The 144,179-nt window shown below is 44.6% G+C and overlaps 1 protein-coding gene and 1 pseudogene across 2 annotated transcripts; one reads left to right on the top strand and one right to left on the bottom strand.

Moving 5' to 3' along the window:
* Positions 1–41,946: 41,946 nt before the first annotated feature.
* Positions 41,947–42,492, bottom strand: LOC308555630 (malignant T-cell-amplified sequence 1 pseudogene; annotated as a pseudogene). Its single transcript has one exon. The product of its transcript is annotated as a malignant T-cell-amplified sequence 1 pseudogene (transcript).
* A 39,643-nt stretch (positions 42,493–82,135) lies between these two features.
* TRPC3 (transient receptor potential cation channel subfamily C member 3) lies at positions 82,136–143,309 on the top strand (the record flags this gene model as incomplete). Its single annotated transcript, XM_081136100.1, has 12 exons — positions 82,136–82,356; positions 98,018–98,789; positions 104,717–104,905; positions 113,789–113,953; positions 116,645–116,861; positions 118,290–118,523; positions 120,779–121,043; positions 123,954–124,149; positions 125,889–126,098; positions 129,079–129,162; positions 138,145–138,220; positions 141,293–143,309. 12 exons carry the CDS (start codon positions 82,136–82,138, stop codon positions 141,433–141,435), a joined length of 2,772 nt encoding a protein of 923 aa, XP_080992226.1. The 3' UTR covers positions 141,436–143,309.
* Between the last annotated feature and the right edge of the window lie 870 nt (positions 143,310–144,179).

Here is a 144,179-nt window from a genome sequence, read left to right as displayed (position 1 = left end):
GGTTTACCCCGCGGCACCGGGTGTGGGCCCGCGGCCACGTCCCTGGATTCAGCCCCGATCCGCCCGCGTCTCCGCCCCTCCTCCCGGTCTCAGTGCTTCTTCAGCTCCCTGGCTGTGGGGCTTCTGTGCAGCCAGATCTCAGGAGGCTCTGAGTGACGGTGGCTCTGTATTTTAGTTGTAATTTTGATGTGGTTGCGGGAGGCGGCGGGCGCAGCTGTTACCTGGCCGCCATCTTGTTTCTCCTAAGCCATTCTTCATCCATCTTCATCCACTCACGCATCCAGGGGCACTCAGGTTGCTTCCATATATTGGCTATTGTAAATAGTGCTGCAGTGGACATGGGGGTGCATATGTCTCTTCAAGTTACAATTTCCATTTTCTTCAGATAGATACCCATTAACACAGGTTAGTGATTTGAGATTAATGACAGAATTATGGACTAAAAAATACCCAAATGACAGCCCCTTCTGAGGAAGTGGTGGGGGTGCGGGAGTTTAGTTTGATTTTTACCACTATGAGCTAGAAATTTCAGTGTCGATCCTGGGACACTCGGCGACCTCCAAAGAGGAATGGGGTATGAAGCTGTAGGTTAGACATTTATTCAGGTGGAGTTGCTGTGGGGCAGAGGCCACAGACTGGCAGCCTGCCCAGTAGTCCTAACCCAGAGGCTGATGGTTTCATTTAGTAAAAATGATGTTTTAAAATTCTGAATTTGAATGCTTTCTGTAGATCAGGCTAGTAAGTCCCAGGCCACATAACTTCCTCTTGTCTGATGCCTGGTCCTGTTAAAACATTGGCCCCTGTAAGCGAGAGAGGAAGTTTAATGAAGGGTCCTGGCGAGGCAGTGAGCTCTGCCCCCGGCTGCCTGCCCTGGGGTCCCTGCCCAGCCCCTGGGGGCAGCGAGACCTCCAGCAAGTTACCTAACAACCTCTGATGGAAGATACTAGGAAGGCTCCCTGGCTCCAGGTAAGGGCCCACTCAGGTGTTAGCTCTTCTCACTGTTAGGGGTGGCTCCTCCCATTAAGAAGACAAAGAATCCAGGGCTAAAGCAGCAGATATTTCTTACATAGAGGTTGACAGGCAGCCAGGGATGCCCCCCAGAAATGGCAAGGAGGAGGGCGAGACCAGTGCGGAATGAAGCGGGGCGGCAAACACGCGGGGCGTCTGAGGACATGTGGGGGCAGGACGTCGCGAAGCTCCTGCTGAACGGCCTGTGCCAGGGAGGAAGAGCTTTCCTCTACCCTCGCGGCTCGGTATTTGGGGGCCTGCGAATGGAACGGACAAAAGACAGATCAGTGAGAGAAAATACAAAATTTAATCACTGAAGTTTGAGAGTCCACAAAAAAATGTGACTCAAGGAGGTGGTTAGAATTGGGGGCTCACATATCATCTCAACAGAGGAAACGGAGGGGGGAAGAGAGACTAAGCGACTTTTAGGAGAGATCAGTGGGCCCTTAAGAGAGCAGATGGGAGCTAGTGACAGCTCGTGTGCGGGGTGTGGTTGTGGCTTCTCTCCAGTGATAGAGTCAGTCCGCCCAGCTCGTGAAACTCTCAGGGAAGGGATTTAAGACAACCGAGTTCCTTTTGGGAGGCTCTGTTTGGGGGGCAGAAAAGGGAGTTCAGAAAAAGCCTCTTCTCAAATGCTTTCTGCACAAAATAATTTTTAAAAATATATCTTTATTGATTTCAGAGAGAGGAAAGGAGAGGGAGAGGGAGAGAGATAGAAAGATCAATGGTGAGAGAGCCATTGATCGGCTGCCTCCTGCACGCCCCCGACTGGGGATTGAGCCCGCAACCTGGGCATGTGCCCCGATCGCCTGGATCCTAGTTCGATGCTCAACTGCTGAGCCACACCCGGCCGGGCTCTGCACAAAATAATTTTTACACCAGTTGCATATCCCGGACCCCTTCACCTGCACTTTATTGAGATAAAAATTTTCGAAAGGACTCTGGATAATAGAAGGGAGATGAGACTGAGGGCTCTAACATTTTCAGTAGTTCACATGGGGAATTAACTACATTAGGTCCCTACACTGCGCTCCAGAGCTCTGGCAACATTAAAATGGCTCAGGGAACGTAAGTTGCCATGATTCTGCCTTTATTTTGACATTTTCTATGGATGAGAAAGCCAGTTAGGCAGAGGACACCTAGTCACGAAGACAGAGATAGAACATGAGATAAAATGTCCAAGAGAAAGGGGCGGGGGCCCCAGAGAGCTACAGAAGTCTCAGCCACCTGCTGGAAAACTCCTCATTAGCAAAGCCAAACTCAGGAAGCACCGTGTCCCCAGGAGAAGGGAAGCGGGGATAGAGGAGCTGGCCCGGCTTTCTCGAGAGATGGAAAAAGGTTCCAGTGATCTTTTTGAGACATTTATCCTTTATAGCCCGTATTCATCACCACTAACTTTTCATTTCAAGATTTCTAGCCCCCACGCTGAAAAATAATGCAGAGGTCTCATCTGAATTGTCATTAGCCTCGTAGGCTCTGCCTTCTCAGCCAGTTCCCCGACCTCTTGGTCTTGGGGGCTGTTTCTATAAGACAATCGAGCTAGATGCCCTGCCGCCTCCACTGTGCCTTGTCCATCCTGTTTTGGCCCCCGGGGTCCTTTGCCCAGCCCTGCTCCCCTGCTCCCCCAGGAGACTTCTCAGGCTCGCAGCTCGCTCTCTCCTCTCTTCTCCCCCTAGTGTTTTCCTGTTCTACCTCCTACCCAGCATGGCTGCCTACTCCTCTCTTTCCGTGTCAGCTTCGTCTTCTCAGGATGGCTGCTGTCCAAAACATCCTTCAGGGCCTGCTCCTTTATTTATACATTTGACTGCAGGCAACCTAAACAGAGGATTAACTCTACGAGATCTGAGGCCGCTACCAACAAAGGCAGCTTGGGGAGTAGGAGAAATTTAAATGAAATCTTTGATTAGGATGGGAGGCATCCAGTAAATATACTTAACATGCCAGACCCATGCCCTGAAAGGAGCTGGCAGTGGCAGGAGGCCGAGGGCGTTATTTCTGCCACAGTCAGCATGGCTGGACGTGGCAGAGGTCTGCTAGGCTGTCTCCTTCCCCAACTCTGTTGGCCTTGGGCAGGACGCGGCCTCCCCACGGGCTGCAGGCTTCCGAGCCGAGACGAGAAGTGGACTCTTGAGAAAAGTAACCGAACACGTTCACAACGCCCGTGATCCGAGCATGGGCCTTTTCCCTTGGGTGCAACTTTCCAAGCAGTTCACATTTTTCTCATGGTTTTAGGAAACAAACAGACTCAGTTGTGTTTATTTCCTGGGTAATATTCCAGCGTCATGGGAAATGGAAAGTAGGAAACGTGTGATTTAGCTCAACTTGGCTGTAACCTTCAGGATGGGAAGAAGAGAATTTCTCCCTAAGAGTGTATTCTACCTTGGTAAGAACAGTGCCCTTAACCTCACTAAGAAGTATTATTTTTACACTGTACATTGATGGGCATACTCTGTGAATAATTTTACCTTCTATTTAAGAAATGTTTTAGATGAAAATGTAAAATTCCTTAGGCCTTTGGGAGAAAAATGAATACTCTAATACTTAATGTCTGAACACCAGCTCTCTGATTTCTTCTCTCATTATTATTTCTGATCATCCATCAAGGTCAACCTCTGACGAGATGTTTGTTTCACATGGTGGGGAAAATAAAATTAAAGAGATTAATTAACCCATGTGCTATGGCACCCGTCAATGCATTTTAGACGGGCAATCTCAGTTCATTCAAACAGAAGCCCACCATGAAAAACCTAGAGCACGCGAGTCAATTCCCAGACGTGGGTAACTACAAATGGAAGACTGAGTGGGAAATGAGTCAGCGAGGGAAAGCAGAGCGCAGGGGTGAGGCATGGGGACCAACCGAGGCAGCGTTTCATGACGACTCGGACTGAGCCGGTTGGTATTTCTCAAGCCTGATTATTCTTTAGAAATGTTAGTGTATTTTAGATGTAAGACTCTGAAGGAATTTATATTCTTTCTATCTCATTTCCACTGGTACAAGAATTCTGCTTGTCAAAGCAATGTGTAAGTTTTTCCGAAAGGACGGCTTTATCTTCTCTATATGATAGGAGCATGGGGGAGGAAGGCAAGCCGGGTGCGTCCTGGGCCGGAGGCAGCCGTTGTGTTTTCCCACTTCCCAGCTGGATTGTACGGAGAGTGAGGTGAAAGAAGACAAGCAGCAAGAAGGCAGCATGTTCACTCACTCACTCACTCACTCATTCACCCACTCATTCACGCACTCACTCATTCACTCACTCATTCACTCACTACTCATTCACTCACCCATTCACCCACTCACTCATTCACTAACTCACTCACTCACTCATTCACTCACTCATTCACTCACTCATTCACTCACTCATTCACTCACTCATTCACTCACTCACTCATTCCCTCACTCACTCACTCACTCACTCATTCACTCACTCACTCACTCCCTCACTCATTCCCTCACTCACTCATTCACTCACTCACTCATTCACTCACTCACTCATTCCCTCACTCACTCACTCATTCACTCACTCACTCATTCACTCACTCACTCATTCACTCACTGACTCACTTATTCATTCACTCATTAAATCATTCATTCACTCACTCCACTCATTCATTCATTCATTCACTCTTCAATAAGTATAGTGGCTGGAACACAGAGAATCTTGGAAAGGCAGAATCACTTGGGGGCAACTAGAGACAAGTGCTCAGTCTGGCATAGATGTCCCACCCTTTCCTGTGATTACCAGTCACACATCTCATCCTGCTGAGCTGCACTCTGGTTGTAGTTGAACCCCATGTCTGAGGTATTACAAATTTTCTATATTTTCTACTATAGAAAATATGGGCCTTTCAAACACAGTGAAATGGAGCAGAATATACCACACCCTCACTCTTCAGAACCAAGTGACACACAGATGCAAGTTTGGGGGCTTCTTAAGATTTGAAGTGATGAATGCAGTGAGCTTGGCACATGTGTACGGACCCATATCTCCTTATTAATGGAACCAGGGCCTTTCGGAGATGGAGTCGGTTTTCTCTTGAGATGATCTGATCTAGTCTCCTCATTTTCAAATTAAGAAGTAAGGGTTCAGACTCCAACCCCCAACTCAACTCCATTCTCCCCCAGTATTCTCTCTAGAAGAAGATTCATGTTAAGAGATGGAGAGAACCCGGCCAGCCTAACTCAGGAAACCTACTCTCTCCCTCCCCCTCAACAGTGTGCAAGGTGGGTGAGTTTCCAAAGCCAGTCATCTTTAGATAAGGGGAAACCAACTGTCTTAGCTCCCTATGACTGCTATAATAAACCACTACACACTTACTGGCTAAAAACAACACAAATATTATCTTGCAGTTCCAGAGGTCGGAAGTCTGGCTCGCGTCTCTCTGGGCTGCCATGAAGTGTGGGCAGGGCTGGGTTCCTCTGGAAGCTTCAGGGGAGAACCCATCTCCTCACCTTTCCAGCTTCTAGAGGTTGCCTGCTTTCCTTGGTTTGTGGTCCCTTCCTCCACTTTCAAAGTTACATCCTCAGGCCGGGTCCTCAGCAGCTGGCTCATCAGTGTTCACTCCCCTGCTTCCCCTTTTAAGAACCCACCTGGATAATCTGCGAAAATTTCCCTATTTTAAAGTCTGCTCATTAGCAACCTTCAATCCGCTTTCCGTGTAGCCTACGGTGTTCACAGGGTCTGGGGATCAGAATGCGACGTCTTTACAGGGGCCTAACTCTCCCTCCCAGACCCACTATAGTGAAGTTTGTGCTCAGAATAATTTCTATGCCTACAAAATTGGAGTTTTCGTTTTCGAAAGTTTTCATTTCCTCTGGGTCTGCTAATTTCATATGACATGCTTCCTGGGAATTTTTACAGCTGCATAAAAAAGACAGTACCAAAGGGAAGACCCATTCTTGACAATTCAAATGTAGTGTAACGATTAGACCTCCCTGCGAGGAAATGTGATGTTGTGATACAGTTTTGTAAATGTGATATAGTTTTGTAAATGACAGAATTTTGACACAAATGTTTCCAGGGTGGGCTAAATAAATCCCTGCAAGAGGATGAAACCCTTAATTCAATCAGCTTCTGTAAAGTTCAGGGAGTGTGTGTGTGTGTGTGTGTATGATGTACCATTTGTACTAAATTTAAAAGTGATGTTGAAAATTTAGAATTCAGGCTCCCTGCATTTTTACCTCTCTCAGCATCCACTGTCTGGGGCAAACGATGGGGGCAGGGGGGCGGTCTTCACCAAGGCAACGTGACTCAGGCCCGGAGCACCGCTGTCTAAAGCAGCAGCCTCTTCAGACGGGGCCATTAGTACTAACGCCTTGGCGGGGAGCTTCAGGGCAACGCATTAAACTCCAAGAGCTTTAAGAACTTGCCGAGTGGGATGGAAGAGGTAATACACAGCAGAGGAGCGACGTGAGAGAAACTCAATAACTGGGGAAAAACATCAGGGTTAATTCAGGACAAAGCTGGAGACTCAGAGGCTTTGGGAAAACTTATTGCTGGAAAGCTTTTGTTCTGTGCATTCTAGATTTTGTTATGTTTTATGAAGTTGAAATTAATATATGTATATATACACATATATATAAATTTTATCCTAATCCTAGGATATGTTTATTGATTTTAGGGAGAGAATGGAAGGGAGAGAGACAGAGAGAAAGAGAGAAACATCTGTGTGAGAGAGAAACATCCATTTGATGCCCCTCGTATGCGCCCCGACTGGGGATGGAACCCGCAACCTGGGTATGTAGCCTGACCAGGAATCAAACCCGCAACCTCCTTATGGTGTACAGGATGACGCTCCAACCAACTGAGCCACCCAGCCAGGGCGTATATATATATATATATATATATATATATATATATATTAACTTAAATTAACTGCTCTTTTTGCTCAGGTCTGGAACAGGCAAGGGACAGGGACGTTCGTTACAGGGAGAAGTTCTGTCTGAAGGTATCAGCCTGCCTTGCTCTTAGCCAGCCCAGCCCCTCAATTGTAAAGCCCCTTGGCCTCTACCTGCAGGTTTGCCTCGGCCTGCCCTGGATGGGAAGGGAAGGGGGGAGGGAAGGGAGAAGGGAAGGGAGGAGGGAGTTCCGTAGCCCCTGTCAGTCCTGCTACAGTGAGCAGTGCAGTGCCCAGGCGGCCCTGCTTGGTCACAGCAGCCCTGCCAGGCTCTTAGTCTCCTTCTGATTCCTCTGCTAACAAGGCCCTGCCTTAGTATCCTGTACCCGAGACTTCTTCTTGGTTAAGCGGCCCAATACCACTCCTTTCAGATTTTTCCTTTCTCTTTTGTTCTAAACCAGCCCTTGCCTACCCCAGCCCTGCTCTGCAAGGCACTGGGGTCCTAATCCTGAAACTGCCTTATGACAACAGCAATCTGACCTCTCCCCATAGCTGCCTTCCACCAATATTCCTGTGGGGCCTCCCCCATCACCACTGTGACACTTAAAAACATACAGAAAAGTGCAGAAACCACTCCATTCCAGCAGGTCTCAAAGGTTAGTGGATGCCCGCAGGGCTTAGTAAAACACAGAATATCGGGTTCCATATCCAGTTTCCAATCCAGTGAGTTTGGGGTGTAGCCTGAGAATGTGCATTTCTAGCAAGTTTCCAAGGCATGTTGGTGCCGCTGGCCCGGGTCCCTTACTTTGAGAACCACTGGCTTACTATGCACATGTGCGTCCACCCCCAGAACTAACAAAGATTCACATCTTGCTGTGTTTGCATGAGATTTTTTTTTCTTTTATGAGAAATAAAAAATAAATGTTCTAGATACAGTGGAAGGCCCCCTCTCTGTCTCTTCTCTGTCTCTTCTTTTTCCTGAAGGCAACCAGTGTCCTCCAAGACCCTACTCGGACACCGGGCACTGGCCCCTGGCTGGAGTGCCTGCCGTTTGAAGTTGGGCCTGTCCCTCCTGCAGCTTGACTTCTTAATCCCCAGCTCGCAATACCTCTCCTCCGATCCCATCCTGCCACTCTGTGCCTGCTGGGTCCCAGGATGCGGCAGGATAGTGTACATTAACTCCCAGGAGGAGAGAGTGAACTAGGTTGCCACCGTGAGGAAGATTGGAGAGAACAAGATCGTAACAGGGTGCCTGCAGGGATCACCCTAAGTAGACCAAGTGGATAGAGCCTCAGCCTAGTCACTCAGGAACCTGAAGTCCCCACACTGGCAGGCGGGTTCCCCCCATGTCCTGGTGTCCCTGCTTGCCAGGCAGGACCAAAAGGTAAATGTGACACATCGCACCGAGGAAACCAAATATCAAACTTACAACGAAGGGCTCGCAACTGGGGTGAGGCTGCACCATAAACATCAGGCTCCGAATGGGTGAAACACAGGAGTTTTCTAATTTGGTCCTTCCAAGACTACAAATGTTTGTCCAAGAGTTTAAAACCATATGAAATTAGCCCAGCCAGGCGTGGCTCAGCGGCTGAGCACCCACCTGGGATCCAGGAGGTTTTGGGCTCGATCCCCAGTTGGGGGTGTGCAGGAGGCAGCTGATCAATAACGACTCTCTCATCGACGTGTCTCTCTCTCTCTGAAATCAATAAAGATATATTTTAAAAAACCATATAAAATTAAAATGATCTAATGGGCCAAGGTAGTCCTAACAATCTAGGAATTTCCCCTTCATTCTTTAATCGCTCTCACACTATTTGTAGGATCAACACCACAAGTAATAGCTAATTTGACTGCCTCGCACTGGCCCACAGGAGCAGAGGGAGTGCCCCCTGCAGGTCTCGTCTCATCGCCCACCCCACCCCGTTCCCTCTTAACACCTTTGCTGAGCTTCCTGTGAGCACTGCCCTCCCCACTCTGGTCTCCTCTCCCTCACAGGCCATCTGGCTGGTCCCTTTGAGTGGGCATGGCCACCGCCAGTGTCTGTGGTGAGAATGTCTATCCAGCATGTTTTCTTTTCCAAGAAAACATATCTTAAGCTGGTTCTCGTCAAACCCCAGCCCAGCTTCGCTCTGTCAGTGCCCAGTGACGGCTCTGTGGGCTTCCTTCCCAGGGGGCTTCCCACCCTCCCAGCGTCTGCAGTGTATACTGGACCGACACCCAACTGCCGCAGGAATTTAAGCAAGGGGAAAGTTCATTTTGCTCCGACAAGAAATTATTTTAGTTAGCATAAAGTCTAATACAAGCACTGCATTTATCTAATCATTCATGCTATTTGCAAGTAACTATTCTTGTGAGATTAGCATAATGTTTATAGTCTAGTATTTATGTCATAGCCATCTAATAGTTCTATCATGAATCACCCCATCAGATAACAAAGAGAAGCATCTAGGCTGCAGATTAAACAATATAAAAATTAAACAACAAACTCAAAATTAATCTAAACACACACACACACACATACACACACACATGGTATCTCTTAAGGATAAAAAAAAATCCTCATAAGAATAACATCCATAGAGAAGGTAGATTGGTTATTTGAAATTGAGCATTTTAGGTTCTTTCCTTATTTTGTTACTGTTGCAATCATTTTTCCATGATAAAACATTGCATTTTATCAATTACTTAATTTAAGAGGTTGAACGGCTAGGAAATAAAGGAAAGAATGGAACCTCTTGCTTAAGTAGGAATTAGAGCTTCTTACAAATGATGAGATTATTTTAGACTCATTTCAAGGGAAAAATGCTGAAAAGTCAGTTTTTACAATAACTGTCATATATATTTCCCTCATTTTAAAACCTAGGGTCCCAGCCACATAGAGACTTAGGAGCTGAAAACTTGGTGAGAAGAGAATGCCAACGACACGTTTATGATGGCACCGTCTCCCTCTGTAGGGAATCAAGTTATTAATGTCTGCGGCTTTTCCAACGACGTGATTTTGAGAGGTGACCATCCATCCTGAGTGAACTATCATGAGTACAACATGAAAGTAAATGACCACTGTCAACAGACACCAATAAAACAGCCAAGGCTGGGGACATGCAAAATGCTCACATGCTTCGACTAGACATCTTTTGGCGTGGGGATCTTAAATCACGGGCCGCGGGATTGAATTAACATGCTTTACTGCCATGCAGAGTTGGGCATATATTGCTACAATCAATAAACCGGGTCGCTCTGCCTCTGAGACAGGTTGGAAATTCTGTCTTCACGTCTTGTTACTATTTGCTAACGGTACACAGCTTTGTTGCTGTCACCAGCAAGATCATCTCTCTTTCTCTTCTGCTTCCCAGAGTGAAAAAAGAGCACTTTCTCAAATTTTAATCAAACATTTCTTAAAGTTTGAGTAATATAGGCATGCTTTAGAACGTGGTTTATAAAATAGGAAATCCCCAGTTCAGTTCCTCGTCTCCCCTTGGTGCCCCTGGAAGCTTCGTGTGGCACCTCCCCTTCCTCTACTTGCCTCCTACGTCCTTTGTTCCTAATTTCAGCTGGTTTGTGAGCACATATGATCACCACTTGATTGGCATATTGTAAATGTGGTATTTGATGACTAGAACTCATAGATCACCTGAAATACCGTCTATTTGTGCTTCTGATTTTTTTCTTCTTCATTTCCGCTGGCTTTCTGCACTATAAACAAACACTCAAGCAAGGTCAGTATCTGGAGTTAACCCGCACCACGAAACCTGTCCTTGGCCGCCCGACAAGAACAGTGAACATACAGAGCAGACGGGCACGATATCCTTCACCTTTTCCCTTCCTCTTAATTAGGACTTTATATTATTCCAAACCCGTATGAAACCATTCTGTCCTGTCTTCTGAAAGTATCAAGAGAACACCTATCCATTTGTTCAGGCGACTATGCTGTAACATGTCAGACACTGGAAGGGACCTGTACCAGAGGTGAGGGATGAATGCACAGGTAATGAAGCCACAGGCAGGGTACAGGTGCTACATATTAAATTGTGTGTGTGTGTGTGCGTGCGTGTGTGCGTGTGTACGATGCAGGGTGGGCAACGTTAAAGTTTGTCAGTACCCTGAGTCTTTGCAGAGGCTCCGGGCACCACTTATATTGGAAGACTGACGGGCAGTCACAGTGGCCGGACCTTTAGGCACGCGGCCAACAGGAGTGGGCATCGAATCTGCCCTGATGCTTTGGGGCCAGACCACAGAGGTCCGCGCAGGTGAGGCTTGAGTTAGTAGCAATAAGAAACCGTGGGAGTTTGGCATAGGCCAGTGACACGAAGTGGCGCTTAGGAAGGCTAATCTGGTGGCAGATTGCTCTCAGGACCTCATTCTGAGATTTAATAACAGGCAAGAAATTCTGTTGGAATGAACTACCCTTCTTACCCTCACATCGGTTCTTATCGGAGGTGATGAACAGTTGGTTAATATTTTCTGAATAATAAGCCCTTCCCAGGCTGGAAGAGGAGTCTCATTTAAAATCACAGAATTTGAACTGAGGCATAAAGGTGCCTTTGACACAGTTCAGTCAACGCCTCTGAGAGGAAGCAGACATTTGCCCAAGTAGGTGGTGTCCCCAGAAATTCTGGTGCCTAATCGTTTGTTCCCTTTCTTTCTTAGTGACTCAGTGGTTTGGCCCATCTCCTCTCAGAGCCTCTTGCAGGTTCACGGTCTCTCCTGTCTCCTGAATTAATGGCCTTGGGTTTTAGCTGGAGGCTCCTTAAATTCTCCAAGCCGAGAGTCACTCCATCTCTGAGACTCCTCTGCCTTTCTTTCTCCTGGGTTTAACCACACCTACTCCAGACTTTTCTCAATTAGCCCCATTAAATCTGATTAGTCTTTTACTTTCTGTCCTCAGTTCTTAGTAATGAAAACATTTTTGCTTTTCTGGATTTTTTGAGGGAATGATCTAACAAGGAAAAATTTGAAAATACAGGCTTATTTCTTTAACTGCCAATGGTTAGTCACCTCAGGATTTTTTCCTAAATTGTTTTTTAAAGGTAAGTTTTCTGTAGAAATATATCACCTATTTGTTCTGTTAACATAAATTAACTTTTTCTTGATGCCAAGGCACCATCATTACAAGGCATCACTCTTTCTGCCCAAACTGCTCCTCCCACAGTCTTCCCCGTCTCATTTATCAGCGGTGCCACACTCACAGTTGCCCAGAAGAAAATCTGGAGCCGTCCTCCCTCCCCCGTCCCCCTCACTCCCCACGCCCATTCTTCTAGGAGTCCTGCTGGCCCTACTTCCCACGTCCCCAGAGGCTCCCAGTTGTTTCAGGCCCCACTCTTTCCATTCCACCAACGCCGGGTCGCCTCTTACTGGATGGTGGCAGTCACTTCCTAACCGGCCTCCCTGCTTTCACCTGAGACCCCTCCCGCCCAGGCCTGTCGTCAGCATGGCAGGAAAGGTGATCCTGCCAAAGGGGTTGGTTCCTGGTGGCCAAAGTCCTCGGGGTACCCTACCTGTGATCACAGACGCCAGGCCGGCCGCGCACACCTTTCCCAGCGGTATTTCCATTGCTCGGCTGCTGCTTTGTGGTCCAGGATGGAAGGCTGTGTCCCGGGGTCGGGGTGGGCAGAGCAGCGATGGCTCGCCAAGGCGGGCCTGTGCGTTCATCAGCGCCCCATGGCTTGCTTTGCGGGCTGTGTCACTTTGATGGCTTGCTTTGCGGGCTGTGTCACTTTGATGGCTTGCTTTGCGGGCTGTGTCATTGCGTTCACTCCCGGCGCTGCGGCTGGACTGTGTTCGGGGAGCGCAGCCTCCCGTCCACACCGCCCTCCCCGGGCAGGCTGGCCCCCGCCTCTGCTCACAGCACCTTGCACTGTGGAAACGTAAAGATGAGCAGAACCAGTGACTCGGTGGCCTATAGGATGCGTGTGACGATCAGTTTTATCCGTTTGAAAAGCCGTCTACCCTTCAGTTTTCCATTGACAAGAAATCCCCCAGGCCCAAGCCTGAGTGTTCCTGTTGCCACCACTTCCCTCCTGCCGTCCAGGGACAGGAGCTCACCGCCGGTGGCCGTGCTGTACAAACGTGGGGGGCTCACCCCTGTGCACGTGGCTGACGGTTTCCCGCAACTTAAACACCACAAGGCAATCCCCAGCCCCAAACTGAGGGTATGTCTGTGTGTGTGTGTGTGTGTGTGTGTGTGTGTGTGTGAGAGAGAGAGAGAGAGAGAGAGAGAGAGAGAGAAAGAGAGAAAGAGAGGGAGGGAGGGAGGGAGGGAGGGAGGGAGGGAGGGAGGGAGGGAAGGAGGGAGGGAGGGAGGGAGGGAAAGAGAACAGTAAGGTGGAATGGAAAAAGCATGGTACTGCTGTTAGGAATTCTAGTTTTTAATCCTGACTTTGATGTTAATTTGCTGTATCATCTATAGAATATTCCAATCTCTTTGCCCTTGGTTTCTCAACTATAAAAATCAATGAATTGAACCAAATTAATGATAGGAAATATGTAAGTACTCACATTCATGCCCATAGTAGGTATAATTTATCAGTCAAGTATTCTTACAGCTAAACAAAGATGTGCCATCCGAATCATTCTTAACCTCACACTCCAAAGTTACTACCAAGCAGCTGAAGATGGAATAGGAGATAAACACGATTTGCCTTTAATGATCTTTAAGGCCTCTGGGACTATTACTTCCTATTGTCATAAGAAAGACAGGTTTCCGTGTTAGCTACCAAGACTTATTTATTAACATAGGTATGTTACTTTGAAATATATTGCCTACTACATAATAATATTCATAACAAATATCACTTGTTGAGCATCTATTATGTACCAAGTCATAGATTTTAATGTGTGTACAAATCTATCTGTTATACACACTTGGCCATCGGAACAACCCGTTAAGATGAGCATTTTAATCTTAACTAGGAAATTAAAGCTCAGAGAAGCTCGGCAACTTGCTCATACTTACATTTCTAAATTGAAATTATTTTAAAATTTATCATTTCTTACTTATAAGATCAACAACGTGTCAACATACTCCATTGACCAGGCACTGGGGAGAAAGAAACCTTCATCTACTGCTGGTGGAAACACAAAATGTTATGACTCCTATGAAGGAAAAGTTGGCAACATCTAACAAAACTATGGAGTATTTGCTTTAAGGCTTAGAGATTCCACTCCTGGGCATTTGCCCTTAAGACACCCTCACAAATTCAAAACAACACACGCACAGGCTTATATTCATTGTGGTATTATTTGTGATAGTAAAATATTGTAAGAACCTAAATGCCCATCCACAAAAGACTGGTTAAATAAACAATGGAGTGATAGTAGCTAAGAAAAGAAGGGGAAAAAGTATCTCTACTTATTGATATAGAATCATTTCCAGGATGTAACCTTAAGCGAAAACAGTAAGAGGCAAAAAAAAAAAAAAAAAAAAAGTATGCTACCTTTTGTGCAAGAAAGGTGAACTACAGATATATGTAGTACCTATTTATCATCTGCCTCTTATCATCTATCTATCTATTTATCTATCTATCTATCTATCTATCTATCATCTATCTATCTATCATCATCTATCATCTATCTATCATCTATCTATCTATCTATCTATCTATCATCTATCTATCTATCTATCTATCTATCTATCTATCTATCTATCTATCATCTATCTATCTATCATCTATCTATCTATCTATCTATCTATCTATCTATCTAATCTATCATCTATCTATCATCATCTATCTATCATCATCTATCTATCTATCATCTATCTATCTATCTATCTATCTATCTATCTATCTATCTATCTATCTATCATCTATCTGTCCATCCACCCACTCATCCATCCATCCATCCATCCATCCATCCATCCATCCATCCATCCATCCATCATCATCTATCCATCACCCATGCATCAATGATAGGAACAAGGTAGAAGGAATCCAAAGAGAGAATTTGCTGAGCATACTTTTTTATATAACTTTGATTTGTTAAACATGTCAGTGTTACGTATTTTCAAAAAACTAAATTAAAAAGTGTGAAAAATCAAACACTAAAATTAAATACAAATAGAAATAAATTATTTTAGCAGTACATGACATTAATAACATATAGAAAAACACGAATTTAAGTAAATTTTAGCACACTCTCTAGATTGTATACCATTGCAGGATATATAAGGACACTGCAAATAATTGTACAATTTTACCTCTTAGGGTTGTTATTGATGGTAGCATTGGTGGTACAACTCTGAAACGATTTTGTGTGTATGTTGGATGGAACTAATGAGTAAATATTTTACTGTTGGAAACCTCAGCTGATTTTCGCCAAGAGAAAAGGAGACACAAAGAAGGAGATAAAGGAAAGGAACCCTATAGTGTTGGATCTTGATTGTACACATTAGGACAAGCTCATGATTTTATGATATATTAAATAAGGGCCTAGGAAAAATAACATTTGTGCTCTAATTGTATCCAGAATTCTGATCTTGACTTCCAAAACTTATTTCCCATTAATAGGAACTGGGTCTCCTTGGAAAACTGGAAGATTCCTGGCCTGAGGCAAGTAAGGAACAAGCACAAGGTGAGCCTGGAACATCTCGGGCCAGAAAGTAAAGAAGAGCGCAGAGGAAACAGGGCCACGTCCGAAGCACGCAGGAGCCAGCATGAAGTGAAGCTGCTGACCAAATTTAGGGCAATTTCAGCATCAAAAAGGAAAATGGTGGTAAAGGATTGTTACACCTGCATTAAAGAGATCACGACTCATGGGGATAGAAGAGACAGGGAGAAAGGAGTGGTTCTCTTTACAGGAAAATGACAGCTAGTGAGTGCAGAGGGATGACTACAAAGTCACCACTGGGCTGTAGGAGATGAGAGTAGAAAATCACCATTTGTAACATAATAGCTGGTTCAGCCTTGAATTTTTAATAAATAGTTAAGCCATGGGGTCCAGACTTACTGAGGCACCGAATGTTGACATGATCTCAAATGATTACCTCCCAAATTACTCACTAATTAATTACCAGAAGAGGTGGGACAATCTGACCCCATGGCATCTGTGCCTCTGGATGCTTTGTGGTAGCAGCTACGAGACATCTTCACTGTCCATGCTGGAAATTTTTCATAAAAAATCAGAAGATTCCAGAATGTGGTATGATCTCCTGAAACAGTTAACCTGGCCTCTTCAAAGAAGTCAGTGTTGTGGAAAAACAAACAAAAGAAGTTGTAGGTGGAAGGAGTAATGATGCACAAAGAGGCAGACTTAATGCAGGAACCTTGATGGGTCCTGGGTGGGTGGGGTGCTCTGGGGAGCTATAATGGACATTTCTTAGAAAAATTGGAGTGTGCACTATATGTTGAATGATGTCATTGAATTAATGCTGATTTTCTTAGGTGTGATGATGGTGTTGTGGTTGGTTACTAGAAGGTCCTTGTTCTTGGGAGATACATACTAAAGTACCTTAGAGATGAAATGTGGTCTCACAATGTCTGCGGTCTGCAATAAAATGATTTGGCAGAAGAGAAGTGTGTGTGCGTGCGTGCGTGTGTGTGTGTGTGTGTGTGTGTGCAGGCAGGGAAGTTATTGACAATTAGCGAATGTAGATGAGGAGTGTGAGTTTTTGGTTCCATTCTTTCAACTTTTCTGTGGGTTTGAAACATTTCAAAATAAAAAATATATATTTAAAAAAAATCATACTGCTAGGAAGTAGTAGGACCTGGATTGAATTCAGGTGTTATTGTGGTGAAAACCCATGCTCCTTCTGTGAAATCTCACTGTGTCAACTCACAGAACTAGTTCATGTACAAGTAAGACACCTTTTCCAAATGAGTAATCATCGAAATTTCTACATATGAGCCCTGGGAAGCTTGAGTCTATAAAATGTGACGGTTACACATAAACACTCAGTGCTACATGAGGACACATTTCCTCATTTTATCTTCAATGGGTACTTCAAAAAGGAGCACGTACTGTTCCTTGGAGCCCTGTTACTGATGTGTATACTGAAAGCAATTCTATCGGCTGCAATTCTGTTTTTCCAATTAAGGCTTCTAGGAAACACCCATTCGTCTACTTGTTCCAGCTACACACTTAATGGACTTGCCTATTTATTGGTTAATGGACAGAAATATAATAAAATCTAATTATACCCATATCCATATTTAAGAATTTATATGTAACAGTGCTGAAAAACAGATAGCTTAGATTCCTGTGTAAATGGAATTTATAGATAAAATTTGCATAAGATAGGAAAATTTGGCCCTGAAAAGTCTTCATTTCTGTGGCTCACCATGGCTTACGAAAGACATGATCCAAAAATTGTATCATCATATTCTCAGATGCCTACAAGGCACTTGATAAAGTTCAGTTTCAAATCAACACATGGGAAAAAATCATGGTGAATTAGAAATAGACTAGTCATAGGTCTACCAGATAAAATACAGGATGTCCAGGTAAATTGGAACTTCTGATAAGAAATACTATTTTAGTTAAAGTATGTCCCAAATACCACATGGGACATACTTATACTAAAAGAAAAAATTCATTGCTTCTCTGAAATACAAACTTAATTGGGTGTCCATTCTATGTTGTATATTTTTATTTGCTAAATCTGGAAACCCGAATCATCCTCCCAACCACCGATGTCTGGGTTAGGAGCTGGGGCTGAGGGAGGAGGTGAGGGTGGTTGTGGGTTAGTTAGTATGACGAATGAATCATGAAATCCTAAAAACATTATCTGGGAAGGTTACCTTTCTACTACTAGTTTCCTTTATCTAAATAGACAAAAGGCCTAAGAAACCTTAAAAACACCCAAAAGAAGTAACAGCTATGTCATCATCAAAACTATAACTCCACAAAACAGAGAGATTAATAACTCAGGATTCCAACTGTTCGTTTCCAAAACAGATACATAATATGTGTGCACTGTTAACAAATACAGGTATTCCTTGTATACAAACCTATGCAGTTATCTCCAGCCCTCGGTAACTGTATAGCTCACCGTTTTATTGGAGGACATTTATGATCAGTGTCCCGGGTTTTAGTGGGAAGGCAGCTGGTGTTTTACTGTTCCTTTTGCCTCACTGTGTAGCCTCCAACATACTAAGGAAGTTCTCTTCTATTTCTAATTCACCATGACTTTTTTTCATGTGTTAATTAGAAACTACACTTTATCAAGTGCCTTGTCGGCATCTGAGAGTATGATGATACAATTTTTTCTCCTTTATCTCATGGGATGGATAGAATTACTAGATTCCTAATGTTGAATCAACACTGTTAGCCCAAGCTCATATTCCAGCTTTACTGTTAGCTCCCTGCCGCTGGCTTGCTGTGCAAAAAGCTTTGGGCAAGTCACCTAACTCCTCTGTGTGTTTGCTTTGTTTATAAAATGACAATATGAGGATGGTTGTGAAGAATAAATGGGTCAATATGTGTAAATATATGTTAATATATAATATATGTAAATAAATGAGTTAATATATGTAAACTGCTTGGAGTGGCCTGGCACACAGGAAGCACCGTGTGTTTTAGCTGTCATGAGAATGAGCTCTCATTGTATGTGAGTGTGTGTCGCCTGCCATCTCTGTTAGCTTCATAAAACGCATTCAAAAGCTTGCTATTAATATCAAGGCTCCGTGGCCCTGGCAGTGTAGCTCATCCTGATATGCCAGGGTTGTGGGTTCCATCCCTGGTTAGGGCACATACAAGAATGAACCAATGAATGCATGGATGAGTAGGACGACAAATCGATGTCTCTCCCTCTCCATTCCTCTCTCTAAAATTAATTTAAAAAAAAATCAAGGCTTTGAAACATTTAGAAATAACATAGGAATTACCTCCAATACCACCCACCCTGGGGCCTTTATAAGCATTATGCCTTTGACTAATTTCAGTTTCTTCCATGGTTATTGGTCTTTCAGTGTTTTCTACCTCTTCTTTAATTAATTTCAGTAGTTTGTGTTTTTCTGAGAAATCTGCATTTTCACACCTGTTAACATGAGGCTTTTGCCTTGTGTACAGAGGCTGTACACTGTAGTGTGGAGACCACAGGCGCTGGAGCCCAGCTGCCGGACTTGGACCCCTTCTCACTCACCCGGTAGGCAGCTGATCTTGGGCTCATAGTAACCTCTCCCTGCCTCATCTGTAATCCTGGGCTAATAAAATACTTCACCTCAGAGGGTTGATGTGAGATTTAAATGAGTTAATACATAGAAAGTACTTAGAACAGTCCCTCACATATGGTAAGTGATATGTGCATTGGTTATTATTTGCCAGTAATTTAAAAAATTTCCTTTATATCTGTGATCATATCCCTTTTTAATTCCTGATATGGTATGTTTCTCCCCATATGTTTTGGTGGGAAATTAGCAAATGCTTGTCTTGACCAGCTCTTGAATTTAATCTGTTGGCTCTTTTTTTTTGTTAATTAATTTCTGAATTTATCTTTAGTTAAAGCTTTGCTTTTTCTCTTTGGTTTATTTTTTCTTTGTTTTTAGCTTTTTGCGTGCAGTACTTAATTCACTTCATTGTTTCCTGTTTATGTTAGTAATAATACTATTTAAATACTAAAATATTTTCTTTTGGGTTCTGCTTTACCCCAATCCCATAGAATTTGACATACTATAATCTCATGATAATAAGTTTTAGATAACTTCATCAACTTTTGTCCTGTTAACATTCCTATGTAATATAACTATAAACAGGCTCTAGTATCGCCTATTTTAAGGAACGTCCTTGGTCTGTACTCTCAGCGACCTCACCATTTTTCTACTCTCAGTTGTAGCAATATTTCTCAAAATATTTGTCCATATTTATCGTTTCCAAGTCCTCGCCTCCCAATCTCTCTATTTTCATCAGGTGCTTTAGCCATCACTCTACCAAAACTACCCTTATCAAAGTCCCCAGTGACTTGCATCTGGCCAAGCCCAGGGCTCATGTCCTTCTAGGCGTCACCTTAGGCGATGAAGCCGAAGCCGATGGCGCCCGTCCACTCTGAAACCTGCCTTCTCTGCCTTCCAAGACACCACTTTTCCCCACCCTCCTCCTGGGCACTTCTTTGCTGACCCCTGTTTATCTTCCTGCCCCCCTAACAGTTGAAGTGGCCCAAGCCCAGCCCTTGCTCTCTATTTTTCTTCTTTATTTATTTGCAAACCCACTCAATCAGCTCTTTGTTCTTGAGTGATACCTGAGGCACACCCCATGGCTGTTCATGATCATCACTGAAGCGTTAATGAAGAAAGAGCCTCATACTGTGGCACTTAAAATTCCAAAGTGATCTAAATAAAAGCATCACTCTTTCTTAATTTACTGTTCCTCTCTCTCTCCCTACCTCCCCCTTTTTCTCTCTTTCTCTCTCTCTCTCCTACTGCTGCAGCTTCACGTTTGTTTTCGTACCAGCAGAGCTCTTTAAAAATATAAATCATATCACATTGCTCCCCATACCTCAAAATTCATCGAGAGCTTCCTGCCACATTTAGAATAAAACCTGAGCTCCTGCAAGGGACTGTGACGTGCCTGCTGTCCCTCTCCAGCCCTCTGCCCGTTCACTAGCTCTAGGCACCTCGTCCACTCTCCCCACGCGGGGTGCACAGCTGCTCCTCTTGGGGTGGCCTCCCCACACCTGTGCGTGGTGCTCCCACCTGATAGTGGGTCCCTCTCAGATGCCGACCCCTCAGAGAGGCCTTTCTTGACCACCAGCCCTGCCCGCTTGCAGTGCTTTACTTTTCCTCCCTGAATTTTCTTTGTTTCCCTTTCACATGCAGCCTCTGTTTGCTTGTTCTCTGAGCCCCTCTCACTGTTCCCCGCTGTGTCCCCGGCGCCCAGAGGAGCGCCTGGCACACACGACCCAACCACGCGGGCAGCAGTTCATGATTTTACCGTTGATTTTCCCCTCCAGTCCAAGAGTTCTTTAGAAGAGTGCAGGATGTTTAAATTCCCTGTCTTATGTGCTCCTTCATATTTTATTGTAAATTTCTCATTTTATTACATTGTGATGAGGCGATATGGCCTGTTTGGTTTGAAAATGTATTGAACTTTTCTCTGTGACTATTTATTATAAATGTTTCAGGGACATTTGCATAGAAAGTACACACTCTGTAGAGTTTAAATACATCAACTAAATCAGGCAGGTGTCGCTCTGTTTCCTTCGACGTTAGCTGAGTAAAAGCTGAAAGCTACTGAAATTTCCATTTCCATTTTAGACCTTTGTACCGTTTAGTGCACTTTCCTTTGAACTCTCCCTTTTCTAACTTATTACTGCCACCCTGTTTTCTTTTTTTTAATATTTATTAATATTCTTGATATTCGATCAATTGACAGTTTGGGGGGGCTCTAAGTTATAAGTATATCTTTTGCAAATGGTACATGCAGGATGTCTTTTTCACTCAATGTGATGATCTCTGTTAATCAAGAAATTAGCCACTTCACGGTTTTTCTATAATGTGCAGTTGGATTCTTGTCATCCTACTGATGCCTCTTCAAGTACTCTCTCCCTCCTTTTCTGAATTTACCATAATGATTCAATTTTTCTTGGGCATTTTCCTCCTTCTATTAGTTTAGAAGTGCTGCATCCAATTTTTATCCTAATAGTGATTATTTAAGATCATCACTTGACCAAGAAAAGTTCTAAAAATTGTCATCCTCTCAACTGAAAATGAGAGAAGCAAAGAAGATTTTGAAAATGTTACCAATACGTTTGCTTCCATCAAAACTGAGAAAGTAGAATTATAAAATTCTGGTTTTGCTGTAAAGGAAATACTTAAATTTAAAATAAGATTGAGCCTGGCCGGGTGTGGCTCAGCGGTTGAGCATCGACCTGGGATCCAGGTGATCGGGGTTTGATTCCTGGTCAGGGCACATGCCCAGGTTGTGGGCTCGATCAATGACTCTCTTATCATTGATGTTTCTGTCTCTCTCCCTCTCCTTTCCTCTCTCTGAAATCAATAAAGATATATTTAAAAAATAATAATAATAAAAATAAAATAAGATTGAGTTTTAATACATCTACGTTTTAATTTTTGATAGTTTTATTTATTTATTTATTTATTTTTACTTTATTTTAAATTTATCTTTATTGTTGAAAGTATTACAGGTGTACCATTTCCCCCTCCCCCAAATGACCCCCTCCACTGCACTCCCAGCCCCTCCCCAGGCCTTCACCCCATTATTGACTGTGTCCATGGGTTATGCATATATGCATATAGCTACTTTGGTTAATCCCATTCCCACCCTCTACCCCCCTTCCCTCTTTCCTCTGAAATATCTGTTGCATGAGTCTAAGTCTCTGGATCTATTTAGTTCTTCAGATTCTTTTGTTCATTAGCTTTTCTCTTGCTGATTTTAAGAGTCTCTCTTTGTCTTTAACCTTTGGCATTTTAATGATGATGTGTCTTTCTGTGGGCCTCTTTGGGTTCCTCTTGTTTGGGACCCTCTGTGCTTCCTGGACTTGTAAGTCTATTTCTTTCCCCAGGTAGGGGAAGTTTTCTGTAATTATTTTTTCAAATAGGTTTTTAATTTCTTGGTCTCTTTCTTCCCCTTCTGGCACCCCAATAATACGAAGTTGGGCCTCTTGAAGTTGTCCCAGAGGCTCCTTATGCTTGTTCATATTTCTGGGTTCTTTTTTCTTTTTGCTCTTCTGGTTGGGTGTTTTTTGTTTCCTCATGTTCCAAACTGCTGATTTGATTCTCAGCGTCCTCTACTCTACTGTTGATTCCCTGTAAATTATTCTTCATTTCAGTTCCTGTAGCCTTCATTTCAAATTGGTACTTTATTATGTTATTGATTTTCTCAGTTATTTCCCTAATAGTCTGCTTAAACATCCTTATAAACAAAATTCTGAACTCTCTATCTGTTAGCTTACTTGGATCTATTTCATTTAGTTCCACTTCTAGAGATTTCTTCTGTTCTTTCCTTTGTGACATGTTTCTTTGCCTCCACATTTTGGCTGCTTCCAGGTTTTTGTTTCTATGTATTAGATAGAGCTGCTATGTCTCCTGGAATTGGTAGAGTGGCTTTGTGTAGTAGATGTCCTGTAGGGTCCAGTGGCTCAGCCTGCCCAGTCACCTGAGCAGGGCCTTCTAGGTGCTCCCCTGTGTGGGCTGTGTGCTCTGACCTGTTGTAGTTGAGCCTTGGTTGCTGTTGGGGTCACTGGGAGGAACTGACCTCCAGGCCTATCAGCTGTGAGGACCAGCTGCAACTACAGCCAAAGACCTCTGTGCTGGAGACACCCCTATGGAGCAGGATTTACTCCAGTGGAGCTTTGGTGTTCACCAAGTGCGCCCCTTGAGTGTCACTCGTGGATGTGGTAGGGTTGTAATCCAGTGTGGTGGAGTCTGACCACCAGGTGCACTGTCTCTGGGCCCTCCCAGGAGGTGCAAAGTCAGCCTGTGCCAGTGCCTTGCCCAGGGCCACCCAGCATGAGCTACACAGCAAACCGTAGTTGGCTGCTACTTGTGCTGGGCTTGGCGTTGTCCAGGAGAGGACAAGCTATGAGTCAATGCAGCTGCTTATCAAGGTGTATGGGGCCCGCTGATGCTTGTTTGAGAGATTTTAGGAAAGTCCTAAGCATGAGGCTCGAGAGGCCACTTGCACAGAAAAGCCCCTGGAAATGGCCTGGATGAGCTGCAGGTGGGGAGGGGCGGGGCCTCCGGGGATCACGGGGCGGGGCCAAAGGTGCGAGTCAGGTGCTGGCGACTCAAACATGGCGCCTGCCTGCCGGCTGTGTGGGGAGGACTCGCCAAGGAGCCACGGCCTCCGCCAGCCCTTCTGCCTGGGAGGAAGCCGCCCTCCGCCTCTCGCCCGGATCTCAGGCAGGTTAGTTCCTCCCCGAGTGTCCCGGGTCCCTTCAGGCTGCTCCCGGCGCTGGGCTCAGAGGGAGCGTCCAGGTGAGTCCGTGCTGGGCCCTTTAGAGGAGCTGCTGGGGCTCCCGCAGCCTCCGCGACCCTCAGGGACAGTCCCCGCTGGTTTCACAGCCCGGAGTTGTGGGGACGTCTCTTCCCGGCCCTGGAGCCCTGGGCTGGGGTCCTGCTGTGGGGCTGGGACCCCTCCCTCCTCTGGGAAACCCCCACCCCAAGATTCCCTCCTGGGTTTACCCTGGGGCACCGGGTGTGGGCCCGCGGCGAGTCTCTGATTCAGCCCCGACCCTCCCGCGTCTGCGCCCCTCCTCCCGCTCTCGGTGCTGCTTCAGCTCCCTGGTTGTGGGGCTTCTGTTCAGCCAGATCTCAGGAGGCTCTGAGTGATGGTGGTTCTGTATTTTAGCTGTAATTTTGATGTGGTTGCGGGAGGCGGCGGGTGCAGCTGTTACCTGGCCACCATCTTGTTTCTCCTCTCTAATTTTTGATAGTTTTAAAGACAAATGGTCGGGGGGAAATTATCACTGAATATACAACCTAAGAAGCATTTGTATCGGGCACATGGTTCTTTTGCCTCAGTCTCCGATGATATTATTTATCTCGCTGTGAAGCTCCTGGTGCCCCCCGTAGATTCTGTGCTTGAGGTGAGCCCCTCGCCTGCCTCTCCCTAGGCCAAGCCCAGTTTCAGAGCGAGGTGTGACGTGGCTGTGGGTTTTGGCAGCTAACTTTTATCAGGGCCATTTCCTGGCTCTATAAGAGTTCATTAAGGGGTGTTGAATTCAGCCAAAAGCTTTATTGGCTTCTCTTGAGAAGTTTATACGAATTCCTCCTTTAGTCTCTTCTGAAATGAGTTACATTGGTTCCAATCTTGTCAAATGCTGAACCTTACTAGCTTTCCTGGGACAAAACCTACTTGTCTTATTTTCAAGAGACACTAATCCCATCTTTAATGCTTTTTGCGATTTAGTTGATTAGTATTTTTACATACTTCTAATATTTATATCCTTGTAGGATCTTTGCTTGTTGTTCCTTTGAGGGCTGTTTTGAGCAGGGTTATGCCTCATAAAATGAATTATGTAGCTTCCCACGTTTATCTAAACTCTGAAACAGCTGGGTAAGAAAAGAACTGCCTGTTCCTCAGAGGCCTGGCGAAAGTGACCTACAAAATGGGCCTGGTGCCATTGGCAGAGGGCAGGGGCAGGGAGGCTGTCATTAAATTTCTATTACTCAAGTTTTCTGTGTCTTCCTGAGCCAATTTTAGAAATTTACATTTTCCTACAAAATTGTAGAAACTTTTCATTTAGGTTTTCAAAATAATTAGCAAAAACTAACTGTATTATTCTCTTATAATTAAAAAATGTCCCTGTACCTGTAGTTACTTTTTTTGTTCCTAGTGTTATTTCTCTTTTAGTTTAATTATTGATTAACTTTTCATTTTGTTTCATTAAGTTCTTCTTACTTTTTGTATATATTTGCATCTTGAGTTGAAAGCTTGGTTCATTTGCTTAGTATATTACCTTTTATAGTTGCAGCTTTTAGTTTTGTTTTGTCCTGAATCCTTTGAGTTTTTACTTTCATGTAATTTTCCACCTAGTATTTAGAAGTGTGCTTAGTTTTTTAATTTTCAGACGTGGATTTTCTGAATATGTTTCTTTTTACTGGTTCCTGACTGCACTGCATTGCGGTCAGTAAGTGTGGCCTGTGTCGTATAACCCTCCAGGATCTGTTATTTTCTTTGTCAATACATGGGCAATTTCGGGGAACGCTCCAAGTGTGTTTGAAAAGAATGCGCTGTCTCTCTTCATTGGGCACAATGTTTTCTCTACGCATATCTACTAGAGCAAGCTTGGCAGGTGGATCATCCAACATTCTCTATTTTATTATTTATACTTTGTTTACATCATCTGTCTTTTCTGAGAGAGGTATGTGAGAGTCTCATGGTAGGATTGTAGATCTATCATTCCTTGTAGCTTTGTCAACTTTTATTTAACATATTTTGAAGCCACATTGTTAGAGAAGCATAAAAATTCATGGCTATTTTCATTGGTTAATTATGCCTCTTGCCAATATAAAATGTCTTTTTTTTCCTTGCCCTTCTGAGGTTTTTCACGTTGAATTCTACCATGTCTGATATGCATTTTGTACAACAACTTTCTTTTAGTTAGTGTTTGCCTTTCTATTTTGAAGCTAATATAGTAAAGTGTAGAGTGGTGTGTATGTTAGAAAAGAAAAAATAAGAATATATTCTATATTTTGCTTGTGTTTGCATTAAAAATACTAGAAGAGAACCCAGGAAACCAGGGATGCACAAACTCCACATTTTGGCCAAACGCCGAATGGCTAACTGTGGCAGACCCGTAGGTGGCTAAGCTCAAGGCTGAAGCCAAATATCAACATCACACATTGACCTTCTGGGATATAAGTACATGAAGATGGATTTGAATTTTTGCTATAATTACAATTTTATTGTGAAATTTATTAGTCACAATTTACAAGTTTGATGTTCTAGTACAAAGACAGTCAGTCAGCAGCTATGAAAACCTATCCAGGACATTTTAAATACCAAATAGTGTCATTCTTCCACCTGTAGTTAGTGCAGGAGTAAGATTTTTGGGGCCATATCTGGAAATATCGGGTTCTACTAATGATGCTATTGCCACTGTGTTCTTAATTTTGCCTTCTTCCTGAATAGCAACTGAAATGAGGGTTTATCTTCTCTTCAACTCCTGGATTTGGAGGTCTGGTCAGTGGCAGCGGTGCATCTAAACAAGGCAACCCCACAAAGTCTATACTCAGACTTTAGATTGTTACTCTTACTTACGTTTTTATTCTTAATATGCTCACTTGAGAAAAAATGTCATCATAAAATGTTGGATCTAGAAATGTAGCATTAGAACAACAAAACTGGCTTTCAAGATAATAAAATTGCCTCTGAGTTTCTACCTCACCTCAGTTTTTACTTTACGCACACCTATTTCAGAAACCTCCCTGGGGTAGAAGAATAGATGGCGCTGAAACAGATATTGGGTTTCTTGGCCTCACAGTACTGAGGCTCAAGCCAAACCTCGGCACATTTTTGTGTGACACTCATAAAGTAGAACTTTGAGTATGTCTTATCTATTTAAAATTTTTTAATTAATAAAATATTTTAAACATTAACCTATTGCTTATTTACTTGACTTGTAAAAATATGCTTTTACTTGTTTGTTTTAAATTTAGTTATTTACTTCACCTGTTAAAAAGAAAAAAGTACCCCCTTTATGTACATTCACAATCCTGACAAAGTCCGCAGTGTTTGCAGTAATGACTGAGTTAGTCCTAACAGCAACAACCAGACTCCACTAGTTCTTCACGGCCTGTTATTATTTGGGACAATTAAAACAACCTGTTGAACAGTATCAGAAACCTCTTTGCCCCTTGTTGTAGACAGGCTTCGACAGAAACTCAATTCTGTGTTGGCAAGATATCCAACGAGCACAAATGTGGCAAGAAAGGATCTTCACCTTCACTTGACCAATGCTTATTTTTTTTAGTGCCCTTAAAGTAACATTTTGAAATTACTTTCAATTTTTACATTTATTTATATCACAGGAGGTATTGGCTAGTTCAGCAATTCACATTCATTTTCATGGCATCTGCTAATAGTCTCCCTTACTTTCAAGATTCTTCACTAAACTGCCATTTAATCAAGAATGAAATAAAAATAAATGGTAACTATAATTTTCTATTTCCATAGCTTCTGATATTTATTTTATCCCTTTATTTTCAAACTTCCTGAATTATTTTTTATAAATATCTCTCTTATAAACAGCTTGTAGCTGGATTTATTTCAAACAGTCATAGAGTTTTAATAAGCTAGGGGCATTAATATTGTGATTTACTGATTACGTGGCAAATAATTTCTCCAATTTTTCCCCATGCTTTCTACCTACCACAATCTCTAGTTGGTCTTCCCCCTCCTCTACTTTCTTGCCTCTTAGCGCATTGGTTTCATTTTCTCTGATCCAAGGTTTTGTTTTTATATGTTTTAATTTCAGAGAGACCTGAGACTGCCATATTTATGAGAAAGAATATTTTTAAAGCCCGATTATTAAACAGAAAAGAAGGCTTAGGTAATAGAATAGATATAACTGAAGAATGAATTAATAAGCTTATGATCAAGACAAAATATTCTTGCAAAACTCGGCAAAAGGATGATAAAATAGCAAACCTGAACAAAAAGAAGAAAGTTGAGGCCTCTTCTGATACTGCTATTTATCGGTACATGGACGGGTGCTGCCTGTGTTATACTCAAGATCCAAACACCCCAGCCTTTGGCCTCGTGGAGTTTCGCAGCCAGAGAGGGAGGCAATGGTCCACGAGCCGTCGAAGATCATTTCCAGAATGACCGGTGGTGTGTGTTCTTCTGTTGAAAGAGGCCACCGAGTGCCAAGTAGGAATGTTTTTTTCAATTCCAAAAATAACACAAAACACCACCACCACCAAGAACAAAAGGTTTACATCTGGACACTCTATATTGAAATTTTAGAGTATTGACAAATAGGAGAGAATCCTAACAACCTCCCGAGAAGGAGCCTGCAAGAGGGCCTAGGGAAAGATGGTATCTGGGTTCCCTCGGCCTCGGTGTGAGGAAGGGGAAACGGAACGTTTTATGAGCCTGGTACAAACCCCAGACAAAGTGAGCATGAGAAAGGAAGATGCAGTTGGCCTGCGAGCAGCGTGAGCGTGACCCGCGCCGTGCACCTGGCTGCGTCCTGTTCCCAGTGACCACCCGGTGGCTCCGCTCCCGGGGGCGGGGGGGGAGGCCTGCGGGGCTGCTGTGTGTATGGCTCAGGCCCTGTTCTGCAAGGCGCCTGAGCACCCCTGGGGGTTGGTGTTCATGGAGGCCCTCAAACCAACCCCCGCAGATGCTGAGAAACAACTTAAGCTGTGGGGAAGTCAAGAGTATACACAGGTGGTCAGCTCCGTGGGGGGTTGTGGTCCCTAATGTCTAGGATGTTCAAGGGTTAACTGTACCGGCCAATTACATTCCTAAACACAGATGCAAAAAATTGCAAGCAAAATACACCAAGCCAAATCAAAGTAACACATTACAACCAAATTGAATTTATCCCAGGAATGCAAGAATTATTTAACTTTAACAAAATCAATAAATGTAATTCACCATATTATTTTATAAAAAGAAAAGCACTATTTGATTATTTTAATAGATAAGAAAAACTTTTAACTAATTAAAATTAATATTTGAAATTGTTAGCGAAATGGAAATAAAAGGAAACTTCTTTAATATGAAAAAAAAAGCTTAAGACAACAACCTATAAGAAACATTAACCTGAATGATGACATCTTAGACGTATGTCTTCTAAAATCAGGAAAACGACAAACATGACCATTATCACCGTTTCTTCTCAACACTGTAGGTTAGGTTAGGTCAGGAAAAGATTATACATAACACCCCGAAGACTTTGTGTCTTAAATTAATAACAGAGTTTAGAAAGGTGGCCGAATGTAAGATCAATTATACTAAAATTAATTCGATTTCTAGATACCAGCAATACACAGGAAATTGTAATAATAAATTTTAAAACATACCATGTTTAATAGAAGCAAAAAATATAAGGTATCTATGAACAAATATAAGAATAGTTGTGCAAGGCATTTGACAGAAAATTTTTAAACTATGTTGAAATATGTTAACAAAGATCTTAGAAAAGAAAGTTAATATTACAAATTTGTTAATTCCATTTAATCTACAGATTTAATGAGATTTCGATCAATAATCTTATAGGGAACCAAAAGGGCCTAAAAACAGTCAAGAGACAGTGGGATAAAAACAAAACGGGGATTTAGCCCACCTGATACCCAGGACGTAGGTGTATTGTGAAGCCACAGTAATGTTTGTGTGGGTAGATACAGAGAGAGCCAAGCTGACCGTTAAAACAACCGAAAAAGCCCCAAAACAGATTCCCACTTACAAAGAATCTTGACATATGATAGAGGTGGCACTGTGAGCCATTGAGAAACGGACTATTCAAAAATGCTGTGACAATAAGTAATCCACATGGAAAAAATGAGATAGAATTTTCTATGTCACGCCATACACAAAATCAACGTGAGATCCAAAGATACTAGACAGAAATTTTAGAAGAAAATATAGGAAGATATCATTAGCTCTTAGAGTAGAGAAGATGTTTTTAAAATAAGACCAAAAGAAAGCATTAACCATGTAAGGTGAGATTGATAAATTTGACTATACTAGCATTAAGAATGTTCTCTTAATTTCTCACCAAAAAAAAAAAAAAAAAATCAGAGTTTTTTTTAAACATCATAAAGACTGTTTGCAGCACATATAACCAACAAAGGGTTGGTATTTTCCATAGTGTTACAAATCACTATGGAAAAAACAAGCCCTCAAAGAGAAAGACACGAACGGGAATTTCAAAAGAAAAGAAACCTGGAAACTATTGAAATGTATGAAAAGATGTTCAATCTGTTGAGTGATAAAGGAAAGTGCAAGCTCATCCCATAAGAGATGTATTTTATATCCCATAGACTAGGGGAACGTGAGAGCCTGAAAACAGCCATAGAACTATACAGAGAGTGAGGTGTCTCCACACAACAGGATAGACTGTAAAGAGTAATAAAAAGTGAACTGCTTTAGCTGGTTTGGTCAGTGGTTAGTGTCCTCCCCCCTGCCCCGTCCCCTGGACTGAAGGGTCCTGGGTTCAATTCCAGTCGAGGGCAGGTACCTCGGTTGCAGGCTTGAACCCAGGGCCCGGTCGGGGCTTGGGCGAGAGGCAACCAATCGCTGTATCTCTCTCACAACGATGTTTTTTCTCTCTGTCTGTTTGTCTGTCTGCCTCTCCTTTCTGCTCTCTCTGAAAAAAAGCAGTGGAAAAATATCCTCCAGTGAGGGTTAAAAAATAAAATTAAAAAAAAAATTAAAATGAACTAACCACAACTCTTTGCAAAAACATAATGATAAAAATAAAACAGTCACAGAAAACATATAGCCGTTTTTATAAAGCCCCCCCAAAAGCAAATTAAACTTGGAGGTATATACACCTGTGCACACCTGTGGGGAGGGCAGGGGACCGCCCGGCCTATCCTTGGCCTGTTGGCTGTCCTGTGCAGGGCCCGCAGTTGGTTGTATTTGCTGCCCTGGAGCCGACTGCGGTGACAGGGTTGGCGAGGAGGAATGTCGGAGAGCTGGGTCCAGGACAGACTGGGTCAGGCTCTGGGCTTACAGGAGCACCCAGGGCCACCCAGAGCGCCTGCCCTCAGCACCCCGCCCTCGGCCCTGGGCACTGCATCACTGGGTCCCAGTCTATTACTGCAGGAAGGCCAGAGAGCTTTAAAAAAACTCCGCTGCACCTTTTTTCCGGAGTTGAAACCATTTTTAGAAAGATTTTGCCTCTGAGTTTTGAATATATTTAGAACCACCCGACGGCCCTACAGAGACCCTTCGGTTGCAGAAAAAAGAGCAGCTGAGCAGCCGCGCAGCCCATGGGAAGGCGGCCGCTCAGTCACCCGGTCGGCGCCCGAGCCCCTCTGCCGCACCGGCTTCTTCCCGCCCTTGTCTTCTGTTTTAGCAGTTACATTTTTACCCTTGTTTTTCTGTCTTTCTCTTTTTCACTTGAGAGCCAGTTGTGGGGAGGAGGGGCTGTCTCACTTTGCTTTGATGTCCTGCTGTTTTGGAAACGCTCTTCCCAGCAGCTAGCAGCTTGAGGGCTGCTTGGTGAAGCCGGGGAAGGTTAGGGATGCGTGCGGACTGCTGCTCACTGGGCAAAGTCACCTCCCCAGGAACGTTTGCTCACCAGCATTTTATCACAGGCACTACGATGCAAGTATGGACAATACTTATGGGATAATAGTGTTGTGAGCCCAGCTGAATTCTTTTTTTTATTGACAGTATTACAAGTGTCCCCCATTCCCCCCCCCCCCACTTTGCCCTGTTCCACCCAGCCCCTTCCCCGCACCCCAGCCTCTCCACACTATTGTCTGTGTTCACTGGCTATGCATATACGTATATAAATTCTTTGGTTAATCTCTTCTCAGTACCCCCCACCCCCCCGTTATGTGAATGTCCCACAGCTTTTTTATCCACTCATCTCCTGATGGGCACTTGGGCTGTGTCCAGATCTTAGCTATTGGAAATTGCTCTGCTATGAACATAGGGCTGCATAAGTTCTTTCTGATTAGTGTTTCAGGTTTCTCAGGATACATACCCAGAAGTGGAATTGCTGGGTCAAAAGGCAGCTCCATTTTTAATTTTTTGAGGGAACTCCACACTGTTTTCCACAGTATCCCCACCAGCAGTGTACCAGGGGTCCCCTTCTCCACACCCTCACCAGCACTTGTTTACTGATTTACTGATGCCACTCTGACTGGTGTGAAGTGATACCTCATTGTTGTTTTTATTTGCATCTCTCTGATGATTAGTGACCTTGAGCACTTTTCATATGTCCATTGGCCACCTGTATGCCCTCTTTAATCTCACTTATATGTGGAATCTAAAGAACAAAATAAATTGATGCACAAAATAGGTCCAGAGGCAGGGAAGCATGGAACAGACTGACAGGTCTCAGAGGGGAGGTTGGTGGGGAGCGGACGGGAAGAGATCAACCAAAGAATATATATGTACATGCACAGCGCATGGACACAGACAAGTGTGGGAAGGCCTAGGGGGCTGGGTAGAAGGGGCAAAAGGGGAGAAAGTGGGGGACATCTATAATAGAGTCAACAATAAAAAATGTGCCATGACTTTAATCTTTTACATATATTAAAATTCATCATATAACCGAGTTAAACTAGTAACACTGTGGTCTCAACAGCAACTCAATAATTCTCTACTGCTGAGGGTAAATATTAAAGAATCAATTTCTATTTACATTCAGCTTTTCCAACAACAGGGTAATCTCAGAATGTCGAACTGAAGGAGACTGAGGCAGCAATGGAAGGAACAGCATCATAGCAACACAGAGCTGGAAGTGACTTTGAACGACATCGTCACCAACACAGGAAACTGAGGCCAGGAGGGGAGACGTGACTTGTGTGCCTAAGGTCACAAAGGATGTCCGTGTGAATCTTCTAGAAATCAATAGAAGTAAAATTCAATGTTTCCAGATCCAGGTTTCTCAGCCTCAGCAATATGGACATTTTGGACCTGATAATTCTTTTCAAGCAGCATCCCTGGCCTCTACCCACCAGCTGCCACTAGCCTGTCTCCAAAGCAGTGAAAATTAAAAATGTCTGCAGATATGGTCAAATGCCTCCACGAGCCCCGTTAGATTTGACATTGTCTAGAAAGCACAGTTCTGGGCCTTTCTCCAAGGAAACTTAAAAGTCTAAGGATGGTGTTAATTATATAAATCTTACGAGGTTCACAGAAGTCTTCGCTCCTGGAAATGCGTTCACTTTAGCATTGATGCAATGTAGCCCACACGGGGATGGACGGAAATAAACAGTAATGGCCCGGGGCTCTTTCTTAACAGGGCCTGAAGCAGTGTCCTGGTGCTTCCCGAGGAATTCAGTCTATTCCCCGTTTGGATCCCCAGTGACCCTTGCTGCCTGAAGGGATTCAAACCCCATCCCTGCAGAGCTCCTCGGCATGGAGCATGGTGCTGCAGTGAAAAGAACGCAGGGGTCTGCTCAGATGAGAGCTGTGAGGCAGGTCCTGCTCATGTCATCGAAGTAGGAAAAGTAGCATTTTACAGAGTGCTTCTCAGGCTGTGCTTTCCAAGGGCCCCCAACTACAGGACCACACCGGATGGCATTCAGCCACTGCAAGCATCTGACTCCACGTTAACTATATGAGAAAGGGGCCTGGTTCTCATTTCAGAGCTCCGGTCACTCGTGCTCAGTGGTCATCCCCATGCAGGGTGCAGGTAAGGAGCTGCTTCCGATGTTATGAGTCAGTGCTCAGGGTGGTCCTTCCTGTACTATAGTCAAGATTGCCGCTGACAAAATCTACTTCTGTCTGGGTGTGCTACACACTAAAGTGATCTCTTGACATTAAATAAGCTTTCAAGCCACAAACTAACAGTATTTCTAAAGCATTTAGCCCAAAGAAGTCGAGGTTATTACTTTATATTGAGGCATATGGTTGGGGACAGTCTCTCATTATTAGCCTCAGCTATTCTAGAAAAGCTGGGGCCCATGTCAGTGTAGAAAGTCACCTCTGTGCTATTGCTTGAGAATTAAAAGTACATGTGAAAATCAGGCTGCCTTTGAAGCACTGCCTAACAATTTCAGTACTTTTATTCCCTAACATCGTTCCAGTGTGGTCCAGAACAAGAATACCATTCTAGACAAAAATCTTTTATCTTCCCAAAGTCTTATGATGAACAATAGCATGGAGGGCTGTGTGTGTGTGTGCTTATGTGTGTGTGTCTCTGTGTGTGTCTCCATGTGCTTATGTGTGTGTGTCTGTGTGTCTGTGTGTGTCTCTGTGTGCTTATGTGTGTGAGTCTGTGTGTGTCTCTGTGTGCTTATGTGTGTATGTGAGCCTGTGTGCATGTCTGTATGTGTCTGTGTGTGTGTCTCTGTGTGCTTATATGTGTGTGAGTCTGTGTGTGTCTATGTGTCGCTGTGTGTCTGTGTCTCTGTGTGTGTCTGTGTATATGTGTGAGTCTGTGTGTGTCTCTGTGTGCTGATATGTGTGTCTGTGTCTCTGTGTGTGTCTCTGTGTGCCTGTGTGTGTGTGTCTGTGTGCGTGTGTGCTGGGGAAGGGAGGCTGTGCATGTTGCCGGGAAGAAGGTGAGGACAGAGTCAGCCTGTGTCCTCCTGCCCCTTAGGAAAGCCTCTGAACTGCCAGGGTGACGGATGGTGGGGGGAAATGGACAGGCGCCCACCTCTGCTTTGGGCCTCGTAGAGCAGTGCACATGACGAGACACGTGGTGGAGCTGCGGTCGGGGAGCCCTCGGATTGAGATCTGCGTGCGCTCGGGCCCCCGCCTTGCCCTCCACCCGTGCCCCGCTGTCCGGGGCAGCACCGCGACCACTGCCAGCCTTACCTGTGGCGCCAGGCCTCGTTCTAAGAGCTTTACCTCTGTGACCGTCTAATAAGTCTGTGGTCAATAGACCAGGGTGCCGAAAAAGCACCTGATAGCCGCGACACTGAGGCAAAACCCGAAGCAAGTTAGAAGAATCACTTCAATGAATTTGTGAAGTCTGTTCAACTTTATAACTTTGTGAAGCAACGAATGATAGCCCGCTTTCTTATTTCCTCTCACGGGCACACTTTTTTAGTGCTGACATGCTCTGACTCCCATTTCTACTCCGTCTGCTCTCCTCTCTCTGGAGGTCCCGACTTTCCAGGGCAGGCCACGTGATCTAAGCTATAAACGGTTTCAGTTGCATGAAACCCGAATAAAATCACAGTGGTCACCAGGAAGCGCCCCCACTTTTCTGTGGCGCGTGCAGTACAGTCAGGGAGCGCAGGGTGGGAGGGAGAAGGCGGGCGGGCCCTTTACCACCCGGGAGCCTCCCCTGCTGCTGGCCGCCCACTGCCGTCCAGCTGCTCTGCACCCCTGGGTCCCTTGTCGCCTGGCCTCCTCTAGCCCCCTCCCGGCTCCTCCCGAACCTCTCTCGCAGCAGACTGTGGAAGGCTCCCCTCCAATTACTAATTTGCGCGCATTTCCCCCTCATTACACCGTCGTTGCTGTGGGGGTTCCTCCCGTGGGCAGGGTGCCCGGGAATGACTCCTGCCCCCAGTGAAGCTTCACTCGGACCCTCTGCTCCTCTGGCTAAACTTCAGCTCAGGACTTGGACCGCTTCGCTTCTGGGGTCACGAGAATGTCAACTTTCTGCAGTGTCTCCCTCAACATCTGCTTTTCTCACATCAGGTCGGTGACCTGCAGACATTCCTCTGAACTCACACTTTCACATGTTATTTTCCTGCAAACTAACTTTGATCCATTTACTTCCTCAAATACAGTATAATAGAGTCTCCCTTCGAATTTCTCCTCTGAGAAATGCCGCCCTCTCAGTGGCAATCTCAGGAGCTCTGTTTACGGGAGCGCAGCAGGCCTGGCTGGCATGGCCCAGCGGCTGAGCCGGGAGATCCCGGTTCGATTCCCGGCTGGAGCACAGGCCCAGGCTGCGGGCTCCATCCCCGGGGGGGCGCAGGAGGCAGCCCATCATGACTCTCATCATTGAGGTTTCTCTCTCTCCCTCTCTCTTCCTGTTCCTGAAATCAATAAAGATATATATAAATAAATAAAAGAGCTCACCATGCTCACTATTAAAAATCTTAGTAACTCACCCTGCTAGTGTGGGAGGCCCACTGACTCCTGATTAAAAAGAAAAATTTTTGTGTACTTTCCAAAGGATATTTCGACTGCTGGCTTTTGATTGCAGTGGGAGCAAATGAAACCGATGGTGACCAGCTGTTTCTTATGGAGACGATGAGACTTAAACGATAAGAGACAAATTAAGCTGACGCTTGGAGTGGTTTAGGTTCAATGTGAGGAATAACTTTCTGGGAATTAAAGATGCAAAAACTGGAATAGGTTTCTAGGAAGACAGTGCAACATTTTTTGGATGTCTCTCAAAAGGGAAAAAATCTGCCCTTGGATAGTTAAAATGATATCCTTTGATTGTAATATGATGCCTCAAGATTGTTTCCACCACTGAGATTCTTTAACCCATTTTTGGAGATAACAAAATAATGCAAAAGTTAGACATTATTATGAAAATGACAAAAGGGCACTTTTAAATAATTACAAGATTATTTCAAAATAATTTAAATTTATGATTTAATAATGGTCCAACACAATTTAAATGTGTTTACTAACAGGATGAAGATAATTGAGACAAACTCATTCTCAGTTTGTTCCGTATCTACTCAATCCGCGAGGCAGACTGTGGAAGATACTTTTCTTAGAGCTTTTGAAGACTGCTGTGGTAGAGGAGACAATTCCTACTGCAGGGAGGCTTGGGAGTCTCCATGGAGAAACTGGCTTTTGAGTTGGTCCTTGAAGGATAGGCAGGACTTTGGTTGGTAGAGTTTGAGTGGGGGAACACTTTCAAGATTCTTTTTAAAGGGATCAGAATTAATAAAGGCTGGAATTAATAAAGGCTTGAGCTGGGTGGACGGTAGAAGGACATGGCAAAGGAAGTTGCCGATAGTAATTTTTTTTTAAAGTCCAAACAAGAGCATGACGCTCCAGTTCTTTGTCACGGAGGTATCACAATCTAGGGAGCAGTTCATCTAGTGAGGCCAGGATAAGGGCAGAGCTGTGGAACTGCCGTGCATACACGGAGAATGTCAGGCTCGGAGCTAACTGATCTTGGGAAATCCATATGAGATGAAATATAAATGATCCCAGTAAACAGTCTCCTTGGAAAGCCACATTCCACCCAGGTGCCATGGTCTACGCAGAGCTTCGGGATCCTCTCTACCCCCAGCTTATCAAACATCTAGGCTAGTGTTCTCCAAACTCCAGCCATCCCTGGGTCACCTTCATAATTTTTACCATAGCCGTGTATCAGCTGCACTAATATTTACCTAACGTTTATCTTTAACTTACATCATTTTTTACTTAAAAAAGTGGAAACCTTGGCATTGCCATAAGTAGAAAAACAGTATCATTTGCCGTGAATAGACTAAAACCATAGAAGTAAATTCAACTAAAGCAAAATGACATTATTAATTTCTAGTTAAATATCATTGCCTGCCTATGGCTTTGAGCTTGAGGCCAGCTCTCTCTTTGTTAAAATTTTAGGCTGGAATCTGTCAGATGCTAAAGACATTCTAGTATTAAAGTGATAATTTCTTCTAGACCAAATAGAAGAATTGAAAGAAATCAAATAGGGATATGATCCAATGCTATTTGGTGTGGTTAACAAGGACCAACTTAAAAAAAAAATCTTCTTTGGATGCATCTCTCACGTGTCGGTTTGTTCCTGTTACTCGGTATTGCAAAATTATCCTCCTTCTAACACTTGCTCCTTGCTTCTTTTACTTTCTTACGTGTATTTTATGCAAGTCTGGGCTTAAGCAACAAAACATGGATTATCCGTCAAATGATTTTGGCTATAAGTAAAAGAAAAAAGCCATCTTTAAAGAATGAAGAAACTTTATTTTACATACAAGTGAAAACAATAAAAGGATACATACACGATGTTTGTGTTTTCCTTTCAGGGGATATGATGGAGGGAATTCCACAACTCCTGAGTTATAGTTTAAAAAACAGATGTTAATCCTGAAAGAAACATCTACTTTGAGCCTATAAACTTTCCATTTGACAGGCTCTCTTTCCGATGCTGGTTCAATCCCACTTACTTCCCTTTTTAACTGCCATCTACAGCCACACTTCTAGCAAGCAGAGTAATTTTGATATTGCTACAATCTGAATCTGAACAAGCCCAAGATTCAAGTTTTATTTTACTTAATTCGATGGGGTTCAAATGTGTGTACTTTGATTAGGCAGACGATTTAGAGAGCAGATCAGGAGCGGCCACAGCCTCTGAACGGGAAGGTGCGGTGTAATTAACGTCAGCTAACAGGATTTCCAGTGGGGAAGGCTCTCTGTGAGTGTGTGATCTGATTTTCTTTGATGTTTGTATTACAGTAATAACATTAACTGCATCCCAAGCAACACGTAATGAAATTTCAGATTACCTATACGTGAGCACTCCTCTGTCATCAAACCCGGCTATTTTCTATACAGTCTCTCTCAGGTATACCGGCTCAGCACATGGGAAAACCAGGGCAGACATCAGCAAAAATAGGCAACTACTAACAATTGTCAGTTTCAAGTTTCAAACCCCATATCCCTGTGCTTTTAAAAATAATTCTATGTGCCATCCTTGCCTAAGCTTTTGAGGATATCAAAGTGAGAAAGTATCTAAAGTAGTCGAATCATAGAAATAAAGAATAGAATGTGGCTGCCAGGGGCTGGGGGTGGGGTGGGAATAGAGAGTTGGCATAAATGGGTATAAGGTTTCAGTTATACGAGATGACTAAGTTCTACAGATCTGCTGCACACACAACATTGTACCTACAGATAACAATGCCTGACAGTACAGTTAGAAATCTGTGAAGAGACTAGACCTCATGTTAAGTGTTCCTACTGCAATAAAAAGAAAGTGGGTAGGTCAACATTCATTTGGCACGAGTACAGGAATAATAACTGGGCAACTCCTCTAGTGGTCGGTAGTGATGGTAGCTTAATGTACCAGGAATATCTCACTTTAACATTTCCTCCAAAATTGCTAATATCCCTTTAAATGTGATTTAGAAATAAAACAAATGTGAAGTGTCATTATAAGGAGTCGAGACTCCTTACTTGTAATTTTATTAGCAGTGAGTCAGTAAAGAAATATTGAACTGTGTCTTTAAAAAGCTTTTCAATGAATAATTAACACTCAGAGAGAAAGTCGTCATCCTGACTTCACTGTCATATAAATTTGGAATCTGAAAATTCCTCTCTCCCCAGAAATGTTTGAAACCTGGGAGAACAGGTTGCTTTCCACGACTCACGCCTGACGCCTGATGCAGAGGAGGGAACTGTAGGTAAGTACAGGGTTAAAATCCATGTCTGACATCTTCCAGATCTGACGGGAATGACTTTCTTCTGTGTGTATGTTTGGAAGAAAGGTCTTAGTTCTTAGATCAGAACTGAAAATGGGGTGGGTTGGGGTGAAGGAGAATGGGAATCTATGGCTGAGTATATATATTAGTGAGTCCATAAACCAAAGTTCCACTAAAACTAAGCAAGTAATTATAAGATAAGAAATTAGTAGAAGTACGCAATTACTCACAATTGCCAATAAAAGCAAGACAGGCACTGGGCAGCTATGAGTCCCACCCGTGGACTTAGAATCCATCTTAATAGGGACCCAAGCTGAGAATGTCAGAGATACCAGGTATATGAACCTTGTGTGTTCTGACATGTGTGATCATATACAATTTTTATTAAAAGCACTTCCAACAGCTCACTGAATAGAAGCCAGGGAAGTGCTGCTGTTCTGACGTGGCTGCTTAATTTTGAAATTCAGCAAGTAGGATGATGTAGTCTTGGTTTCAAAATATGGAATGTATGCCTACTCACTACAACAGGTGTTTTTAAGACCCTGATTCCAAACGTAATCACGTATTAATTTGAAAGTTCTGAAAATCATTTTTGTTTCTGTCTGTGGAGATAAATTGCCTTCTTGTTTTAAAAATTCAAATTCCACCTGGGTTTATTAGCTAAATCAGAAAGCAAAAATGTGGTACGGATGATTGCTTGTTTGGGCTCCAACTAGAAGACAGCAAGATTAGAAAAATCACAGAATTTTCTTATCTAATCTCATTCATTTGGGGGCGAACATTTCCTGAGCCTTACTGAGATCGAGGGATGTGCTTGGTTGGCCTTATGGTTTATACAGAAACAACAGCCTGGAAGGCAAGCCCTGCCCTTCAGGTGACCTTAAGTAATCAGCTCATTGATGTTTGCATATAGTCAAAGTATCTGAGTTATACAATAAATGCTCACAGGCACTGGAAAAGAGCAGAAAACTTGGTACTTAAATTTGGCTGTAGTTTTCTGGCATAATGGTCCATAATGACTTTGAAAAATGGAAACAGAGATGATATCTTGTTGTTTTCATTGTTGCTGTTGTTTTCTGAGAAAAAGGAGGCATTTATGTTCCTCTGCAGTGGCAACATTTTTCCTGGAAGTGAACCCCGCTAATCATGAGTAACTTACTGACCAACATTTATTCAACAAAGCCAGCTCCACTTCCACCAACATAGGGTGAATTCATTTTTGCCCTATCAAGTACTTTGACAAGAGATTATGGTCAACTGCACTCAGATTTAGCAGATTGTTGTTCTATGTCGTAGACTGTGTAGCAGGGTCATTCACATGTCAGAAAATTTGAGATAGCATCTTTTTATTACTGGTTCAAAATATCTTAGCTTTCATTATTCAAATAGCTTGCAAATCCAAAAAGAAAAGTGTTCCATTCTCCTGAAAGTAGCTAACAGTGAAACATCGAGGAAGATGTACGAGGAAATATTTTATAACTATTAACTCTAATGCGCTCAAAAGGTTATCCAAGTTGAAAGCTTTTACTAGATGATTTCCTAACAGGACCTAATGGTCCATAATGACTTTGATATTTCCTCTTTATTCAAAAGTTCTCTATGTTTTTAAGAATACATTTCAATTACTATCAAGCAAACTTAAAATACATTGGCAAAGACAAACATCAGTATATTATGCTATAGAAATAGATGTTTCATTTAATAGTCCAAGTTCCAAAAATGATCAACAATATAACCATAGCATGATTTTTAAAAATCTATTCTTGGTCCTGGCCAGTGTGGCTCAGCGGTTAGAGCATCTGCCTGAATACAGAAGGATCTCGGGTTTGATTCCCGGTCAAGGGAACATGCCTGGGCTTCAGGTTCGATCCCCTGCCTGGTAGGGGCACGTGCAGGAGGCGACCAGTTGATGTGTCTCTCTCACACCGATGTCTCTCTCTCTCCCCCCACCCTCCCTCCCTTCCACTCTCTCTAAAAAATCAATGGAAAAAATATCCTTGGGTCAGGATTAACAACAACAAAATTCTATTCTGTGGCTGGGTTTTATAAATTTTTCACTTTCTGGGGACCTATAGAAGAACTGGATAGACAAATGGCTTGCTTGGCTTTGGTGAATAAAGGATTAATGTGAGGTTTGCTTAGGTAGGGAAATGCTTAGAAATTAAAATTCTTTACTAATTAATTTGAATTTAAGTAAGAAGACTATATAGACCTATTGACCCAGATACTATTCTACCGAAATGTAGGAGTGATGGTTAGTAATCATGTGTAACTGAGCATTCATTTAGCAAGTGTTTATTGAGTCCTACTCTAAGACTGCGAAAAACAGTGCTGTGTAAAACATGGTGATATTATAGTGAGTAAAACAGTCTCAATCTCATGGTACTTAATGAGAGGGCAGACATTAGTCAAAATGTCTCACAAATATATAAGGACTAATTGCAGTCAGTGCCATCTATCTATAAAGGCGCTTCTATTGCACGGGAGATGCGGGGCGGATGTGGAGGGTGCGGCTCATACACGGTGGCTGGAAAGCACAAGTCGGTGAGCAGGGTGGAGCAGACTAAGAAGAAAAGAGTCTGCTCTTTTTTTTTTCTCTTATTCCAAGTCTTTACTTTTTTGGTAGCACCTGCTGAATTTATTCAGCATAGCCATAAAGGCATTGTCTTCACACACAGACACAAACACAGGCACAGCACAATGTCCGTATGTAGCCCAAGTGTTTTCCTTCTGAGGCTCACCTGTATGTCTTCATATGCCACGGCCTATCATTGAAGTAATGGATATTTTCAGTGCCAATCCCTTTGTTGACTTTCTCGATGCCTCCTGCAGACATCTTCCTAACTCCAACACAGAGGGCCCGCTGTTTTCCTTCCGCCACGATTGCAACGATCGTGCCCGCTGCAGCAGGGTAAAGCTTGGCTCCAGGACAGGTTAAGCCTGGACACATGATATTTGCTCCACTGAGCCCGAATTTGATGGCTCCTTTATCGACTTGCTGTCATGGCAGGATAAAAGGGTATTTGTGTAGTAGCCTTAGAGTTGGATAAAAAGGCCCTTCTCTTTGTTGAAAAAATAGTAACTCTCTGTTTACTCTAAGGATTTCTATATGTTCTTGGCATCGCACTATCTTGACCGGATCTTTCTTGGGCATGGTTTGATTAAGCTATGGTTCAGTGCCTGGAAACCGCTCTATCAACTGGTTATTAATACCTTTAATAACTGACGTTTTCAACTGGATGCAGTTGGACACATTTTCTTTCTCATCAAATTTTTTGAACATGATCCAAAGTGATGGGGGTGACAGTAGGGAAGGGCCCAAAGGAAGAAAGAACTGGATTCTCAAGGGTCAGCAGACGTGCTTACCTGAGGAAGGCCAGCAGAGATGGTTGGGGCTGCTCAGAGTCTGCTCTTTTTACTTACTTTATTTAACGTTTGGTAGGAGGAAAACCATCTCACCTGGAAATTTCGTGATAACTGGCAGGAGTTTTATTCCTGGAGGTATTCTAAAAATTTCAAGAAGGCAAACTCAGAGTGTTACAAAGGGGCAAGGAGTGTGGGTGAAGACACTGAGGGCGATGGGGGAGACCTGTACTGGGTTTCAGCCTGACCCTGGCTGCCCATGAGGAGGACCAGAGAAGGCGCAGTGTGCTCCAAATGAGTCAGTAAAATGTGTACCAGATGCCTCCTGATTGCATGTCAGTTGGTAAACTTTTATCAATCCCCCTTTTAGAAGATTGTTTCCCATGGTTGATTTGTGACCCCGTTTGCTCAATAGATAGCCACCACTGTAGCCTCTATTTTAACACAGATTCTAATGTAGCTAATCCAGGCAAGCTTTAGATAACAAGGGCCTGAAAGAATAAAGTAAGCCGCGGCCTCGATTCCAGAAACCCTATTTCAGGCGAGCATTTGCTGTTTTCCTGTTACTGTAATTGGGTGGTGTGTCCATAGGACACTAAATGCATTATGCAGAGTGCATTGGAGATACAGCGAGTGTTTTCTGAGAGCTGTTGTGTTCTGAGTTCCTTTCTAAGGTGTTATTTATTCTACAAGATCCTAATACAGTGAGGTGACACACAAAGCAGAGTGGAGAATGCCCTTCTCTATATTTTTTCCAGTGCCCTGAATGCCAGCTTGCTGTGATCATTACATTTAGTCCTGTTTCATTTTAACAACACTAGGCTTCCAACTGAGTGTAAATTTACACATGATTTATTCTTTATATTATGCAATGAATAGAACACTGAACTCTCATTTAGGGGACCCTATGCCATTCTATACACTTGTCCCACTGGACACTATTTTAGGCTGTTTCAGAGTGTTGTGTGTTTAGGGCAGGAAAGGGGGTTGGGTGACTCGGATGGTACTCAGTGCGGAGGCAGCTGCAGTGGTAAACACCACTAATTCATTTCACAGTAACAAGTGTGCTCATTTAAGCTGTCCATTTCCCTATGAAATAAGATTAAATATCTCCCTCCCCACCTAATTCTAACTTTGATTAATGTTACTAATTTCCCCCCACAAATTTAACAGAAACTCAACATTTAACAAATGAGTTATAATTCTGAGGAGACAGAATGGACTGAGCTCTTCAGTATCACTTAAGAAGTATGACAGGCAGCAGTTAACCGGGGTGGGTCCCCTTCACCCACGTTCTGACCCAGACCTTGGCTCTTGCTGTCCGTCCCCCCCGCCACACTGCTCAGATCAGTGTCTACTCAGCACCCATCGTATTGAGTTCATTCCAGCTTCTGTGCCTTTGCTCACATAATTCCCTTTTCCTCTCAGCTTTTTGAAATATTTTTATTCTAGCATATTTCCAATATACAGCAGAAAGAAGAAAATAAAAAATGTGTGCATCAACCACCAGCTTGGATAGACAGTCATGTTTGGTCACACCTGCTTTGTCTCTCCAGCTTCGCCTTTGCTTTTTAAGAAAAAAGTTTTGCTCAAAAAAACCCTTCCGATTCCTTTCGGCCCAACCATTTGTTTTTCTTATTCAACAAGCATTTCTCTATGGAATATCTACTCCCTCCAGAGGCTGTGCCAGGGCGTGTGTGGGGGGGGGGACATAAACCAAGCAGCCTTCCCCTGGAAGAGTTCCCCGCAGGAGGCCCTGCCCCTGTTTGACCCCCACCTTCTCCCATCCAGGCCTCCTGATAGGAGTCGGGCTGGCTGACCTTCTCCAGACACCTGGGGCATCTGCAATCTCAGTGAAGCCGTTGAGGTGTTGTACGTGTGGAAAAATGACCAGAGCATCTGGGGCTGGCTGGAGCTGGCTTCTGAGAGACTAGTGTCCACATCTCTTCCCAACTGTGCATTTGGTGATGGCCGTGGTGAGAGGGTTACCCCACAGACACTGCAAACACTGAATCAGAGCTGGCTTTCAGGAGAGCTGATTTACGGGCACACCACCGGCTATAACACACTCACTTCTAAACAAGCCTCAGGTACCCTTAAGATGCTTTTGTAAATAAATCTTTAATAGAAGTATGTAACCTCCTTGAGGGTGGAATCAGGTTGTGTATGACTTCCTTCCTCTCCACAGCGCTGGGCAAACAGTAGGCGTTTCCTAACTACTTTCTGATCACTCGAAGAGAGCGTGCTCATTTCTCCTGGCACAGTGGCTCAGTAATGACATCCACTTTGCCCTGCTTTTGTTACTCAATTTTAAAATGCTGCCATTTGAAAGTACTCTGATGCAGAAATGCTTTCCCTCTCCCTGTGAGGTCATTTCATAAACATGAAAACAGCAAGTACTTACAGCCCAGAAAGACACTTTCCAGTAAATGATGTCTCTCTGGTCCTGTGGCTCCCCGGCAAGGCTGAGTGCTGTGACAGGCACCACCTGCTTGGTCTATCTCTCGGCCACACTCTCTGCGGGCGGCAGCACCCAGCAGGTCTCTGAGGCCCAGCTTGGTGCTAGTCAGTTATTAAGAATCTTGAGAAAGGGCGGGGTGGGTGTGAGGGTCCTTAGCAGGAACCACAGGATCCATTGGAGTGAAAGGGAGTCAGATGGCAGCAGTGACAGTCACGGACGAGTGTCCCAGAGTCCTGGCCTTTCTATGTCTTCATTTCTCAATCCTCTAATGAGACAGCGAAGCTCAGTTCTCACGTTTGCAGATGTGTTCAGTGCTCCTTACAGTTCTCACGCAGGGTGGAGGTGCTTCCAGAGCGGGGGCTGTCTGTGGACAGATGGGGCTGCCCTTCCTCGGGGCTCTTTAAGGGACCAGAGATCACTGAGTTTTTCTCCTGTTGGGCCTGTCTCTTTAGGAAGCCACTCCAGTGCTCAATCACATTGTCCATTTTTAAACTGGAAGAAAAAAATGTTTTTATATCCTTTATTCTAGCAAAATGAAAATAGAGAGTAGATGGCGATGACGTCACGTATCTGAGGATTTAAGGAAAGTTATCCGGTCATCCGCATGGGAGGCGCTCTGTGCTTTGTGATGTGACTGCTCACTTCCGTTTATGTCACGTTAGAAAATGAAACCGCGTCCCCTTCCTTTTCCTGTGCTGCCAGAATTCCCAACGTCCAAGCCACTTGGCTCCCTTTCAGTCTGAAGACGTCCCCTCCAAGTCCCTCTCCTGACCTCCGCCCCCTGCAGTGGCCTTGAACCCTCAGTCCTGGGGAGGAAGCCAAGGCAGCAAGCCCTTTTCCCACTGCGCTTGTCGAATGCTCCCCAAATTCTCCTTTGGAGAAGAAAAGGCTTTGCCCAGGCACTTCTTTCTCCTCGTGTGAGTGACAGGTAAGGGAATGTGTCCCTCCTGCCAGCACAGCTCGCGAGAGCAGGGTGCGCCGGGCGGTGGCCTGCAGGCCACCCAGCGCTCTCCGCCCGGCCTCTGTGGCCCCGACGGCTCACTCTGCAACCACATCTCCCCGCTGGCTTCCCCACTTCCTAAATCGCCCTCCGCAGCCGGCCTCACGCCTTTCTGTCGTTGCGGTAACCATTGCAGCACCAGCCCCGAGCCCGGCCAGCTGTAACAAGATGCGCGAAAACTCCAGGGATAAGCCGGGTGCGTGACAGTTATTTCATTAAGTCAATAAATGTTCATGGGGTGCCGACTCCGCGCCACACCCTGCGCTGGGGGTGAACCTCAGTTTTTTTTCTTACTCCTCATTGAGGATATGCTTTCATTGATTTCAGAGAGGAAGGGAGAGAAGACAGGGAAAGAGAGAGAGAGACAATGATTTGCTGTTCCACCTATTTACGCATCATTGGTTGATTCTTGGACGCGCCCTGACTGGAGATGGAACCTGCAACCTTGGCGCATCAGGACGATGCTCTAACCAACTGAGCCACCCGGCCAGGGCGCGTGACATAAATCTCACATTTCAGAGCATTGCTTTTTGGTGAGTTGATTCACAAAAGCTGGAGGCACTAACTAGGTTCATGCTGACACTGAACAGCTTCTAGAGAATATAAATGTACACTGACTTTTGAAATATTGTGGCTATAATAGTATCTCAGATGGAAAACATATGCAATTAGGACATGCCATCTATTATGTAAAAGATTAATAAAAGGATAAGCCCTTGAGAGATTTAGGCTTCAGAAGCTGAGAAATATCTTTATCACAACCCCAGAGTTTATAAATAACCCAGAGGGAGGCCCAGGACTCTGCTCATAGATACTATATTGTGTCTTCATCTGGGAGCATTGCTGAGCTCTGTGGGACCTTACAGAAAATTTGTTCACTGTCTAGGCCGTGAGGTTCCCACATGTTAAGAGCTATAATAATTATTATTGTTTGTATGGTAATATATTGTTTGTAAAAGTTTTTGCATACCATTAATTTTATTAATAAGGCAATGAGCCAGTTACATTACAGTGAATTCATTTTTATTTTCTATTTTTATTTATTGTTTTTTAAAATATGTTTTTATTGATTTTAGAGGAAGGGAGATAGAGAGAGAGAGAAACATCGATTGATTGCCTCCTGCACCCCCTCTACTAGGGATCAAGCCTGCAACCTGGGCATGTGCCCTGACTGGGAATCTGTCCGGCGACCTCTTGGTACATGGGACAGTGCTCAACCAACTGAGCCACACCAGCCAGGGCTGCAGGGAATTTTTCATAAGGAGGGAGAATTTTGAATAGTAGTGTAGAAAAACATTTCAATTCTTCAGCTAAAACTTCAACATTCGCATGTAGAAATTTCAGTTATTCAAAAAGCCAAGCTCCTTTTCCCCAAAGCTGGCTCTGCACAGACTTATGCCTTTACCACTCCTACCCTTCAACTCTAGGCAGCCTTCACTGAGACAGAAGACCACAGAGTCCAGAAGAATTTATTTAGCTGAGGCTAACACTAGGATGGAGATGATCAGAACTGCTTCTTGATAAAGTCAGGAATCATACTGAGAGCAGCAATGAAAACTGGGACATCTTTGACTTCATGGAGAAGAACTCCAAGAAGCAATGTTTGGCTACAAAACCAAATAACAGCAGTTGTGCACATACAGAACTGTTTTTCTAGTGTTCATGAAGTAATGCTACTACTGTCCCTGAGGTGCCCCCAGCCAGCCCTGCCCCCACCGGGCTCTGTCCTAATCGATCCCTGCAAACAGCACAAAGAATCATTGACCAATCTGGAGCCATGCTTGTACTGGTGATTGGAGGGATTAATATCCTTTCTGAATTACAGTAACTTCCTCCGAATTAAACCATACACAAAACCCCACTCTGACTACAATATATAACTATGATATAAAATAAAGGTGCAAAACCCCTAGACACTGACAACCAAAATAGCCTCTAACTGTTTTTCCTAAAGTAGGTTATATGAATCCTTTTAACTGAGAGATAATTGGCTACTATAAATAGCATAATAAAAGTCATCTCTTGTTTCCGCTGTAAAAATTGAAATATATTCATGACAAAAGAGAAGACTCTGGATTCTAACCTTCAATTTTTAATGCTGTAGTCCTTTTGCAAAAATATGTGATATCTTTATATACTTGTTAAGCTAGTTCAGAGTTTACTACCAAACGATTACCTGCTCAGGCACTGGTAAATAAGTTAATTTCCAATACACTTCTTTACTTAGTAACAAGGGCTCTTAGTCACAGTTAGCCCATATAATTTATAAAGGATCAATATGATTAAAAGTTAATTCATGTTCTACATATGAAGCAGAGGTTACAGGGTTAGGACATATATTTTTTCCTTTTTTAAAATTCTCACCCAAGGTTATGTTTTTATTGATTTTAGAGAGAGAGGAAAGGAGAGGGAGAGAAACACAGATGTGAGAGAGACACACTGATTAGTTGCCTCCCACACATGATCGACCTGGGGTCAAAATCACAACTTGGGTATGTGCCCTGGCTGGGAATGGAACCCGGGACCCTGCAGTGCACTGGACGATGCCCCTAACTGAACCACACTGGCCAGGGTAGGACATATTTTTTAAAGTTGCCAAATAACAGCTTGACCAACTGAATCCCAAGTTTGAGAAGTTTTATAAATCAAGAATAATCATGCTATCGAAATAGCCAGTGCTATAGAGGTACCCTTCCTAAGTCTGGTGTTCTGCGGTCGTCTCTACCTTGTCGTTGAAAAACCAGTTCCATTTCATGCTGGAAGTTTAGGGTTCACCCCAAACGGGGAGTGATCGAAGGCGTCCTACTGGGAAGACGGGAGAAGCTGGGTCTCAGGGGAGGGGGCAGTTATCACGCTAAGTGAGGAGAAATGCGATCGGTCAGAGCGGAGCTGCATCTGATTGATTGGCAGCTGGGAGCCTCTGGCATTTCATAAGTAGATGATAAAGTCTATTCTGAAGGGTAAACTGAGACAGGGGAGAAGACAGACAGAGAGGCCAGCTGAGGTGAGTAGGACACTGGTTCTTGTGGTCATTGTGGAACTTGTAAGAAAGGCATTGAATAGAAAGGACTGACTGAGTGAGGAGGAAACAAGAATGGGGACAGACAGGCAGTTTCTGTTTTTCTAAGCCACCCGGTTTGAGGCACTTTGTTACTGTAGTCCCAGGAAACTCACAGACTGACCCTTAGAGACCTTTATGGGTGACATCAGTGGATGTCCTCACCAACGGAGATGGGCCCGCGGGAGGCAGCAGTAGGAGTGCGGACGGGAAGGTGAGACAGTCTGTGGGACTGTGCTGGCTGCCGCTGAGCTGCTCTGCTAAAGGCCGTGACTCTGCCCGGGTCCGGGGACTGCTCCGGCCCTCCAGCCCCGGAGCGCAATGGGCCTGTAGTTGCGAGTCCAGGGTACTTCCCCATCCACCGGAGCTCGCCCTCCACCCGGCCTGCACTTTTGCGAATTGTCCTTCCACTGAACTCCTCTCGATTACCCTGTTTGAATGACCATAAATGAACCCTCCAGTTCCAGAGATCAGAACCAATCATTGACTGAGACATCCCGTCTTCAACTTCAAAAAGTGTGCTTCAAACCGAATGGCCAATAGCATGGACCCTGAATCACATAAACAAGAGAACTTGCATCTCCTAAGCACTACATACACTCATGTACCGAAGATATTATAACTTTCAGAACAAGTCTGTAGGAATCATGACAAGAGGCCCTCGGACAACCCCCCTACAAGGGACCTAAAACCCTATGACATGGACAAGTAAAGACTTTTCCTGATCTAAGTATTGCCTGCTGTTCTTAAGCCAGGTCTGTGTACTGCCCCCAGAGCCAGACCACACGTCTGCATCAAGAGAACTTGTACCTTCGGCAAAGCCCCTCCTTAAATGCCGTAGTTTAGAAATCATGCTCACTTGCTTTTGTTTCCATAAAAAGTGGAGGGGAGGAGAATTTCTCTCTCAATATAATGCAAAATAATTTTGTGATGGGCTGTCACGATGGCTATAATTTTTCTTCTGGGAAAAACCATGGTCTGCATGGGCTTCAGGCTACAGGCTATAAGAAAAAGTCTTTGGCCATCTTCCCATAAATGAGCCACCCAGTCCCAGAGATCAGAACCAACCACCGATTTAACAACCCATCTTCACCTTCAAACAGTGTGCTTCAAACAGAATGGCTCAGAGCCAGGCATAGTTAGACACTGAGTTGATTAAAAAAAAAAAAAAAAAAAAGAGTGGAAGGAAATCATGTCTTAATTCTGTCTCATTATGATTTTTTAAAAAAGTCAGTGAATAATTGGGTCCAAAGAGGCAGGCAGTGCGAAGTTTGATACTTGCTAAAAAAGAGGCAATAATTATACTTACTCTAAGCATTTTACATACTTATCTCTCCAGCTCTACAAGTTGGTATTATAGTTACCTCCTGTTATAGATAAGGAAACTGAATCTTAAAGAGATTAGGGAAATTGCCCAAAGTCACAGGCCAGTAGTTGAGGTTGAGGATTCAGACCCAAGCTGGTAGGTTAGACACCAAAGCTCCACTGTCTTCCCATGACACATGGGAGGGAAATGCCCTGCTTTCCTCTTAAAGGCTGAAAAACTTAGGGGGGGGAGTAGTGAGCGGCATTAAAAACAAATGGCATTCCCTCCAGAGTCTGCACTCTGGCTGTGAGCCCCTATTTTGCAAATAAGGAGCCAAGGTTCTTGGAGGTTAAGTAATTTGCCCAAGGTCACGCAATGATTAAATAGCACAACCCAAATCCTTGCCCTCTTCAAATGAATATTATGTCTGTAGTAAGTTAAAATTGAACTTCCACATTTGGGAAGCTTGTGAGCCCATAATAACCTTGGAAATTAAAGTGCTGATCAAAACACAGAATGTCTTTCCCAGAAAAGGCCTCTGCTATGATTAACCGGATTAACAAATCCGATCTGGCGCCTCGGGAGGGTGCTTTGTCCTCGGGGTAATCAGGTTTATTCACTTCCAAAATCATGTGGAATTGCAATGGGCAAAGTGGAGAAATATTTGGCAGGGCAGATCCCATAGACCCAGGACGCACAAGACCTGAGAGACACAGGTGGATTCACTGTGTAGTAACAGCCTGATTGGGGCATCACAGAAAATGACAGTTCAGTAGAATTGAACTAAGGTTTGAACATGGTTTGTTAGTTACAAGTATCTTAAGATTTAGGTTTGTAGCCCTGGCTGGTGTGCCTCAGGGGTTCAGCATCAGCCTTCGAACTGAAGGGTCCCCGGGCTTGATTTCTAGTCAAGGGCGTGTACCTGGGTTGCACTCTGTAGTTCTCAGACTTGAAAGTGTTTCACATCCTATGGGGGCTTTTAAAACAGATTTTGGGGCCCCAGCCTCAGAGTTTCTGACTCAATCGGTCTCAGATGAGGACTGAGAATGTGCATCCCTAGCACGTTTCCAACCGATGGAAACGGCCAAGACCTTTGGTCCAGGGGAGACACTGATGTCCTCGGATCTAACTGTATGGACAGGTGTTCTGCTTGGGGTGAGCATCGCCCAGGAAGGTCTTCCTCTTCTCCATTTGTTTCCAGCAAGTACCAGAATCACATGCATGACAAGGTTAAGGTCAAGATTGAAAAATGAAAAAAAGTGTTTGCATCTCTATCTTCAACACAAACGTTGAAGCCAACAAAATTCTTTGGGATGAACCTGAAATCGGGGCACAGGCCACCAGTCTGTTTCCGGGAGGCCCTGGTGTGGTCCCCGGCCGCGCCGTGCGGAGACCCGCTCGACGGGGCAGGAGCTGGAGCGACACCCAGGGAAGCCACGCGAGCGTGAGCGGCGCCGTTTCCTTCACAGGGCAGCCGGCGAAAATGAGCGCGTGGGTAGCAGTAACTGCTCACCACGGGCAGCAGACCAAGGGGATCGTAAAAGGAAGAGAAGGAGAACATTTTTCAATTTTTTTCTGTTTTCTTTGGCTTGTGAAATGCACATATCACACTTGTATTGAATGTAGAGCAAAGACTCAGGATGGCCCTGTTTGCCTATCAGTGGATCGCAGAATGTGAGAGCCAAAGGGACTTCATTTTACAGGAAGGGAAACTGAGGCTCAGAAAGACTGTGCAACCATCACAAGCTCCTCTGGCTGGAAGTCCTGGGCTCCGATCCAGCGCCCCTCCACCACACAAGTTACACCCGTTCCTAAGACAAAAGAAGCTCTGGTTAAAATGCAAGGAGCACTAGGCTAGGGTTTGGGCTCTGGCCGTCGTCTGTGGACCAGTCACGTAACCAGTCTAATTTCATTTTCTTCAGTTCTAAATCGGGAATAGCAAGTCCTGCCCCAGAGGGTTGCTCTGAGGGGCAGTGATGGGATGGACGTGATGTCACATTCTGTAAGTGAAAGGCGCTGCACAGACCACTAACACTCCAGTGGTAGTTCTTGTGTGAGGGATGGACTTGGTGGCATTTTAGAGTCAAATTGGAGATTATAGACAGAGAGAGCCAAGGAAAAATGTACATTTTTTCTGAAGGAAAAATGTATCCAAAATAAAGACCCAGTAACAAGTAACTCCAAAAGACTTCTACTTCACAGTTCTGGTGCTGAATGGCATGCACATTAGAAAAAAAAAAAAAAGTCAAAACAAAAATTAAGCAAAAAGCATGAAAGACTTCACCAAGTCACATCCCATCACACCCAGTTTATCCCGTGAGCTGGCTCCACTGGGAGGCTGTGTAAACCTCACTCGGAGTCTTTTGTATTAGTCACATGTTCCATAGAGCCATTGGGCTAACTCTAGCTTCTTATGCCAAGTCATCCATCTTCCTGCCTCAGCTGGGGAAGTTCAAGGTCAACAATGGCCAGACCTTGACTTTCAAATGGCTTGATGGGTCTTGCAATTACCAAGAGACTCCCAAACCTCTGGTTTTGGGATCAGATTTTCCGGGAGAATACTGAACCCCAGAGTGGTCCCTCCGGTTAATGGTGATTGCAACTGAGAGGCCCAGGATCCCAGGACTGGATACTGCTGGTCTGGGCTCCCACTGTGAAGCACTTGCAGTCAGATGGTGACCTCTGTGAAAGACCCAAAATAACCAAGGCCATGCTGGGATGGGACCGGGAGAACTCAGCCTGAATTAGCACCCATGATATACCGCAAGAAAAACAGGGATTACTTGTCTCCACGGTCTATGTTTAGCAGAATGTGCTCCTTCGAAAGCTGGAATGTGGGGCTGTTATTTATAGAAAGTACCGTAAGCATGTCCAGGACCTTTCTGCGGTATAAAAAAGCAAACGATGGTGAGCCACAGAGAGGAGTTTACTGTCAGTGCTGATAAACCAAAACCCCCGTGATGGGGATGTGATTATGCAACTCGCTGGGGCTATTTTCTTAGTGATCTCGTATGCCAAGAGGATCCTGGAAGCTATGAGGACACAGGTGGAGGAGGGAAGCATTGATAGGAAATACTTTTTATTTTTGAAGTTAAAATAAGTGTCCTGCTCTTCTGGTGTCCCTACTTGGCAAGGGATACAATAGGGTGGTCATCAATCCCAATGCTGTTGGGTCGAGTGGAAAACAAACTCTAAGGAAGAAATAGCCATGGAAAGACGTAAGAGCCTGTAGTTTAAGGCATTTTCTGTCACTGTCCTTTTGGCATGTTACCAACGCATCACGTTTCTTAGTCTATAATGTGTTCATTTAGTTTAATAAGCACTTGGGGCATGTGTGTGCTTAACTTGTATAGGAAGAATGTTACTTCTGTCATTTTTCTTTCCAAAGAGTTTTAGGTCCCAGGCAGGAGTGCTTTGCTTTGGTAGGGTCGCTGCTGGTCTGTATGATGCCTTCATGAGAGTGGAGGCAGCCTCATTGGCACATGGCTGAGGGCGAGAAATGAGGGCTTGTATCCCAAGCCAGGTGTCCTTGAGCAGTGAGCAAACTTGGCAGTCTGGCTTCATGTAATAAATATGTTTTTGAATAAGCTGTGTGTGAATTAAGTATATGTGGACTCGCTGTGACCCTCGGTTTCCCCATAGGGGAGATTTTGTACATTGTCAGGGCAGTTTCTTAGACTCCGAAACCAAACATTTGCAGCAACCCATGATGTAGTTTTTCATAAGGGGAGGCGTTATGAATTATTATAGAATAATTTAATGATGACTTAAATTAAGCTCAGCTTGATTCCTCGAGTCCAGGGTGGCAAAGGGCCTCCATCTCTGTGCCGAGTTCTCCAGAATAAAAGCTGCATCGTCAGCTAGTCTGGAGTGGTATGGGCACCTCGACAAATCTGTGTCTTGCTCCCTAGTGGTCAGGAGAGCTTCCATGCAATATAAAAGTCTTGACAGTAGGCAAGGGAGACAAGAAAACAGCAGTGTTATTGGTGAATTATTCCCAAAATGTGTTCCTCTGCTCAGCTGAGGAATGCATAATCTGAGTTTCGAGATCGAGAGGCTCTCCAAATGCAGAGGTAGGAAATCTCTGTCTCAGTAAAACACGGGCGTGATGTGCTAATGAGAACCCAGCGCTGGTGAAGGGGGAGCTGGGCTTCAGAAGAGCTTGATACCAGGTCTCAGGCTCTGCCATTCTCACTCTCCCCATCTCCTCGTGGTTTCTCTCTCTCAAATCTCAGTTTCTACCCACAGCTCAGCTTTTCCTTCTTAGACCTACCTCTTCATGGGCCTGTGACCATCAGCTGCTCTTCTGCCCGATGTCTCTAGTTTCGCCATCGGAGGAGACTGAGACTCTGGTCCCAGAAGAAACGTCAGTGGGGAGGTCCCTCTGGTTGGCCCGGCTTGTGTTCACCCAGTTGGACCCTGACTGTGCCCATCAGCTCTAAGCTGCCCCCCCCCCCGCCCCGGCCAATCGGAGGAGGCACGAGAGTGGGGTTTGTAAGGGAAGGGCAGCCCTGTTTGCATATGGTCAGGGCAGGGAGCGTTGCCCAGGAGAAAGCTGAAGGGTTGTTGGCAACGGCCACCGTGCCCGTTCTTACGACAACAAGTAAGAGCTGAGCTGACAGACTCCTTGTCCGAGTTCATTCAATACATAGTTATTGAACTCGTCCTGTGCCAGGTGGGAAGCTTGGGGCTGGAAGACATAGTCGTGGGTGTCCTAGAGCCCAATCCAGTTTACTGGCATTCAGAGGCAGGACACCGAACCGTTCAGAACTGGGGCTCTGAGCTGTCAGACATGAGCTCCAGTCTTGGCTTTGTCATTTGCTTGTGTGTGACCTTGGGCAGGCTATTTAACCCCCCTCAGCTTCCATTCCTCCTACCCTCAGAGCACTTGACCAAAGACCCTGGCACATAGTAACTAGTAATAAGCACTCAATAAATGACAGCTAGTATTATTCAAAAACATACCGAGAAGGTCTCATTGTCTTCATTGTGAACTGTCTTCATGCAGATCAAATAGAATTTGGGTAAAAATCCACATTGTTCTTTTTGGGGGGTGGGGAGGGGTGGGGCAGTCTCCCCGGAGCAGCCCCTGTCTGGCTCAGACGTCCTGTGTAAAGCAGACCTAACCTCAGGATGATTTTCCCACTCCAGTGGCTCCTGTCCTAAATTCCCTGCGTGCCTGCCTTCCGGGCCTTCCCGCCCGTCTCTAACACGCGCCCGCCTCTCGGCCTGCCCTGACGCCCCGCGCTCCTGACACCGGTGCGTTTCTGGCCTCTACCTTCACCTCCTGGCGGGTGTTCCTGACTCCGCAGACAACTGAGGCCCGCAAGCTTTCACAGCGGGGCTGGGGTAGCTGGTAGAGTATAGAGACTCAGGGACACGTGGGGATATCAGCACAACACAGGAAGAGCAGCTGAAAACAGGGAGGGGTGAGAGCAGGTATTGGGGTGAAGTGGGCCGTGAAGCCCTCCAGGGCAGAGAAAGACGCATCACAAGGGGCAGCGAGCAGCCACATTTCAGTGGAGGCTGCCGTAGCCGTCTATGGCCTGGTCCAGAAGGGACCCTGAAAGAGCAAGGCAAGTGCCCGAACCACATGCAGGTGGAAGGCTTATCAGGGACTCACCAACGTGCCAGAAGGCTGGGTGACCACACCTGGAAACGGGCAGGCACCCAGGCAGCTTGGAAGAACCCTACCAAGGTCTCCCGACTGGTCAGGGCACCACCGACAAAATGCGCCAGGCCCCTGAGTTCCTTTGTGGGTCCCTCACTCCAAATGCAAATGCCCAGGACAGAGGAGCTGATGGAAGGAGCACACCCCTGGCTGTCCAGGGGATTGGAGAGGAAGGATTGGGTCACTTCAGCTCCTTGGAGGGATGGCCCTGGATTCACCACTCACCAGCACCACGTCCCATGGGAGACAGGCGATTCCCCATAAACCATGGCATCTGAACACCAAAGATTAGCAGCTTCTCCCTCCATCATGGTTAGAAAAGGAAAAGAGATGGAGATCACTGCTTAACATTTAGGGTCGGAAAGAGGACATTCAGGAATATAGAGAAGTATTTATTATTGTTGTTACTGTTATCAAAAAAGTGGACCCATAAAATCCAGCACAGATGTGCTAAACCTGCTGGCTCTCATCTCAGATGAGGACCTGACGTGGGTGAGAAAAACCAGCAGTGAGGGGAAATTTGGGGAGATCTCATGTTGTAATCCTTCCTGTCACAATTTGGCATTTCGGGGAGAGGCAGAGGAAATGCTAACATTAATTAGCCCTTGAGGGGAAAAAGCAAATTAAATGTATTTCTGAACAGCTCATTTATATATAGGAGCTAATGTTATCCTCAGAGAGCTGATTGTTGTACCTGTGAGCCAGAACTGCTGGGGTCGAAGTCTTATATTTAGCTCATGCAAGAATCATACAGTGATATTTATAGGACATTTGTAAGCCTTATATGACATCTCACTTTTCATTCCTGGTGTACCACCTGCACAGATTGGGGATAATTGCTTCAAGGGCCCAATAGTGATGATGATGATGATAGAGAATGTCTTTTCCAATTGGGAATTTATAACCCAGCTGGGCAAGCAAACACATACACATGAAAAGCCAAGTAACAAAGCAAAGCAATAATCCCAGCCTTCACAGGAAAGCAAGGCTTACTCACGCACTTTAATAGATATATGCTACTGAAGGAAGCCTCTTAAAAATTTGGAGGAAGAGGAAAGGGCTACCAATTTCCCTTTTTAAAAACCCCACTGATGGAGAAAGCCAGCCCGATCTGGGGTTGTGCCCCTCTGCGTTATCACTTCGTAGGGGAAACTGTGGCTTCCCAGACATGAGTCACTCGTTAATGACTTTCACTTACTTTTTCTGTAGGATGATGCTCTGACATTTGCCATTACACAGAAAAAGCAGCTAAAACAGCTATGCCCAGCACTGACCTCTCCCCTGAGCGTATAGATGAAATGCCTTTGGCTGACACCCACAGCCAGACCTCCGTTCCTCCCGGACAATGGTCCCTGGCACTGCATCTGTTCTTACGAGAGCTTCTCATGCTGAAGGCCGCTCCCTTGCCCCTGCTGGCTTTCACAGTTCTGCATCTTTGACACAGTCGTCATGCTAATAGCAGCAGCCAGTAATGTCATGATTAGTGGAGTCAAAACTTTTGTGCGGGTTCCGAAGGAAGGAGATTTGAGCTGAAAATGTGGATGCAGGAATGTTTTGGTGGGATCGCAACTCACTTCTTTCTAAGCATAAGCGTCAGCATCCATTCAGCCAGTGACACCTCTGTTGGATGACAACTTCAGTTTCTCTGATTGAAAAAATCTCCATGCTGAGGACATAAGACAGAAAATGACAGGCACGCTGCGCTCCCATAGTGAAGAGCTGATGCGGCCGTTTGCTCACCGCACTGAGGCGGGGAATGTTTAAGCCAGGTTAGTGCCTGGGCTCCTCTCCTGTTCATGAAGGTGTGAGGGGTTCGAGCGTGAGGAAGGGCCTGCCCTCAGGGAGTTCAGTCTAGTTGGAGAGACAGAGGAATAGCTAATGACACTCCCTGTGGACAAGGCTGCGCGAGGGGCCTGCATAGTGCTAATGGGCCAAGGAGGGCCTAACTCCCTCTGCGCCGGGGGCGCTGGGGCAGGGATGGGAGCCACCAGGGAGGAGGTGTGCACAGGCGGGCGACAGGTCACCAGGACAAGGAAGGGAAGGGCACGTACAAAGGGTGGCTGCAAGGCATGGGGTCAAGCTGGGCTGAGGGGTGCAACCGGAGAAGGGCTGCGAGGTGAAGGCTGACTTGAGGGATCTGCTGGGCTTGAACCCACAGGCATCTGGCGCTGGGCAGGCGGTCTGGGGACTGAGGCTGCAGAGCTGCAGCATCCCATATGCATTTTGGGAAGGTAACCTTGGTGGTGGTGTGGGAAATGGAATGAGTACAAAGCCCTGCAAGAGGCAAAGAGCGCCTGAGGGAAGCCGTGGGGTGCAGCAAAGAAAAGAGAGCGCTTGGGAAATACCCAGGTGTCACACAGGCTGGGTCCACACCCGCGGAGGAGGGGACAGCTGTGTCTGCCCTCTTTTTTTTCCTTGCTCCACCTCTGCCTGCTCTCCGCCAGCAGCTCTGCCAGCAGGAGCAGGTAAGGGACCGTGGGAAGCGGTGCCTTGTGCGAACGCACTGGCTGTCGTCTTATCTTCTGGCATCTGACCTTTGAGGTAGATGTGTGGTTTTTCAGTATCTGGGGGACAGTCATGTTTGCACTGGAATTCTACAGTAATAACTGGAATTTATATAACTCTCTGTGGTTTACAAAGCAATTTTCCATTTGTCATCTCACTTAGGATTCACATTGAGTCACTGGTCCGGTGGGTAAAGCAAGGGCTCTGACCATTCCGATGGGCAGCCGTGACCGAGGGAGGTTCCATGACGCCCAAACCCGCACTGCCTCTGAGGAGCTGCCCCAGGAATCCCACAGGATCTGTCTCATTCCGTAACTTCACTGTGCCCCACATTAGCTGAGCCCTTGGAATGTCATACATTGCTTTATATTTCTATTTTAACATTTATCATATTTATCCAACTTGATTATAATTCTCAAAAGGAGTTAGGAATACCTAGGAATTAGGTATTATACCTTTTTCCTTTCACACTACTAATAGATAATCAACAGCTTATTATGGATAATAGGGATTTCTTTCTTTTTAAAAAATTTTTAATTGATTTTAGAGAGAGGAAAGGAGAGAGAGAAAGAAACATCAATGTGAAAGAGAAACACCGCACCCTGAGAGGATCAAACCAGCAGCCTGCGTATGTGCCCTGGCGGGGAATCGAACCTGCCACCTCTTGGTGTACGGATGCTGCTCCAGCCAGCTGAGCTACACTGGCCAGGGCAGGTATTTCTTTTAAAACTAAAAAGATCTAGGAAGCTGGGGCAACATTTACAGGCAGCATTTAATTATTTCTACTAAAGGGAAGGAGTATGGATCCAAGCGTCAGAGTGGAGCTGACGCGACCCTGGACAGGTGACCTAAGCTGACGTCTGAGAACACGGGCTTTGCATCCTGCAGATGTCTGCTCTCTGCTTAGCTTCAGCACTGATGACCCTTGGCAAGTCATTTAACATCGCCATGCCTCCATTTCTTCATCTCAACGAGAGAAAGTAATGAAAACCACGCAGAATTGTTCTGTGGGATATGTAAGAGAGCACATGTAAACTCTTAGTCTAAGGTGTGGTACACAGTAAATCTCTCAATCGGGGACAGTAACTGTTAGTACGTTAGTGACCCAGATGTCAACTCACGCTCCCATCCTGTCGCCTCCCCAGAATTTCTGTGCCAACCTTGGGTGATACTTGTGACTCAGTTCCTGCTCTACAGAGCCCTCAGTCTCTCCAGGGTCTTGTTTCCATTTCCCCCACTCACAGGACCTCAGACTATTTTCCCTGAATTCCAACCATACCCTCCCCCTCAAAAAAATTAATGCATTTCGATGGATAGCAAAGTTTTACTCATGATCCCAAGGATGTAACCTTCTTGCAGTGCACAATCCCCTGCAAGAAGGTTACCTCACAGATTTCTAGGGCAGACAACTTAAAATGTAATGCTAGGCTTTCTTCTCTGTAGGCCCTGGCTGCGTCACCAACTCTAGCTTCCTGCCAAGTTGCCGGGCACAGGCTCTGCCTCCCTCTTTTGCTACCACATACAACTGTAACAATGATAGCGATGGTTCTTCCTACTGTACATGGGGTGTGAGAGAGCTCGGCAGCTCTGTCTGACCTCTGTCCCCTGACTCAGGGTCAAGGCCCCTTTGAATGGCCACAGACTCTTAGAACCATGGGCCCTGCTCCAGGTCTCAGCTCCGCCTCCACAGTCTCTGTCAGGAGAAAGGAGCTGCGCAGAGATTTATAGAGATTGATTTCGCCACTGCAATGAATTATGCCTCTTCTTCCTTATAAGGGAAAACCAGCCATAGTCAGTTTTCATTTCAGATACATTTTTCCCCCCTTAGTGACATATTATTACTGTACATTGTGGTGATGGATGCCGCCTCCTTAATAAGATATAAAAAGATGATACTGAATGAACTGGGCATTTTTTAAAGATGTCTCTGTGTTTGGTCACGACCTTCACCCCCACCCCAGGCCTTGCCATCGCTCTGACTATAACATTGCACAATCCTCAGGTGCTAACTTAAAAAGGATTTGGGTTTGCAGGAGGTGCCGGAAAACTCCTTGCAAAGCAATGCCATAATTTTGACTCAGATAAACCACCTCTTAAATAGCTAATTTTTCTTCAGCCCTTGGAATAACACATTGTCTTACAATTACACAACATCTATAAATTACTGCAGTGTTTTTCAAGTTACCTCTACTAGAAATAAAGGATGTCTTGTTATTCTGGGACGAGAAACTAATGTCTTTGTGCCAATGAAAATGAGGCAATTTCGAATTCATGCAGATCTGGAGATCTGGTTCTTTAAAAAGGTGAATCCCTGAACTCCCAGTAAATAAAAAGTTCAGTTAAGAATTTGGAGTATGGCTTCCAGTTCATGGGAACTCCACACATTCAATAGCTTGTGACTAGAAGATTATAATACAAGCTGTTTAAGAGAAAAGGGAGGAACACAAGGTTTCTCTCTAACATATGAAGCCAGCTCCCTAACTAAATTGTCTTTTCTGACAAGCAGTCAGAGATGTTGGTATGAACCCAATCAAGTTAAGTGAATTCACATCCTGGCTTTTTAATTGTCACTTTGATGGAGCATAATAGGTAGTTTCACTCAAGAATCTTGCTTTGTCATCTCTCGTCTGCCATCATTCGATTTGGCAACACACATAATGTCTCTGGTTTCAATTTCAGGCCTTTTTCCAATTTACATCTGAGATTAGACACGTGTGAATTCACAACCCCCTTCAATTTAGAAACAGAATTAGCTTTAGGAAAGATTAGACAGAAGACTAAAATCTTAACCCAGTCCTCAAAACTTAATTGATATATTAAGAAAAAAACAAAAACCCCTCAACTTCAAAATAAATTAGTGTTGGATTCAGAATTCTTTATTTTGACTTGTGGGTAACATTCATCTCTCCCTGCAATACTTGCTATGAATAAACTAAAATTTTAACACGAATTCTTTGCACAATAGTAATTACAGGCATTGTTTTTGGCGGCCTGCAGTCCTTTCCCCCATCCTCTTAGACGAAACCCTTCGGCAACCACCCCCTTCACAGTCAGCCCGGGGCGCTGGGGGAGGCGCACCCCCTCTGGGCGCCAGGCAGGGCCTGCGAGGAGACCTGCCCAACCGGAGCACCGAGTCTCTCGAGGATGGGCAGAACCAGGAGATGCAGAAAGAAAGCCTTCGTTACTTGAACCTGGATCCAACTGGGCCAGAATCCAGTCCCCCTTGGAGCCTCTGGTTATGTAAGCTTAAGTCAGCCTGAGTTAGGTTTCCTATTCCTTACAACAGACAGAGTCCTAACTATAACAAATAGTTTCACAATATGTTTATTTAGCAGCATCTCAAGAAAGAGTTCCCTTCAGTTTATCTCTAAGTCACTTAGGCTGGTAATGTCCAAGGTGACCCCAGAGAAGCACATTCAACGATTTATTGTTTCTGCTGGGAAATCGATAACGTCAAACTGCTTAGTAACTCACGTGTTACTCTTAGGAGAGCATATTTGTAAATCAAAGTTTCTATGATCAAAACTGTTTCTAAAATCTGGGTCTTCATTTTATATATTTTGTTACTTTGCTTCCTGTTTCCAAGCTTTCTATGTACTGTGTGTGCTTAACATCTCGTGAGAGAGTGAGAAACTGGCCAGTGAGTGATGGATGGGCCTCTTTAGTGGCAAAAGACCTTCCAGAAGCCATGTCCCCGGTCTGTACCATGATTCACATTTCTGTTGATTTTTTCCTGGTCTTGTTTTTACGTACGAATTTGCTTTTATGTAAGGATTTCTTTGATTACTATGATACGTAAATTGAGCTGCTTATAGCTATGAGAGGAAAACCCAAAGTGAACTGGTTTAATAAAAAAAATTTTAGCCCTTGCCAGGTAGCTCAGCTGCTTAGAGCATTGTCTGGATACGCAAAGGTTGTGGGTTCAATCCCCAGTCAGGGCACATACAAGAATCAAGCAATAATAAACGCATAAATAAGTGGACCAACAAATCAACGTTTCTCTCTCTCTGTCAAAGTCAATTAAAATTTTTCTTATAATTTTATTATTTCACATTACCAAGAAGCCTAAGCAGAAATGGCTTCACAGCTATTAAGTCAACAACCAATTGATGGGTTCCTTCTCCTTCCACTTTATCTTCAGGAAAATGTCCCTCACTTAGCACGTGGCTATGGCAATGCCGGGCATTACTGCACAGATGGTAATGTCTAACAAAAGAAGGGCTGCTTCCTCTCCTGTGTCTCTTTTTGTCAAACATGAAATCAGATCCCATTGGCCAGAACTATATCATGTGCACATGCCTAAACCAGTTACTGACAAAGGGAAAGGGGACATATTATAGTCTTAATCCACCCTCCTGGGTGGGAGGATGGGACCAGCCTCCCTGAAGGGATGGCCATGTGACAGAGGAGCATCTGAGGAACTATTGGGATGATCGCCTATTAAGTCATGTAATACCTAGTCACTGGGGTGTACACAAAAATTAAAAAATATAATAAAAAACATTCTAAAAACTACTTGACCTATACTCCTCAAAACTCTCAAGGTCATCAAAAATAAGAAAGGTCTGAGAAACTGTCATTGTCAAGAGGCCTCTGAGGAAACAGGATGACTGAATGTAATGTCGCATCCTGTGTGACAGAAAAAGGACATTAGGTAAAAACTAAAGAAAGTAGAATGGACATTTTATATTAGCGTGTTCTCTGTCATCTGAGCAATTTAAACATAAGCTGAACATGCTCTTTGAGGAGATTCACCTTAGAACATAAAGTTGAGCTGTGTGGCATTTTTAAAGGCTCTTCTTACCCTGAGAATCTAGTATCAATGTGTGTTAGTTATCTGCTACTGGCTAACAAATCACCTCAAGCTAAGTAGATTAAAACAATACACATAAGCTCACAGTTTCTGAGAAACAGGAATGCGGGTGTGGTTTAGCTGGTCCTCTGCCTTCTTGTATCTCATAGGCCACAGGTAAGGTTTGGCCAGGGCTGGGGTCTCACCTCACGACTTCACTAGGGAAGGGCCTGGTTGTTGGAAGAATTACAGTTATTCAAGGGTGGTTGGCCATAGGTCACCCTCCGTTCCTTACCACAAAGGCCTCTCCAGCAGGAGAACTTGCTTGGTCAGTCTGTGATGGAGAGAGTCTGTTAACAAGACAGAAGTCACTGTCTTATGTCACCTAATTATAGAAGTGACATCACATTATCTTGGTTATGTTATGCCGGTTAGTCACAGCCAAGTGAGGAGATGACACAAATACCGGGAAGTGGGGATCTCTGGAGGCCAAGTCAGAAACTATCTGTATCATGCTATGAATAAATAAAAGGGATGTATTTGGAGTCTCGAGGAGGTAGGAGAATTTGGGGGAATCAAAGAATGAGTCACCTAGTAAAGAATAAAGGGATTGAGAAATAGAATTAAAAATCTAGCCAGAATTTAGCAATCTATGATATAATATTCTTTAGGACAAAATCTGTTATACTGGAAATGCCACTCTGACAGAGAATTATAACTCGAATACCCAATCTAGCACAAAAAAGAGAAAACTACAGACCATTCATAAAATATCAAATTTTAATAGATATTTAATAGATATTTAGGCAATGAGATTAATCCGTGTAATACAAGAACAATAGCAGCAATTGAGTAAGGTGCTTTCCAAGCATGTAAGGAAGGTTCAATATTAGAAAATCTATTAAGAACATGCATCCTAATGGTTAAAAGGAGGAAGACTCCAACCCATGATCATCTTTATATATGCAAAGGGGCAGGGGGGGCATTTAATAAAATTGATTTTTCAACCCTGAGTAAAAATTCTCTGTAAAATAGGAATAAAAAAGATATTTATTTAATGAATGTTTTAAGAAGAACAGTAGCTCATATGGCAGTAGCTAATGGCAGACGCTATTTCCCACGTTTTGAATCTGAGTTGGCCTTGTGACTTGTTCAGTCTGACAGAATGTGGCAGAAGTGAACCTGTAGCAGTTTTAAGCCTAGGCCTCAAGAACCCTTGCATGCTTCCACTTTTCTCTGTTGGGCCTCTGCCTCCACCTCGAGCACAAATTCTGGCTAGCCTGTTGGAGGGTGAGAAGCCACATGGAGAAGAGCCAGGAGGTGCCAGCCAAGCCCTAGAAACAGAGATCCCTGCCACCGCCCGGGGCAGACATGGAAGGGCCGGGGGAGCCCAGCCTAAATGGCCAGCTTGACTGGCAGCATCGTGAACTGTACAAGTGATTGTTGGGAATCATCACGTTTTGAGGTTGTTTGTTGTGCAACAATAGCTCATTGGTCCAGCTGGCAAGTCCATGAAAATTCTCAATTGATTTCCCTGGTTTTGGAAATGATAACTTCTGGCTATTGCATCCCTTCCATTTGAAAGAACGGAGGGAAGAAAAGAAGTTAGAGAGGAGGGGTTGGGGAAAGAGGAAGGGGGTTCAGGTTACATCCAACTCACTATACATTTCTGAATGGTGAGCAAGAGAAACACACACTGAAATAATCATTCTACATGGAGAAAAGCTTTTATTATTGACTTTTAGATCAGACTGAGTAGTGATGCTTTGCCACTCTTCTCGTGGTGATGTTATTTCTTGAATGCCTTGAAGCATTCAGGCTTGAATGAAAATTTTAGCGAGTTTATGCCTTTCTTCCTTATTCAGAGCTTGACCTACAGACTCACGATGACTCAGGCTTCTTATTCCTGTTCTGCTTTTGCCAAGATGCTCACTATAAGCAACAACGCTTTAAATCACAGTGGAGACCTTGAATTTCCAGAGGCGTAATATTACCTTCATCTTTTGATTCAAAATCCATCTACCCCCAACATGTTCTTATTTATGGCAGTTGAGCACGTTTCCCCCGGTTATGTGCAATTAAAATAGAATCCCACTATTTCCATTTCCCTTTGAAAAAGTTCCAGGAAATGAGGCACTGGAAGGATGATTTGGGGCATACTCTCTCATTACTACTTAATGCTTTTCATTTTTACTATGTGCTACTGATTGCTCTGCATTAAATACTGCTTTTTTACTGTAAAGTAAACTATAACTCAGATATTCAAGATCGTCCTTCGAGGGTTACCTAGTCATTCTAACTATTATGTGCCATAAAAACTTTAGATTACAAAAAGTAATGTCAACCTGAGAGAATAAATAGTCTGTGAAGCAGCCGGGCATGACTAAGTAGTCACTGTGAGCTCTGTTCTCTTCTTAAGGAGAAATGATGGGCTCTGGGGTCCTTCATAAGTCCTCCTGATGTCCTTGAACACAACACAAATGAAGGGTTGAGTCATTTAAAATCTCTTGAGACTCTCCAGAACTGAGATTTCCTTCCAGCTCTTGACTCAAACCTTAATGAGTGTATCAAATCGCCCTCAGGTAAACAGCCTTCCCTCTTTCTCTTTTCTCTCTGAAGCTCTAGCTGTCCCCATTACCCGAATGTAGGAGTGCGCTCCTGGCATACGAGCTTTAAAATTATATCACTGCTTAGGATTTCCCCGTCTTACCTCGTCTGTTTGCTACAGTCTTTTCCTGATATTTATCTTATAGATATTTACGGAGCAACTAATATGACCCTCAACTGGGCCCTATGATGAAGAGTTTAGGATCTTCCCTCGGGAAGAGAAGATACTGAAGTGATTCTTTCAAAAACACTACTTTAAAAGGCCTTGTTACCTCTATGATCATCAAGAAAGCCTTTTGGCGTCCGCCTCTCAAGAAGCACATTCACAATTCCTCCTCCTTATTAACAAAGAGAATTATGCTTAGGAATCAGCTCCAAGTGAGTTTTCCAGCTTAGAAAATGAATTCACTCTAGCCATCAAATTCTGGAAAACTAAAAAAATAAATAAATAAAAAAATAAAAAAAAATACATGGCTCTGACTCACTTCTGGCAGGTTCTGATGGCGAGGGGGGGTCAGTGAGGTGCGAGGTGTTCCAAGCCCACTTCTCCCCGTCGCCATCCTCGGAGCGCGCAGTTCTGCTTGGCCGAAGGCAGGAGCACTGTTAGCCCCAGAAGACAAAGGGTCTGTTTCAGGCAAATTCTTTTTACACGTACCACTTCATCACTTCATTTTTTGTCTGGCTCATCTTGCTACAAATATACTCCCATAATAGCCTGCAAATTGGGAATCATTTCACCAGCAAGATGGTTGTGCGGAAAATGTAACATGGAATGAAAAAATTATCAACCTCTGGGGCCAGATTCGGTGACAAGGATCCGGTTCCTCTTAATCAGTCCGTACTCAGCCCGATCCCATATCACGACCCTAGTTCACTTCCTTTTGCCTGTTGCGTTGTTTTGGGCTCCCATCTGGCTTCCCCGCGGCCTGTCTTTCCGTTTCTGGTCCATTCTGATTTCAGTAGCCTTGAGGCGAACTTCAGCCTTGTGGCTGCCCTGTTCAAAGTTCTCCAGTTGTTCTCTGCCCCCGGGGCAGGCCTGGCAGTCTGTCCCCGCATCTCGCTCAGCCCTCCCCGCCCTCACCCCCTGCGGTGGAGTCGGTGCCAGGTCCCTGTCCACCCAGCCCTCCCCTGCCCTCTGCCTCTGCTCCTTCAGCTCCCTGCGCCTCGAATACCTTCCCCATCACTTCAGGATAAACACCATCCGTCCTTCGTGGGCCACACCAGGTGCCACTTACATAGTCCCTCTGCTGTCCCCTTGTAAACGAAACTGTCTGTCCCAGGTCCGCAGCTCAGACTCCAGAAAGAACCAGTTTCCCTTCGGTTTTCAGCTTAAATCACTCCGAGGCTCTGTGCACAGAATATCCTTCCCACCCGAGATCTTCTGTCCTGGTGACTGCAGTGCCCCGGGCACACTTCCTCAGTCCCAGTGGTGAGGCAGGGGGAGGGAGGGGACAGAAAACCTGCCCATCCTCTCGCTCTCATAGCTCTCATGACCAAGCCACTCTGCTGGAACACACCAAGAGTCCGGTTACCCCTGTGTCGCACTTCATGTCCATTATTTGAGAGGACTTGTCATCTTGGACATGAGACTTATGCCACCAAAATCCGGCAACCTGCCAGCCAGTGCGAGCCCTGTGGTCCGAAGATTCCCCAGGGCCACCTACGATTCCACCACTGCCGTTGCTCTGAAACGGCTTCCCCCGTGGGACGGGCAGGGAGACCAGCTCCCTCCTCGCTGCCTCCGTCCCTGCACTTGGGACCACAGAGCCTTTGCCCAAGGTGTGGGGGGAGGGAGGGCAGTGCAGGAATGGCTCATTCTTGTGGGGTTTCCGTTTCAGCACCATGCTCTAGCTGGGGCCATCTGCCCAGGCCACCCCATCCTGGGAGGCAAACTAGCATCTCACTCCCACGACCAAAGCTTCACATCGCCCCCCATTCAGTTACAGGTGCCTTCCAGGTCTCAGTCCAAGTCCTTAGGAGATGTATTGGTTCAAATGCCTTTAATGTTGTTGTTTTTTTAATGAACAAACAAGGAAAACCCCAAACTGGATTAAAAATGATGAGATTTACTGAATAATGTAACTGGAAATTTAGAGGCAGGATGGGCTCAAGGGTAACTCAGCCTGGTGGTGGCCCAATCTCCTGTGATTCTCACTGTCTTTCTCCTTGGTGATGGGGTAGCCTTGGAGGTCTGAGCCTCACACACGCACACGCCCACGCCCCGAGGAAGAGCTAGGGGGCCACTTCTGCTGGCACCTCTTCGGTAGTGGGCACAATACTTCCCAGAAGCCCCAGCAAACCTCTCTTCAGATCTCACTGGTCAAAATGGGGGCTCCCATTTCTCAGCCTGTCCCTGGCGAGGAGCGAGATCGCCAATCAGGCCCACCCACCACGAATCCCACGGGCTGCACGGGGAAGGGGTGTGTGTACGACAGGGACGCCCCAACAAAAGTGGGTCCTCCTTAGGAGTGACAGGAAGGCACGCTGAGCAGCATCCCCTGGAGAGGAATTTCCAGACTGTAACGGCTGCTCTTTCTGAACCGGGGATGTGGAAAACGTCTCACATACACTGATGGAAATCTCAGATACTGTAATATTACTCTTTTTTTTTTTTTTAAAGCTTTTAGAATCTTACCAACATAATATTGAGCAAAAGAAGACAGACAAAAAAGAAAATGCGCACTGTGTGACTCCATTTATATAACGTTCAAAACCGGGCAGCCCTTTATTGTGTCAGAAATAAGAGGTAATGTCAGGAAAGGGGCACGAGGGGGATCCTGGGGGAATGTTCTGCTTCTTGATTTATGCTGGTTACAGCATGCGTTTCATTCGTGAAAATTCATCCAGCAGAACACACATGGCTTATGTACTTTTTTTGGAATGTATGTTCTACTTCAATTAAAGAGTGAAAGGTGAAATTGTAGTTTGAAGAACCAAGGGGCTTCATATGATCGAATCTTTTTCTTTCTAGTAAAGGAATGCACACTGTGACCCAACGGCTGATTTACACCAACATCTGTATCCGTGTTTGAATGGCACACACTGAATTGTTAGGAGTGGTGGCCTGAGGAAGGTGTGGTGTTCTGGGGAAAGGCATATGAAACGGTACACTTTGATATCGCCAGAATAACTTTTTTTACGGTTAACATGTTTTCTTATATTACATGTGTAATTTTTAAAAAATAAAAAATACCTCCTTCCTAGCTTTCAAAATTCTTAAGAATCAAATCATTCTGAAAAACTGTGCAGCCCAAGAAGGACTCTTTCTAATGGAGTCTTATAATTGAATAAAAATAATTGCATGTTCTATGGCCATTCCATGCAATACTGGTGTTTTACACTGAGAATCCTATTTTCTTTAAAGGGTTTAAAAACTACTGACAGAAAGGAGTGTGACAAAGAAACAACTCTATTCGAATACTCTCTGTAAGCATGAAGGACAGTGATAGAAGCAAAGCTGACACCTAAAGCCAAGAAAACCTCCTCTGTATAAAGAGAGCAAAGCCCCAGAGCAGTGAACGCCTAAGAGGAGTGAAATGGGAGTGGGGCCTCCAAGACTCCCACAATTAGATTTAATTCTCAAAAGATTTGCTGAATGGCCACAGCGCATTAGGACACACAGATGAATGAGACATGGTCCTTGAATCCCAAATTGGCAGGCTGATCTGTACCCAGGTAACCCCAGAGCCACCGCAGGAAGGTGGAGTAGCGAGCCCTGCCCGGGGCGAGGCGGTGGTCGGGGGAGGTCTGCGGGCTGAGGGGCCAGGCAGGGTTTCTGCAGGCAGCCGGGAAAGCAGGCGAGCTCACCTCCTGGGAGTCGAGGACGAGTGTGAAGGCCAAGCACACGGGCAGCCAGGCACTGGGCGTGGGCGTGGGCGTGCCCGTGGCACTCAGGAGTGGCGAGAAGCAGCAGGATGGATCGCGAAGGTGACTTAGGGCCGCAGAGTGCAAGCGGGCGGCGTGGCAGACCAGATGGCTGTCACGATCATATAGCCAGCTCCTTAATAAGTGTAAAGCATCAAGCTTTTTTAAAGAATTGCTCAGCTCCAGAAATCAAGACAGGTAGCCTCGGGCCAACTTATTCAAGTGACCTGGAGAATGATGAAGGGAAAGGGCAGGTTTGTAAGAGAGCTGGCCGGCGAGCCACCTTGGGGATGCCGCCTGGCTCTGTGTACCGCGTGCTCCTCCCAGGGGAGGTGAGGCGCTGGGCCGGGTGAGGTGCCAGCTCTAAGTTCCGACTGCGACAGCAGCTGCTCTTGCTCCCAGCCCTTCAAGGAACACATTGCGCTTTCCACTGAGACCTCTGCGAGGCAGCCAGGGCCCTGGGAAAGAGCCCTTTCCTTTCTCTGTTCTTGTCCTCTGGAAATTTAGAGCCTAACAATGTATTCAGGACTTTTTAATCTTCAGGTAAAAATACAACATCAGGAATATTCAGCTGGCCAAAAGCAGCAGAGAGAAAGCGACTGCCCGGGCATTTTTACAGATGCTAAACCCACCTCAGATAAAGTGAATGACGTCAGCGGTGACCACCAGGAAGAAAAAAAATAACACAGAGAAGAACTTTCTCTCTATTCTATCAATGATTTTATTAGCAGAACTCCTAGCGTCAGGTATAAAAAATTGCTCAATGAATATTATTTTGTGAAAATGATAATCTCTTCATTTCAGTGAACAATCTGTGTCTTTGAACAGGCTTATAATTACATAGGAGTGAGTGCGATGTTAGGAAGTCATACCTTAGTAAAGGTTTTTATTTCAGGGAAACAACTTTCCAGTTTTATGGGAATACAGTGATCTAAAATTTCTTTACACCAAATACATTACTTGAATAAGCATTCATTTGGTTATACTTTTAATTCAAAGAAATGACTTTTAGCTTTTGAAGGAGCTGTTGAACAGTTGTTTCAATAAGGAGGCTACTGTTGTTTTTCAAATTTGTTTTATCCCCAGAGAACAGGATTTATAAACATTCATATTTGTTAAATCAATGAGAAGAGACACACTCAGTCGTCAGCACTAGCTATGGAAATCTAATTTCAAATGTGTGTATGTAATTTATTGAAAGACGACAGGAATGCAGGAAGGAGGGAGAGAGGGAAGGAGAAATCAATAATTAGAAGGACAAATTAAAATTTTCATTAGATAAATATAATTCGCAAGTGCTACGGGGAAATATTTACCCCTGCATCTTTCTCACTTATCAGGCACGAAGAAATGTCTTGAAGACCCTGTTGTCACTTCTAAGTGCACCACTTTTAAAATTTATCCTATCTTTAACTCCCCTCCGGGGAGAAATACACTCTCAGGTAGAGCTCAGAAAACCGCTCTGGAAGGAAACCTGTGAAAATCCGTATCGTGCACAGGAGCGCTGGCTCAATAATTATTTGTCTCACTTACCCATAAACAACATTCAGGGAAACTGAAACCCTCCGTTTCCATCATTACGGGCAAGAATACGAATTTTCTGTGGGTGCTAAGGAATATATTACTTTACGTGGAATTAGCCGCTCTGAATGACAATAACTCATCCCGTCTTTCCTGTGGGACGAATGAACACACATGGTCATTGCAGGGAGAGGTCGCCCAAGGTCAGGGCCCTCCTGTGAAACCCGGTTAGGAGCCCCCGGCCCCCCTGCGGCCTGGCGCTCGGCGTTAGCGCACCAAAGGGCTCGGGCTAAGCGGCTGGTGAGCTCCCTGCCCCCTCCCTCTGTGCCTGAGAAAAGGGGTTTGGAGCTCCAGGGTGAAAAAATAGGACTTTTTTTCTCCCCCACCTTTTCGTGCACATCAGGAGATAGGGAAGGAGTTTTACATGTTAAATCTAAATGGAAATCTCAGACAAAGGGCAGGGATTGAAATGACAGCTGTGTACTGTGACCTTCTCACCTGCGACTAAGTGGCCCTCAGTAAAGGAACCGGGGCGCTTCAGGACTGTGCTTTGCTAAGCGCCACCGAAACTGAACTCTGGACAGGATCATTTGCAAAAGATGAAGTCAGAGTGAAACACAATAAATAGGAGAGGAAAAGGCAGAGTTGGTGAGATTCAAAGTGTATCAGATAAACACAGGAATGTTAAACAGAGAACAATAAGTTTTAGAGCAGTATCTGTCGATATAATTCATATGTGCTATTACTTTTCTATTCCTGGCTTGGCTTGTTATTTAAACCTTATTGATTTTTTAAACATTTTCTGTTTTTACATCCAATTCTTCTGAAACGTGGCTGAAAGGTCTCTGACAGCAGAAAAAAAAAAGTCTTTTCAAAACATCTTCTACAATATTTTGCATTGGATAATATTGGTTGATTTGGATAATGAAAATAAACAAAAACTGATTTTTATTTGAGCAATTTGCTTTTAAATCTTTTTTTTCCTACTTATATAGGTAACATATGGTCAGTGCATAAAATTTAAAAAGCACAGAAAAGTAAAGGAAAATTTAAAAGTCATGACAAATCCTAAACACCTCTCCTCACCCTTCTGTCTCCAGGAATAGGTGAAAAATCTTTGTCTTTTTTGCTATGTTGGTTTGTAGGAAGGGGAAATGGTATAAAGCCATCCATAAAATTCAACAGCCCATAATTTTTACTTAATGTATATCATTAACTTTTTCCCATAAATATTCCTCTACAACATAACTTTTGTGCCAGTAGAGAATTCTATTGCATGGGAACACCTCTGTTCTTTACCAAAATCCTATTGTTTTTATTTTTTTATTATAAAGTATTCTACTGTCAATATCCATGTTCACATCATATAAAATACACAGAGCTGTTAAGAATTAATCAATTCATTGAGTGAGCTCTGATAAGACAGGATGTTTGATTAGAGACAAAGAATGGAATGACATGGGTTTGTACAATCATGTATTGCATATTTAACATTTTCACATAGAAAAACTGCTAATCTCTTGAGTTTTGAAGTGTGACTAAGAAATAAGATACTAAGATTTTACAGAAAAAAACTGTGTCTTGATCAAGTGACTAATATCTTTTCTAGGATACAAAATGATTAGATAAGAAACCCTTAAATCATTAATAATAGAGCAAACAAAAAGCTTAGCATTTATTTTCTGCACCGTTTACATTCTCAGTCAGTTACTATAAAAAAATATAGGGAAGAATTTTTGCTGAGAAAAGCTTGAAGACAAGTGCATTCTAGACGAATGACATAAATGCTGAATACATAGATATATGATCACTGATCAATTTCAATCTTGACTTGTGTCATATACAAAATTCTATATGGCTTAAAAAAACAAAAAACACCTAAAATAACTTTTTTGAATGAGTATATTCTAGGCAGAGGGAACACATATACGAAGTCTCAAAGGGAAGGTGGCAGTAGATAAGGCCAGAAAGACAGACAAAGGCCAGATCACCAAAGATCTTATGTGTTGAGTAAAGGACATTATCTGGAGGCAATGAGGAGATTGAAGGGTTTTAAGTCCTGTGCTGATGGGTTTAATTTAGGTTTCCAGAGCATCACTCTGTAAGTGTTCACTCCGTATTAAACAGAAAGGAATGGCAGAAAAGAGTAGCTGATGATGATGATGATGATGATGATGATTTGAGATTCTGGGAGACCAAGTATGCAGACTCTGGTCATGACTGTCTTACATTTTCCGTGTTTAAGATCATGTCATTCACGGCCACATTATATTTTGCATTTATATAAAAGTATGTATCAAAAACAGGTATAAACTCATGAATAAGATCTATGTTCTCGCAAAAATGCATCCTAATAAACGATTCCATTTTTCCCGTAACTAATACATAGATCCTAATGCATGCTTGTGTTCATTATGAGCTTTTTTTATTCCTCCTGAAATCAGTTCATTTGAGGATATTGGGCTCTTGCCAACTTATCTCCAAAGGTGTCTTTGTTGATGTTTTAATGCATTTGGCTATAGTACACATATTTCTAGCCAAGGATGAGCTGATTATTTTTAAATGAGGTATTATTGGCAGCACAGGCCCTTCAGTGAATTTTTGGTAAAAATCCACCTGTGATTCGCTAAGCCGACTTTACATGAGAATTGAAGCCATTTATGGTTTGGGAGCCGGCCATCTCCTTTCTGATGTGTGAGAAGCCTCTTTCTCCCAGTGTGATTTCAGAATTGTAAGCTGGTAGCTAAACATTTGACTAGGGGAAAAACCCTCATAAAACAAATAGAACATTCTAAAGAAATGACTCTTATTTTGTTCAGTAGTAAAACTAATGCCTGAGAGATACTTCTGTGTGCAGGCACTGCTTGTTTGATACAGACACCGACGCCGGTGGTTGTGCCTGGGCTCTGCACCGGGTGCCAGCAAAGTCCCCAGGCCAAAGCTCCCTCTCCAGGAGAAACCAAATTTAAGCCAAGATTCAAAGCATCCACTTTCAAATTACATCTTACAGAAGTCTCCGGTTTTGTAGTCAAGCCTAAATCTATTGTATGCAAAAGCTATAACCTGCCTTCTGTTTGGTTTATGATCATGTAGATCCTTACTAATTGCTCTCCATTCCCATCCCCAACTCATGATAAAGAAGTTGACTGAATTTGATTTACATGTCCAGGTGGACTTTTCCAGTCCTTGTAGGTAAAGGTGGCACCCGACACCAGTGCTTCCCAGGAACCCTCAAACCTATCACCCGAAGTCCCCCTCTGAACACTTGGTCGACTGCTCAGAGACACAGCCACCTTCATTATAAGGGCAGCTACTCGCCAGTCACCAGTCCGATTCCTGGATTAAGATGCAGGTCACTCCATTGATCCCCCGCCCCCCCCGCCCCCCCCCCCGCCCCCGGCAGCTAGATCTCATCTAAGAAAAGATTGACTGCCTTAAAAAGGAATCTACAGAGGCAAGTGGATGACATTTTTAAGCACTGTTTACATGACAAGGATGTCAGTATATGTGTGAACATTTAGAGGGGACAGTGCAGGGGGACAGAAGCATTTTAAGGTGGTCAGCTGGATAGCCTTCAAGTTGTGTTTCAAATCCACACAGTCCACGATTTTCTAGACAGTATAATCTCCTCCGTTTCCCTTATCCCCCAAATCCTCAAAGACATTATTGTTATATCATCATTTTAAAATATGAACAAAGTTAGGTTATGTTGCTGTATGAATAGCTTGTCATTTTAATTTTTAAGGAAAATCTACATTAAATTAAAGTGACCAAGTATCACATGTACATGGACGTTCCCAGGCGTTTTTAAGGTAATTTGTTCAGCTGAATACAGATGGAAGCAGAGGGCCTTATGAGTCTTCTCTCTGATTTCTCTTTCCTTTTGTTCTCTCTTAACACTTCTGTCTAAAGTAAAGGATTACAAGATAAAGGGGTCACATTTGAAGATTAAGGCAGCTACTGGGGAGGGGAATAGGAAGGTCATGGCTTGAAGCAATGGGGACACCGTCCTTTGCATTTCCAGAGTGTTTAAGTGAGGCCCGTTTCCCCCCCCCAATCCATACCTGGTTAGACGTGGTGTGAGCAGGGCAGGTCTCCCTTCACCCGCCGGGGCTGAGGGGATGCCTGTGCGTGTAAACAGAGGGAGGTCAGCTGGGAGCGTGGACACTGACCACTCGCCCCAACTCTGTCACCGAACCATTCAGACCTTAGGGCGGGGTTGCACTTGCGACCTGTAAGAGATGTGCCTGTGGCACAGAACAAATGCGACGTGAAAGGGTAGAAAAGTGAGTAGGAGAAGGAAAGAGAAACACACTTTAGTTTTTATCGCCATTTTTAGTACGTCCTAAGGATTCACGCTGCATAGGAATAATATAAATGAATTATTTTAACTCATTTCACTGGAAGTACAAATACTGGAAAGATGAAACTCCTCTATTTTCTCAAGCTCCCTTCCTGACAGGTGACTTATAGGACATGTTTCTGCCAGTTTCCCATTGGTAAGTGATCAGGACTTTTCTCCTCCCTCGAGGAAGGACAAATATAACTTTGAGGAACATGTCTTTAAATAGGTTTTGGAAGGGGGTGGGCAGGAATAGGAATTAGGATCAAGCAGAGTTGTTCTTACCCTTGCCAAAAATAGAGGCTGGCCGGATTTGATTTCCGTAGGTACACGCAGAGGAGAGGCGAGGCGAGCCGGCGCTCAGCCGCCTGCCCCGAGCTGCACAGTGCTGGCGGCAGGGCCGGTGCCAGCCCACTCCTCAGTCACGACAAGGCTAGGCCCTCACCAAGCCTGCGTCTTACCAGGTCAAGGGCATTGCTCTCCTTTGGTCCTGACTTCACATTAAAAAATCATTATTAGCAAGGATGTAGGAGAGTACCTGGGCATAGAAAAATTAGTTACGTGGGAAAGTTGTGACAACCCCTTTAAGAATCTACTTTACTCTTAGAGGTAACTGTTCCGGGGAGAGCGGAGAATTTTTTCATCTGTAAGGTGTAATAATTGTCAAGAACTATGAAGGGTCTGAGATTTAACACTATCTGCAGGCCAACAAGTTAGTTACAGTTTCATGGATGCTGGCAGGAGGCACGAAAGTCCCAGACCAGAGACAAAGGACAGGTTATTACACACAGTGGTAGCAGTAGCCAGTGTCACCACTTGTCCCAGGTCCCTGAGCCCCTGTTCCCACAGAGTGACGAGAAGAGGGCCAGATGACACCTGCACATGCAGCGGGTTGCATTGCAAGAGAGGAACCCCGAGCTTAGGTGAGGAACCTGTTACAGTATCAGTAACCCTGCCTGGCCTTTGCCCCAAGGGGAGCATTCTCTCTGTTAAACTGGACAGTAAACCAACCTGCTCTCTGCTCCAGAGAGAGACACTATCTCTGTCTGCCAAGGTTGTCTGCCATCCAAGCACCCTTGAAGAGAGTCCAGAATAAAGGCAGCCTCTCCTTACTAGATGCACAGAAATGTGAGACGCTCGCAGAGAATTGCCTTCCGCTAGATACTTCTGTCCCTATTTTCTGAAGATGGAGACTATACAGAAAGCTGCTGGCTCTGCCCTTGGTCCATTTTCCACTCTCCCCAGGCTGGCAGCCCTTCTTGACAGCACTATGGGCAGACGCCGCTGGGGGCTGGGAGGCAAGCTTAAATCCTTTGGAACTGCAGCTTCCATAGCTGGCAAGATGAAAGAAACCCTGCAGGAAAGGTACCCCAAGGCTGGCTTGCTCCTTGGTAGCTCCTTACCTGTCCCCGGCCCCCCAAAAGCATCTTTTTTCACTTCGTTTTAATATATAGCTAATAATTCCACTAAATGGATATTCATTGCAGTTATTTAAAAATGTAAATCTTGGAGCATTAAGGACTCTTGGGTATTCACACGCATTAAATTCGTGTAAGACACGTTCCCTTTAACAGCTAGCTGCGGGTGACGGCCCCGAAGGGACAGCAGTTTTGACTGGCAGGGGACAGAAGGGGGCTTGTGGAGCATGGAGCACTTTTGGGATATAGCAGGTCAGGGAGATGACATCGTGGGCGGATTAAAGCAACATGAAGTCAGGCAGGCGCCGGGGAAGTTAGGCCCCATGAAGCAGGGAAAGGTGCGCGAGGAAGAGTGGGAAGGCACCAAAGAAAAGCTTCACCCTCCCTCGGATTTAACGTGGAGTTGGCGCAATGCCCGAAGCAGGGGAAGGGCCTTCTCTGCTCCCTCTCCCCCCAGATCCTTCTCCTGAAAACATCCATCGGGTACCTGCTGTCCCAACTGTCACTATTACTCCTTACCATTTACTCAACACCTCCTTTGTTCCCAGTCTCATGATCAGAAGGGTGTGACAAGGTCAGATGCTAATCTGTTCCTGCCCCAAGAGAGCTTAGAGTCGGGTGGGGAAGAGAGTCAAGCGAGTGAACACTTGTGAAATTTAGTAAACGCTATTGCAGAGGGGCACCTGAGAGGGGCACCTGAGAGGGGCACCTGAGTGGGACAGGGCCCTCGCCTTAGCAGCCAGCGGCAGACTTCTGTCCTCAGCTCCATGGTCCACAATAGTGAACAGCAGCTAATTCTTACACATACGGTAGCCCCCCTTATCCGTGGGGGACATGTTCAAAGACCCCAAGTGGATGCCTGAGACCATAGAGAGTACCAAACCCTCTATATAGTATGTGTTTCTCCTACACATACACACCTATGATAAAGTGTGATTTATAAATTAGGCACAGTGAGAGATTAACAACAAGAACTAATCATAAAATAGGACCATTCTAACAATATACTGTAATAAAACTTATGTGAATGTGGTCTCGCTCTTCCAAAATATCTTATTGTATGCACTCATCTTTCACTTAAAATATCTTATTGTACTTACTGCATTTATCTTTCACTTCAAGGAAGCTCTTCATGGCTTCTCCTTGGTGTATCCGAATTGCCAGCATCACTACTCTTGCACTTAAGTGAAAAAAAAAAAAAAATTAGAAAGCACTGCAGGACCTCACAGTCCATCTGAGAACCATGACGGCTGCTTGGTAGCTACCAGGCGGAGCATCTACAGGTGGAGACTCTGGGCAGAGGGGTGACCACTGTCCGGGTGAAATGGAGCAGGACTTTCGAGATTTCATCACTCTCCTCAGGAAGGTGTCCAACTGAAAACTGGCCCAGAACCTGTGTTCTCAAATGTCACCCTATACTGTCACTGAAATAAATTTAAGTTAACTAGGTATATGAGAGCCATTAGGAAACAAAAGCATCACTTACAACTTTTTTTTTCTATAATAAAGTAAATTTTGAGTTCCAAACTTCTAACTCATGAAGCAATTTCAAAATACTTGTTTTAAGTTAGGAAACTGCCTGGACCAGCTTGGCCTGAGAAAGAGCTGCAGCGTTAGCGGTACACCATTTATAGGACATTGTAAACTGGGTAAAAGGCACTGGAATATTAATTACCCCATATAAGTACAGGGATCCTCTGCTTTCAGGTTTAATTGTTCTGACATGCAGTGTTTCCCATCTTACTAGTTTATGCCGCTAAGAAAATTAATGGCTTAGTTTACTTTAAAAAGGAAAGAATCAAGAGGCTAAGAAGACAAGCCTGGGAGAAAATGCAAATATATATATATATATATATATTAAACGAAAAAGCACTGTTATCCAAAATATACAGAGAACTCTTAAAACTCAGTAAGAAAACAACCAACCAAATTTCAAACCCCTCACAAAGGAAGATCTACAGATGGCAAATCACGGTATGTCATCAGGGAAATCCAACTTAAAACAACAGTGAGATGCCACCTGTTAGAAAAGACAAAAATCCAGAACACAGACAACACCAAGTGCTGGCGAGGATGCGGACCACGATAATCGCCCCTCTTGGTGTTTATCCAAAGAAACTGAAAATTTATGTCTATACAAAAACCTGCACATGAATGTTTATAGCAGCTTTATTCATAATTGCCAAAGCTTGGAAGCAAGCAAGATGTTCTTCAGTAGGTGAATGGATAAAGAAACTAGATACTCGGACAGTAGAATATTATTCAGCACTAAAAATAAATGAGTTACGTTAACCTATGAAAGGGTGTGCAGGAAACTTAAATGCACATGACTGAGTGAAAGCAGCCAACTGAAAAGGCTACATACTATATGATTCCAACTATGTGACATTCTAGAAAAGGCAAAACTGTAGAGATGATCTTAAAAAATCAGTGCTATGGGCTGAACTGTGCCCACCCCCCAAATTCATATGTTGAAGTCCTAACCCCTGGACCTCAGAATATGACTGTATTCAGAAATGGGGCCTTGAAAAGGGGTAATTAAGTTAAAATAAGGTCATCAGGGTGGACCTAACCCCATAGGACAGGTGTGCTTATAAGAAAAGGAGATTAGAACACAGTCACAGAGGGAAGACCATGTGAGGACACAGGGAGACGCCATCTACAAGTGAAGGAGAGAAACCTCAGAAGAGACCAACCTTACTGACATCTTCATCTGGGACTTCTAGCCTCCAGGATTGTCAGAAAACACATTTCTGTCGTTTAAGCCAGTGAGTCTGGGACACTTGTTATGGCAGCCCCAGCAAACTAGTCCAACACGTAAGAGGAGACCCTGTGGCTCCAGGCTTCCTGCAGCACGTCTACCCAGAACCTTGTAATAGTAACATGTTAACATAATTATGAAGAACCTGCAGACTTCCTGAATTCACTCCACAGGCATGTATTGAGCTTGTCCTGCACATCAGATCAACAGGTGCTGAGCTAAATGTCAAAGACAAAAAGATGAACCCCCAACTAGCTCAAAGGAAGTAAGGTCCCTAACCCTCCTCAAGGAATTCACGCTCTAAGAGGAGCCAGGCACATAGAGTTAATTTCAATACAGCGGTGCTATTGTGGTACCAAGGAGTGCCACTGCCAAGGACCAGGGGCCCTGTGAGCTCCACGGGGACGTAGGAAGGGGTGTCAGTTGAGAGACACGTGGACCCCAGGTCTTTAGGGGAAGGAGAAGTGTGCCAGGTGGAGGAGGGGAGAGAGAGAGAGTTCAGTGACAGGAATGCCACAAAGGCAGGGACGTGGGGAAGCGTCCAGAACGTCAGGCAATGAGTGAAAGGTTGCAGTGACCAAAGTTAGGGTGTGTAACAGGAAGATGGGCGAAGAATGACGTCAGACCGGGAGGGCTGGGGGGTGGGGGGCATGCCAAATCTGGGTTTTAACCTGAGAGCCCTTGGAAACCCCCAGAGACTTTTCCAGAGGAAAGTCAGGATCAGACCTGCTGGACCATGGCCTCTGGAGCAGCGTGGAACATGAAAAAGCACAGAGAGGCGGGCTGGGGACAAGGGGAGCCTGAACTGTTTTAGAGATATTCCAGAGGGGGGGTGAAGAGGGCTGGGAACCCCGTAGTGAGGCTTTTCACACTTCCATCTGTGCCCATTGGGGGGAAGTGCTTCTGACTGTAAACCACTGGATAGTATTTACCTGTTTTTCTATCAGGTGTATAAATATCATTGCTTCCTTAAACACACATTTATTATCTTAATAAAACACAACATTTTATTTACCTTTTAAGAATTAAATTCCAAAGAGCTACATTTCCTTATGTGTGCTCTGTTTAAATTTGGGAAGAATTGCTCCTCAAAGAAATACGGTAAAATTGGACACAATTAAAAAACGAGTATCTTATTTTATCTCATCATAGCAGGCCTGGTATTTTGTGATTCTTCCAAGTTGAACTTGCTGGAAAGCTGCCTACTGGAGGCCATAGAAACTTGGAAAATACACTCGCCTGGGTCTAGTCTGAGTGTTCCCACCGGCTCCCTACCTTGGTTTGTTTCCTCAGTCTCTCTAGGCCTGTTTCCTTATTTCTAAAATGAGGGATAAACTCCTTGATCCTTAAGACTCCTTCTGACTAAAACTCCCTGAGTCTTTTCTCCTAACAGAAATACTGCTCTCCAATTTTAAAATGATTGTTTGTTTGTTTTGGTTTTTAAAAAGAGACTTTAAAATGTGCTGGGAAAATATTCCTTGGAAAGTACAGAAATACTGTTAGATGTTTTTGAGATTCATTAAGGACAACAGCCCAAAGCATCAAGCACATGGAAAACATTACCGGGGGTGGGGGGTGCGGGAGGGTTACCAAGGCCCTCGGGGGCACGCCTGTGAACCTCGGGAGGTTCCCCTAAGCCTCGGTGCCCTGTGGCCGGCTGAGTCGCCGGGCCTGCAGGAGAACAGAACGGACAGGCCAGCGACTTATCCTTCCCTTCCTCGGAAACTTGGTCTATGTACGTGGAAGGCCGAGGAGCCTGGGGAAGGCGCAGCGCGGCGGGGAGGAGGGAGGGTCTCTGAGCTCCCGCCCTACCTGCCGCCCGACTCCGCTCCTGCGCCCGGCGTCGGAGGACTGGGTACCCCGCCCGCGCCCCAGCCCCTCCCCTCTCCCCTCCCCTCCCCCTCCAGATCCTTCATTCCAAGTACCCTCCAGTCCCAGCAAGTGATGCTGTCGGAGCGCGCGCGGCCCGCGGAGCAGGCGGCCCCCGCGCCCCGCTCGGCGCCGGGCTGAGTCCTCGCAGCCGCAGCCGCGGCGGGTTGGATGGTGGGCGGCGGCGCCGCGGCTCCGGTTCCCGTCTGCGGCCGCCGGGGGTCGGGCCGCGCCGCCGTCTCCTCCCCGCTCCCCGCCCGGCGCTGCGCGGGGCCGCTGGGGCCGCGGGAGGCGGGCAGGGGGCGCGGCGGGGAGACGGCGCGGCGGAGGCGGAGGCGGAGGCGGAGGCCGGCGCAGGCTTCCCCGCGCTCCCACCGCGGCCGGCGCGATGTCCACCAAGGTCAAGAAGTGCAGGGAGCCGGCGAGGGTGACCTTCCCCGCGCCCGAGGAGGAGGAAGGGGAGGAGGAGGGCGAGGACGTCGGCGCCGAGCCGCAGCGCCGCCCGCGGGGCTGGAGGGGCGTCAACGGGGGGCTGGAGCCGCGCGCGGCGTCCTGGTCGCGGGAGCCGCACGGCCACCGCCCGCCGCCCTGGTCGCCGGGGCCCGACTTGTAAGTAGCGGCCACAGCTGCCCCGCAGAGGGGCCCCCGCCGCCCCGCGACGTGCCCGGGACCCCAGACCCCACCCGGTCTGACTCGGGGACCGCCCCCTGGGTCCAGCTCTGTAGGGGGTCTTGGGGGGCGCGGGCGACGTGGCTGGGGCCCAGTCCCGGCGGAAGCGCGCGGCTCTGCCCCGCGAGCCGACCCCGCGGACGCGGGCGCGCCCTCCAGCCCGTGGACACATCCCCTCTACCGCCGGGGGCGCGCGCGACGGCCCCGTGGGCTGGGAACCCGTGGGGGAAGGCCTGCGCTCACCCGGGGGTGCGGGTAGGGGTGGGAGTAGAGGTAGGGGTGGGGGTGGGGTCAAGGAAGCCAAGGTGCGCACGGACACGGGCGCGCACCCCCGACTCGTCCCTGAGTCCCAGCGCGGAGAACCCCGAGAACGTGGGACCCCTCGGACGGTCCGGGCCGTCGGGGCGAAGGGAGGGGACCGTGTGCGATACAGAGTGTGGGTGGGAGGTGCCCCGGGTCGCCCGGTTCCCCGATGGCCGGTTCCCAGGGAAGTCGGCAGCCGGAGCCCGGCGGGTCCCGCGGGAGAGGGCGGCGCGGAGCCGCTTTGCTGGAGACGCGGCCGTGGTCCCCGGCGGCTCGGGGTCAGCAGCTGCGTCTTTTTTAGAGGAAGGCAGACAGAGGTCGGCCGTCTAAGGCGTGCGGAGGAGCAGCTCTGCTTCGTTCCCACATCTGCGAGACGCAGAGAGGGTGCAAGGGGGTGACTCGTTCTGCAGGACGCAGGCTCTCGAGTTCTCTGGTCGCGCACCTTGGGCGCGTCGCGGGGGCCACTGTCTGCTTTAGGAAGAGCGCGCACGTCCAGGCGGGAAGGGTCGGCGCGGCGGCTGCACGCAGCCCGGGCCCGGGAGGCGGCTCTGCAGCGCCCCCTGCGGCCCGGGGGAGCCCCCTGCGGGCCCCCCAACCACGGACACCAGAAACCAGAGGCGGGGTGGGGGCCCAGGGCAGGGCTCTGCTTTCCAGTGAGCGCCGCACCCCGATGTGGTTCAGACTGGCCAGGCCTGGAAGGAGCCCAGGAAATGGAAGGAAGTCATGGAACCCTTAGGGATTAAAGCACCGCCGCTCCCTTCCCCACCTCCCTAGGGTTTTAAGACGGGGTCCATTATTTTCTTTTGTCAATTTGGTTTTCAGAACCCTATTCAGTTTCTTGATTCTTTAAAACTAAATCGGATACCAGAGCACTCCTAGCTGAGGAAGTAGGGTGGAGCAGAGGTTACCCACTGCGTTTTGGAGTTTGAGGCCAATTACCCAAAGCCCGGGGCAAATGCCATTGCAGACTGGTTGTCCAACTGCTAATGGAACATCTTCCTCTCTATGTGAGTTTACATAATTCAACAAGTTAAGTGCTTATTTCCTAAAGCGGTGGAGAAGACCGGGTTGTTTTAAGGAGATGGGCATTAAGAAACGTTTCTTCTGGAGATAGGGCAGCAAGCTTGCCGTGTTTATTTGAGGCTTGAGACAGGGTCATGTCAGAGACTAGCTTGGTATCCCCAGCAGAGATTAGCTCTTCAGTCCATCTGAGTAGAACATGCCCAGTTTCATAGCTCAGGGCGTGAACCAACAGCCCCAGGATGGAATGGGACAGGGATGGCCCCAGGTCATTGTCAGAAGGCAGAATGGAAGGGTTGCTGAGGATGGAGCCCACTTCTGCCAGGAAGGTTCCTCAGCGGGATCCTGTGGCCCATCTCGCTGCTCCATGCTCCAGGATTCTATCTGGAAATTTTAAACAGACCGACTTAGGAGGAAGAATGGCATCTGTTGTATCACTAACAAGGCTTTTTAAAAAACCTTCGATAGAACCCTTGCTTCAACCAGTGATTCCAAACGGAGACTTCCTTTATCCTGATTATTTGCCAGCCTAGGACCAAGCAGTATATCATTGGTGAGATTACCTCATTCCTGAAATTTTTTTTGGTTGTAATAGATCTGATGAACTCCAAAAAGGCATTTGAAGGCATTCTCATGAATTTCCATTCAAAGATATTTCTTAAGCATTTACATGTACAAAGTGCAGGCTTGGTACAGCAAGCCACAAAGATGAGGATGACAACTTGTCTGCGCTCAAGGAATTTTAAATTTCATGAGGGAGACGTGGAAATAAAACAGATCATGAGTGATTATGCTAAAAGTTAGAGTATACTAAGCAACACACACACACACACACACACACACACAAGGATAGAGCTATGGAGGGTCAAATGCAAAGGAGAGACGGACAACTTAAGGTTGGGGAGAAATTGAGGAAACCTTTGTGGTCCTTTAAGGATTCATAGGCTAGGAGACAGCGACAGAGTGGGTAATTAATTCAAGTGATCTCCCTGCACCCACTTCCCCAAATGTCAGGCATGTCTGGGGAATATTGGTTGAGTTTGGTTGGAACATAGAGTATGTGTAGGATAACAGTGAGGTATAGCTGGATGTGTTGGTTTGGGGCATTAATGTAGAGGATCTTGTATGCCAGGAAGAGGCAGTAGGGAGCCATTGATTGTTTCAAAGCAGCAGCAATTTGGTCAAAGCCACTCTGAGAGCAGGATGGATTTAAGTGGCAACTGGCAGAATGTCAATAAATAAATTAGGGGCTCTTGTAGCTAAATAGGCTGAGATTAGAATCTGTAACTGGTAGTGCTGATGGGATGGAAAGGCAAGAGATTAGAAGAGAGAATATACAGATGGAATCGTTGGGAGTTTGCAACTAACTGCCTATGAGGGGTTTATAGAGAAAGCAGGTCAGAGATGACTTGTGGTTTCAACCTAGATAACTAAGAGATCGTTGGAAAGGAGAGCAAAGAGGAGGGCCTGTTTTCCCAGATAATTCTGATAGAGATGTCAAACAGAAAGATGGAAATGCAAGTTGAAAGCTTGGAGAATTTGAGAGTCTACTTATTATCTGATGGGGATTATTACAGAGTCCAGTGAGTGTATGATATCACCAAAGAAGTAATGTGATGGGAAAAACAAAGGCTCCCTCATCTAAGGGAAAATATTTGGTTAGAGGGCAGAGAGAGGGGCGCAACAGAGGACACAGAGGAGAATGAAGGGGCTGGTGGAACGAGGGGCTGGTGGAACTAAGGCCGGGCTGCCTAGAGGGAAGAGTTTCAAGAAAAGGGAAGAACTGACCCACAGTTGTTGAATACTCTCTAAATCAAGAGAGAAGCTTAGGAGTCTGCTTTGAGTAAGAAGAACCGATCCTTGTAGTAACACACGTGCACAGAACCGTAGAGCCCTCTGCAGTGTTATCTTCCACTGAGGAAGTCCTGAAAAAGAGGATTGTGTTTAGTTTTTCTTTGGGGGAAGTGCTTTCATAATAAGAGCAGTAATTTGTGTTTACATAATACTTCATGCTGTCATTTTACTCATTAACTTGGATCCCGCGTCTTTAAAGCAGGTTTTATCGTTGTCATTGTTTGGCAAATGAGGACACTGGTACACAGAGAAGTCAAGTCCTTTTCTAAGGGTTACTCCGCAAATCAATAACAGCGCTTCTGTATTCATAGCTGTAGTATAATGAGCTATAGTCACGCTGTCCGAGAGAGCTCTGGACTTACCCATCCTACAAACTGCAGCGTTGTCTCCTTTGACCACCATCTCCCCATTTCCCACACCCCAAGCCACCCATCTGCTTCTATGTACTTGATGTTTTTAGATTCCACACATGAGTGAGATCGGGCACTATTTTCCTTTCTGTGTCTGGCTTATTTCACTTTGCATAATGTCTTCCAGGTTTATCTATGTTGTTAAAATCTCAGGATCTCCTTTGTTGAGCTGAATAATAGTCCATTGTGGTATAGATACATATATCACAGTTTCTCTGTCCACTCACCTGTCAATGGACACGTAGGTTGTTTTCACATCTTGGATCTTGGGTATTTGCTAAGAGAGTAGATTTCAGGTGCTCTCACCTATAAAAAAAAAAGTAGCTATGTGAGGAAGTGGATATGTTAACCGTGGCTAGTCATTTCACTGTGTGTATGTGTATCAAATCATCATATTTTACACCTGACATATACTTTTTATTTTTTAAAAATTATTAAAAATAAAGTCACAGAGTGATTAGAAGATTAAAATAATAGGCTTAGCTCTGTATGACAGGGGAGTTGAAGATGAGTGCTGACACTGCCTTGTCACCCAGATTACCTAGTTGGATGTCAAGTTTCTGCAGCACCGACTTCATGGAAATGTCTGGGCCTAGGCTTAGCTCGGCTGTGGGACTGAGAACTGGTGCGCGTGGCTTGGGCATCAGATTGGAAGTAGCATCTTCCTTCCACCTCCAGATCAGAAATCAGAGATTCTCTAAATGCCTGTTAAATCTCCAGGGACAGGAGTTTGGACTTTGAAGACTAAAGTCAAACTAGTGTTACTAAGGAAGAGGCAGGTTTCTCCACAGTTACAGTTTAATTTTGAAGAATAGCACAGCATGGCATTAGACTTGAGACCTATAATAAGCTGAAACTTTTCATTATAATATTAGTTTATCCCCTAGAGTAGTAATCACTCTATGTACAATATAGTGTTCGGTTATCCCATATACTATTGAAGTAGTACATGAATATCCTTTTGTAGGTTAGGTAGTGCTAAAAAAGCTTAAAGAACAGCAGCCCATCCCCAGTGAGTCCCAGGTTCCCTTCCTTTTCCTTCCTGCCTCCTTTCAACTCCTTCAACTACTTGTTTTTCTTGGAGTAAATATTTGTTTCATCTGCTTCTGAATCTATAGCTAAATCTTCTGCAGTTTCTAATTGTGTGTGTTTTCCTGAAGACATCCCTTCTAAAAACCCTCTGACTTCCTTGGAATGTGGTTCTCAATTATTTTTTCCTTCAGGAAGCTTTTAGGAAAAATAAAAAGAATTGTCTCTTCATTAGTGTGTTCTGAAATTTCAAGATGATATGCTTTGGTATCGGCCTCTTTTTTTCTCTTTTTTTAAATGTTGACACTGTTACATGTGTCCCCCAATCCCCCCTCTTTTTCCCCCTCCCCCAGCCACTGCCACCAACCCCCAGGTCTTCACCACATTGTTTTCTGTGTCCATGGGCTGCATATATTCATATGTTCTTTGGCTAATCTCTTCCAGTTCTTCCCACCCACCTTCCCTCTGAGATTTGTCAGCCTCTTCCATGTATGCATGCCTCTGGTCCTATTTTGTTTATCAGTTTATTTTGTTCATTAGATTCCACATATAAATGAGATCAGTCTTTTTTCATTATGTGAACTGAACACTTGATGAACCCTTTCAATATATGGAGATTATGCCCTATGGGCTGGGAAGTTTTCTTTTACTATTATTTTACTATTATTTCTTTTACTGTTTCCTACCCACTATGTTCAGTCCTCTCTTTCTGGAATTCCTATTATTTGGATGTTGGACCTCCTGGATTGATCCCTGGTTTTTCTGTCTCTTCTCTCCTGTTTTCCAATGCTTGTCTTTTCTGTTCATTCTGAAATGTTTCCTTGATTCAATCTCCCAATTATCTCACTAATTTTTTTCCATTTCAGCTATTATGTTTTTGCTCTCTAAGAACTCTTTCTTGTTTTATGAGAATTCCTTGTTGTAGCATTTTGTCTTATTTCAGAAATGCAGTATTTAAAAAAAAATATTTCTCCAAGGAGGAGGGACTAGGGGATCATGAACCTGGCTGCTGTTACTCTGGAACTGGGCAGGGGTCCTCCTATTCTTGGTTCCTGCCCTCCCCTGGACCTGGTGCCTCCACATCTGGATAATATCTGTTCCTATTTCTCCAGATATTTTACATCCTATCTTGCCTATAGGGGTGAGAGTTGTCACTTGACCATATCAGGTTGGGGGTTAGAGATCTAGGGCAAGGGTCTACCGTCTCCTGAAGATTTTCAGCCAATTCCCCTGTTTTTGTCTCCTGCCTCATCTCTACTTTCTGGAATTTCTTTGGCCTTCATCTTCTGGGCCTTTGCTGGTACTGAGCAGGATGGAGCAGCTTCTTATTACAGGCACTGTGATTGGACCGTCCTTCTGTCTAAGTCATTCACTAGCCTGCCAAATTCTCTCCTTTCCGTCTCATGTACTGTGGATGGGATCACAAATGGCTTTTGGCTTCAGGAAGATGAAATCTGTGTTGCTGTTCTTTGCTTTCCTTGTTCAGGGGGTGTGATTTTGGAGAGGAGATGGGGTGAGGGAGTCGGAAAGGCCTTTATTCTATTGTCTGGAAACCAGACACTCTATGATTGTGTTTTAGGCGTTCACTTAGGCCCTAATGGAGGAGACAGTATTGTTAACAGAACCAAGATCCCAGAAGGAAGAATATTCCAAATCATGAGTGATCTTATTAGGCAAATGGAGTAGATAGTAACCTGTACAGTGTGATATGAGGGTCATCTGAAGTCCCCACCTAAAATCACCTAAGTCCCCCACCTACTGACCACCCCCTTCAAGAGCACGCTCAAGTGACCGGGAATGGCCTCCGAGCAGTCTTCCTTCTCAACACGCCCTCAGCACTACCCAGCATCCGGCTGGCAGGGAGGGGACCATATGCATGGCCTGGGGGGACGGGCACGTAGGAGGCTGGCCCCAGCTAGAAGGTCTGGAGTTGTGAGCTGTAGGGTGGCCAACTTCACACTTGTGCATAAGGGGCTCAGCAGTGACTTTATGAGAATAATTAGGATTTTGTAGCATTTTGTCTTTAATTTAGCATCTAGGTCAGGGATATTTGTCTATAATTATCTAGTAAAAAAATAATTCCTCTTTGTTTCTTTGCACTACTCAAATAATAGGTGGTGATACGGATTTGGTCCTAGCTCTTCTTAAACAATAAGATTTCAGTGTCCACAACTGTGCCACCTGTACAGGAAAGCGTATGACCGTGACAATATTCTTTCATATTTCTAAATATACTTTGTCGAGCAGGACTGGTGCGTCTGGATTCTCTGTTGAAAAGTAGGTCACAGGGTGATGAGATGTGAGCAAGCATCTTCGGACCTCGGGCTTTTGACCTCAGATATGGAGGATGGTAGAAAACCAGATCCCTTTGCTCATAATAACATTAAAGTTTATATATATATATATATATATATATATAATTGATAGTGACTAATACATTTAAATAGCCAAATACAAGCTTCTCTTGGGTAAGAAGAAGTTTTATATTTTATTTTTTGAGTTCATTGTGTTTCGATTCTTGTTCAGTTACATACTGAGTTTGTATTCGACTTCTAATTTCATCATCACTAACCTTCCTGAAATAACAAACATTAGTTTTAGGAAGTATTGTTAAAATTAGTTTATTTTTGAAAGCGAGCGTAATTATAGATTACTAGGCCTTATTAACTCTGAGTTTAATCCTTCGTTTGCCCCTGGATTATTCTGACAATACGTCACTTGAGTTAAGATCAAAATGAAGAGATTCAGAATTCATCAGTTGCTTTTTGTGGTATAACTAAGAATTAAGTGTGATCAGGCAGAATTCTGATTTGAAAGAAGGATGTTCACATTACTTTAATTTCTGGTGGTTAATTTATATTCAAGCACTCGTGGCATTCTGTTTTACAGAAAAGTTGCTGCAGTTCCCCTCCATCACGTCCAGTTGTCACCATCCCCAGCCCAGCATGGCACGTGCTCTCAACACTTTGTCCCCCTTCCGTGCTTTTCTCGCCACTTTTCTTCTGCGGCTCCTTCTGCCCTTCTTGCCCTTCACAGAATGACAGACAGGGCCCTCGCCGGTTGGCACATGTACTTTCTCCAGTGTGGGGAGCGGATTAGCCCAGACAATCTGGGTGTGATTCTCATCGCTTCGGCTCACCGGTGGTGCTGGGACTTGGCCTGCGTCCTGGCTGGATGCACGGAGTAGCTGGTTCATTCCTTTCAACAGAGGATTCCAGGTGACTTCTCTGATAACGTCGAGCCAGAGAGCCAGAGAGGAGATTTCAGAAGCTGTTCTTTCTAGAACCGAAATGTTCCCACACCTAAGCTAAACATATATTTTAATACTGTGATTTTGATTTGCAAACTGTTACTCATTTTTCTTACTCCCTAGTCAGAGTGGTAAAGTAGGGAGGGCCCAGCACGGGACCTGAGTCTCACCTCCTGATTCTCTACCCTCCAGTGACCTTCAGGAAGTTACTGTTCTAAGTACAGGTTCAGGGCCAACCAGCAGTTTCACAAGCTCAGGATATAGTGAGTGGTCAGGATAGGTTTCAGAAAGGGCCGGAAGATTCAGCGTTTCAGAATGAACAGAATCTTGCAGGTGTCCTGGTGATCGCCTGTGAAACCAGACGTGTAATGCAGGCTGGCCCACGGGAGGTAGGAAGGCTCTGAGCCAGGGAAGGGTGGAAAAAAGAGTGTGCCCCAGATGGAGACAAAGGGAGCAGCCCAGAGGCAGGCGGAGCAGCCCAGAAACCGGACAGCTTCGTGAGCAGGTGCGGCTCCTGAGCCGCCCTCATCCGCCTGCTCACCGGGCGAGACAATGAACCGAATGTCCAATCGTGGTTTAAGTTAGTTTTAAAAATTTTGTTTTGTGTTTTACTTGCTCAACGGACACTTATTCTCATTCAACGAGTGAACTAAGCAATCAATAAATTGAGCAATTAGGTTAATTAAGCAATAAGCAGTTATGTGAGTGAGCCAGAGGGGAGGCTTGCCCTGCCTTACCGAGGGATTGCTCCTCTAGGACAATCCCTTGTGCGTCCTGTGCCTTTAGCTGTGCCTAAGGGACCTTTGCTTGCTGATTCCTAACACACACACACACACACACACACACACACACACACACGTCTCCACAAGGGGTCGGGGTCTCTTCATGGTCCAAGTGTCCATCCTGGTTCAGGGCCCTCCAGAGAAATGCCCTGAGGCCGAGTTCACTGATCTTAGTTTGATACCATAAAGTACATTTTCTCCTTAAAGGAACTGTCTCTCAGGCATAAAATACCAGGAGGCTGACTCTCAGAAAGCACCCCCCTCTGCCGTCTCTGTATCATCTGGGCATTGGGGGAGGGGAGCACGTGTCCCCTGGATGGGGGAAGAGTTGGTGACCTCTGACTCTTCTGCTCTCTGGGCGATGTTCCCTGTCTATTCGGGTGCTGCCTGTCAGCGGAAGTGACTTGATCTTGGCTGACCTGCCTTTGTTAGGACCCGGCTGGGCTCCCTGGTGTCCGTGGTTTCAGCTCGGCTCCCACGCGCTGCAGAGCTGGGTGCCTGCAGCAGACATCCTGGGTCCGGCTCACAGGCCCGTGGTCCACCCTAGTCTTGGTGCAGGTTCCCTGACTCCCATCGCAGGCCCCCCACCACGTGGGAGCTGAGGTGGCTTGAGAAAGCCCTCACCATTCTGCAGCTTGACCAGGCTGGGCTGTCCCCGACCTCCAAATAAAATAACTGGAGCAAGAACCCCTGCCCTTGGTGGTTCCTCAGCCTCATGGATCCACATGTGGACTTTTTGTTTCTCTCTGCTCCATCTTTCTTCTCCGGGGACAGTGAGCTCCATGGCTGTGCTGCCGAAGTGGGAGAGCTTTCTTGTGCGCATGAGAGGACACCCCAGGGCCAGGCTCCTTCAGGATTAATTAGCGCAGAAATGAGTGGAGCAAATCCTTCTTCAGGACAATTTCCCCTTTCCCAAACTCTGCTTGCAAAATCCCATTTTTCTTGCACGAAGCTGCAAATTACCTCCATCTTTCTCTTTGCACTTGCCCTCTAAAATCTGTCTTCTCCACTGCCCCCTGAACACACTCCCCCCCCAACTCCATAGGTCACCCCTAGCCCCCAGGCAGGGGTCCTGAGTCATCCAGGGCAAAGATCTTATACTTGGGAAGGCACAAGAGAGAAGGACCTTACTCATTTGTCAGAGACTGCCCTTGCTAGTATTGGCGTACCCTTGATAGCACAGAAATTAGCAGGGTGATGTGTTTATGGGCAGCAAAGAGCAAGGAAAGAAGGTTGGTTGGGCAGGTGGGGCTGGCTGTCAGTGTCCCTGGAAGTCAGCCAGGGGATTCTAATTTCTCTGTGTGTGTTTTTTTCTTTGCTTTTAAGAGATGTGTGACGGGTAAGCAGAGTTGAAGAAGAGCAGGATGCTGGGGGTGACTGTGGGATACAAAGGAAAATCTGGCAGCATGAAGCCCTGGGAAGACTCAGAGTGCGAGCCCAGCAGAAGCCCAGTGTGGCGCTTTACTAAGTGTGACCTTGGGCACTTTCTTGTGAGCCAGTTTTCTTATTTAAGAAACAGAGAAAATAATGCCTGCTTCACAGCATTGCTATGAAAATTAAATACGATAGCGTGAAAAACACACGTGCACACCAGGGCCTCAGGAAAGTACAGTTGCCTTCCCTTGCGCTGTCTCTGCTGGAGAGCTGTAAGGATCCAGCTTTGACCTGTTGTCAGGATGCAGCCTTGACCTGCTGTAGGGGACCCAGCCTTGACCTGTTGTAGGGATCCAGCCTTGACTTGTGAAAGTTCTGGAGGAGGTTGCTGGCAGTGCATTTTCTCACAGACCTGGAAGGAAGGGTCCAAGACAAGAAATGTTCCCAAGGAGAAGCTTCAGAATGTAGTGACCGACAGAATCAAAACAGTGAGTCACAGATGACCTTGAAATTGGTAAACCTAAATAACCAGCCTGAGATGCTGGGTGCTGGCTTACAGGAGAAGGGGCGTTTTAGAGTGACCAGGGGACAGAGTTGCACATGTGGGAGCCTGAGGTCAAGTGAGAGAACATGACCCGGGAAGAGACTTGGGAACTCAACTGAACAGGTATTGAGTATGTACTCCCTGTGGGGCACAGGGTAATATGTAAAGCGTGAACTCACCACCCAGGGATTGGCCGTGGTGGCATATATGAGGAGGTATTTCTTAATACGCTATTTAAAAAAAAAAAGAATTTAGATAACCATAGAATAGGTTTAAAAGACATGGATTATAGGATCATTGATTTAAAATCTAGGTGAGAAATCATTTAGGACGAGGGGAGAGACTGTGCTAGAAGTCAGGGATAAGAAGTGATGATAATAGAGCACTTTTAGATCTAAACTAAGTTCCTGGATACTGTGGGCCAGAAAAAAATTGATGGCCAGGGTTATATAGTTTAAAATATTAGGATAAGGGATGCTAACTCATCTAGAGAGAGAGGCTTCTTGCTACACAATTCTAGGATGGTGTTAGCACTTGAGTCCCCTTAAAAGGTACAATGAACACTATAACGGACAGCCTCTTTAACCTTTTACATGCAGAATTGAAGAAGACAGAGTAACCTTTTAAAAATATCAATCCTTGGTAAAAGCAAGGGTGTGACACTGAATGGTCACTGATGGAGCCAGTTTTGCAGGCTGTTTCTTACTATGATTCCAGTAAGTCGCTTCCTGGAGATCAAATTTTAAATGGTAATAAAGCATAGAGAACCGAAATGAACGTAAGGCTGTCCCTCAGCTCAAACCTGTTGTTTCCGCTTTACTTTTGTCAGGGTCAGTGTGACAAGTGTTTAAAGGCCTCGTAGCCTGGCGTCATTGATCCAGGACAGCGCCATTGTTTTTATACTGGAGATTCCCAACATTTAGCGTGCATGCTCATAAAAAATACATATTCCAGGGCCCTACCCCTGAGACATCCTGATTCAACTCATCTAGATTGGGGCCCATGAATCTGCATTTTAACAGGCACTCCAAGTGATCTTGAGGCAGATAGTCCTCAAGTCACACAGGAACACTGATAGGGGTCAGAAGAGTTGATGGCAAAGTTATAAAAACTGAGGAGCGTTGCTTGTACTTTTGCTTCTGACTAGAGTGGAGGAAAGGGTTGCCTTTGGGTTCACCAAAATATTTCTCAGGGAGAACTTCTTATCTGCTTCAGTGTTTGAACAAGTACTAAGAACCCACAGTTCGTTTCATAAAGCATGAAAAAGTCGTCGTTTTTGCCTTAAGATGTATGGTCAATGTCTTCCTCAGCTTGGGCTGTCATATAAAAGTACCATAGACCGTGCGGCTTAAACGACAGAAGTGCATTTTCTCAGTTTTGGAGCCTGGAGTCCGAGACCAGGGTGCCAGCAGGGTCAGGTTGTGGCGAGCTCTCGTCCTGGCCTGCAGAGGGCTGACTTCCCTCCAGGCCTCACATGGTGGAAAGGAGCAGCCAGGTGAATGAGCTAGCTCCCTGGTGTATTTTCTTACAAGGGCACAGATCCCATCGTGAGGTCTCTACCCTCATGACCTCATCTAGTTCCCTCCCAAAGGCTTCATCTCCAAATACCACCACATTGGGGGTAGGGCGACATGTGGACGGACACAATTCAGTCCGTAGCAGTGAGATACTAGCAGCCATCCGTGTGAGCCACGAAGGAGCTTGCACGTGGCTCTTGCTGCGTGTCTGATTTAGGGCCGTGGTCCTGCAGTGGTGAAGGAGTGCACCCACTGGATGGAGATCTGAAGATAAACTGGAAAATGGTTTTAGTGTTAGCATTGCTCAAGTTAAGCATCCTCCCCCGTTCACCCGCATTCGTTATTTCTCATGCTGGAGGAGATGCCGTGCCAGACCAGCTGAGGGTGGGACCAGGCTTATGCACTGGGGATAACTGAAATGTGGCTCACGCCATTCTGTCAGTCCAGATTAGTGAAGCTTACCTTAACACCGTACGGAAAGGTTTTTTTAAAAGGCACTTTCTATGTGGATTCACTATGAAGATAAGTAGCATTGTCAGTCTTTTATTTTGAAACTACAGTATAATTTGCTGTAATTGAGAAATCTGACTTCACACTTAACTCCGTGTTAGAATCACTTAAAGACATAATCAAAATGACTCATTCGACTTGTGTTGTATAGTACTAAAATCCCACATTTCAACTTAAATACACAATATGGAGGCCTAAGTTCCCAAAGAAGAAGAAATACTAAGAAAAAAAATTAAAAATAGAATTTTTTAAAAAAAATTCATGTAAATCATCTTCTAGAATTTTCTCTTTAGGAAGAAAAGGTGTGAGGGGTGTTAAAGTGATTTTCTTTGTAGGTAACAATCACTAGATAAAAGGCCCTTTCCATTAAGATGTAACACTAATTAATAATGGGTTTATTTCCCCAAAGATAGCCCATCTGAGTTTAGATTGGAATTGCAGATATATACTCTGTGTATATATTCGGTAGTCATAGATAATGTCAACATATCAATGGTAAGTACAAAATTCATATTTTATACAATATGGAAATCCTAGCCATTTGAAGAGTACCAGTTTTTCGCTTAATGCTAAAAATATTAACCAATGAAGTCCATACTATTAATAGTAATAAAACGTACTCACTTTTACACTGACAAAATTTATAGGATTTGTTTAAAACCTTTGTCATAGAGTTTGGTCTCAAAACAAAGTTCTCTTCTATGCCGTTCAGTGAATGCTATTTCCCAGCTAAAATTCATCATCACACCGACACACATGGACACACACAGACCTACACGGCACCCCCCCCAGTTAACCTGCCACCTCCCTGTCTCCCACACACTACCCTACCCTACAAACAGTAGTCAAACATAGGGCATTTGTTTAGCTTCAGAAAGATTATACTACAGTGGCTGCCAGTAAGTACATAAATTTTAAAAATTGTCAACTAAGAGATTAAAACAAATAAAAAATGAAAACATGAATATTATTTTTTAATAAAAATATTCAAGCTCTGATTAAAACTATTCAAAATGTGCACAAGGGTGTAAGTGAGAAGTAAAAATCTCCCTTCCCCTGTGGATACTCACTTCCACCCCCCAGAGGCCAGGTATTACAAGATTCTTCTGTTGCTTTCCAGAAATTGCAACAAATACATTTGTGTGTGTGTATACATATGTGTATATATACAGTATACATACATAAACGTGTATATACAGAGAGAGGCAAAAGTAGGTTTACCGTTGTGAGTACATGAAAGTTTATTTTGGTATTGTTATTTATTAATGTATTATTTTTCATATGAACAACTGTAGACCTACTGTTGCCTCACGTATATAAATACTATATTTAATTTTAAAAACTGCTCACCCAACAACTAGTCGAGCTGTTAGAATGGGGTGCCAGTCACAGCCCTCTCTGCTCTGGACAAGCTAACAAGCCTCTCTGGGGATCTCTTTCTTTCCTCACCTCTGTAGCCCGGGTTCGCCTGGCCACGTGTCCTTGGTCTCTGTCTGGAAAGCTTTGCAGTGGTCTCTGTGCTCCTCTCCTGGTTTGAGGCCCATAGACTGAGAACTGAGTGGAGGATGGTCACCACCCCTGTTCTGCTGCAGATGCTCCTAATGTCCCCCTCTAGACCCCCAGGGAGGCCACTGTCCTCTCCAGTTAGTTTTCAACTCCTAACTCTATGAATACTATTTTGTGAATAGTAGAAGGTATTTCTGGAATACATATTGTGGACAGAAAGCATTTCCCCCCAGCCGTTCACTTTTAACTTGTCACTCTTACTTGCTTCAAAAGTCAGTAATGTGAAAAGAGCTTCATGTGGTACCTTTGGTGGTGCAGCTCATACAAAAAACAAAAATCACAGACCTTTTTTTAAAGGAAGTTATAGTAAGCATTTCAATCAGTGAGAATATTAGAACTGGGCAGAGGTAAAGATGCAGATTTGTGCTTATAATAATAGCCACTGAAATATTAAAAATAATCGTAACGTTAAAAATTATATTGCTTAACACTTTTTCAGAGACTCAGAACGTCTAACAGAGCTCTTTATTCATGAGCTCATGAGGAAAATCTGGAGAGCTTTGTAAATTTTCCTTTGACCCCTGGGGTAAGTAAACCCAGGGAGATGAAATTACTTGCTCAGCATCACAAAATCTGAAATGTGAACTCTGTTCGCTGCGCACATCAGTTACTGACGTGATTATAGCGCAGCCGAATCTCAGCTGCGTGGCTGGCGTTAGGCCTCTGGTGCACCCAGTTCTGGGTATGCATTTTGCGTCGGTTGCTTTATTGACAAGTAACACTAGTGATTTTTAAACCATAAACCGTACCGTAGCCTTTTAGTTCCAAGAGGCAACTATATAATATTGGTAACTAAGCAACTCCTTATAAAGGCACAGTCATTTTCAATAAACGATATCTAGATTGATGCTCTAATATTATAATTGCTAGATCTTGTATCATTGAAAAAATGAATCTCATGAAGTTTGGGGGGCAGGTAACCCTAAGATCCTGAAAGATGATACTTGGCCTAAATACTGGGTTTTTTCTTGCCTTTTCTCTCTCTCTCTCTCTCTTTTTTTTTTTTTTTTTGGTCAATTATTGTATTTAGTTAAAAATGCACAGTGACTGGAGAAGATGTTCTGGCCTGTTTCCTGAAAGATGTACTTTCTTTATCCTTGAAGCCTAGTGCTGGGCGCCAAGCACCCGCTAGCCTGCATTTTCAAGGATGTTAGGAGCAGTAGGAATAGGGCTGTTCCCACAGGGTCCGATCAGTTCTGCCTTTGCCAGGGTGACAGGGCGGCGCGGGTGTCTGGAAACGGCTCCCTTTGCGGTTCCTCCTGAACCCCGTTTGCTGTAGCAAGAGCTCCTGTTCCCGGGGCTGCGCCCCCCCGCGGCGGGGCAGCCGGGGCGCCCGCGCGCGTTCCAGGGGCGCCCCCAGCGGCCGCCCGCGTGCTGCGCGCCCCAGCAGGGCCCGGGGCGCCCTCACGGTCCACCGCTGTCCTCTCGTTGCCGCCGGTTAGGTCCATGGATGAAAGCCCGTCCCTGCGGCGCATGACGGCGATGCGGGAGAAGGGCCGGCGCCAGGCGGTGCGGGGCCCGGCCTTCATGTTCAACGACCGCGGCACGAGCCTGACGGCCGAGGAGGAGCGCTTCCTGGACGCGGCCGAGTACGGCAACATCCCCGTGGTGCGCAAGATGCTGGAGGAGTCCCAGACGCTCAACGTGAACTGCGTGGACTACATGGGCCAGAACGCGCTGCAGCTGGCCGTGGGCAACGAGCACCTGGAGGTGACGGAGCTGCTGCTCAAGAAGGAGAACCTGGCGCGCATCGGCGACGCGCTGCTGCTGGCCATCAGCAAGGGCTACGTGCGCATCGTGGAGGCCATCCTCAACCACCCCGGCTTCGCGGCCAGCGGGCGCCTCACGCTCAGCCCCTGCGAGCAGGAGCTGCAGGACGACGACTTCTACGCCTACGACGAGGACGGCACGCGCTTCTCGCCCGACATCACGCCCGTCATCCTGGCGGCGCACTGCCAGAAGTACGAGGTGGTGCACATGCTGCTGCTGCGGGGCGCCCGCATCGAGCGCCCGCACGACTACTTCTGCAAGTGCGGCGACTGCACCGAGAAGCAGCGGCACGACTCCTTCAGCCACTCGCGCTCCAGGATCAACGCCTACAAGGGGCTGGCCAGCCCGGCCTACCTGTCCCTGTCCAGCGAGGACCCCGTGCTCACCGCGCTGGAGCTCAGCAACGAGCTGGCCAAGCTGGCCAACATCGAGAAGGAGTTCAAGGTAAGCGCGCCTGCCCCGCCTGGCTCCCCCCAGGCACCATGGCCCCGGGGGCTGGAACCACCAGGGGCTGGGAGCGGTGTGTGCAGGGGTCTGAGGGCCCCTGGCTCAGCATGGGGCGGGGAAAATGCGCTCTGGGGGGAGGGGTGAGGGGTGAGGGGTATGCTGGGTCACAGAGCTCTAGTTCCAGGCCTGCTCCATGCTCTGCACAAGCATTAAGTAGAAGGCAAGACTTGTCCCCTTCTGTCAAAAGGAGGGATTTGGGGTGACCCTCTCCCTTCCAAATTCTTCCTCTATTGTAGTTAGTTGTATGGGGGGTTGGGGGGGGGTAGCGTACAAGTGGTAGTAGTTCCCTGTTTATTTGCCCAAACATCTGTACATCCCTTTAGATTGAAAATTAGAAGAGCGCATAAAATGCTACCGAAGCCGTTCATGAATATGACTAGCATGCCTCACCTTGAAACCCACAAATGTATATCCAGCTGCTGATTGTAGACCCGCAGACAGCAGGTCAGCCCAGAAATGCACCGGGCGGTACAGTGTTTGGCTTTAATGGATTTTTTTTTTTTTTTAATGAGTGAACTCTTTTCCTGGTGGTGATCTCCAGTCAAACAGGAGTGTTCATTTTTATAAAAAGTATACATTCACGTAGAACATTTTTAGTTTTTATTCGGTTGCTACATCTTCCTGTGCATTTTGGATGGTCCTGCCAATTAAATCTGGGCGAAAGGGAATTGTGTTCGTTGTGGAGAAAGCCAGTCAGGCTGGTTTTCAGCAGGATCCTGTCTCCCGTTGTCCACCTAAGATGATTGTAGACATCAGTTCCTTGAGTAATTTTCTGGATGCTGAGTTCATCTTCTTTTCAGTTCAGTGTCGTGATGTTAGACCCCAGGAAGAGTGATTATTCTGTCTTTCAGATCTTATTACAGTTTTTCATGCTTAGGTGAGATTTACACAAATGCGACCAGCAATATAATGTAGGCTAAGGGCTTGCAAGAAAATAATAGGAAAGTTTTGTGGGGGTTTTTTCCCCCTCCCATACACATCAAATTCCTAGATATCAATCAACCCTTATCTTGTCCTGCTGGAGCTCTGACCATAGGATAATTTTGTTATTCCATTAAGATTTTTTCTGATATAAATGCTACACGTATTTATTATAAAAAATTTGGAAAATGTGGGAAAATACAAAGAATAAAATAAATATTACCTTATATCTACTCCCTTTCAAGAGATTCATTATGTAGTATTTGAAAGACTTATTTCTTTGGGCCCAAAATGAATTTGTTTTTAGACGGAACTCAGAACAAATTGAAAGCCTCGAATTCTGTTTAGAGAGACTAGAAAAACATTCAGGTAAATTAACTCTAAATGTGATTTCTTTATTTTGGCATAGTAATAAAAAATATAATTCTAAATTCGTTTGCCACTTTTAGATATCACTCAACCTTTTTTTTTATGCATTTTGCTTGATATAGATTGAAAGTCTAGAAAAGATTCTACAAAAGGGAATATTTTCTCAGGTTATGTTTTAATATTTTACAAAAGATGGTGACATATGCAGTTCTGCTCAGAGAAGTCATCTCAGTAAAGCCATGGTTAAAAATTCTGTCGTTCTTCGTTTTCCCCTGAAGCCAGCTAAATCTATATTGATAATACTTAGAGTCTCCTTTACTCCAGCTTGCAGAGTCGCCTCTGATAACCTTTCAAAGTTGGGGAAATATTGCAAATAAAGAGGCAAAAAAAAAAAAAAAGAGAGAGAGAAAACACAAATGAGTTTAAGAGGGTAACACATAAAGCTCCCAGATATCCAAGGACATGCGGAAATATCTCAATCTCACCGTCCCCTTATCTGAATTATGTAGAAAGCACTTGGGCAGCGTAACCTTCTCTGAGTCAAAAGACAGACAGTTCTGGAGAAGTCAGTGTCCAGGGACCGCAAGTCCCCCTCCCCTGACAATGTCCCTTTCCTTCCCCCCTTCTCACCTGTCCTGTTATTGCCTTTGTACCTGCCCTCCCTTCACCTCCTTGCCCTCTTGTCCCACACTCATGTCCATCTGCCAGGCTTTAGACAGATGGAGGAAACAAGCTTCCACAGCTCTGACCCAGGACCCCGTGCTCGGGAAGGGCAGTGAGGTGGCGCTCATTTCGGAGGCAAGCAGCTAATGTCATTGGCCCTGTTTCGTTTGTCTTCTCTGTATTGTTTCCACAGAGACTTTGAGCTCAAAGGTCTAGCACTGAAATGAAAAAATAGACAATGTGCTCCCCAGTGAAAGACAGGTGATTTTTCCCTTTTCAGACACCTATCCCTCCTTCATCTTCTCGATGGCCCGTAAGATCCAGCATCTCCCCCCTCAATTTGCCATCACTAGGTTCCCAGCCACTTTGCAGTTTCCAGAGTTTCTTGAACAATACAGGAAGCCTGGTGCTGAAAAGCATGTGAAGGTCGTTACCCCAAGAGGTTGAACATCCTCGGATATAGCTTTAGATAAATTAATGGAGGACAGTGTGGTGACAGGTTATTAAAGAAATATTTTGGGTGTGCAGATGCTGTCTGTAGCTATTCTGAGAAATAATACCGGACAGGATGGACTCTGGACCTAATCCTCTGAATGTCAGAGGCAAGCAAGCTAGTCATTTATTAAGCCGTGAGGCGCAAAGTGAAATTTCCTAATTCTGAGTCAGTGATGCACTTTTTTGCAAAAAAAAAAAAAAGAACCTTTTGCCCTCCTTGTGCCTGTTTTCCTCTCTTTGAAGTAGAAAAGCAATTTCAACTATTACCACAGTAGGGCTGTAAGGAAAAGAGAGTGAATATAATCCTAAGGCAAGACAGCATGTTATGGCAGGAAGATATTCTAGGAATCATCTGGCTAGACAGACCTCTCATTTACAAATGAGAAAACAAAGCCTAGAGCCAAGGTGCGTGTGCTAGGCCTGGATTTGGGAGAAGGGGTCCCAGCCCTCAATGTTCTCTTACATGCTGTACCTGGTAATATCGAAGCCCTTCTATGGTATTTGATGTGTGAGCACACTCTAAGCATTTAATCCTCACACTAGCACTATTAAGTAGGCTTATTCTCGTCTGAGAGACCAAGTAACTTCCACAATATCACACAGCTAGGAAGTGGTAGAAGCAGTATTTGAACCCAGGAGGCCTGGCTTCAGATCGACACTTTAACCACTACACTCCTTGTTACTAGGGAAAGGATCAGGTGGGACCCAGCCTGCTTCGAACTGAATTTCCATTTTCCTCTTAAGGTTAAGAGGGATTGAAAAGAGGGTAAAAGGGATTCGAATGACGAGTGAACCATGATATAAGTGTGCTGAAACCTGCAGACGGGGCGTCCCGAGGACGGAGCTCCATTGCCCCCCCTTGACGTGGGCAGGCCCTTGGGCTTTGAGTTCCTGCTCTGCAAAGCGGGCACAGGTCCGTCTGAAACTTTGTGGCGGGCCCAGGTAATGGGTGCGTGGCATCATGAAGACAGTTAAGAAAACTAAATTACGAGAAAATTATTAGGAAACGCAGAGCAGGCACATGGTCTGAGTTGTGAAGTAACATGAGACAGACTCCTGGTAGGACCAACAGCCACCTGGTGGTCAGTGCAGACCCTAGATGGTTCCTTTTGCACCCGAGGCAGGGCCGTCTAAATCTCCATTTCCCGGGGAGCTCTGCAGAGATTGACAAAATGCTGCCCACGGCCCCAGTGATGAAATGCCCCTTGTCTCCAGCTCTGATTGTCTTCTGCACTGGGGTAACAGACTTCTCAGGGCAGGAAGGCTTTCAGTTATGAAAACAAAGTGTTGTCCTTGCAACTTGTATGACTGATCTTTCAGTCATACAAACCACACAGCTTTCTTTAAGACTGGACAATTTACAGATTATAATTTTTAAAGGTAATGAGTCATTATTTAGGTCTTGCTGCAGAAGCAGTTCCCATGTTTTCTTCAAGCATAGAAAATAGTCTCTTTTATTTCTGCTCAGTGGAGCCATGGCCGCCCTATGTTGTACCAAATCTTATAGAACAGCTTGAACTGAAGAGTAACACGAGGAAATTTCATCTAAAAAATTGTATTAAAAGGGGAGCTTTCTATGGAAACAGACATGGATTTAATACTTCTTCTGGATGCTATAATAAAATATTTCATTAGTCTTTCAGGCATGGAAGGCAGACACTCTGCATAGAAACCAGAGACTGAACATTTTATTAATTTTATCAGTTGCCTGGTCCCAACTTGAATGGAAACCAAAGATTGAAGTTTCCATTCATTTTATCTGTTCCCTTATGAGGGAAAAAGGGTTAACTGTGACTGTCCTTTATCTGGATTTCTGATATCTGAAAGGGAAACTATTCTAGTCTGTGTAGCCTCTAAACATTCTCTCCTCTTCTTGTTTATTTTAGTTGGTGATGTGATTTTTGCCCATTACATAAATTAATTATTTAAGGGAAAAACATTGGCATTCGTCATGCCTTTTTTTAAAGTGCGATTTTTGGAAGCCCAGAATTTGGAAATTCTGCTGTGCAAAGTATGATTTAGTTATTAGACACACACAGTGTCTCAGGACACGTCGAAATGAGGAATTCCATTTTCCTCAGCTGTACCAAATTAATTATCATCTGGTTAACTTTCTTAGTGGGCTGTCATTTTAGTGAAAGCCATAGAAGCGGAGCTGGGGTTTCTGAAGGTAAGATGCTTCTCTAAGATGGTCATTGGCACCTTGTGAGGAACCAAAGGGGGAGAAATAGAGCTCCATCCAGAAGGCAACGGGAAGGCTGCCGACTGACTCCTATACTGCTCCGTGCACTCCATGTTCATGCGAATGAAAGGAAAGATTCGCAGGGTATTTCTAGCAAGGTGTTAGCCTGGAAATTTTTCTCTCAGGTATTGATACTCTGCAACTCTTGAGGATTCAGTGACATATAATCAAACATTCCTCCTTCAGGTTCTGCAGGACATGACCGTGTGCCCTGCAGACAAACAAGGGAAAATGCCCCCTCTCTGCTCATACCTGTCCATCTCTTTACATTCCCCACACACCAGTCATTCCCAAAGGTACATGTGTGTCAGAAACACACCAGGACATCAGGGATGGGTCTGAGAATTGATGTTCTCATAGCCATGTGCTGCTGACGCTGCTGGCCTGAGGCCTACACGTGGAGAAGCGATGTCTCCATCGAGGCAAGAGAAACAGTAAACGGGACCCGTTATTTTCACGTGTGGCCAATCTTCTCTATCAAATTGCCACTTCAGAAAAAAAATCACCATTTCAAACTATTTTTATTGTACATCAACTATAATTTTAAAATAAATTTTTTCAATAAGTAATAACCAGATAAAAATTTTTGTTTTCGTTATAGAAATGGTTTTGTTTTGGCTTTGAGATACAACTGCACAAGAGAGATACAACTCCTTTTGATCCTTTGATCTTTCAGCATTAGCATTTAGCCAGCATCTCTTAATACAAACCAGTGACTTATGTGCATAGCATTTTCAGAGCCATCTCTTATGGTGGGCAGGTTGCAGAGGGTCCTGCTGAGGGGGTGGGGCAAATCCAGCCGTATCTAACTCAGCAAGCCTTGCATCCACATAGGGGCTGCAGCTTCCTACCCAGAGGAAGGGATGCCTTTTTCTAATGCACAGAGAAGCTAAACACTTTCTATGGAATTAAAGAAAATTCTTTTTTAAAAAAAAATATGTTTTTTATTAATTTTAGAGAGAGAGGAAGGGAGAGGGAGAGAGATAGAAACATCAGTGAGAGAGAAACATCAACATCAGTTGGCTGCCTCGGGCATGCCCCCATCCCTGGCATGTGGCCTGACCGGAATCTAACTGGTGACCTCTTGGTTTATGGGTGGACTCTCAAGCACCGAACCACACCAGCTGGGCTAAAGCAAATTCTTTGTATTAAATTCCAAACCTCCCATTCTCAGAATGACTACCGGAAGCTGTCCATGCAATGCAAAGACTTCGTGGTGGGTGTGCTGGATCTTTGCCGAGACTCAGAAGAGGTGGAGGCGATCCTGAACGGAGACCTGGAATCGGCAGAGTCTGCGGAGGCGCACAGGCACAAGGCGTCACTGAGTCGTGTCAAACTTGCCATAAAGTATGAAGTCAAAAAGGTGAGTGGCCCGCTTTCATCCTGCGCCGTATTGGAATAAACATGGAATATCCACCAGGCCGTATTCCAGGACTTTTTTTTCAATAATAAGAATAGGTGTTATTGTTAAAATATATTGTTTCCTTCATGAAAGAGATTAAGAAAAGTCATGGTAAAATGGTGAGTCAAATATCGAGCTTCTGACCCTTTCCATTTTTTATTGGTTGGGAGACCTTGGATAAGTCACGAGACTTCTTTAAATTTCAGTTTCCTGTCTGAGAGGAGGATAATATTTCTTATCTATCGCAGGGTTTTGGTGGCATGTCAATGGCTTGAGATACGCCAAAGAACTCTGTAATCTGCTCGTTACAATGCAATCAATAATAATAAAGCCTGCTACTTGTACACAGTTTTGGAAGGCACTGTTACATACATTCTCACATTAATCCTTGCGCCAATCCTATGTTATTTTGCCTATAAAATAGGTAAGGAAGCGAAGGTTCTCCAAGCTTAAACGACATGTCTAAGGTCACACAGCTACGGAGTTGATCTTACAGTTGCCAAAAATAAAAACGATGATTCCTTTTTTACTCTGGTTGCTGCAGATAAACTGTTATGTGTATCTATCTGCTACTTGTATGGGGCTTTTAAATAATTCATGAAAATTGTAGTTATGATATGTCACTGTAATGAAAATCTCAGTTACCCAGAATCTAACACCTTATATAGGTTAGATAAATGAATTTTTTTGTACTTTTAAGAGACGCTGATAAATCACAAAGAAGTAAGCTGTTTTCAGGAATAGAGCTGGCTTCATGACCTGGTTGATCTGTGTGTAGCCGAATCTTCTCTCCTCCTGCAGTGTGGCATGTAGCTTAAGAGGTCAGGCTCCAGAGCCAACCTGCAAGGGTTCAAGTCCCTGTGTGACCACGGGCAAGTCACCCCACCTGCCTAAGCCTCGGTCTGCTTGCTGGTAAAGTGGGGACAACAGTAGGGACTACTTGTTCAGTTGTTTCCATGATTACATGCGCCGATGCATGTGAAGTAATTAGCACAGGTATAGGACACGGTGGTTGTTCAGTAAGTATTAGCGAATAACATTTCTGCGTTATGACAATTCACTCTCAGAATGACGACTCTTAAGCAAGTTCTGTTCTCAGTCATCAAAGACAGCTTTCTTGTCCACTGTACTGGTTCCAGTTGTCAGTAAGCAGAAAGGAATTTAGTAGGGGATGTTAGGAGTCATCAGGAGAGGGGGAGGTGCAAGCTTCCTGTGCTGTGCTTCCAGAACTGACCTTAAGGGAGTGTCTGTGGCCCAAACAGAACAATTCTGCCTCTGCTGAGGTGGCTGGCCCTGCACCCCCGAGAGGATGCCTGAGTCCTGCCTGATAGATACAGCCCCTTCCATCAAGGCCCACACTTAATGCCTCTCACCAGTGGAGCCTAGGCCAGTGTCGGTACCTAGCAGCAAGTGAGGGTGGGGGAATCTCTCTCTCTCTCTCTACACACACATGCACACACACACACACACACACACACAATTCTACCACAGTGTAGAAAACTTCCACATGTGTGTTCACAAGACTGTAGCCAGCCATCAGTGACAGAGCTTCCTCTACTTAATAGGATAGTGAAACGTGAAGTGAAATAATTTTTCAAGGCATTGTCAGTTATGACATAATGAAGTTGGCCTGACTGCCCTCCTCTCAGAGCATTCTTGCTAATAGAGGTTTTGCCATGTTGGCACACACACAAAAAGATAATTTTGAATAAGATGGATATTAATGCTCTTTTAGAAATCTGTCTGGACATTTATTCACAGGTCTTGTAATACGCCGTCTCCTCTCTTGAGTACCTGCGAGGGGAGAATTGGTTTCAGTTGTCACAGGTTCTTGATCATGGCTTTGAAAGTGTGATATTAGCAGAAACAGTTTGTCTGCAGATGTGTGTCTGTTGACCAAGCTGTCTCGCAGAGCGCAAGTCCTCCTGCATGCTCATTTTAAATGTCAGATATGTAGACTACAATGTAGGAGGTGTCATAAACTTGCTGTCAGTCAACTATCAGGAAACAACGACCAAAAGAATATATGTGGAACCAAATGGAGATTCAAGACTTTGCAGGTGTTTCTGGCTTGTTTGTTTTATGCTTTGCCATGAATATTAGTTCAAGTCTTTGATTTGGAATGGTCACTTGATAAATGTATATTAGAATGGCCAAGTGAGCCCCAGGTCCTCTTTCTTTTTTCCCCTCGAAGGCTCCTTTATTGTTCACTCAGCACTCACCCATCTCCACTCCAGCAAGGAGGAAAAAGACCCCCCCACTCCTGTCCCCATTTTTCCTACCATCTCGTTTCTAGTCCCCAAGAAAAATCTCCCCTTGGATTATAAGGATGCATGACCCCCCTCCCCCACTGTGGCTCTGAAGTAGTCTATGGCTACATAAAAGGCACTGGGATTTCAAAATAACTTTATATGTTATGGAATTTCCACCACCTCCCCCATAGCAAAATATACTCATATTTATTCAAATCAGGCCATAATTACACCAAGAAAACCAGTTTTATATAACGGTAAGCTGTTAGGCCCCATAAGAGACTCAGGAAGTCTCTCCTGCTGTCTGCCCAAATCTGCCCCCAGCTCTGGTTCTGAGTCTGCTGACTTCTCCAGCCTGCAACCAAAGTACGTGCCCTTGACTGGGAATTGAACCTGAGACCCTTCAGTCTATGGGCTGATGCTCTAACCAGTGAGCACACTAACCAGGGCAAGGATTGCTATTCTTTTTTATTGTTGTTAATATGTCTTTATTGATTTCAGAGAGAGGAAAGGAGAGGGAGAGAGAGAGATAGAAACATCAATGATGAGAGTCATTGATCGGCTGCCTCCTGCACGTTCCCTGCTGGGGATCGAACCCGCAACCCGGGCATGTGCCCTGACCAGGAATCGAACCGCGATCTCCTGGAACCTAGGCCGATGCTCAACCTCTGAGCCACGCGGGCTGGGCAAGGATTGCTCTTCTTAGTATCAAAAGAGCTCAAGACAAGTTTACAAGAAAAATTCCCAGAGCTCTTTAGAAAAATAAGCCAAGAGCCTGAACATATAATTCATAGAAGGGAGAAACTGAATCGCTAGCAAGCGTATTTAACATTTTCAAGCACCCTCTTAATAAAAGAAATGCACATTAACATACAAATGCCATTTCACCCCTCAAACTATGAGAGAATAGAAACTTACGATTCTCAATGCTGTTGATGAAATAAATGGACAATCAGATGCTACTGGTGGGAAGCAATAATGTGTTTTCTGTCAGGGATTTTGAAGACTCCTCACCATTTCTGAGCATTCTCTAAGGGAAATAATGCAACTGGAAAGGTGATCAATACCATTACTGTGTGTAGAGTTACCTACATTCTTCTATAGGAGAATGAAAGATGAAATTTGATATTTTGAAAATGTGTACAAGAAAATTAACTTCTGGGCCAAAAACATGAATTACTTTCCAATTAGAATAATGGACAGTTTGCCTCTGTGGTTAGAGTGTCAGCCCACGGACTGAAGGGTCCCAGGTTTGATTCTGGCCAAGGGCACATACCTTGGTTGCAGGCTCATCCCCAGCCCCAGTTAGGGCCTGAGCAGGAGGCAACCAATTGATGTGTCTCTCTCACATCGATGTCTCTCTTTCTCTGTCTCTCTCTCTCTCCCCCTCCCTCCCCCCTCCTTTCCATTCTCTCTGAAAAGCAATGAAAAAAGTATCCTCGGGTGAGGATTCAAAAAGAAAAAAGACTAATGGACTCTTGACTCCCAAAAAGTCCTGAGTTCTAGTTCTGACTGTCCCTCTATCTTGTCTGTGACTTGAGGAATACTGATCCCCTGCACCCATAGAAATACCAAGAGTTCTATCTCCAGTAGCTATGTCTATGGTAAGAAAGCCCTTGATAAAGACAAAGGACACCAGATCTTCATAAACCATCAAGTCTGGACAAAGGACTTGATGAAAGACAAGAAAAAGGAAGACATTTCCTGAGTTCTTCCGCCTGCTCTCCTGTTTCCTCCATGGTGGGATTAAGTTTAACTGTAGAACAATCATCTAGAAAAGAGACATGCAGCAACACAGCACATAAAGTCACTTCCAGCCGATGCAGAGAGAGCTCAGAAGCGGAGCCCCGCAGCGGGCGGGCGGGGGTGCGCATGCTGCAGACTCGGGCTCACGTGCCAGCCCCGACCCCTGCGCCGTGCCGCCTTGGGCCGCGTCTGTGCCCAGGCACCAGGAGATAACAGAGCATTTTACACCTGGTGGGTTCGAAATCTGGAAAACTCTCACCATGTGAGTTTTCTGTTTATATGTCACGATTCAAGAGCCCTAAAAAGAAAACAGAATGATCTAGGTTTTATATACAAGAATATTTTCTTTTAAATTGTATGAACTGAGGCTCCAACAATGAAATTAAAAATAAGCCCTACTGGTTTTCTCAGTGGTTAGAGCATTGGCCCTCAGACTGAAGGGTCTTGGGTTCAATTTCGGCGAAGGACACGTACCTCGGTTGCAGGTTCGATCCCTGGCCCCAGTTGGGGCATGTGCAGGAGGGAACCAATTGATGTGTCTCTCTCACATTGATGTTTCTCTCTCTCTTCTCCTCCCACTCTCTCTGAAAAGCAATGGAAGTTGGTCCAAAGGTTGTGGGTTATTGTTAAGCTGAAATGGTAAAAATATCCTCAGGTGAGGATTAAAAAGAAATAAAACAGAACATTCCTACCACAATTCTGCACCACCGTGTACCCATGAAGATGGTTTTTGTAAATTCTGATTTCATAAAAAGACAGTGTAACATGAATTTTTTTTTAAGTTGAAAGTTATCTAATTGTTTTCCATAGCCTTCCCTGAATGGGGGTTCAGTTTACAATCTGTTAATCATTTGGCAGGAAAAAAATGTTTTTTCTCAATGCTACAGTAGTTTTGTTCCAGGGAAAGACTGAGATTTTCTCGTGTGTCAATCATCCTCCCTTTAAATAAGAAAACCTCACATAAGGGTATTATTTTTGGAATGATTTCAATTTGCTGGGCCACTGAAGTTAGGAAACAACATGGAAATTTTCTTCAGCTGGGTAGGACTGGTGTGACGGCATCAGGAGCTGTTTTAGGAGGTAAAGCAGTGAACAGATAAAGGTCACTGCCCTATTTTGAAGTCATTGAAAAGAGCAAAACTCATCTCCCAGGGGGATTAGCTTTTTTGCCCTCGCTCGCTACTCTTGTATTGGTGTCATTTTCTTTTTCAAATGTTCCTTGTGTATCCATGTTAGGATTTTAAATCACCGGGGGAAAAATATCTATTTGTGTCTTCTTTCTGTGGATTAAAAGAAATCAGCAGAGGCCATATGGTGGTGTTTATTATCTCAATTAAGTAGAGGCCTGGCTGGCGTGGCTTAGTGGTTGAGCATCGACCTATGACCTTGGAGATCAGGGTTCGATTCCAGTCAGGGCACAATCCAGTCAGGGCAGGAGGCAGCCAGTCAGTGACTCTCTTTCATCATTGATGCTTCTATCTCTCTCTCCCTTTCCCTTCCTCTCTCTGAAATCAATAAAAACTTATTTTTAAAAAAAGCAGAGGGTAAAATTAGTAATATAGGAAATATAACCATTAAGCTGAACAGTAAAGTATGAAAGGAAAGTGCAAACACCATGATTTGGGCTAGTATTTAACATCAATTAAGTGTCTGCACTGTATGTGCAAGTCACAGTGGGTCAGAGGCTGGTCATCACCTGTGCGCCACATGGAAGGATCGATTTCCAGCCAGTCTTTGAGGCTGTGTAGCCTTATACAGTGTCATTAATGCCATAAAGCACATCTTCAGATTTAAAGACCAGCTCGAGGAGTGGTGAGAAGAGGGAGCCATACTACATCAGTGCTTCTGTCCTTGAGAGCTCGAAACTTACGAAAGAGGAAAGTTTGTCTACCGGTCCCACACGGACACGTCCACCTGTCTGTTAACTCAGTGGGCATTTTCTGTCTTACTCAAACCCTCAGACTATTAAAAAGTGCATGTTGACTTCCCAGCTGGTAATCTGGTTTGAAGACATCGCATTCTCTGCCTGTGGGTTCCTCAGGACGCGCCACTCCGCATGCCGAGCCAAGCCTGGCTGCAGGCACGGGCCTGCCTTCTATTTGCATCCATCCAAGTGCCCACAAACACAGATCCTCTGTGTTTTTGGACCAATGTTCAAATTAAGACTGTGTTAAATGCTGAATATTTATCTTGGCAAGCATATGAGTCCAGGTTTCCATTCTCATAATTTTTTCACATTTATTGATAGCTTACTGTGTGCCCGTGACCAGGGACCACTCATCACTTAAGGCAATGCTGATGCTTCCATTTTTTCTTTTTTCTTTTTTAAAAAAATATGTCTTTATTGATTTCAGAGAGAGGAAGGGAGAGGGAAAAAGAGAGAGATAGAAACATAAATGGTGAAAGTCATTGATTGACTGCCTCCTGCACACCCCCTGCTGGGGATCGAGCCTGCAACTCGAGCATGTGCCCTGACCGGGAACCAAACCGCAACCTCCTGGATGCTAAGTCGATGCTCAACCGCTGAGCCACGCCCGGCCGGGCTGATGCTTCCATTTTCACCTGCCTGTACCAAAGGCCTAAGCTCAGAGGGGGGGCTTATGACATCTTGACGGATGAGTGAGTGAGTGAGTGAGTAAATGAATGAATGAGACAGACAGTGAGGGACTGTAGCGTGGATGAGAATTTCTCACATAGAAGGAGGGGTGAAGCCGGAAGGAAATGATCCAGTAGATACAGGGCAGAAGTGGAACTTTGGAGTTCTCAAGAATCCTAGGAAATTGTCACAGGGACCCCCGGAAGCCTTCAGCCTTGATTAGATCCACACATTATATCATGCGTTCAAATAACGTCTGCGTTGACCTTGAAATACTGTTTCCAAAAATCAGAACATTGGAAGAGTGACAGAATCTTGAGTTTGGAAAGAAGGTCTCATATATACTTCGTAGCTGTCAGTGACTAGTGACCCTTGGGACCTGGGGTTTTTATAACTGAGTTGAAAGGAACTTACAAGATCGGACACTCTTTTTCACACTGAGCTCATCAAGAAAGAAAAGATAGCATCTTCTTTTTCATACTTTTAACTCTCCCAAACCCTTCCAGTTTGTATCATTGAAAAAAATTCAGTTAGGTATTTCAAATCTGATATTTGTAGACTTGTTCTCAACCACACCTGTCAACAGACCGACTTCTCCCTTGCAAAGAGGCACTGTGGCTGCCACAGAGTGGTCGTGATGGACTCCAGAGGGCGGGCGCACCTGGGGCGAGAGGGGGTTCTGGGGGAATTGTGCCTCCACTGCCCACCCTGGGGGATGAAGTTCTATTTATTATGATTATGATTATTAAATATGTTTTTGTTGATTTTTAGAGAGAGAGGAAGGGAAAGGGAGAGAGAAATAGAAACAACGATGAGAGAAACATCAATTGGCTGCCTCCTGCACGCCCCCTCCTGGGGATCAAACCCAAAAGCCGGGCATGTGCTCTGACCAGGAATGGAATCCGTGACCTCTTGGTGCATGGGATGACCTTCAACTACTGAGCCATGCCGGCCGCGCTCTTATTTTTTTATTGAAAAGAGCTGATGGGAAACTCTGCGCCAATAAGTGGAAACCTCTTCATTGCCCTGTGGGCGTGCTCTTGATAAATAGTCAAATAACGTGTGGAATTGCCTAGAGTCACTCTGAATCGTTAGGATCGGGAACTAGGACCTGATTGAAGATGAGCCCCCTCCTAGTGGGGACTTCGCTGCTCCCTCTGCTTCTCGGAGCTTGCCAAAGCGTCTCATGGGTTCTTCCTAACAGGTTCACTGCTATTGTTTTTTTAGAAGACAGTGATACTTTGACTTTTGTATCACTAACCACTCTTTTTTGAGAACATGTTTACACTTAACAGTTGATTTGTGAATGACCCTGAGTAGTTCCCGAGATTGGGCAAACTGCACTTGGCCATTCAAAGAGGCAGATCCAGCTACAAATGGGCACCTTTGGGCATCGGGACCTTTACACAGGCCTGATGACAAATACATTCTGCTCCCTGAATAAGAACAGGGCCTTAAAGGAGACCCAGTTCTTCTAAAGAGACTCAGGCAGATGACTTAGCAAAACCAGATGGCAAAGTAAAATGCGACGACAGGGGTGAAGTAAGTACAGTTTGTTCATTTTTTCTGATTAGAGTTACAGTGATAAAATCACTGCGGGAGATAAATGTTTGTGGTTTCCTTTTGACCTGTGAGAGAGGAAGCAATAAAAAGAGGTCAGATGACAACAGGAAGGAAGTGACGTTTGATGCCAGCTCCTGGAAGCCGGGCAGTGTGGACCGAGCATAACGCCTGCAGGCTCACTGATTTCTTGCAAATCTTTTGCAGACTTGCAGCGGTCGTGTGTACATACACGTAGGCCGCATCATGCACGTATCCTCACACAGGTAGCGTTTTAGGAGTTGCTCATGAAACGTAGCCCGTTTTGCTTTTAGCGATAGCCCACAATAAACCAAATAACTTTTTCCCCTTGAACTGAATACAAGTAAGCGGCAGCCAGCCAGCTGGGCCACAGGTCCACAAAGGAAGGGGCATGTCACCGGGTTCCAGAGGGGAGGCTGGAGGGATGGAGAGCACACAAAGAAAGAACGGTGGTCCAGGCTTTACCCTCGTGTTTCCACTGTGGCACTTCTGTCAGGTCTGAAGCAGTTTGGGAAAAATCACTGGGCAGGCGAAAGAGCATGAGCAGAACCGTCCAGCGCCCACATTCTGGGAACACGCGCGTTGATATCTTCGGGGTGTTAATCTTAACGTTCAGCAGTTGAACTCTGGAGATGGCATGGTAACCCACCTCCCTCTTTCTCCCTCCAGTTTGTGGCTCACCCCAACTGCCAGCAGCAGCTCCTAACCATCTGGTACGAGAACCTCTCGGGGCTGCGGGAGCAGACCATCGCCATCAAGTGTCTGGTTGTGCTGGTGGTGGCCTTGGGCCTCCCGTTCCTCGCCATCGGCTACTGGATCGCACCTTGCAGCCGGGTACAGCTTTCTTAGCCCCGTTTCCTCTGTGGTTGGTGTACCGTGTCCTTTGGGGATATAAAAGGAAAAAGCTTCCTGCTTAAGGCTCTTATCAGTTTTACCCTGAATGCTAATTGACTCAAGAACATGAATGCTGCTTTTTAATGACTGGGTCAGTTCAAATAAGGGATGAGAAAGGATTTGGTGCCGGTGGGATAGATCTCCTTTGCAGGCATATAATGCTTCGGCTTTTAAGATAAAATCCCCATGGTAGACGGGAGGAAGAGCTGCTGGAGTGAAGTAGCATTGTTCCCATTCTGTTGACAGCTTAATACATGGGAGCCGATGGGCCGGCCTAGGGAGGACGGGGCAATAGTGCTGCTGCTGTGGGACCACGACACAGTCAGCCTGACAACCGGAGACACTTGCTTGGACCTGTCCACACCACCTGTGGCAGAGAGTGTTAGGCCCAGGTGCAAATGTGGTGTCATCCAAAGTCCAAGAAAGTGCATGTCAGGTGCCTCCAGCTCTCTGTTCTTCAGAAGAAAAAAATGTAGAATTGGGGCTTGGGGGCTTTGGCATTTTTAGATGGTTTGCTTGTTTAGATGTGCTTGAATCATTTTGTTCACAACCTTCCTCTCTCTCTCCACCTGCCAGTGGAGAGTCAGCTTGATTGTGCCCAAGAGGAGCACTGAGCAGGATGGGGAGAGGAGCACTGGGCGTGCTTATGGAATCTGCATTAGGCTCAGCGAGGGCCCTGCCAGGGGGAAGACGTTGTTCTGAGATCCTTTAAGCCTGCTTTTATATTCTGAAATCTGGATTTGTTTAAATCAGAGGCAGTTTCAGGCAAAATGAGTCAAGGCCACTTACGAGTGACCCTAGAAATCCGTCATCTCTCTGGCTCAGCAGCCTCCTGGCAGAGTCCAGCTCCGTAGGCACCATATATGTGCGGGAATATTCATCCATCTCGCCTTGTGCCGGAGCTGCCCGGACGATTTAAGGCAGAAAGTTTGTCATTTTGATCCGTTTTGGTGACTCGACTGAGTTCCTTTGCCATGTATCATGGAAAAGTGTCTTACGACTCCTCAAACACATGAGCGCTTAAGACTAAAAACTGTAAATAATGTGAGAGAGCATGCCTTGAAGCAAAAGTCATATCCCACCCAAATAATTCCGTTTCTGGGGAGGAGGAACGGGGGTCCAGGTTTATACATGGTTCTCTCTCGGCAGCTTAATCAGTGGGAAGATTACATTAAGCCGGGAGTGGGCGTCCTCAGTCCACCCGTGTCTCTTCACTCGTGGAAGCAGCTCCTGGCGTGGGAACTCCGGCCAGCAGAGAAGGGAAAGAGGGAACCGAGTCCTTTCTACCCACTTTTATACCTTCCATATACCATCCACCCGATGCTGAAATGACAATCGGGCAAGAATTCTGTGCATGTGGCCCCATTTTAGGATAGGCATGCGGCTTTCTTCTCATGCTATTCGAAGTTTTAAAGACCAACCTTTTGGAGACTTGGCAACTCCCAAGAAATCACTCAGTGCTAGGAATGAGCTTCACCTCCCTCGCCCCCAACAGCACTGTGATAGGTAAAAGGATTGTTTCTTTTCCTGTAGAAAATGTCACACTTGTCCGTGTGCATTCGCAGTCAGCCCCAGAGGGCTGGACAGCCCTTGGCTACTTGTTGACGTCAAGTTAAGGTTGTGGACGTACAAAAACATTTGTTTGAATTTGCAGTCTTTTAAATGTGAACCTTGGAACTTTTTAAGGTCACAGACTGAGTTTAAAAGTTGGGTTTGAGTGTGTAGGATGGAGAACTTGCTTGATAAATCTACCAAATGTACCTAATTCGTGGACCGTGGAAGCCCTGGGGACAGGAGGAATTGTTTTTCATTTCTCCTAGAACGTGGGGCTTTTAAGGACATCCTATCACATGGTATTTTAAAGGAGTTGCCTTAAAATAATTATAAACTGAACTTTAAGGTGCTCTTGTACTATTTATATGATTTTCCAAACTCGGGGATGACTTTCAATTAAATTAACCTACTTACAGGTTTTAATCATTGTAGCTCCTGCTTCTAATTAGAATAGTAACAAATAAAATATTTATCCTGATTATAATATTTTCTGCCCTTTTTTAATCATACAAAGCGCAACTTGATTTTAGTATATTTAGAAATGAGAACTAAAATTTCCTTCTGTAGTAGTAAGATTTTTTTAAATCTCCAAAGGGTTTTTAACGTGCTACAGACACGTCATAACATTTCAGTTATAAATGAACAAGCCTACAAATTTATCATAACATTTCAATTATAAAGCAGTAAAGGATTACACACTGTAAACTTGGAATTTCTTTTCCTAGACTCTAAAACCTTTGACATTGCATAGTCTTTCAATATAAAACTAAGAATAGCCAGCATGTGCCATGTGATCCCCAGAAATGCATCGGTGAACACTGTATATCCTCAGACAAATGAGAGCCTTAGAAACAATCAAGTTTGAAGACTTCTTAAATTATTTTTGGAGGAAGCATCCCCTAAAAGGAGTAATTTTTACCGTGTATAGCTTTTCAGAAACAAGGAGAGCTTTGAAAGTCTTCTCATTTCATCTGGTCGTGGTTTTGTTTTTTATCCTGTAGTAATTTTCGTAAGCAGGAGCCAGATTTGCAAAAGTAAAAGTTTTTTTCTTTCTTTCATGTTTTGGTCTTATCCCAGCTGGGGAAGGTTCTGCGCAGCCCCTTCATGAAGTTCGTGGCACACGCTGCGTCTTTCATCATCTTCCTGGGCCTGCTTGTGTTCAATGCCTCAGACAGATTCGAAGGCATCAGCACGCTGCCAAACGTCACGGTCATCGACTACCCCAAGCAGATCTTCAGGGTCAAGACCACCCAGTTCACGTGGACCGAGATGCTCATTATGGTTTGGGTTCTTGGTAAGCCTTGGATTTTAAGTACTCTGATTTCTACCAAAAACAATGTGTTCATAATGATCGTCATTTTCTCTGTTTATTTAATTGAACTTATTGGGGTGTACAGTTCTATAATACATCATCTGTGTATTGCATTGTGTGTTCACCCACCCCACGGTCATTTTCTTTTTAAAATGTTATTTTACATTATACGGTGGCAATATCACCATTGTTAGATTAGCAGAATAGCAAAATCAAGTAATTTGTCAGCTTGGTAATGCTACAAAGTATCCTAACAATAAATTTAAAATTTTTATGAGTAACATGGGCCTAATATTAATATACTGTGTTTCTGAAATCTCACTTCAATTATTGAATAAAATGTTAAGTTTTTTAATGTGACTCACTGGGATGATCAAATATTTAATTGAAATTCTTGTGAAGTAACTCTGGCGGCTGTTAACTGATGACTAGAGAACATTGATGTCGTTTAAATTTTAGAGATGTTGGGGGAGAGTGTCCGTTTCAGAGCGTTTGTTACTTGGCCTCACAGTGGCCTGTTTTGAATGTAAAAGTAAAAATTTTAGGCAATGTGAGAGACAGCAATGGAGATTGGAACCAGTTTATCTACTGATCAGTAGTCCAAAGTCCCTTTATATGTTCTCTCTACTTCACCCAGCCAGTTTCTTGATGTCTCGTCAGTTCCTGATTTACTAGGGTGCTTCCTCCCTCTCATTCACTCCTGTGGCCTCAGTCTGGGTCACGTAATTATTTCATACATTTTATTTTGAGCCACTACATTTCTTTCACAAATCCCACACCATTTTCCCCTCGCACCGTCCAGACAAGGGGTCCTTTGTCCTCTTTGGGAATGGCCTTTCCTGCCTTCAGTTTCCCGGAGCCCCAGGCCTCCCTGCTGAGGGGCTTCTCCCAGGGATGCTCCTCACCTCCCAGCACGAGCGGAGATGAGGAGGGGCTGGGGGAGTGATGGAAGCGTTCCCCGACGGCGGACAAACTGTTCTTGTTACAAGTCTACAGTGCTACAGTGCTCATTTGGGGGCTATTTCTCCAGTAAATCACTAGGGTTTGATAATGAGCCAATGTAATTTTATAAAGATGAATTCTTCCTCTCCCCCGAAAGTCTCCGGGGGCAGAATCAGTTGACTTGCGGAGCCTTCCCGGCATGTTTCCGCCTTCCTGCCCGCGCCCCTCCGTCCCCCGGCCGCCTTTCTGGGCCCGCAGGTGTGTCACTCGAATTGTGAGGCATCCATGTCGTGGAAGCTCCGTCTTCCATCCACTCTGCCCCATGAGCTGGACAGCCTGTGCCTCGTGGTACCCAGCACGGTGCTTTGCGTAGGGGCATCAAATAGGTGGGGGCCGGCGGTGGACCCAGGAAGAGCTGTGCGGTTAAGCCGCAAGGCCTCACGTGTACCCTCGTGTGTGTTTTGACAGGAATGATGTGGTCCGAGTGTAAGGAGCTCTGGCTGGAAGGCCCCCGGGAGTACATCATGCAGCTGTGGAACGTGCTGGACTTTGGGATGCTCTCTATTTTCATCGCCGCCTTCACAGCCAGGTTCCTGGCTTTCCTCCAGGCAACGAAAGCACAGCGGTACGTGGACAGTTACGTCCAAGAGAGCGACCTCAGCGAAGTCACCCTCCCGCCAGAGATACAGTATTTCACCTACGGTAAGTCACTGGCTGCAGGGCCCACGGGTTCCAGGGGGCGACGGGAGCCGCGTTTCGGAAGGGAGCGCCGATAAAGAGGCGTGCTGAACGTTCCTGGACGGGGAGACCGCACGGGCCTGAGAGCTTCCTTCGTATCCAGGCTGGCACTCTCCCTGCCTTTGTTCAAGTTCATTTACTTCTCGGTGCCTTAGTTTTCACATCCATAGAAAGAAGGCCCTGCAGGGTGAGAGAAAACTTCCCTTTAAGCCTGACAACGTAATTTACTCTTATGTACTCTAAGGACATGAAACTGTCTTAATTAGGGGAAATGGCTTGAGAAAGGGATCGATGTGGAAGATGAGTCCCTGAGGGCATGGCTTCGAGGAGGTAACATCATGAAAGGTGCTAACCTGCTGTACAGGCGAAGTGCACAGAAATTCAGAGCACAGGAGCTACAGTGGCCGTGGGAAAGGAAGCTCTGAACAGGCAGAAACCGCGGAGAGGTCGGGCCCCTCCTCCTCATGGCATGATCGCGGTGATGCCACACATCCGTGTCACGGGAGCAGCACGGCTGGCTGGTACCCAGGGTACCAGGACACCGATGCCATCCCTCCCAGCACGCTCCACGTTAGGTAACCTTAGCCTCCCTTCCCCGAGGCCAAGTTGGGCAGGTGTAATGGGCAAACATCCACATCGTTGCAAAATCTCAGATCTGGAAAAAACTTTAGGAATTATGGTCTCACCTTCATTTTACAGATAAGGAGACTCAGGCACAGAGTTCACGTGAGTTCAGATCACGAAGCATAGCTCTGTGTGAGTGAAATGAAATGAAAGCTCACCTGTTATGCGGACAAGCGGCAGGTTAACAATATTGAAGAAGGCTGGGTGTCTGCTCCAAAAATAGATGTACATTCTACACACTCTGAAATTCAAACACGTTGTCTCTTAGTGTCTCAAGCAAAGAGGTTTTGTACCAGGGAGACCAGATCAAATGAACAAATAATCATCATTTATAATTAAAGAATTAATTTAGGTTGTATTTTTGTGTAATATATACCTTTTTTTTAAAATTCTCACCCGAGGATATTTTTCCCATTGCTTTTCAGAGAGAGTGGAAGGGAGAGAGAGAGAGAGAAAAAAAGCATCGATGTGAGAGAGACACATCGATTGCTTGCCTCCTGCATGTACCCTGACCAGGGCCAGGGATCGAGCTTGCAACCAAGGTGTGTGCCCTTGGCTGGAATCGAACCTGGGACCCTTCAGTCCATGGGCTGATGCTCTGACCAGTGAGCAAGACCAGCTAGGGCTAATATATACTTTGAGTATCACAATAACCTATTTATTTAAATGTATTCGTGTGTAATGATGACTGTCTTCTGAAGGGAAATTTGTGAATTTAGGCTGCACTGCTTATTATGTGCGTGATTTTGATCAAGTTTTTAACCTTGCTGAGCCTTGGTACTGATCTCTAAAAAGAGAGTAATAATAACACCAGATGTGTAAGGTTATGGGAAAGCTCAGGGTCTAGTGCATATTAAAACATTCGGTAAACGGTCATTTTCATTTTTGTTGTTGCAAATGTGTCTGATGTGTGCATGCTTCTGGGAGTGGCCCAGTTCGCACAAAATTACCACATAGCACTTCATTGACTTTCCAGGGGAAACAGGCACAGTCTGCTGTGACCTCGCTAAGTGACCTTGAAAGGGCATTAGGGGTCCTCATTAGAATCTTCGCGGCTCAGTGACAGTTTCCATTTTCCAGGAACAAGTTATATCGTTCAGATACCACGTGGACAGCACCATTGTGATTCAGGGACATTCTCATGTCTCTTAATATGACGTTTTACTTCATTAACTGTGAGATGAACTCATTTCCCCATGAAATACAGAAGTTTTCTGCCCACCAAGTTTACAGACTCACTGGTCGATAAGTCTGGTAACTGAGGGGACATCGGTCAGGTCCGTTGTCACCATCCTGACAGTCTGTGCCTAATGAAGCTTTTAACATGCTTCTTCACCCCTGTACTTTATTCTGTTTCTGCTCAATGCAAAGTCAGCTTAATATCTTTATAACAGTGTTTTCTCCGTAGAAATAATTCATAGGAGTGTGGAATTCATACATTTCTGGTTTAACAGAAATTAATTAAATCTAGAGTAGTTTCAACTGAGATGTTAATCACTTACCTACAAGACGGATCCTATTTAAGGTACTGGCTTTGCATAGTTAGCGACGAATGGAAAGTCTCATTTTTAGTCTCTCTCTCCGCCTGCGTCCAGCCAGAGACAAGTGGCTGCCCTCGGACCCTCAGATCATCTCTGAAGGCCTCTACGCCGTCGCCGTGGTGCTCAGCTTCTCCCGGATCGCGTACATCCTTCCTGCCAACGAGAGCTTCGGCCCTCTGCAGATCTCCCTCGGCAGGACCGTGAAGGACATCTTCAAGTTCATGGTCCTCTTCATCATGGTGTTCCTCGCCTTTATGATCGGCATGTTCATCCTTTACTCTTACTACCTTGGGGCTAAAGTAAACGCTGCTTTTACCACGTAAGTCAGCTGTCCCGTAAACAGGGTGCGATGAAGAGAAATCCTAACACATCCAGGGGAAGCAAAGGGAAAATTCCAGTGATTGTAATAAAGATGTTTTGAAGAGTAGAAAAAAATCCATTAGAAGCAGTTAGCGCCCATGTGTAATTAGGTTGCCCCGAAGACTCCTCTCTTAGAGCTTAGTAAGCATTTGCCCACAGAATGAATCAGAATTAGGAAAAATCCTATACAAAATGGGCTATTTTGAGAGAGTTGAGTAGTAAAATTTTAATACTGGATGTCTCTTACATTATGCATGACATTAAATTTAGTCTCATCATTTTATAGCCATTACTGTTATTTCAGAAAAGTACAGGGAGTCAAGTAAGAGAAATTACACCTGAATGTGTGCAGCCCACAAGGACTGTATTGCTGTTTCCTCCCTTTGGTCCTAGTGGTTTCCACAGTGGACATTCACCTCTCCCAGGAAGTCTTCCTTGATTAAGTCTCCTTAGTCTTTGTCTTTGTAAGTTCTCTCGGCATGGAGACATCCAGACTGTGAAATTTGCTGTCACCCATCAGAGTTTGGTTGTCGTGGGGTGACCCTCCCTCTGTATTATAGTCCTTCGGGTGGGGAGGCCATACCCTCCCATCTCCCTTTGTGTCCTATAATGTCACACTGGAAACCAGCTGGACAGTCAGCACGTTCCCTAGAGACAAAGACAGAACCTCACGCCCTCCCAGGCATCACATTATTTGAAAACAAATTTTTTCAAGTCGTTACTGTAGAGCAGGTCTTAGGGGTGAAAGGAATGCTGTTTGAACCCAGTGGGGACGCACAGAGAGAGCCTAGAACTCTGAGAACTCACTTGATACCTGATGTTTTCTTCACGGTTCTGCCTGAGGATGGGGCACCCCGAATATAGTGGGAAGAACGTGGACTCGAAGACCAGGCAGACCTGGGTGCGAATGTGAGCTCTGCTGGCCTCCAGCTGTGGCCTTTGGTCAAGTTAACAATTCTCTGTGTGCGTTTCCTTATTTTTAAAATAAGCACAAAAAGGTTTAAATCAGGTCATCCTGAGGGTTACATAGGTGATTTATAGAAAGCCTCTTGCCTTCAGTAGGAGCTCGGGACCTGCCAGTGTACTTTCCTTCTTACTGTCCCCTCCACCCCTTACTGTCCCCTCCCCACCCAGGTAGAGTCTTCATACAGAGTCACAGAGAATGAATGGGGGGCGGGTTGCAAAGGAGCAAGGGGAGAAGGCGGGAATTTTGTGACGCTGTTAAATTAAGGCTAGGAACAAGGAGGTTGCAGTTTTTCTGTCTCCTAGCTCCCGTGCTGTGACGTCACACGATCAAATGTTTTCTAATAGAGCGTAACTCTGTAGGAACAGGAATTTCTATTCTGCCCTCTGCCCCCAGGGTCCAGCACAACCTCTAGGGCATGGTAGGCGCTCCATCAATATTTGTTGAATGAATGAATGAAACTAGTACTAAAACCTATAAATCTATAGAATTGTTATTTAGAATCTGTTATAAGAAATGAAGAAAAGTTTTCATAAGTCTTCCTTTGGAAAAAGAACTTGCTTTTGACCCCTCCTTGTGGTGGAATTCGACGTGTGTAATTGTTTAAGGATTATGGTTGCTGTTCACAGACCAGCAAGTATGACTGGCTCATATGATAAAACCAGCCAAATTCAGCTGGCAAAGCCCATTTAAGGCATAAAAGTAGGGACTTACCTGGCGAGGGCCTACGTGCTAACTGCTGCAATGGAAGAGTGAGGAAGTAGGTGATTTAAATTGAGGGAAAAGGAGCAGAATCTTTCATGCTGTTACCTCCCCTTTATTTGCAGCCGAGCATAACTCCTAGCTGGGTAATACACCCTTGTGACACATAATTTGTTTGGAGCAGTGTCTGCGATAAAATACCTGCCCCTCCTCACCTTGGACCGCAGGCTCTGAGTGCTCCTGCCTTCCCAGGGGCAAGGGTTTCTGACAGGTACTTTCAGAGAGATTTTTTTTGCATAAACAGGATGTAAGGACTTGTATGCCCCTCTTTTTTATCCAAATGGTAGAATATTTCATACTTGCTGCATCATATCTTTTCACTTAAGAATATATCACAGGCATCGTTTTATATAAACCCGGGAGGAGAGATCCGTGCCATTTTCCCCGTGGCTGCGCAGCGTTTTGTTAGGGGGATGCAGCGGGGTTATTTACCCCAGTTCCCCGGGCCCGTGGGTGGGTGCTCAGGGTGTGCTCATGGTCCCTACCGCCAGGCTACCGGGAAGACATCTGTGTATACTTTAATTTTAATCCTGACCTTGTTCTACTTCAGAAAACCTGATTTCGATTCTAAACCGCCTACAAAATCACACCCCAAGCTCCCGTCCTCCAGGAGGAGGGAATGGGCATCACGGCAGGACCTCTTCCCGCCACCTACTCCTAAGGAGTTTCCCTGGACAACTTGCCAAAGGGCTTGGCATTGGCGCCACGTGCTCATCGGCTCCTGAAAACCAGGGGGAATAATTGCTGTTAAATATTATACTAAAATAACTTCACTCTTGGGTTCATGGTGATATTTTTAAAGGATTTTTAAAAAAAAGTCTATATTGATTTCAGAGAGAGGGGGAGAGAGAAAGAGAGAGAGAGAAACATCAATGATGAGAGTTATTGATCGGCTGCCTCCTGCACGCCCCCTACTGGGGATGGAGCCCCCAACCCTGCATGTGCCCTGACCGGGAATCGAACCGTGATCTCCTGGATCCTAGGCCGATGCTCAAGAGCTGAGCCCCACTGGCCGGGCTGTAATGATACTTCATGATGACGTTTGACACCGGCACAGTGGTCGGACCCTGGCTTGTTTGTACTTCTGACTTTTTGACACTGGAAACTGTTCCTTGCTGACTGTGTGCCTTACTGTCTCAACAGTGTGGAAGAGAGTTTCAAGACTTTGTTTTGGTCCATATTTGGATTGTCTGAAGTGACTTCCGTTGTGCTCAAGTACGATCACAAATTCATAGAGAATATCGGATACGTTCTTTATGGAATATACAATGTAACTATGGTGGTCGTTTTACTCAACATGCTAATTGCTATGATTAACAGCTCATACCAAGAAATCGAGGTAAACCTGAGCCCTCTCCGTGGTCTGCCCCCATCCATCCCGGTAGCGTTAGCACCTGCCCTGTGCCCGCGGGGGCTCCGGCTCCGGGACCCAGGCGGAGCGAGCCCAGCCTTCCTGTGTCTCCCACCTGCACAGATCACTGCACGGCTTCCAGTGTCCTCTAGGAGCACAGCAGGGCTCCCCATGAGTTTATCGTCACTCTCGGGTATAGTGCAGAAGTTTTGAAATTAGTGGCTAGAAGTCGTACTGGCCGTTGGGAAATCACCCTCTCCCAGGTTAGCCAGGAGGCCACCTGAAAGATCCCGGAGGAGGAATCACTAGGCGTCTGGCGAACCTTGATGAGGTTCTTTACCCGCTCAGAATTTTCATTGTTCTAGAAATCATCCTACTTTTTGTTTTTGATTGGGCTGATTTGGAACCTTTCTTCACTGTTGTGTATATATAGGGTTTCTCCCCTCCCAAAAATGTATAAACACTTTAACAGCTGATAACTCACTTAATTTTCACTCCTTTTCAGGTTTAACTGGTTTGAAATAATGGGTGAAGCCAGACTAAGCTTTGAACAAAGAATTTATCCTAAAGTGCCACGAGGCTTTTTTCATGGGGTCACATAAAAGATGAAGTTTACGGTACAAAACCGGCAACAGTCCTCAAGTTGAGGGCACACAAATACCGAACAAAACGATTCCTGATGTTTGCAGTTCCATTGCTTCACGTTATCAGCAGGGCCTGGACCAGAATGGTCATCAGTTTGAAAACAGGCGTTGACAAAAAAAATTTACTCATTTCTGTAGATTCTTTTAAATTTTGCAAATGAACTGTATGTTCATAAACGCTGACTTTATAATCATTTAAAGTTTGTATACATTTTGGGGGGACACCCTGTATGTTTTCTTATGTCCTCTGGTTTAGTGTTCGGTTTCTTCGTAGGGCATTGCTGTGTGTTAAGCCCATTGAGTCTCTCTGTGTGCTTTAGAAACACACAGATAGTGTTATCAAAGCAGAGGTTGGGTCCTCCAGGTATGAAAACTGTGGTACTCTGCTCACCTGCTTGGGCGGGGCCACAGCAACCTAGGGAGGGTGAAGCGAGTGAGCCAATTCCCTCCACCGGTGGACCCCTCCTGCCCATTTCTTCTCTCCATCCTTTCTTCCAGTAGAATGGTTGTGCCCATCACCATGGGGCAACACTGAGAATCAAAGGAGATCTAAGACAGGAATAGGCCACTGAGGGCCTTTTGTGACATTTAAGGACATATGTGCTGATACATAAGCTCCAAAGTGCAATTTCATCGAATACCGTTTTTCCCCCTTTGTCCTTGGGATATAATATGCTTATCTACAGCCTACTGAACGGGTCTGGATGAGGAGGGGGGTGGTTAGAGAGTGAGGAACTTTTGTTAAATATGTAGCATTGGCGGGGGGAGAGGAGTCAATCTTTTTGTCCTTCCTTCGCCCTGAATTTTTTCTTGTGCTTTTGCTTTGCTTTTGGATGGGGGACAGAAATCCTGGTTAAATTTCAGTGGGTACACACAGAAGTGTATGGAATAGAAAAATGAGAAAAAAGTAAAGAAAGTGATAGAATATTTAGTAAAACAATAGAGATTATATGCAGGTAATTTACATTAAGTCACTTATCTATTTCAAAAGCATAATCTAGGTTTATTGTAAGATCCTACTGGAATCAATTACTAGAATTTTTAGTTTTTAAGATGCGTTATTTCTTTTCTGCCTTGTGACAGGATGACAGCGATGTGGAATGGAAATTTGCTCGTTCAAAACTTTGGTTATCTTACTTTGATGACGGAAAAACGTTACCTCCACCCTTCAGTCTAGTTCCTAGTCCAAAGTCATTTGTTTATTTCATCATGCGGATCATTAACTTTTCCAAATGCAGAAGGAGAAGGCTTCAGAAAGACATAGAAATGGGACTGGGCAACTCAAAGTCCAGGGTAGGTATCGGACACTTACCACAACCTTACAATAAATGTTGTGTCTTTCCCCTTGTCTTTGGATGTGTTCAGTGATTTTTATGTGCGATCTTAGAAGATGATGAAAGTATTGTCCATTCCATAGTCTTCCAAAGACTAAAACTTGGTATCTTCATAATGTTTCGAGAAGTCATTTAGCCTATGCCTTGCTTTTGGTCATAATTTCATATAAACTGCTAGATTAAAAATAAACAAGAAACTTCTTCAACTCGTTAAAGGTAAACAGAATGCTTTGTTTCTTGTGTTCCATGCTTCTCAGCTGTTCTGAAGTTAAATGGTTTTAACTGCATACAACTACTGTGGTTGTATGTATAGTTCCTCACCACCAGACCCTTTATTGGGCTAAATACTTTTTCCTTTCAGTATTATAAAATCAATGCAGGCCTAAGAGCATTATTAACCATAAGTGCCCCTTTTGTAAATAGTCAAGAATGGCTTGTCCCTGAGTGGCCCCGGTTGAGTCAGACTCATCCCCAGAGATGGGTTTCATGACAGCAGTTTATGATCATGAACTTAATTTCCAGAGACAGAATCGGTATGGGAGACAGAAGGGTATGGTCAGGACCTCAGATAATAGTGAGCGAGGCAGATAGAAGTAAACGTGTGGCCTAAAATTGTAAAAATGGCCTGTAGCTGGGAGTCACAAGATAGCAATGTTATCCTCAGATTACTGCCAGATTAAAAATAAACAAGAAACTTCTTTAACTCATTAAAAGTAAATAGAACACTGTGTTTCTTGTGTTCCATGCTTAAAACCCAGGCCTTCCTGAGCAGAGGAAAATATTTTGTCTCAGTTGAGGCTGAGTAAAGACTGGATTAGTGCAATTAAATTGCTCACTTTTGAAAATAGATGTGCCTTTCCAGCATTTGTAATACGCTGGCATCTCATTTTTTAAGAAGGTGGCGTTTTAAACCTTTAGACCTGGATATGGGCTCTTAAGGCCATTAGGCTGCGAGGCAGTGACTGGCTATGACATCTCGTGATTTCAAATAACACCTCCTGTGTACACATGGAGAAGCAGTGTAGTGTCAGGAAGAGAGCCTCGACGTTCCACCCGGATTTGAACTCCGGCGCTCATGGCCTATTGGCAAGTCCCGTGGATAAGGCACTTTGTCACTCTGAGTCTTAATTGTCTCAGCTGAAAGAGGAAACTTCGTAGGGTTCTTGTGAGAATGACATGAGATGTACAAAGTTCCAGCCTCAACAAATACCAGTGCCCTTCCTCATTCGCAGTTTGCAAAGTGCTTTGCTGTACATCTGAACCTCATGCAACACTGTGAGGTAGGTATGGCTCTTAGTCCCATTTTATAGCTAAGACAGCTGAAGCCTTTAAAGTCACTCACTTATGCGAGGGCACCGCGCTGGCCCGAGCGAGGCGTGGCACTCAAGCCAGCATCAGATGCCTGGCGCTTCCCCGGCCTGGTCCTCTGCACCTGGCTGCCCCTGCTCGCAGCTGCGCTCTCGCCTGGCTACTGCCCCCCCCCCCCCAGCTGCACCTTCAGCGGCAGGGTGGCCGGTCTCTTAAAGGGGCCAGGCCCTAACTGCCAACTTGGGCAAATTCTGCTACTGCTGAAATGAACTTTGCTTCTCTGGGCACTTAGTCACTGAGGCTTTATTATTTTCAAAGGAAGCTTCTCAAGAACGCACAGCTCTTAACACTTCACACCTTAAAGTCACCTTTCTGTAGGCAGCCGATTTCACTGACTTCGTGCCTGATGTCGTGACGAAGGACAGTGCTAGCCAGATGGCACTGGCTACCTGGGCCCTGTGAGGGGAAGGCTGGGTGTGCACAGGAACCTGAGGGGCAGAGGTGCTGCATGCAGGTGTCGGCTCCTGCCTGTGTGGCCCTGCCAGCAGGAAGAGCAGCTTTTCTCGGAGAGGTTGCTGGGAACAGAGGGAAGGCTGAGCACCACCTCAGGAGCCCTGCCCCTTGCCATCCGGTCCCTGACATCTGGTTCAAACTGCCATTTTGATTTTATTTCGTGAATTGTTCATGGAGCTGTTTAAATCTCATATCCACAGATACTCTGTGTGTTGAACGTAGTGAAAATTTGGAGAAGTCATATGTTTCTGTTTTTGTTTTTTAGAAGACAGGAAGGAGCCTCCAGAACTCCTTTGTAACACAGCCAGCCTCAGCCAGCAGTCAGAGACTGACCTCCAGTGGCTCACAGGAGCCTTCACTGTCAGCGAGGTTTTGTCCCGGCACCACTGTGACAGGACAGTTAGGAGGGTCCCTTCCCGAGTCCTGCCCATGGGAGGCTGGGAGGGCCAGTGGCGGGGCTCCGCCTTCGCAGCCCACCTCGTGGGGAAGGGGCAGGCCCCTCACTGCGCCTGCGGAGTGGACAGTGGCCACGTGCACCTCTTGCTCCTGTTCCTACCCACGCGAATTAAATCTGAAAGAGGGGAAAGGAAAGAAAACTCAAATTCTTTAGCGCAGATCTCTCCAAAGTTGTGAACCTGGCTCAGTGTCAGGCCAAGATGCTTGGGAAGAGGTGTCATCTGAGCAGAGAGCTTAGGGTTACACAATACTAAAGATGCCCTGGGGACACGCTGTTCCTGTCCCCCAGGAGCAGAGCCAGGCAGAGCAGGTAGTCGCTTCTGTGCAGCTCCGCCCTCCAGGTGCCCGGGACACATGCCGACAAAGTGTGTGAGGTCCCCAGGCGCAGGGACGCTCAGCACCAGCCGACTTTTAAAAGCATGTTTCCAGTTAATCCGTCTGTTACAGCTCATGCTGCCAACATGTCGATAACATGAGCGAGCGGCTCACATTCACTTTTGCCTTCGGAAATACATTAAATCACTTATGAAACCCAGTTCCCATGAAATGTCCCTCGGGAGTGCTGACTCCAGAAATGTTATCAAGGAGCATAAAGTAGATTATAGTTTTGATTTCCAAATGAATGTATTCTAATTTACTAGGTTAATTGTATTTTTTCCTAGTTAAACCTCTTCACTCAGTCTAACTCGAGAGTTTTTGAATCACACAGTTTTAACAGCATTCTCAACCAGCCAACACGTTACCAGGTAAGCGTTCGTTAGCCCTCTCTCTGCCTGTGTCCCGTGTGTGCGTGTGTGTGTGTGTGTGTGTGTGGTGAGGGGGTTTCTATTATTCGGATAAACTCTGAGCATAGGCTAAAACAACGTATGTTCAATTATGGAGGGAATTTTATAATCCAGAGTCCAAGTTCTTTATTTTTTTAGAGGAGAAAGGAGAGGTTTTTGCTGTATTGAAAGCAAAGTGTTGCCACAATTTCCCAAGGACACTTATACCTTGAGCTGGAGAAAGCAGGGGAGATATGGAATATTTGGAAAATAAGGCTCTAATTCATTTGTCCAGGTTTTCCTTCCGGGTGACCCATTGCTCGAGTGGATTTTTAGGCTATACTGTGTCCTCAGTACCGCTTTAAAATACCTCCTGCATTTCGATTATCCATGTGACGTTTGGACACTGTTCCCCAGCTCAGAAGAGGTTGTAGGTTTCTGCTTTCCATCTGGGCGGTCACTTTTGATTATCCAGTCTTTAGATTTCTGATGTGTACAAGGTCACAGCAGTGAGGGGCAAGGAATTTATAATGTGTGGTGGTGGCAACGAGTGACTGTAGTTCTCTTCATGCAATTTTCTTGGAAGCAGCATATTCTGCAAAATTGCCTGGCGTGCTGATTGCTAACGCCTGACTTTTTAATGGTTATGTTGTATTCCATTATATGGTTGTACTTCATTTGTCAGTCTTCTGCGGGTGGAAGTGGAGGCTGCTGCCAGTGTGGAGCTGTTACAAGCCATGCTGCAGCGAGTCACCTTATATATGCGACATTTAAAACGTGCAGATCTGTGGCGTTGTCTGGCTAAAGTACAAGCGCATTCTAGTTTTTTAACTTTTATCAAACTGATTTTAATAGGATGTGTACCAATTTACATTCTTAAAATAAATGTATGAGAGTGCCCGTATCCACCTTAATTTTCCAACAGCATGTTACCACTGGTTCTTATCTTGCCCAGAAAGGGGAAAATGGTATCACAGTGTAGTTTCACTTTATATTCTTTATCCTCAATGAACTTGACCATCTCCTTACATTTATTCTATATGCTTAAGATCCAGTATATATTTGCCTTTCTTGATGGGCTTTTAGCTATAAATTAAAAGGAATTCTTTATGAAAATCAATCCTTTGTCTGTGATATGAATCAAATTTTTCCTCCAGTGTGTTGTCTGTCTTTTTAATGTTTATGGGTGGCTTTCCCCCCAGCTTTTTTTATTTTTGTGTAGACTTTACATATTTTTTATGACTTCAGGTTTTGCATCCTGTTTACAAAGATCTTTCACCATTTTTAAAAAAATTCTACCTATATTTTCCTTAGTACTTCCATGGTTTAACTTTTTACATGAAAATATTTGATCCACATAGAATATTGATGCAACATGTGAGATGGGGATTCAAATTTATATTTTTTCCACATGATTATATCCCTGGGCATTTTTTTGACTGGTTTAAAACACAGCCTTTAGCTCTGGCTGGTGTGGCTCAGTTGGTGGAGTGTCATCCCATGCACCAAAATGTCCCCAGTTCAATTCCCCGTCAGGGCACATGCCCAGGTTTCGGGCTAGATCCCTAGTAGGGGGCGTGCAGGAGGTAGTCAGCTGATGGATGTTTCTCTCTCTCTCCCTCTCCCTTCCCCTCTCCCTAAAATCAACAAAAACATTTTAAAAAAATAATAAATACTGTTATAAAATCTTTAAAAAATAATAAAAATAAATACTACCTTTATCATTTACTAAAGGCCTGTATCTATTTAGAATATATTCCTAGGCTTTCTCTGCTGTAGAACCACATTATTCTAGTTATTATACTTTAAAATCAAACAAATAAAACACACATACTCACATATCCTTACTTCAGGATTCTTATTTTACATAATTTTTCTGTCTCTTTCTTGTTTATTTATTTGAACTTTAGAGTCAGCCTGTCCAGTTTGCGAAATATCCTGTTGGTATTTTTATTGTGATTGTGTTCATCTAAGAACTGACATTTTAAAAATATACTGTCCTGTCTTCTCTTCAAGAACATAACATACCTTTCCAGGTGTTCAGATCTTTGGTGTACTTGGTATCGTTTCAAAGTAGTCCTCCTAATGTTCATATTAAATAGCATTGAGTTTGGTGCATATCACACAAAACCACCAAATACCAGCCACTAAGTGGCGAAAAGAAGATAGAAATTTCTTTCTCACGTTCAAGAAGTCAGGCGGTGGTCGTTCCAGGGCTGGTCCCTACAAGGTCAGGGACCCAGGCCTGTTCTGTCCTGTCACTCTGCCGTGACTGTCTCTCATTCTGACGTGATCTCAGTCTGGCCGAGAAAGCTGTTGGAGCCCCGGCTACTGCTTCTGCATTCCAATATAATTAGAGGGTAATGGGGAAGAAAGATATGCCTCCCTCCTGGAAGGAACTTCTACTAAACTTACACAGATGACTTATCTGCAATGGAAACTGGAAAATCAGGTTTTAATTCCAAGTGGCCTTGTGCCAAGCTGAAAACAACAGCAGCAGCAGCAATAAAACCAGGCCAGCTGATTGTTATTGGCTTATAGTTGACCTGAGGTTGAGGTTTGAATGACCCAGATTTTTTTGTTTATCTTTTAAATCCAATAACTTGCTATGGATTGTTCTGTAGGTAGATCTGTGTGAATTTTTCTGGCGCACAGTCTGGCCGTTCGATCTGCACATTTTAGTCTTCTTTTACCTCTGAATAATTTTCTTGAATTGAATCTTGAGAGATTGTTTCTGTTCCATTATTTGGGGTTTCTGCTTCAAAGATACCAATCAGGTGCCCGCTGGACCTTTGCCTGTCTTCCATACCTACCACTTTTTCCTCTATTCCTTTCGAGTTTTCATCCATTTTCCCTTTTGGTTTCTTTTTTTCTTATACTGTATTTTATCCTGTCTGCCTTCGTGCAGGCTGCTACTAATATACCTTTCATTTCTGTGTTGATTTTATTTTTTTCCGTCTTGAAAATTTTCAGCTTATATATATAATTTTTATCTCACTGAGTACTTCTGGCAAATAATGACATTTCTTTATAACGTCTCCTTCAACCCTGTATCCTAAGCTTCTGTAGACTTTGTATTGCAAGGTCAAGGGACATTCTCAGCCACGAGTGTCTGCTCTTAACGTTTCCCCACACCCCCAGTTGACCTTTTCATATGACCTTTCTAAAAGAGGGTAAGGATGCCACTAAGTTCCGTTAAAGGAGTTTGTGGGGTGTGTGGTTTTTTTTCCTGTTTATCATTCTCCATGTTGCTTTTGAGTAATTTAGAAGAGAAATTCCCAAATTCACTGTCAAACTCAAACTTCTTGTGCTGAAAATTGTTATGCTTCTAAATGAGATGATCCTTGCTAAATGCCTGGAGACTCCAGAATCCTGTACATTTAATATTGTATAAGGAGAAGGATCCCCTAGGCCTGTGGTGTAATCTTCTGTGCCTCCCAGAAAGTGATAGTAGAAAAAGAGAAGCTCTGAGGGAAAAAAGTCTCAATCAGCTCTACACACACCAAGCAAGCTTGACATAAAGGTCTTGATAATATTTAGATAAAATCTCTTTATAATGGACTCCATGAGTGATAACAAGAGTGGGTTTAGTTGTTACGGGTTTTTAATGCAGTGTGATTATAATAGATGACTTACCTTAAGGAAATTCCAGATCTTAATCTGCCAAATGGGGATTTTTCCTTTAAAGTGGCCACTTTTGGGATATACCAATTCTAATGTTGCTGCCACAATTCAGAGCATTTCTGGAGCATCTCTAAAGAATTACCTAGTACAATGGAAATGGCTAACCTCTGCCCCTTGTTAGAGCTGCAGGGCATTTTGGAATTCACATGAGTTGTCTTTCCAACATGAACTAAGGGATGGACTGTTTCCAGGTAATGCCACAAGTGGGGAACCTGATTTCAGTCCAACATGCGGTGTCTTCTTGCCTCGTAGAAAGGCTCAAATTTGGTGGATGAGTATATTTAAGCTGTAAATAAGGTGGAAATTTTTGTGGGACACCTGGAAAGTCGAAAACACATCTAATTTTGAAGAGTAAAAACGTCAGCTTGTAACCATAATTTTCCCTGCAGCTTAAAGATGAAATGGAGATAAGTATGCCTTCCTGTTTTCCCTTCAAGGAGGGGCTGAAATATGAGAGACTTTGTTCAGGGTGCTTCTAGAGAGCCTGAATTTTTAAAATATTTTCTTTTATTATTATTATCTGTCCTGGCCATAAATGTTAGTTTCCATAGACTTTTTCTAGCATGGTTTCAGATAATATTACATAAACATTTTAGAAAGATTGCGCTAGGGAGTGTAGATATGTTAGTCTTCAAGTTTTATCTTTACAAGTACTACTAACAAGAGCTAACCTTTTCTAAGAAGGAACCATTGCTTTTACATGCATTTGATTATTTAATCTGCACAACTTATGAATTGAGTTTTATTACCCCCATTAAATAGATTAGAAAATGGAAGCTTTAAGAGTTTAAACAACTTCTGTTCACTCAGCTAGAAAATAAAGGCCTGTATTCAGCAAGAGGCCAAAGGGCAGGCATCTTTTCACCTGAGTTAGCTGTAGGTTGTAGTTGCTTCCTCGTATTGTTCTCTTCTGCCCTAACAGTGACCAAATTTCTGTGTCCTCTGTGTGGCAGGCACCAAAGGGCTGCCTCTCTGGCTGGGCAGGGGCGTGTTTAAGGCTTTGAAAGGCTCGGTGGGCTGCTTGCCTTCTGCCCAGCTCCCTGACCTGGAAGCCTGGCTCTGACTGGAGGTGGATCCAGTTGTCCCTTTTCCATAAGGATAGCCATTGTCCCAGTCCCATCTATTGAATAGACTATCCCTTCCCACTGATGTGTATTACTGCCTTGTGTGCAACATGGTGGAAATTTATGTTTGTCAGATAATGAAAACAGGCTGATCTGATGGCTGTTTCTTCTTATCTTGGTTCTTTCTCTCTCTGACAATTGCCAGAAGCAGGTCAGCAAGTCTGCTGGAATAGGCATTTGATTGGGAGCAGGATGCCTGGCTCTCTTTGTTTAGGCAACCCTAATCTTCATGAGTGATTGCCTTGAATTTCCCCCTTCCCTTGGCTTGGCAGGGGGTGGGGGGCACCCCCTCCTTCCCATGCAGGGAAGGGAGAGAATAACCTCTCTCCCCCCAAAACTCATGGTCCCTCCCATGTCTCAGTCTTTTTCCTCATGGGGGTGGTGAGTTCACTGCTGATCTAGTGATTGTCACTAAGGCCTGAGGGGAGGTGACTGGCCCCAACTGCTAGCAGCAACTTGTCTTAGACCATGGGGTAGTTAGCAACCTTTGTCATCATCAGTTTTGGGTTTACCAACAATTCCAGGACAATAGGAAAAATCCCATTTGAAATAAAGTTACATTTCTTAGGTTTCCCCTTCTTGTATAAAAGGTTTAAATTGTCTTAATATAGTCAGGTTGATCTATCTTTTCCGGATGGTTTACCCTTTCTATTAGCCTTTTCAAGAAATATTTCCTATTCCTTTAAAAGTTTTTGCTTGTCACATTTAGGTCTGTTGTCCATTTGCACACACACCCTCCGTTTTTTGTGTATGGTGTGAGGTAGAGATCTAAATTTAACTTTCCCTCAGGGATAGTCCATTGTCTTAGCACTATTTGTTGAACATAGTCTCTTCTTCAAGATACCTTAACTGATACACATTTCTTTCTATAGGAATCTGCCTTCACTGTCCCCTAAACTTAATTATATCCCTGATATGTTCACCCATCATAGGGAATTGTTCCAGTGAAGTTGCACTGGAGTAGGGACTGTGTTCATTGTTGCATCCCAAGTAGTTGGTTCACTACCTGGCACAGAATTGGCTTCCAATAAATATTTGGTCCATGAATGAGTTCAGGCTAATATCCACCCAGCCATGAACCTGTCCTGAGGTCTGGATTCCACAGAATTCAACTGGTTTTATGTTTTACTGTGACTGCTAAGGTGGGGTTTTCCCTTTCCATAGCATGAGTGCCTCCTGATCTGTCATCATTCTCTGAGACAGACCTTTCGGATCATCCCAGATCCTTTTACTTGGCCTTGGCATCTGATGCGTCACTTAGGTTCATGATTTCTACTTCCTTAAAACAGGTATATTTTTCATTCTCACTATACAGTAGCCCCTCCTCATCTGTGGTTTCACTTTCTGAAGTTTCAGTTACCTGCCATCAACTCCAGTCCAAAAATATTATATGTAAAATTCCAGAAATAAACAATTTATAAATTGAACCATGTGTGTTCCGAGTAACACAATGAACTCTCTTGCCATTTTCCTCCATCCCACCCAGGACATGAGTCATCCCTTTGTCCAGCATAGATGTCCTCACCGGTTAGTCACTTAGTAGGCGCCACAGTTGTCAGATGGACTGTCCAGGTATCACAGTGTTTATCTTCAAGTCACCCTGATTTTACTTCATATCGGCCCCAAAGTGCAAGAGTAGCGATGCTGGCGATCGGGATGTGACAGAGAGAAGCCGTGACGTGCTTCCTTGAAGGGAAAAAGTGGAAGTTTTCCACTTAGTAAGGAAAGAAAAAAAAGCATATGCTGAGGTTGCTAAGGTCCATGGTAAGAATGAGTCTTCTCTCTGTGACATTGCCTCATTTTTAAATTAAACTTTATTTTAGGTTTCTATGCATGGGAAAAACCAGTGCATATACCGTTTAGCACTATTCCAGTTTCAGGCATCCACTGGGAGGTCTTGGAAGCAATCCCCCACGGGTAAGGGGGGACTATTGTGTCTTTTAGTTTAGGCCATTTTTTCCTTTCCTCTATTATCTTTTTGTGATGTTTGATATATGCAGAAGAATATGTGTAACATAATAAATCATGAGGTATAATTACCTGTGCCTTCTACCTGGGAAGAACCTTGTCTGCCCATCACCTCTACAGTAGGCTCTCTCCCTGGCCCACACCCTTGCCTCCCGGTAATTCTAGCCTGAAGTTTGGGTTTCTCAGCCTCTCACTTTGGATTTCTTTTCAAATAAAGGCTTATTGCTTATATAGATAATCCTAAAAATGCATTAGGTAGGCTGACTTCTTACTGAGCTTTATAAAGATGATTTCCTACTTTGTGAATTCAGTTTGAATTTTCCATTCAATGTTTATGCTTCTAAGATTCATCTATATTGTTGTGAGTAGCTATGGCTCATTAATTTCGTTAGTGAACACAATGACATTATATTGTGCAGCTTACCATGATTTGTCTAGTCTCCTGTTGATACTTGTTTAGGTTGTTTTCAGGGTGTTTTTGCTCGTTTGTTTTTTGCTATTTGGGACAAGATTGCTGTAAACACTGTTTATGTCTCTCGGTCCACACACACACATGAAGTTCCTCTTGGTGCTAGACCAAGGAGTGGACTTTCAATGGGAGGACATGCAAATGTTCAACTCTAAAAGAAAATTCCAGATTGTTTTTCAGAGTGGCCTATTTATGCTCATGCCACTAAAGCAGTGATTTTCAGCCATTGTACCTAAGGCAAGAGTTGTTAAAACAGGCAATACCTGACGAGTCAGGGACGCTGATCTCTTCTCCCTTAGATTGTCAAATTAAAAAATGACAACAGCCAACACAACCGTAGTTGTCCATGTGGATAAATCAAAGTTGTACCTATTTTTTTTTTGGTCAGATTGGCAAAAAAATGTAATACATTTTTTGGTGCGCCACAGAATTTTAGTAATTAGTTTATGTGCCGTGAGATAGAAAAGGTTGAAAACGGCTGCACTGAAGTGTAAAATCCCATTGACCCCTATCCTTTCCAACGTTTGCCATTATAAGATTTATTATTTTTCTCTTTTTTAAATGTAAAATTGTATCTCCTGTTGATTGTAATTTGTATTTTCCCATGAAAAGAGTTGAGGATTGTTTTATATGCTTATGGACCGTTCATGGTTCCTTTTCTGTGAAATGTCTTGTCTTTGCTCATTTGTCCACTGGGTTGTTTTTCATATTGAATTAAAATTCTTCATAGATTTTGGATCCAAGTTTATTATCAGTTACAAGTACTGCAGATATTTCCTCCAGCTTGTGGCTTGCCTTTCCACTTTCTTCATGGCGTCTTCATGGCAGAAATTTTAATTGTAACAAAGTTGAGGTTATCAATCTTCTCTGTTGTAATTAGAATTTGTATCTTGCTAGAAAAGATACAGCTCTACACTGGATTCATAAACATATTCACCTATACTGTCCTTTACTGAATTTAAAAGCTTTGTCTTTCCCATTTAAGATGCATGTGGAATTAATTTTTGTGTGCATGGTATGAAGTAGGGCTCCAGTGTAATTTTTTCCATATGGATAAACAATTATCCCTTAAGAGCATATATTTAGATTGAATGTATTTGTATTATATCTTGTTACAAAAGGAAAAGTTACAACGTAATAGAATATATAGTATTTAGAAAAACATAAAACACAATGCCTGTAGTAATTAGTATATATGCAAAATTTAAAGAAAAGGTATTGGAAGGACATCCACCAAAATAACAACAGAGCTTCTCTTTGGATGGTGGGATGATTGATAACTTTGTTTTTTTAATTTTTTGTTTTTCTCTGTATTTTCCAAATTCTCTCTACTGAGTGTAGATTCGGTTTTGTTTTGTTTTTGTTGTTTTTTTAAACAAGAATGAGAAATAAGGTAGGTAGATGACAGTGTAGTGTCAACACACCTCAAAGAGAAATCATGTTGGAAAGAGAAACCACGAATTGAAATCTTCCAGCTCACCCTTTTTCAGCAGCTTCCCCTGTTCCCGGGGGTGGGGTGGGTGTTTGTGAATTATGCCGTTAGGCTCAGTAGAGGGTGGAAAGGGTCAAGCGCCAAGACCTGGGTGGCTCTTCCGTCAGTGGTTCTGTGCACTTCCTCTGCCCCCAGCTGTCGCTTTACAGGCATGTCAGACTCTGAGGAGACTAGGACCCAGGTCACGTGCATCGTTGGTGACGGAGTCATTTCTTCTTTTCCAACAGCAGATCATGAAAAGGCTGATAAAGCGCTACGTTTTGAAAGCACAAGTAGACAAAGAGAATGATGAAGTGAATGAAGGTAAGCGTCCCCAGGTCAAGAGAGGGCCTCGCCCTGGCCGGTCTGCTCAGTGGTTAGAGCATCGGCCTGCGGACGGAAGGGTTCCGGGTTCGATTCCGGCCGGGGGCATGCACCTCGGTTGCAGGCTCGGCCCTGCCTTAGTCGGGGCCCGTGCGGGAGGCAACGGGTGGGTGTGTCTCTCTCACCTCGATGTTTCTCTCTCTCCCTCTCCCTTCCGCTGTCCCTGAAAAGCAGTGGAGGGAATATCCTCAGATGAAGGTTAAAACACACACAAAAAAACAAGAAACACCCTTGTACAAGGAACGTAATGACCTTGGAAAAACTTCACATTGAAGGATACTTTAAAAATCCAATCTCTGGTGACAGTTTGGGTCCCTCCAAGATGGACAGGAGACTCTTATGTTACATTTCTAAAATTCTTTTTTTAAAATGTCACAATCAGCGACAATTTCTCTCTCCTCACAATGCCCTGATTCTTAGAATGGGAAGTCTGCCGTGTTTCCTTTTAATTCCCTAACATATAAGATAGTCAGGAGTTCTAGTGAGTTCACATGAGAGTCAACAGTCTTCCAGTGATGCAGGTAAAATGATGGGGGGCTCAGACAGAATCCACACTTCAGAAAAATGTTTATTTTGTTGTCCAGGAAGAAATCTCTAACCGATTTTCCCCACCTGTTTTTTCTCTTGCCTTTCGTGTTTCTCCTTGGCTCCTTACTTAAACATGCCTATTTTTCCAGGTAAATCCTAGGCAGGGCTTCTGTGTGAACTATAAAAGTTTTTCATCAAATGCTGGGGCGTAGGCCAACGCACCAGCCAGAGTTGAAAAGAAATCAACCTGGAGAAATAAGTTGAAAACCACAGTTTATAACACCAGTGAGATGCCACTAGACCTGCCTCACTGATAAGAGAAAAAAGAGCTCAACTCGACCAAACCGTTGCTGAGCTTTGAAGCCAGTACTTGATTAGGGCAAGGGGGCCCTTGCAAATCTGAGCCAATCCAATCAATGGCATGTGTTTGTAGAAGAGAAATCTATAAATATGTGAATGAGAAACCAGCAAAAATCCAACCATGGGGACCCCGAAACAGTCTGAAGGAGACCGGAGTGGAATGGGGCTGTAGATTAGCAAGCGGAACCCCCGTCAGTGGTGCCGTAACTCCCTGAAAACAAAACAGCAGCTAAGTGGCGGGACAGCGTCAAAAACCAGGAGGCCTCTCCCCAGCCTGCGCAAAAGAGGAAAACGAATGAGTGAGGATTGGCATTTTGAACAGAGTTCTGAGAAAGTATATCCTATATCTGAACCTCCTCATTTAATAAATGAAGGTGAAGTCCAGAGGTGGGGTGATTTGTGTTTCCTGAACTGGCAGGATGGACACAGCCCTTAGCGCCCAGTCCCCCGTCATCAGGAGCCAGGGAGAAGGAGGTGGCGGCAGGGAGGCGAGCGGGGCCCTTGGGTCGCCTGAGTGGTGTGAGAATCCCTTTCTGCCACCAAGGACAGGCTGTGTGGGATTTGGTTTCAAATTAGATCCCTTTGCTCCCTCTGTGCTGCCAAATGCAAAGGGAAAAACCACTTCTTTTTTTTTTTTTTTTGCTACAAAGGAACCTGAACATGTTTTGTGTGTGTTCTTGAGGAAGAGTTAGAATTCCTTAAAATGAAAAGGTTCTTTCATATAATTAGAGAATGTAGAAATGATACTCAAAAGGCACCATAAAGATACCAGGAAATGTGAAAGGTGTATTTTACATGCGGTTCTCGTAAAAAGCTGTTCAAGTGCCAGTGATTTGAGGAATCATTTCTTGGATTTGAGATAAGTTCCTGCTTCAAAGTTCACCTTTCAAGGTCAGGGCCTTATCTAAATTACCATCACTTGCAAGAGAATCCAGTTTTTTTAAAAAATATATCTTTATTGATTTCAAAGAGAGGAAGGGAGACGGAGGAGGAGAGGGGGGAAGAGAGACAAACATCAATGGTGAGTCACTGATCGGCTGCCTCTCGCACACCCGACTGGGGATGGAGCCCGCAACCCGGGCATGTGCCCTGACCGGGAATCGAGCCACAATCTCCTGGATCCTAGGTCGATGCTCAACCTCTGAGCCCCGCCAGGCTGGGCAAGAATCCAGTTTTTAATTGCGGTCTGCATATGCTCAAAATACTGCCAAGCTGAGTTATGGGAATAGTTGTGTTTTAATAGCCTCCTATGGAGACTCCTGTGATGTCCATACAGCCAGTGGTATCACCTCGAAACTGCTCGATTCGCATTGCTTGTACCCCCTTATGTGCCCGTCCTCCGTGGGGCACAGATTAATTTGTTCCTTGCCTCCACACCCGTTACCCTTGCCTTCCCTAGTAAACACACTCTTTTTCCTTCGCTTCCCTTCCTTCAAACTTGCCCTAAATCTACTTCTTCCATGTATTTGCCTGTTTAATAGATTGATTCATGGTTAGTAAAGTTTTGTTTTGCTAGGATTCCCTTCCATATTAGCAATGGGAGAGGATCTGTGTGGGTGCTACCTACATGGCTGAGGGGACCCAAAGGACTTCCTGTAGACAGAGAGGAGGTCCCCTGCTTATAGATTAGTTAACAGAGAGGTCACCCTGTGTTAAAAGTTGGCTGAGCCACATAACAGTACTTGAACTGAGTTTTGCTATTAAAAGCATAGTTGTACTACTTTTATAGCTTTTTATAAAGGTCATTATATATATTTTAAAAATATGTTTTTTTTTATTTCAGAGAGAGGAGAGGGAGAGAGAGAGAGAGAAACATCATTGATCGGCTGCCTCCTGCACGCCCCCTGCTGGGGATTGAGCCTGCAACCTGGGCATGTGCCCTGACCGGGAATTGAACTGTGACCTCCTGGTTCATGGGTCAATGCTCAGCCACTGAGCCACACCGGCTGGGCAAGGTCATTATATTTTTAAACAGATATTTATTAATCATTTTAAAGGAAAAAATCTACCTTGGCAATGTTATGAAGCAAATGTATTTATATCGTATGAATTTCACTCTCTGTTCTTTTCTAAATCCAAAGAGCAAATTACCAATTTTGTGTGTGTTTTATACAAATACTTTAGGTGAATTAAAAGAAATCAAGCAAGATATCTCCAGTCTTCGTTATGAACTTTTGGAGGACAAGAGCCAAGCGACCGAGGAACTCGCCGTCCTAATTCATAAGCTCAGTGAGAAGCTGAGCCCCAGCGCGCCGAGATGTGAATGACGTGGTGGCCTGGACTGCGGCTCGGACTGTAGCACAGATGTGGGCAATAATATTTCTAAGTGTGAAGTACTTGAAAACCATGGTGTACATTTTTAGTATTAACTACCTTTATTATGTGAATGTTTAAAAGTTAGGTCTTAATGATTTTACTGTTTTATCACATGCAAACGGTCTTTATTTTAATTGTCTGCCTTGAAATTACAATGACACGCCATTGTATTTAAAGGACAATTACTGCCATTTTTGTCCATTTTAGAATGAACTTTACTACATCTTTGCACTATCTGTTGGCCTCCAAGAGACTGTAAGTAAGCTCCTTGGGGACAGGGACCATGTCTTACTCATTTTTATGTCTCCAGCATCTAGGACAGTGCCTGGTACAAAGTAGGTGCTCAGTAAATGTTGCTGAAACCACCCAAACTGAACTGCCAACAAAATACAAGTACAAATAAAAAGGCCATCACTACGTAGCACACCTTCTCTTGTCCAAGTGCTAAAGGGGTTTTTTTAAAAACTGAAACTGTGCCGGCCAGCATGGCTCAGTGGTTGAGCATCACCCTATGATACAGGAGATCACCGTTTGATTCCCAGTCCGGGCACATGCCTGGGTTTTGGGCTCGATCCCCAGTAGGGGGCATGCAGGAGGCAGCCGATCAATGACTCTCTCATCATTGATGTTTCTCTCCTTCCTCTCCCTTCCTCTCTGTCTAAAAAAAACAATAAAAACTTTTTTTTTAAATTGAAACTAAAGACATTTTATAAGCAGCCATGACTTGGTCAGATTTTCTTAGAATTTTTGGCATCACTGATAATCCTAGAACCTTTGAGCCCCGAAGGAAGAATTTAACAATGAAGTGGGTCAATAGAAAATGTAGTTATGTTAATACATATTTAAGTTTCATAGAATTGTTCAAAGCAACACATTAAAGATTTTTCTAAAGTATATACTGTTCGTTTTTTGTCTTAGATTTTTGTTTTTCAGTCATGTGAATTTAGTCAGTGGGATGGTGGAATTTTTTAAGGGGGTTCTGTAGGGTTGTTATTGTGTTATTACCTTCTGATTTCTGCCTCTGATGCTTTAATGCTAAAGGTCTGGACCACTGACTTCCTCTCTTGCCCACTTGCTCCTTTCTGAGTTTTGGAGGACATGCTTATGCGAAGGAAGAGGGCAGAGCAGTGGCTGTGCACCTGGAGAGGTGTGTCCCAGTGTCACCAGGTGGGTTTCACTTCCCCTCGAGGTTTCATTCTTCTTGCCCTGGCTTACAGTGATTGACATCCTGTTTCTGATCAAAGCATTTCAGTTACCCTTGCTACACAAAACAGATTGTGATGTATCTGTACTTGGCTTATTATGTGACTGAGCTGAATGCTGGTAACGTCTACCACGCCTCATGACATTAATAGGAAAGGAAATACAGGCTAGTAAGTTCCCTTGTCTCTTCACAGACCATAAAACACTCAAAGTATTTTCTTTTTATCAGGTAGGTTTAAATGTCTCATAGAGTTATGTTTAACTTCCTAGTCTCTTCAGGCTGCTCCCATCAACTCTTAGAAGAACACAAATCGTGATCACACCTCAAAAGTAGTCTTATAGGCCCTAACCACCAGTTAAATACATGACACTTTAAAAATCATTACTCTCATGCATTAAATGGAACTACATAAAACTCTTTAAAGAAGATTTCTTAATTTCTACTTCTTGGGACTTAAAACAATTAAATTAAGAAAAGAACTTTATACATTTTTGCTACCATTGTAGACTATTTCATTAACTTTTGTGCTATTCTAATAGTACTTTGTCTTAAATGTTTTTCAGACTTTATGTATTTTATGCTATGCCTCAGAACTGAATAAAATATTGAATTTTTTCATTGTTATATGTTACTGTACTATATTACAACAGGAAAGATATGGAGTTTACATAACAGACAATTCTCTCAGTCTTACAGTATTGTCTAGGATTCCAAGTGTGGATGTTTTTGAATGGAATATTTAGTAATATTCCTGATTGGGAGTTGGGGAAATGTTGAATGGAAACGTGTCAGATCCAGCTGGAGATACTCACCCTAGGATCCCTTGAGTCTTGAATAAAGATACGGCTCACAGCATTTTTTTTTTTTTTTTTTTTTTTTAAGTCCATGCCTCCCACAATTGTAGAACTCTCAAAACAGATCAGACAACTTCCTTTCTGTTGTGGGCTGCATTGTGTCCCCTGCCCAAATTCATATGTTAAAATCCTAACCCCAGGGCCTCAGAACGTGACTGTAGTTGGAGATGGGGCTTTAAGAGATAATTAAATTAAAATGAAGTCATTAGAGTGGAGCTTAATCTGATATGACAGGTGTCATCGGAAGAGGAGGTTAGGGCACAGACACAAAGGGAAGACTGTGTGAGGACACAGGTTGAAGATGGCCAAGGAGAGATGCCTCAGGAGATTGGTTTGGTTCCCTGCTGACACCTTGATTTTCTACTGCTGGCCAGTGAGATCCTGTAAGAAACTAAATTTGTTGTGTGAGCCACCCAGCTGGTAGTACTTTGTTTTGGTGGCCCTGTCTCTCTAATACACCATCCAACCCCCTAAACTCTACACAATTCTATGCAATTCTGTTTCACCCTTTTCTCTGTGGCTGTTTTTTCAGTTTACTTCTAAAGTTTATCTGTATTTTTATTGAGTCTAAATTAACACATATCTCCCCAAGTTGCTACACAGCTAACCCATCTCAAAGCATATTATTTTAATTTGG

This window comes from Miniopterus schreibersii (assembly GCF_964146895.1).
Source record: "Miniopterus schreibersii genome assembly, chromosome: 4".
NCBI classification, from domain to species: domain Eukaryota; kingdom Metazoa; phylum Chordata; class Mammalia; order Chiroptera; family Miniopteridae; genus Miniopterus; species Miniopterus schreibersii.
This window is presented reverse-complemented; position numbering and strand designations above follow the sequence as displayed.